Source organism: Gossypium arboreum, chromosome 2 (genome assembly GCF_025698485.1).
Source record: "Gossypium arboreum isolate Shixiya-1 chromosome 2, ASM2569848v2, whole genome shotgun sequence".
NCBI lineage: Eukaryota > Viridiplantae > Streptophyta > Magnoliopsida > Malvales > Malvaceae > Gossypium > Gossypium arboreum.
Window position 1 is genome coordinate 112,958,115 of NC_069071.1, and position 144,179 is coordinate 113,102,293.

The window sequence follows — 144,179 nt, forward strand, 5'->3', positions numbered from 1 at the left end:
CAAGTAGATTTTCCATTCCATCTTTGTCCTTCTAGAGATTTTGATTGCTATTTTACTAATAAGGGATCATAATGCCGATTTTGTCAATTGTAAAATGTGTTCCTTATTTTCAATTTCTCCGTTTTAGTTCATTCTGGTGCAGATGGCAAGAAAGTGAGTGGACATACTACAACCCCTTCTGCTCCCAAAAAGAAGGCAAAGCTGGTCATTCCCGAAAAGACAAGCAGCATTTCCTTCCCATATTTTCCTTCTAGAGATTTTTATTGCTATTTTACTAATGAGGAATCATAATGCTTGTTTCGTTAATTGTAAAATATGTTCTGTACTTTTAATTTCTATATTCTAGTTTATTCTGGTGCAGATGACAAAAAAGCAAGTGGACATACTACAATCCCTCATACTCTCAAAAAGAAGGCAAATTTGGTCACTCCTCAAAAGACAAGCAGATTTTCCATCAATCTTTGTCCTTCTAGAGATTTTGATTGTTATTTTACTAATAAGGGATCATAATGCCCATTTCGTCAATTGTAAAATTTGTTCCTTATTTTCAATTTCTCCTTTTTAGTTCATTCTGATGCAGATGGTAAGAAAGCGAGTGGACATACTGCAACCTCTCCTGCTCCCAAAAAAAAAGCAAAGCTGGTCACTCCCAAAAAGACAGGCAGCCTTTCATTCCCATCCTTCCCTTCTAGAGATTTTGATTGCTATTTTACTAATGAGGGATCATAATGCCTGTTTTGTTAATTGTAAAATATGTTCTGTACTTTTAATTTCTCTATTCTAGTTCATTCTGGTGCAGATGGAAAAAAAATGAGTAGATATACTACAACCTCTCATGCTCCCAAAAAGAAGGCAAAGCTCGTCAATCCCTAAAAATTAAGCAGATTTTCCCTCCCATCTTTACCATTCTAGAGATTTTGATTGCTATTTTTACTAAAAATGGATCATAATGCCCATTTCGTCTATTGTAAAATATGTTCCTTATTTCCAATTTCTTCGTTTTAGTTCATTCTGGTGCATATGGCAAGAAAGCGGGTGGACATTCTACAACCCCTCCTGCACCCAAAAAGAAGGCAAAACTAGTCACTCCCCAAAAGACAGGCAAGTTTTATCTACCATCTTTGCCCTTCTAGAGATTTTGATTACTATTTTACTAATAAGAGATCATAATGCCTATTTCGTTAATTGTAAAATATGTTCTTTACATCCAAATTCTCCATTCTAATTTATTCTGGTGCAGATAACAAGAAAGTGAGTGGACATACTACAACACCTCATACTCCCAAAAAGAAGGCAAAGCTAGTTACTCTCCAAAAGCAAGGCAGATTTTCCCTCCCATTTTTAACCCTTTTAGAGTGTTTGATTGCTATTTTACTAATGTGGGATCATAATGCCCATTTCGTCAATTGTAAAATGTGTTCTTTACTTCCAATTTCTCCATTCTAGTTTATTCTAGAAAGATAGCAAGAAATCAGGTGGACATATTGCAACCCCTCCTGCTCCCAAAAAGAAGGTAAAGTTGGTCACTCCCTAAAAGACAAGCAGATTTTCCATCCCATCTTTGTCCTTCTAGAGATTTTGATTGCTATTTTACTAATAAGGGATCATAATGCCCATTTCGTCAATTGTAAAATGTGTTCATTATTTCCAATTTCTCCGTTTTAGTTCATTCTCGTGCAGATGGCAAGAAAGTGAGTGGACATACTGCGACCCCTCCTGCTCCCAAAAAGAAGGCAAAGCTGGTCACTCTCGAAAAGATAGGCAGCCTTTCCTTCCCATCTAGTGCAGATAGAAAAAAATCAGTAGACATACTGTAACCCCTCCTGCTCTCAAAAAGAAGACAAAGCTGGTCACTTCCCAAAAGACAGGAAGATTTTCCCTCTCATCTTTGCCCCTCTAGAGAATTTGATTGCTATTTTACTAATAAGGGATCATAATGCCTATTTCGTCAATTGTAAAATGTATTTCTTACTTCAAATTTCACTGTTCTAGTTTATTCTGGTGCAGATGGCAAGAAAGCGTATAAACGTACTGCAACCCCTTCTACTCCCAAAAAGAAGGTAAAGCTGGCCACTCCCCAAAAGAAAGGCAGATTTTCCCACCCATCTTTGCCTTTTTAGAGATTTTGATTGCCATTTTACTAATAAAGGATCATAATGCCCATTTCATCAATTGTAAAATGTGTTCCTTACTTCTAATTTCTCCATTCTTGTTCATTCTGGTGCAGATGGCAAGAAAGGGGGTGGACAACTGCAACCCCTTTTGCTCCCAAAAAGAAGGAAAAGCTAGTCACTCCCTAAAAGATAGAAAGATTTTCCCTCCTATCTTTACCTTTCTAAAGATTTTGATTACTATTTTACTAATAAGGAATCATAATGCCCATTTCGTCAATTGTAAAATATGTTCCTTACTTCCAATTTCTCCGTTCTAGTTCATTCTGGTGTTATAACAAAAAAGCGGGTAGACCTACTACAACCCCTCTTGCTCCCAAAAAGAAGGCAAAGCTAGTCACACTCTAAAAGACAAGCAGATTTTCCCTCCTATCTTTGCCCTTTTAGAGATTTTGATTGCTATTTTACTAATAAGGGATCATAGTGCCCATTTCGTTAATTGTAAAATGTGTTTCTTACTTCTATTTTCTCCTTTCTAGTTCATTTTGGTACAGATGGCAAGAAAGTGAGCGGACATACTGCAACCGCTCTTGCTCCAAAAAAGAAGGCAAAGCTGTTCACTCCCCAAAAGCTAGACAGGTTTTCCCTCCCATCTTTGCCCTTCTAGAGATTTTAATTACTATTTTACTAATTAGTGATCATAATGCCCATTTCATTAATTGTAAAATATGTTCCTGACTTCCAATTTCTCTGTTCTAGTCCATTCTGATGTAGATGACAAGAAAGCGAGTGGACATACTGCAACCCCTCCTGCTCCCAAAAAGAATGCAAAGCTAGTCACTCCCGAAAAGAAAGGTAGCCTTTCCTTTCCATCTTTCCCTTCCAGAGATGTTAATTGCTATTTTACTAATGAAGGATCATAATGCATGTTTCGTTAATTTTAAAATACGTTCTGTACTTTTAATTTCTCTATTGTAGTTCATTCTGGTGCAGATGGCAAAAAAGCGAGTGGACATACTATAACCCCTCCTGCTCCCAAAAAGAAGGCAAAGCTGGTCACTCCTCAAAAATCAAACAGATTTTCCCTCCCTTCTTTGACATTCTAGAGATTTTTATTGCTATTTTTACTAATGATGAATCATAATGCCCATTTCGTCAATTGTAAAATATGTTTCTTATTTCCAATTTCTCCGTTCTAGTTTATTCTGGTGCATATGGTAAAAAAGTGGGTGGACATACTACAATCCCTCTTTCACCCAAAAAGAAGGCAAAGCTGGTCACTCCCCAAAAGACAGGCAGGTTTTCTCTACCATCTTTACCCTTCTAAAGATTTTGATTGCTATTTTACTAATGAGATATCATAATGCCCATTTCGATAATTGTAAAATGTGTTCCTTACATCCAATTTCTCCATTCTAGTTTATTCTGCGACAGATAGCACGAAAGTGAGTGGATATACTGTAACCCATCCTGTTCCCAAAAAGAATGCAAAGCTGGTTACTCCCTAAAAAAATAGGCAGATTTTCTCTCCTATCTTTAACCCTTTTAGACCTTTTGATTGCTATTTTACTAATGTGGGATCATAAGTCCCATTTCGTCAATTGTAAAATGTGTTCCTTACTTCCAATTTCTCCGTTCTAGTTCATTTTGGAACAGATAGCAAGAAATCGAGTGGATATATTGTAACCCCTTCTGCTCCCAAAAAGAAGGCAAAGCTGGTCACCCCCAAAAGACAGACAGATTTTCCATCCCATCATTATCCTTCTAGAGATTTTGATTGCTATTTTACTAATAAGAGATCATAATGCCCATTTCGTCAATTGTAAAATGTGTTCCTTATTTCCAATTTCTCCGTGTTAGTTCATTCTGTTGCAGATGGCAAGAAAGCAAGTGGACGTACTGCAACCCCTCCTGCTTCCAAAAAGAAGGCAAAGCTGGTTACTCCCAAAAAGACAGGCAGCCTTTCCTTTCCATCTTTCCCTTCTAGAGATATTGATTGCTAGTTTACTAATGAGAGATCATAATGCCTATTTCGTTAATTGTAAAATATGTTCTATACTTTTAATTTCTCTATTTTAGTTCATTCTGGTGCAGATGGCAAAAAAGCGAGTGAACATACTAAAACCCCTCCTACCCCCAAAAAGAAGGCAAAGCTGGTCACTCCCCAAAAATCAAGCAGATTTTCCCTTCCATCTTTGCCATTCTAGAGATTTTGATTGCTATTTTTACTAATGAGATATCATAATGCCAATTTCGTCAATTTTAAAATGTGTTCCTTACTTCCAATTTCTCCGTTCTAGTTTATTCTGGTGCATGTAGCAAGAAAGTGGTTGGACATACTTTAACCCCTCCTACTCTCAAAAAGAAGGCAAAGCTAGTCACTTTTCAAAAGATAAGCAAATTTTTTCTCCCATCTTTGCCCTTCTAGAGATTTTGATTGCTATTTTACTAATAAGGGATCATAAGGCCCATTTCGTTAATTGTAAAATGTGTTTCTTACTTCTATTTTCTCCGTTCTAGTTTATTTTAATGCAGATGGCAAGAAAGTGGTGGACATAATACAACCCCTCCTGCTCCGAAAAAGAAGGCAAAGCTGTTCACTCCCCAAAAGATAGGCAGGTTTTCCCTCCCATCTTTGCCCTTCTAGAGATTTTGATTACTATTTTACTAATGGGTGATCATAATGCCCATTTCGTTAATTATAAAATGTGTTCCTTACTTCCAATTTCTCTGTTCTAATTCATTCTGGTGCAGATGGCAAGAAAACGAGTGGACATACTGTAACCCCTCTTGCTCCCAAAAAGAAGGCAAAGTTGCTCATTCCCCGAAAATCAAGCAGTTTTTCCCTCCCATCTTTGCCATTCTAGAGATTTTGATTGCTATTTTTACTAATGATGAATTATAATGCCTATTTCGTCAATTGTAAAATATGTTCTTTATTTCCAATTTCTCCGTTCTAGTTTATTCTGGTGCATATGGCAAGAAAGCGGTTGGACATACTACAACCCTTCCTGCACCCAAAAAGAAGGCAAAGCTGGTCACTCCCCAAAAGACATGCAGGTTTTCTCTACCATTTTTACCCTTCTATAGATTTTGATTGCTATTTTACTAATGAGAGATCATAATGCCCATTTCGTTAATTGTAAAATGTGTTCCTTACATCCAATTTCTCCATTCTAGTTTATTCTGATGCAGATAACAAGAAAGCGAGTGGACATACTGCAACCCATCCTACTCCCAAAAAGAAGGCAAAGCTAGTCACTTCCCAAAAGACAAGTAAATTTTCCCTCTCATCTTTAACCCTTTTAGAGTTTTTGATTGCTATTTTACTAATGTGGGATAATAATTCCCATTTCGTCAATTGTAAAATGCGTTCCTTACTTCCAATTTCTCCGTTCTAATTTATTCTGGAATAGATAGCAAGAAATCAGGTAGACATATTGCAACCCCTCCTACTCTAAAAAAGAAGGCAAAGCTGGTCACTCCCCAAAAAACAGACAGATTTTCCATCCCATCTTTGTCCTTCTAGAGATTTTGATTGCTATTTTACTAATGAGGGATCATAATGCCCATTTCAGTAATTGTAAAATATGTTCCTTATTTCCAATTTCTCCGTTTTAGTTCATTCTGGTGCAGATGGTAAGAAAGCGAGTGGACATACTTCAACCCCTCCTGCTCCCAAAAAGAAGGCAAAGCTGGTCACTCCCGAAAAGACAGGCAGCCTTTCCTTCCCATCTTTCCCTTCTAGAGATTTTAATTGCTATTTTACTAATAAGGGATCATAATGCCTGTTTTGTTAATTATAAAATATGTTCTGTACTTTTAATTTCTGTATTCTAGTTCATTCTGGTGCAGATGATTAAAAAAGCAAGTGGACATACTGCAATCCCTCCTGCTCCAAAAAAGAAGGCAAAGTTAGTTACTCCCCAAAAATCAAGCAGATTTTCCCTCCCATCTTTGCCATTCTAGAGATTTTGATTGCTATTTTTACTAATGAGAGATCATAATGCCCATTTCGTCAATTGTAAAATGTGTTCCTTAATTCCAATTTCTCCGTTCTAGTTTATTCTGGTGCATATGGCAAGAAAGAGGGTGGACATACTGCAACCCCTCCTACTCCCAAAAAGAAGGCAAAGCTAGTTACTCTCCAAAAGACAAGCAGATTTTCCCTCCCATCTTTGCCCTTCTAGAGACTTTGATTGCTATTTTACTAATAAGGGATCATAATGCCCATTTCGTTAATTGTAAAATGTGTTTCTTACTTCCATTTTCTCCGTTCTAGTTTATTTTGGTGCAGATGGCAAGAAAGTGGGTGGATATACTGCAACCCCTCCTGCTCCCAAAAAGAAAGCAAAGCTGTTCACTCTCCAAAAGACAGGCAGGTTTTCCCTTCCATCTTTGCCCTTCTAAAGATTTTGTTTACTATTTTACTAATGAGTGATCTTAATGCCCATTTCGTTAATTGTAAAATGTGTTCATTACTTCCAATTTCTCTGTTCTAATCCATTTTGCTCCAGATGGCAAGCAAGTGAGTGGAAATATTGCAACCCCTATTGCTCCCAAAAAGAAGGAAAAGTTGGTCACTCCCCAAAAATCAAGCAAATTTTCCCTCCCATCTTTTCCATTCTAGAGATTTTGATTGCCATTTTTACTAATGATGGATCATAACGCCCATTTCGTCAATTGTAAAATGTGTTTCTTATTTCCAATTTCTCCGTTCTAGTTCATTCTGGTGTATATGGTAAGAAAGCGGGTGGACATACTACAACCCCTTTGCTCCCAAAAAGAAGGCAAAGCTGGTCACTCCCCAAAAGACATGCAGGTTTTCTCTACCATCTTTGCCCTTCTAGAGATTTTGATTACAATTTTACTAATAAGATATCATATTGCCTATTTCGTTAATTGTAAAATGTGTTCCTTACATCCAATTTCTCCATTCTAGTTTATTCTGATGCAGATAGCAAGAAACCGAGTGGAAATACTGCAACCCCTCCTACTCCCAAAAAGAAGGCAAAGCTGGTCACTCCCCAAAAGACAGGAAGATTTTCCCTCCCATCTTTAACCCTTTTAGAGCTTTTAATTGCTATTTTACTAATGTGGGATCATAATACCTATTTCGTCAATTGTAAAATGTGTTCCTTACTTCCAATTTCTCCATTCTAGTTCATTCTGGAATAGATAGCAAGAAATCAGGTAGAAATATTGCAGCCCCTCCTGCTCCCAAAAAGAAGGCAAAGCTGGTCACTCCCCAAAAGATAGACAGATTTTTCATCCCATCTTTGTCCTTCTAGAGATTTTGATTGCTATTTTACTAATAAGGGATCATAATGCCCATTTCGTCAATTGTAAAATGTGTTTCTTATTTCCAATTTCTCCGTTTTAGTTCACTCTGGTGCAGATGGTAAGAAAGCGAGTGGACATACTGCAACCCCTCCTGCTCCCAAAAAGAAGGCAAAGCTGGTCACTCCCGAAAAGACAGGCAGCCTTTCATTCCCATCTTTCCCTTTATAGATTTTGATTGCTATTTTACTAATGAGGGATCATAATATCTATTTCGCTAATTGTAAAACATGTTCTGCACTTTTAATTTCTCTATTCTAGTTCATTCTGGTACAGATGGCAAAAAAGTGAGTGGACATACTACAACCTCTCCTGCTCCCAAAAAGAAGGCAAATCTGGTCACTCCCCAAAATCAAGCAGATTTTCCCTCCTATCTTTGCCATTCTAGAGATTTTGATTGCTATTTTTACTAATTAGGGATCATAATGCCCATTTCGTCAATTGTAAAATGTGTTCCTTACTTCTAATTTCTCCGTTCTAGTTCATTCTGGTGCATATGGCAAGAAAGCTGGAAGACATACTACAACCCCTCCTACTCCCAAAAAGAAGGCAAAGCTGGTCACTCCCCAAAAGACAAGTAAGTTTTCTCTACCATCTTTGTCATTCTAGAGATTTTGATTGCTATTTTACTAATGAGAGATCATAATACCCATTTCGTTAATTGTAAAATGTGTTTTTTACATCCAATTTCTCCCTTTTTAGTTCATTTTGGTGCAGATAGCAAGAAAGCGAGTGGACATACTGCAACTCCTCCTACTTCTAAAAAGAAGGCAAAGCTGGTCACTCCCCAAAAGACGGCAGATTTTTCCTCCCATCTTTGCCCTTTTAGAGCTTTTGATTGTTATTTTACTAATGAGGGATCATATTACCGATTTCTTCAATTGTAAAATTTGTTCTTTACTTCCAATTTCTCCGTTCTAGTTTATTCTGGTACAGATAGCAAGAAATCGGGTGGAAATATTGCAACCCTTCCTGCTCCCAAAAAGAAGGCAAAGTTGTTTACTCCCCAAAAAACAGGCAGGTTTCCCCTCCTATCTTTGCCCTTCTAGAGATTTTGATTGTTATTTTACTAATGAGGGATCATAATGCCCATTTCTTCAATTGTAAAATGTGTTCCTTACTTCCAATTTCTCCGTTCTAATTCATTCTAGTGCAGATGGCAAGAAAGCAGGTGGACGTATTGCAACCCCTCCTGCTCCCATAAAGAAAAACAAAGTTGGTCACTCCCCAAAAGACAGGCAGATTTTCCATCTCATCTTTGTCCTTCTAGAGATTTTGATTGCTATTTTACTAATAAGGGATCATAATACCAATTTCGTCAATTGTAAAATGTGTTCCTTATTTCCAATTTCTCCATTTTAGTTCATTCTGGTACAGATGGCAAGAAAGCGAGTGGACATACTGCAACCCCTCCTGCTCCCAAAAATAACGCAAAGTTGGTCACTCTTGAAAAGACAGGCATCCTTTCCTTCCCATCTTTTCCTTCTAGGGATTTTGATTGTTATTTTACTAATGAGGGATCATAATGCCTGTTTCGTTAATTGTAAAATATGTTCTGTACTTTCAATTTCTTAAGTCTAGTTCATTCTGGTGCAGATGGCAAAAAAGCGAGTGGACATACTACAACCCCTCCTACTCCCAAAAAGAAGGCAAAGCTAGTCACTCCCCAAAAGACAAGCAGGTTTTCTCTGTCATCTTTGCCCTTCTAATGATTTTGATTGCTATCTTACTAATGAGAGATCATAATTTCCATTTCGTTAATTGTAAAATGTGTTCCTTACTTTCAATTTCTCCATTCTAGTTCATTCTGGTGCAGATAACAAGAAAGCAAGTGGACATACTGCAACCCCTCCTGCTCCTAAAAAGAAGGCAAAGCTTGTCACTCCCCAAAAGATAGGCAGATTTTCCCTCCCATCTTTGCCCTTTTAGAGATTTTGATTGCTATTTTACTAATAAGGGATTATAATGCCCATTTCTTCAATTGTAAAATGTGTTCCTTACTTCCAATTTATCCGTTCTAGTTCATTCTGATGTAGATGGCAATAAAGCGGGTAGACATACTGCAACCCCTCCTGCTCCCAAAAAGAAGGCAAAGCTAGTCACTCCCCAAAAGATAGGAAGATTTTCCCTCCAATCTTTGCCATTTTAGAGATTTTAATTGTTATTTTACTAATAAGGGATCATAATGCCCATTTCGTCAATTGTAAAATTTGTTCCTTACTTCCAATTTATCCGTTCTAGTTCATTCTGATGCAGATGGCAAGAAAGCGGGTGGACATACTGCAACCCCTCCTGCTCCCAAAAAGAAGGCAACGCTGGTTACTCCCCAAAAGATAGGCAGATTTTCGCTCCCATTTTTGCCCTTCTAGAGAATTGATTTCTATTTTACTAATGAGATATCATAATGCCCATTTTATTTATTGTAAAATGTGTTCCTTACTTCCAATTTCTTCGATCTAATTCATTCTGGTGCAGATGGCAAGAAAGCGAGTGGACATATTGCAACCCCTCCTACTCCCAAAAATAAGGCAAAACTGGTCACTCACGAAAAGACAAGAAGGCTTTCTGTAACACCCTTAACCCATATCTGTCGTCGGAACAGGGTTATAAGATGTTACCAAAGTTTACGGAATAATTATACAAAAATACCATTATTTACCTATATTCACATCAAAGCTGTCCACTCGAGTCATAGTTATTAAATTATTTATATCTGGAGCTACGGAACTCCAAATTAAGATCTGCTAATTTTCTCTTAAACTAGACTTACGTATATTCCTACCATAAAATTTTCAGAATTTTGGTTTATCCAATAAGTACAGTTTATTCTTTAAATTCTCCCCTATTTCACTGCTCGATAGTTCTGACCACCCTTCACTAAAATTTAATTATATCTTTGTAAAGAATTCAAATAATGTTATCAGTTCTTTCTCCTAAAAATAGACTCATTAAGTAATCTAACCATATAAATTATGTCCCATAATTATTTTTGTACAATTTTTAATGATTTTTACAAGTCAGAACAGGGGAGCTCGAAATCACTCTGACCTTATGTCGCAAAAATTCAAATATCTCCTAATATGAAAGTCTTTTTCTTACACCGTTTCTTCTATATGAAGCTAGATTCAATAGGATTTAATTTCATATCTTATTCAACCTCTAATTAGATTTTCATAATTTATGGTGAATTTTCAAAGTCAAACTACTGCTACTAACCAAATACTATTTTAGTACAAATTATTGTTAACTAGTTTATAACATCTTTACTACAATTCATTTAAACTCTATACATGCCATATAAATCTTTAAACATAAAACAAAAGCTACTGGAATTGATCTGGATAGTGTGCCTTATTGTGTTGATCCAATCTACCAACTTCACTTCAATTCAATCTACATAAAAATATCAAACACACACAAGTAAGCTTATTGAAGCTTAGTAAGTTCATAGGTTTAAAAGTAATGCTTACCAAATATAATATTTCCAAACAATACCAAAACATTTACTAAGTTTCTTGCAATTCACAACCACTGTTATAATACTTCACATAGTTGAGCTCAACATTAACAACTACTCAATCTCTTTCATTTGGTTCACTTCTCTTGTATTTCTTATTATTAAATTAGGAAACGACTTACGAAATTAAGTACGTCGTTTTTCAGTGCCACAGTTCATAAACTCAGTACGGTTTTCCTCATTGAAATATCATACCTACATTTCTTAACTCAGTATGGATTTGATAATACCATACATATATTTCACAACTTAGTATGGATAATACCATACCTACATTTCACACTTTGCCATGGAACAACCATGGTCTTATCCGTCAATTCATCACATCTCACGATACAAACGTACTCAATTCCTGTGTTTTTTTCCTAATTTGAATTTTCAACATTTATTCTTTCATTAACAAAATTTTCACAATCCCACAAAAAATTCATATAAAATAACACATTATATCATTCAATAATTCACAAATAAACATCTAAATTCAACCATATGATCTTACCCGGCTGATTTGTAGAAGATATTGAAATTTAAGGACTATTCCGCAACTTTTTCTTTTCCTCGTTCTTCTTTGGATTCTTGATTTATAATATAAAATATTTCTACTCATTAGTATTTATTTGATTTCTATTTCACTTCACAATTTATGCTCTTTAACTTTTAAAATTGCACTTTTACCCCAAAATTTACAATTTTTACAATTTAATCCCTGCTCAACTCACCCATCAATTGAACTAATTTTTCTCAATTAACACTTTATTTTATCATTATAAACTATTTCAAAATCTTTGATATTCTGAATTTCAACACCAACCTTCAATTCACAACTTTTTCACAATTAGGTCCTAAATACCATTTTCTATCAAAATCACTTAATAAAACCACCTTAATATGAAATTATAACTTAAATTTCATAATAATTCATCATAAAATTCTCTTACCCATCCAGGGTAACTTCCAATTTCACCCATAAAATCAAAAACTAATGAATTCTATAAGTGGACCTAATGGTAAAAGTCATAAAAACATAAAAATTATCAAGAAGAAGCAAGAATTAAACTCACATGATGTAAAAATATGAAAAAACAGCTTTCTTCAGACCTTATATGGCGTTTTGGCTGAGAAAATATGAAGAGATTCAATTTTGTCCTTATTTTATATGTTAAAATTGTAAAATTTCCAATTTTGCCCTTATTTCCCTTATTTTTCTGCTGATTTTCTTGCCCTTTCCGTCCAGCCTATTCACTTGTAGGCTTAATTTTCCTTTAAATCCTCTTTATTTTAACACTTAAGCTATTTAATCCTTCTAGCAAATTTTACATTTGTTACAATTTAGTCCTTTTTATTTAATTGACTACCCAAAAGTTAAAATTTCTAAACCAAACTTTAATACTAACTAAATGACACTCCATAAATATTTATAAAAATATTTATGGCTTAGTTTTCAAATTTGAGGTCTCGATACCTCGTTTTTTGACACGTTTGACCTAATAAATTCTTTTAATTCACTAAATTTACCAATTCACAAATTCTTCTAAATTCTTACTTGACTCATAAATGTTAAATTTACCAATGTTTCACATTCATATAACTAATATTTATATCATTAACATAATTTTTTTTAACTTAATAACTATCATAGCATCATTCTAAATTGATTAAAAACTTCATTCATTTAACCATCTAAATCTTATAATTCATCCTTCGCTACCCAAAGTAATATACATATTCAAGTGACTAAACAACACCTATGTATATGCTATCTTTACCCAAAAGAAAAATATACATCACCAAATTTGTGTTGGAGTCGGGATTGTTCTGGATGCTGAGCCGGGACACTTGACTTCTACTAACCTGCGCACGGAAACAACCGTACGCTGAGTATAGATATACTCAGTGGTATTACCATAATTCAAAATATATCATCAATAATAAAAATATAAATATTAAAATACATAACAGCTAATTTCTTAAATACTAATTCATACTTTATTTTTATTTTTATTTTCATCATTTCATAATAACAATTCAATTTAATTATTCGTCAATCAATGTATTTAACACAAACTTGAATTTAAACCACTTATGAACATTTAGCTCATTCTTTTCTCTTTCTATCACAATTCCAATTTCTATTCATAATTCAATTTCTTTTTTTTTATATATATTTCAATGCCTTAAATTCATATTTCAATTTTTCACCCTATTAACGTAACTCGGACTTTGGCGGATACACGATCCAACCAAACATACCAATATGGCACCCAGTGTCTCATCGGATAGTTCGAAGTAATAGTTGACACCCAGTGTCTCATCGGCCTAGCCGAAGTAAAGTTGGTACCCAGTACCTCATCGAATCTATCCGAAGAAATTTAGTGACACCTAGTGTCTCATCGACTCGAGGTCGAAGCATCCCTGAACACTTCTAATCCTATGGCATGCTAACTATATCCGACTCCGCCCGACTAGTTAATAGGGTATTCAATTCACTTTCTCAATTCTATATCACTTTCAATTCACAATTCAAATCACCATTCATTTTTCAATCAATACACTTTTCAAATAATCACATATTCCATAATTCACTTATTCTAATCAATTTAATTCAATTTGCATCACTTTCATTTTCACTCAATATTCATATCAATTTCACATACTTACCTCAAGTCTTACTTACCATACATAACAATTAAAAATTCATCAATCAATAATAATTAAAATTCGAATTATAGTAATACACACCGTAATTCTCCCGTTTTAGTCCTCGATGACTTTCTTCTTTCCTTTTGATGCTGATGCTTCAGGTTCTTTGTTGGCTACGAAAATAATAGTAATTTACATTATTATTTACAGCATTAATTATAATAAATAATTAAATTTCTAAACAATTCCTACCTTATTCCCAATTTAATCCTAACTAAACTTAATTATTTTTTTTAATCCAATTCACTCTCTTTTTCTATTCAAATTTTGTCTAAACTTATATTTAACTATAAAATTTCTAGCATATTTCCCTAATTTCGAAATTTCTTCAATTTAGTCCCTACAACATAAAACTTATAGCCTAGTTTACAATTTAATCCCTTAATCAATTCTAACTTAGAATTCATTCAATTAAATCCCTAATTCCATAATTTGTCCAACATGACCCATATTTAGAAACATATGAACTCTTGAAATATCAACTTAATTTCATCAAAATCTTGTTTTAAAGCTTCTAAAACATCAAAATTAACTAAAAAGGACTTAATTGACTTACCAAATTAACTCCAAGCTTCAAAAACCCTTTTTCTTTCTTTTTCTTCTTTTCTTTCCCCTGTTTCAAATGCTCTTTGTAACTTTCTTTCTTTTTTTTAGTTCTTTTACGTTTCATTTGTTTTATTTCTTTTATGTTATATTTTATATTTAATTAATTTAATAAATATCTATTTTAATAACAAATACTAAAATTACAATTGGATACATATTTATTTTTACATTTGTACCAATAATTTTATTACCATTGTCATTATTTAATTTGTTTCTCAAACAAAAATCTCATAATTTTAATTATTTAATTATTTAATTAACAAATATCTTTTTACTTAAATTATAAGTAATTAAGTATTTAAATTACAAATGTACTAATGTAATTTTTACACATGTATATTTTATTACCATATAATTATCTACTATTTAATTTATTTATAATATATTATTAATTAAATAATCATAATAATTTAATATAAAACCATAATAATAATCATTATAATATATAAAACCTAAAAAAATCTTTGATTTTATTTCACCAATATGTCACCTCATTTGTAGTCAATGGCTTAATTGCCATTTTAATCCTTTTTATTTTCTATTACTTTATAATTAAACTTTTACCCTTTATTCAATTTAATCCTTTTTATTACTTACTCTAACTTAAGCTAAATTCACCTAATTAAATCCTAATTAGACACACCACTAGGCTCATAAATATTTTTAATAATTATTTTCGAACTTATTTCACTAAGACGGAGGCCCTATAACTCACTTTTCTAGTGCCCGTGGATTTTGGGTCATTACATGTAAAATGTGTTCCTTACTTTAAATTTCTTCGTTCTTGTAACATCCTGAAATAGGGCCTAAACGGAACAGTGGTTGCGAAACCACAAATTGGAGGTAAAAAAATTTATTTTATTATTATTATGAGGTATATGATATGTTTGCATGATTGTGTGAAAATTTCGTGAAGAAATTCTATGAAAAAAGTGCTTAATTTGAAATTAGGGACTAAATTGAATAAATTGCAAAACTTGTGTTCTAGAAGTATTTTGCATAAAATTGAATTAGATTATTAATTAGAGTCCTTAAAGAGAAATTTTACCAATTTCTAAGTCTATGGACAAAAATTGGACATGGATGGAATTTTTGGAAAGTTTAGTAGTAAAGGCATTTTGGTCATTTAGGGGTAAAATGATTAAAATACAAAATTAAAAGCCAATTTTGCTCATCTTCAACCCCATGGCCGAATATAGCAAGGAGAAACCATAAGTAGGGTTTTTCAAGCTTCCAAGCTCGATTGTAAGTCCGTTCTAGTCTCGTTTTTAATGATTTTTACGTTTTTGGAGTCCCGGTAGCTCGATTAAGCTTATGCCAGCAATAATTCAACCTAGGGTTCATATTTGGAAAAATACCCATAGGTGAAATTTGTGTATTTTGGTGTTTTATGATAGAATATGGGGTTTTAAATTATGTTAGACAACTTGTACTACTCGGTTTTAAGCAAAAACGAGTAAAAGGACTTACTCGGTAAAAATACCTAATAGTCATAAGTGCATGTTAGAGTGCGAATTTGATGCTGCCATAGAAGGGAAAAATGATCAGCATGTCATAAAACATAAGAAAATAGGCTGAAGTTTAATTTACGAGCTTTGGGGTAAAAGTGTAAATATGTGAAAGTTTAGGGGCAAAACTGTAATTTTGCCAAAATATGATTTTGGGTCAATTTGAATAATGTGAGTCCTAATTAGACTATATTTTAAATGATAGAGCAAGGAAAACTGAAATTCGGGCTAAAATGGGGAAAATACTAAGTTATGGACGAAATGGTAAAAGTAGCTATTTTTGCATACAAGGTAAGTTTACAGTAAATAAATGCAATATTATTTTATTTTACATTATTATTGTCAATTTCCAGCATTTATATACTTATTTTTCTTGAGAATATTTAAAGTCGTATTAAAGGCGAAGTGACAGAGAAAAAGCATTAGGAAGCCCCGTTTGAACCTTAGGAATGCTAGGATATTGGGGTTGACAAGACAAGACAGGATAGAAATGAGCCATGTAAGTCCATATCTGATATATGGCTTTGGAGACAGGAATAAGCCATGTAAGCGCATATTAGATATATATATGGCATTGGAGACAGGAATAATTCATGTAAGTCCATGTCGAAAAGATAGCATTGGCAGGATATTGATAGACAGGAATGACCCTAGTATCCTTAGTATTCTGAGTGGTTCAACGGGTCATTGTACACGTTAAATTACAGTGAATTATCAGCGAAAGGGAAGGTAGATTATATTTATGAATAGTGAAAGGTCAGGTAAGAAAGAAGGTAAATGAGTAAAGAAGAAGGTAGAAAATGAGAAGTAAAGAAAGTTTATGAGGCTAGGTGACATTATGTATAATTATTCATTATGTTGAATGTTGTAATTTATTTGCTTGTAAGCTTACTAAGCCTAGTGCTTACTCTCTTCATTTTCTTTTCTTATAGTTCTTATCAAGCCACTCGGGATCAAAGGAAACGTCGAGACCGATCACACTATCGAAGAAATCACATTGGTATAGTTAGATGTTTCGTTTTGTGTATGGCATGTATAGGAACTTGGTTTCTATTGATATGATATAATCAATGAATGATGTGTAAATACTTGCTAGTGATTAACTAATAGAAGGGCTGATGATATACATGTTTAATAGTATGTATGAATAAGTAGTAACTATCACATGAAAACTAAGAAAAATGTGAAAGTAACTTAAATACAGATTCAAGTATCAGAAATAACGTGATTTTGAAAAATCACAAGGAATTGTAGAGACATGGGTTGATGGTGAATAATATATGAAATTAAAGCTCATTGTGTCTATTTTCATATGGATTAAGCAAAACATGTAAAGGTTTTGTATTTTATAAGATATCTGAGTTTTAGTGAAATAGGGCCAGAGCGATTTCTGGATCCCCTATTTCAACTTTAGAAATTCACCATAAATTTTACAAAAATAATTAGGTGGTGTACTTTATATAGTTAGAATCCTTATTGAATCTAGTTTCAATAGAAACAAATGGTATAGTCATATGATTTTTTGGACATAGAGAAAAGTGGTTCGTAGTAAGTAGAGACCAGTGCAATCAAATTCTGAAACAGAGGTAACTTTAACTAATAAACTGTACTAATTGGCTAAGTCAAAAATTATAGAAAAAATTAGTAGATAGATATATGAGTCTAGTTTCATGAAAAATTTACGGATCTTAATTTCAAATTTTGAAACTCGAGAAATAAATTTTTAAGTAACCATGATGTAGAAAAATAGTTTATTCCAAAAATTAAAATAAGTGGTTTAGAGTTGTTTAAAAGGTAAGATAAGTTTAGTAACACCTCGAGCTTGACTCCGGTGACGGTTTCGGGCATGGGGGCGTTACATTTATTGGTATCAGAGCAGGTTTAGCCGGTTCTCGGAACAGTTAGTGTGAGTAAAAGTCTAGCTATACATGCCATACCTGTATTTTGATAGTGTGACGGCTCCTGACGATTTTTAAATATTTTGTTTTATTGTAATGGATCCCGAGCGAACTGGTGATGACGATGTAGAAAGTAATGCGCCTACTCCCGCGAAAGGGGTAGTGCCATCTGAGAATAGGCCAGTAACAGTTAATCAGGGAGGAGTGACTCGAGAAGCTCTCTTCCAAGCTTTGAATGATTTGTTTGTCGAGTTCGTTCGTACGAATCCGGTAGTTAGACCTCCACCCCCTCATGATTCTCAGGCTACCCATGTAGCTCAAGCTCCCCCAGTCACAGGTACAGTGATAAGAGAAAAGCCACCTGTTGATAGAATTAGGAAACAAGGGGCAGAAGAGTTCCGAGCAACAAAAGATGATGATGCAGAAAGAGCAGAATTTTGGTTAGAAAATACTATCAGAGTCTTTGATGAATTATCTTGTACACCCGAGGAATGTATGAAATGTGTAGTATCACTTATTAGAGAATCAGCCTACTACTGGTGGAAGACACTTGTATCAGTTGTACCAAAGGAGAGGGTCACTTGGGATTTCTTTCAGGAGGAATTTCGTAAAAAGTACATCAGTCAGAGGTTTATAAACCAGAAGAGAAAGGAATCCCTGGAATTGAAACAAGGTAATATGACGGATCGATGAGATTGTGCATAAATTATTGGTAACTTAACAAGGTAACAGTAAAGAACAAGTATCCATTGCCTAGAATTGATGATCTGTTTGATCAATTGAAGGGAGCTACTGTGTTTTTCAAGATAGATTTGAGATCTGGATACTATCAGTTGCGAGTTAAAGAGTCAGATGTCTTGAAGACTGCTTTCCGGACTAGGTATGGTCATTATGAGTTCCTTGTGATGCCATTTGGCTTGACTAATGCTCCTACCATTTTCATGGACTTAATGAACCGAATTTTCAGACCGTACTTGGATAAGTTTGTAATTGTGTTCATTGATGATATCTTGATTTATTCTCATGATGAGACTGAGCATGCAGAGCATTTGAGAACAGTTTTACAGATCCTGAAAAATAATCAGTTGTATGCCAAGTTCAGAAAAAGTGAGTTCTAGTTACGAGAAGTTGGTTTTCTTGGACATATTGTTTCAGGTGAAGGTATTAAGGTTGATCCGAGCAAGATTTCAGCCATTGTTGATTGGAAGCCTCCTAGAAATGTATCAGAACTTAGAAGTTTTCTTGGTCTTGCCGGATATTATAGGCGATTTGTAGAGGGATTTTCCATGATAGCTACCCCGCTGACAAGATTGCTGCGAAAGGATGTCAAGTTTGAATGGACTGAGAAGTGTCAACGAGTTTTGACAAGTTAAAAGCATTGTTGACTAAAGCTCCTGCTTTAGTGCAACTAGAACCGAATAACGAGTTTGTGATTTACTGATGATGCGTCCATGAATGGAATTGGTTGTGTACTTATACAGGAAGGGAAGGTAATTGCTTATGCCTCTAGACAACTAAAGCCACATGAGAAGAACTATCCGACACATGATTTAGAGCTAGCTGTCATTGTTTTTGCGCTAAAGATTTGGAGACATTATTTGTATAGTGAGAAGTGCCACATATTCACTGATCAAAAAAATTTGAAATATTTGATTACTCAAAAAGATTTGAATTTAAGGCAAAGAAGATGGTTAGAGTTGATTAAAGATTATGAGTTAGTGCTCGATTATCACCCAGGTAAGGCAAACGTTGTTGCTGATGCTTTGAGCAGGAAATCTTCATTTGCATTAAGAGCTTTGAACACTAGTCTAGCCTTATCAGATGATGGTTTTATCTTAGCTGAGTTGAGAGCTAAACCGATGTTTCTTGAAGAAATTTGTGAAGCTCAAAAAAATGACAGTGAGTTGTTTGTTTTATCAGATTTTCAGATCAGTTCTGGCGGTTGTTTGATGTTCCAAGACAGGGTATGCGTACCGAAGAATGATGAGCTTATTCGAAAGATCTTACAGGAAGCACATAGTAGTTCTTTGTCTATTCATCCAGGTAGTACAAAGATGTATAATGATTTGAAGAAAATGTACTGGTGGGTAGGAATAAAAGGGGACATTTCAGAGTTTGTTTCTAGATGTTTGATCTATCAGCAGGTAAAGGCCGAACATCAGGTACCTTCGGGTTTATTGCAGCCTGTGCTAGTCCCTGAGTAGAAATGGGATCGAGTTACTATGGATTTTGTGACAGGGTTGCCGTTTACACCGAGAAAGAAAGATGCAGTATGGGTTGTGATTGTTAAGTTAACGAAGTCGGCTCATTTTATCCCAGTTCGTATGGATTATTCACTTGACAAGTTGGCCGAGTTGTATATTTCAGAGATAGTCAGACTACAAGGGGTACCATTATCGATCATTTTAGACAGAGATCCAAGATTTACTTCACGATTTTGGAAGAAATTACAGAAGGCTTTGTGCACAAAATTGAGTTTTAGTACAACTTTCCATCCTCAAACCGACAGTCAGTCAAAGAGAGTTATTCAGGTACTTGAAGCTATGTACTGGAATTTCAAGGCAGTTGGGAAAAATATATACCATTAGTAGAGTTTGCCTACAATAATAGTTATCAGTCGAGTTTGAAGAGCTTTGTATGGACGTAAATGTCGCACACCTTTGTATTGGACAGAGCTTAAGGAAAATCAGATTTACAGGGTTGATCTAGTTAAGGAAACAGGAGAGAAAGTCAAAATCATCAGAGATTGCTTGAAAGCAGCCTCAGACAGACAAACGTCGTATGCAGATTTGAAGAAAAAAGAGATTGAGTATCAAGTTGGTGACAAAGTTTTTTTTTGAAAGTATCCTTGTGGAAGAAAGTTCTCAGATTTGGCAAGAAAGGCAAACTAAGTCCACATTTTTTTGGACCGTTTGAAGTGATTGAGGGAGTCGGACCATTAGCATATCGATTAGCTTTGCCGATTGAGTTAGAGAAGATTCATAATGCATTTCATGTGTCTATGCTACGTTGTTATTGTTCAGATCCGTCACATGTGATTTCTCAGACAGGTTTAGATTCAACCAGACATGACTTACGGTGAAGAACCGGTAAAGATTCTAGCTCGAGAGGTAAAGCAATTAAGGAACAAAAGTATTGCACTTGTGAAAGTACTATGGAATAGACATGGGGTAGACGAGGCTACATGGGAACTCGAAGAGGCTATGCGAAAACAGTACCCAAATCTCTTCACAGGTAAGATTTTCGGGACGAAAATTCCTAAAGGGGGGAGAAATGTAACATCCCGAAATAGGGCCTAAACGGAACAGTGGTTGCGAAACCACAAATCTGAGGTAGAAAAATTTATTTTATTATTATTTTGAGGTCTATGATATGTTTGCATGATTGTGTGAAAAATTTCGTGAAGAAATTCTATGCATAAAGTGCTTAATTTGAAATTAGGGACTAAATTGAATAAATTACAAAACTTGTGTTCTAGAAGTATTTTGCATAAAATTGAATTATATTATTAATTAGAGGTCCTTAAAGAGAAATTTTACCAATTTCTAAGTCTATGGACAAAAATTGGACATGGATGGAATTTTTGGAAAGTTTAGTAGTAAGGGCATTTTGGTCATTTAGGGGTAAAATGAATTAAAATACAAAATTAAAAGCCAATTTTGCTCATCTTCAACCCCATGGCCGAATATAGCAAGGAGAAACCACGACTAGGGTTTTTCAAGCTTCCAAGCTCAATTGTAAGTCCGTTCTAGCCTCGTTTTTAATGATTTTTACGTTTTTGGAGTCCCGGTAGCTCGATTAAGCTTATGCTAGCAATAATTCAACCTAGGGTTCATATTTAGAAAAATACCCATAGGTGAAATTTGTGTATTTTGGTGTTTTATGATAGAATATGGGGTTTTAAATTATGTTAGACAACTTGTACTACTCGGTTTTAAGCAAAAACGAGTAAAAGGACTTAATCAGTAAAAATACCTAATAGTCATAAGTGCATGTTAGAGTGTGAATTTGATGCTGCCATAGAAGGGAAAAATGATCAGCATGTCATAAAACATAAGAAAATAGGCTGAAGTTTAATTTACGAGCTTTGGGGCAAAAGTGTAAATATGCAAAAGTTTAGGGGCAAAACTATAATTTTTCCAAAATATGATTTTGGGTCAATTTGAATAATGTGAGTCCTAATTAGACTATATTTTAAATGATAGAGCAAGGAAAACTGAAATTCGGGCTAAAATGGGGAAAATACCAAGTTATGGACGAAATGGTAAAAGTAGCTATTTTTGCATACGAGGTAAGTTTACAGTAAATAAATGCAATGTTCTTTTATTTTACATTATTATTGTCAATTTCTAGCATTTATATACTTATTTTTCTTGAGAATATTTAAAGTCGAATTAAAGGCGAAGTGATAGAGAAAAAGCATTAGGAAGCCCCGTTTGAACCTTAGGAATGCTAGGATATTGGGGTTGACAAGACAGGACAGGATAGAAATGAGCCATGTAAGTCCATATCAGATATATGGCTTTGGAGACAGGAATGAACCATGTAAGCCCATATTAGATATATATATATGGCATTGGAGACAGGAATAATTCATGTAAGTCTATGTCGAAGAGATGGCATTAGCAGGATATTGATAGATAGGAACGACCCTAGTATCCTTAGTATTTCGAGTGGTTCAATGGGTCATTGTACACGTTAAATTACAGTGAATTATCAGCAAAAGGGAAGGTAGATTATATTTATGAATAGTGAAAGGTCAGGTAAGAAAGAAGGTAAATGAGTAAAGAAGAAGGTAGAAAATGAGAAGTAAAGAAAGTTTATGAGGCTAGGTGACATTATGTATAATTATTCATTATGTTGAATGTTGTAATTTATTTGCTTGTAAGCTTACTAAGCCTAGTGCTTACTCTCTTCATTTTTTTTTTCTTATAGTTCTTATCAAGCCACTCGGGGATCGAAGGAAACGTTGGAGACCGATCACACTATCGAAGAAATCACATTGGTATAGTTAGACGTTTCGTTTTGTGTATGGCATGTATAGGAACTTGGTTTCTATTGATATGATATAATCAATGAATGATGTGTAAATACTTGCTAGTGATTAACTAATAGAAGGGCTGATGATATACATGTTTAATAGTATGTATGAATAAGTAGTAACTATCACATGAAAACTAAGAAAAATGTGAAAGTAACTTAAATACAGATTCAAGTATCAGAAATAACGTGATTTTGAAAAATCACAAGGAATTGTAGAGACATGGGTTGATGGTGAATAATATATGAAATTAAAGCTCATTGTGTCTATTTTCATATGGATTAAGCAAAACAGATAAAGGTTTTTTATTTTATAAGATATCTGAGTTTTAGTGAAATAAGGCCAGAGCGATTTCTGGATCCCCTATTTCAACTTTAGAAATTCACCATAAATTTTACAAAAATAATTAGGTGGTGTACTTTATATGGTTAGAATCCTTATTGAATCTAGTTTCAATAAAAACAAACGGTATAGTCATATCATTTTTTGTACAGAGAGAAAAGTGGTTCGTAGTAAGTAGAGGCCAGTCAAATTCGAATTCGAAACAGGGGTAACTTTAACTAATAAACTGTACTAATTGGCTAAGTCAAAAATTATAGAAAAAATTAGTAGATAGATATATGAGTCTAGTTTCATGAAAAATTTACGAATCTTAATTTCGAGTTTTGAAACTCGAGAAATGAATTTTTAAGTAACCATGATGTAGAAAAATAGTTTATTTCGAAAATTAAAATAAGTGGTTTAGAGTTGTTTAAAAGGTAAGACAAGTTTAGTAACACCTCGAGCTTGACTCCGGTGACGGTTTCGGGCGTGGGGGCCTTACAGTTCTAGTTCATTTTGGTGCAGATGGCAAGAAAGCGTATGGAAATACTGTAACCCCTCCTACTCCCAAAAAGAAGGCAAAGCTGGTCACTCCCTAAAAGACAAACAGATTTTCCCTCCCACCTTTGCCCTTCAAGAGATTTTGATTGCTATTTTACTAATAAGGGATCATATTACCCATTTCGTCAGTTGTAAAATGTGTTTCTTACTTCCAATTTATCGAGCGGGTGGACATACTGCAACCCCTCCTGCTCCCAAAAAGAAGGCAATGCTGGTTACTCCCCAAAAGACATGCAAATTTTCCCTCCCATCTTTGCCCTTCTAGAGATTTGATTGCTATTTTACTAATGAGAGATCATAATGCCCATTTTATTAATTGTAAAATGTGTTTCTTACTTTCAATTTCTCCGATCTAGTTCATTCTGGTGCAGATGGCAAAAAAGTGAGTGGACATACTGCAACCCCTCCTACTCCCAAAAATAACGCAAAACTGGTCATTCTCGAAAAGACAGGAAGGCTTTCCTTTCCATCTTTTCCTTCTAGAGATTTTGATTCCTATTTTACTAATGAGAGATCATAATGCCTGTTTCTTTAATTGTAAAATATGTTCTTTACTTTCAATTTCTCTGTTCTAGTTTATTCTGGTGCAGATGGCAAAAAAGCGAGTGGACATATTGCAACCTCTCCTACTCCCAAAAAGAAGGCAAAGCTGGTCACTCCCCAAAAGACAGGCAGATTTTCCCTCTGATCTTTGCCCTTCTAGAGATTTTGGTTGCTATTTTACTAATGAGGTATCATAATACCCATTTCGTCAATTGTAAAATGTGTTCCTTACTTCAAATTTCTCTGTTCTAGTTCATTCTGGTGCAGATGGCATGAAAGGATATGGACATATTGCAACCCCTCCTACTCCCAAAAAGAAGGCAAAGCTGGTCATTCCCCAAAAAATAGGCAGATTTTCCCTCCCATCTTTGCCCTTTTAGAGATTTTGATTGCTATTTTACTAATAAATGATCATAATGCCCATTTCATCAATTATAAAATGTGTTCCTTACTTCCAATTTCTCCGTTCTAGTTCATTCTGGTACACAGGGCAAGAAAGCGGGTGGACATACTGCAACCCCTCTTGCTCCCAAAAAGAAGTCAAAGCTAGTCACTCCCCAAAAATCAAGCAAATTTCCCCTTCCATCTTTAGCCTTCTAGAGATTTTGATTGCTATTTTACTAATAAAGGATTATAATTGCCCATTTCGTCAATTGTAAAATGTGTTCCTTACTTCTAATTTCTCCGATCTAGTTCATTCTGGTGCAAATGGCAAGAAAGCGAATGACATACTGCAACCCCTCCTGCTCTCAAAAAGAAGGCAAAACTGGTGACTCCCCAAAAGACAGGCAGACTTTCCGTCCCATCTTTCCCTTCTAGAAATTTTAATTGCTATTTTACTTTCAATTTATCTATTCTAGTTCATTCTGGTGCAGATGGAAAAAAGCGAGTGGACATACTACAACCCCTCCTGCTCCCAAAAAGAAGGTAAAGCTGGTCACTCCCCAAAAGACAGGCAGATTTTCCCTTCCATCTTTGCCCTTTTAGAGCTTTTGATTATTATTTTACTAATGAGGGATCATAATGCCCATTTCATAAATTGTAAAATGTGTTCCTTACTTCCAATTTCTCCGTTCTAGTTCATTCTGGTGCAGATGGCAAGAAATCAGGTGGACATATTACAACCCCTCTTGCTTCCAAAAAGAAGGCAAAGTTGTTCACTCCCAAAAAAACAGGCAGGTTTTCCCTCCTATTTTTGCCCTTCTAGGGATTTTGATTGTTATTTTACTAATGAGGGATCATAATGCTTATTTCATCAATTGTAAAATGTGTTCCTTACTTCCAATTTCTCTGTTCTAGTTCATTCTAGTGCAGATGGCAAGAAAGCAGGTGGACGTACTGCAACCCGTCCTGCTCCCAAAAAGAAGGCAAAGTTGGTCACTCCCCAAAAAACAGGCAGCTTTTCCATCCCATCTTTGTCCTTCTAGAGATTTTGATTGCTATTTTACTAATGAGGGATCATAATGCCCATTTCGTCAATTGTAAAATGTGTTTCTTATTTCCAATTTCTCCGTTTTAGTTCATTCTGGTGCAGATGGCAACAAAGCGAGTGGACATACTGCAACCCCTCCTGCTCCCAAAAAGAAGGCAAAGTTGGTCACTCTCCAAAAGACAGGCAGGTTTTCCCTCCCATCTTTGCCCTTTTAAAGATTTTGATTGCTATTTTACTAATGAGGGATCATAATGCCTATTTCGTCAATTGTAAAATGTGTTCCTTACTTCAAATTTCTCCGTTCTAGTTCATTCTTGTGCAGATGGCAAGAAAGCATATGGACATACTGCAACCCCTTACCCTTCCAAAATGGTTGGGAAAACATCAGTTGTTGTTGCTGCAAAGGTGAAGCAGACTCCAACATATGTCTTGAAAACTTTCCAGATCATTTGGCGCTGAAAATGCTTTACAATCTCATTCTAAAGCAAAGCATGGCACTCAAGCATAAAAAGTTAATCGGTTTAGGGTCATCGTAAAGCATGGTTCTTTTACAACTTTGAATCGAAAGTATAAATATATATAAGAAATTGAAACCAAATTCATACGCAACTGCTCCCAACCTCCGATCGGATTCAGAGTTATGTTGTGTTTATGACTAATTATTACAGCTCCATTGGTTGGCTTTTACTTCATTCTCCGATTTGAATGCCATAGCTAATGCAGTTGGAACGATATCACTAACTGTAGATGAACATTTCGTGGGTCTCATTGAAGGCTTTATGGGAAGAAACGAAAATGAAAAAATAGAAGATATATTTATTCATTTCATTTATGGACTTGGCTTGAAAGGAGGAAGACTATATTTTTCTCTAAAGAATATAAGAATGAAATTTTTGGAAAACGTTTTTAGAACCGGAATGGTCGTCAATGATTTTTGGTTCATTTAATTTAAATCAAATAAATTATTTATAAAAATTTAAAATTATTTAAAAGAATTATAAAATATTTTTTTTAAATTTGATTCAATATTAAATTATTTTACCTTTAATCCATTATTGATGTTAAGGCTGGTTTTCAATTCAAATGTAGCGAAATAATTTATCGATTATTAAGCTTGTCTTTTATGTTCTTTTGTTTAGTTACTCCAAATTTCGTTATCAGTTTTTGTACTCAAATTTTCAAATATTGAAAATGATTAAGTTAGTATAGACTAAGATAATGGTGGTTAAATTTTTAAGTTAAATTTAATTATTTTCAAAATTTTATATAACAAATATTTTATATAGTACTCACTATTATTTTGATTAATGAATTTAAAGGTTACGGCTTGAGTTGGAATTGAAATTTCAAAATTCAAATAATATTAAAATTAAAAACAATCAAATTGAATAATAGAGATAAAACCTATCATTCATGAATAATATAATAATAGTAAGAAACAAAACATAGCATAACAATTTATTTTCAAAACAAGAAAAAAATAGCATAACAATTTTTATTGCTTCTACTTAAATTAAAATTAAAATTTTAATTTCAATTTGTATTTTTTTTTACTCAATTAAACTACATTTTGATCTAAAGTCGCTGAAGTACTAATTTAAGTATATAATTTACATTTTAGGAAGATATAAGCAACACGGCAGGTTTGCCCGAGTGGTTAAGGGGGAAGACTTAAGATCTTCTGCACTCAAGTGCGCGTGGGTTCGAACCCCACAGCCTGCAATTTTTGTCTCTTTTTTTTAGAATTTGACATTAATTTTTTATTTTTAATAATGTGTTTAATGTATTTATATAGATTTTGACATATATTCTGTTTGGGTAAATTCCATCAGTTGTTATTAAACTTCAATTAAAATTATATTTTAGTCACTCAATTTACAAAAATTATGTAATAGTCATTAACATTATTGGATTGTTATATTTTATGATAATGTGACATGTTAACTCAAATGGTTTAAAATATCATTGTGATGTTGTTAGAATGTTTCTTATCAATAAATTAAATAATTTAAAAGTCTAAAAATATTTTAATTTAAAAAACCTTAAAATTCATAATTTTTTATCTAAAATTATAGAAAAAATATTTTTTGATATTATTATTAAATAAAAGTTCAAGAAAAATCATAAAATTTTAAAGAGAAGAATTATTGTTGTTATTTTTTTAGATTTTTTCTCATATAGAAGATAACATAACCACGCTTTAATATAAGGTTATTGTACATTTTAATCCTTGAACTTGACATCTTATACTTAATTGGTACTTAAATTTTTACAAATATAATTGGTACCTGAATTTGAACCAAGTGGGTAATTTTTTAGTACTTGGTTGATGCTGTTAACTTTTGTACTGAGAGCCCATAAAATATCAACAGTGTCTTAAAAATTTTATAAAATAAATTTTTGATATAATTTGTGGAACTTTAAAAATAATAATATAAAAATATGTTTTATTATTATTATTATTTCACATGCATGATGAATTTGTACAAGCAATGTCCAGATGTAGAAGAAGTCGGATGTTCATATGTTAATAATTTTATATTTTATTATAATTTCAAAATAATAATATAAAAAGACTTGAAATTTTTTTCACAAGCATAATGAACATAGACAATAGGATTTCTAGGTTCAATTGAATTTGGATATGCCTAATTGTCTAAGTTCATTTTCAAGATACATTCTTTCAGTAATTTTATAGTTTTATAATTATTAATAATATAAAAAGCTTCAAGATATTTTAAAATTTTGTGTTTAAACCTTCAAGACAGAGAGTGATAAATTTATTATTAAATAATAGATAAATGAATGACAAGAAGTATATTATTACCTAGAAGATCTCACATTAATGTCTTAAATGAGATTAAGGCAGCCTATAGAGGATTACCAAAAAGGGTCCATAGAAATTGCCTCTCAAGATGTGAGGGACTTGGTTTGTTTAAATTTAAGGTTTTATTTGTTCCTTGTTACGCTATTTTCTAGTATTTGTGTGTTCCATGACCTTTTAGTTTCAAAATTGGAATAACCATCCATTCTCTGGCTTTGTAAAAGTTTGACCTGAATTGGATGGTTCGACCATTCAATCATATATAGCTTGAATTTGAAAACTAGAAAACCAATTAAAATCTCTAAAAACCTGAAAACTGAAAATTGAAGAAAAAAAAAACCAAACAAACAAACAAACAAAGAAACAACAAAAGGAAAAAGAATTCTTTATTTTTAATTTATTTATATTTCAGTTCATTTTAATGTTTCTTTTTCTTATTTGAGTTTTCTTTAACTTTAAATCAAAATAATTAAACAATCACATACCGATTGACTATTCGAGGCGGTCTCCTGTTTTTTCCTTTGAAAATTTTATACCTAATTTTCTCGAGTAGAAAAGATTTTCTAAAGTTTCCATCCTTAACTCGTTTGTGCTTTAATCCTTTATTTCTTATATCTCTAATTTTTCTTTTTTCTTTTTTTCACTAATGAAATGCATTCCCGTCTCCGAAGTCTCCCTAGGATTACTAGGTAAAAGGTCTTCATTTCAAGCATCATATATTTATGAATATAGCGAGCATATATGCAGGCAAAGTCCAACAAAAATAACACGGAGATTGATATAATTCTGAACACAAGTACAAAATTGCTATCAAAATTATTGAAATATGTTTTAGGGTCTCAACAAACCACTGAAGCTCTGCCGCACGCATCCAGTCTCAGCACATTATCATCTAAACAAGCATCTTAATAGGGTGCAACTGGAGCACGGAAGCTAGCTCCGGCATAGACAGCTTCCGCACCGAGCTCCTCCTCAATTCGCAGAAGCTGGAACACAGAGAACATAATCAGACAAAAACAGGTATACCACTCTTCTTTCGAAAGGATGTTGATGGCTAATGACAACTTGAAACTATGTTTAAAGGTTGGGATATGAACCTGATTGTACTTGGCTAAACGCTCAGACCTGCATGGAGCTCCGGTCTTAATTTGGCCCTGGTTAAAAAGAAAAACATGAAAATGTCAACATTTGCAACAATGAAGATTTTCGATTCAGATTTAAGATAGTAATATTATTTACCGTGGCCAAACCGACTGAAAGATCAGCAATAAAAGTATCCTCCGTTTCACCACTGCAAGAACACAATCAAAAATATTCTGTGAGTAAATTGAAACTTCGATTTTGCAAATCAAATCAATAGTTTTAGCAGTCAAACCTGCGGTGGCTGGCCATCACACCCCATCCAGCTTGCTTGGACATTTTCACAGCTTCAATACTTTCAGTAACAGATCCAATTTGATTGACCTGTTTCAGTCATACCAAGAAAGAACTCAGATTAATATCCCCCGCATCATCCATAACAAATAAAAGAATGACCTTCTAAAAGAAGAATCCATTGTTACCTTGAGAAGAAGGGCATTGCAAGTTTTTTCAGCAATAGCCTTCGCAACCCTCTGCAAAGGTTAAAAAGGAATACAAATGTCAGTTTGCTATACATACACTCTTTCTTGAAGAAAAGAAGGAATGGTTAATTCTAACCTTTGGGTTGGTGACCAAAAGATCATCTCCTACAATCTGAACTTTTTCTCCGATTTCATTGGTTAGTTTGGAGTAGTGCTCCCAATCATCTTGGTCAAATGGATCTTCGATTGACACAATCGGATACTCGGCTACGAATGACTTGTATAAATCTTTCAAAGCATCTCCTGAGATCTTTTGTTTACCGTCATTGTTCTTTACGAGCCAAACAGAAAAATACAAGAGCAAAAGAAGTTAGTATAACACATATGATGAGTAATCATAGGTATAATGATTTTGAGTTGTGACAAAGGTCACCTCTTCTTTGAAGTTCAGGTCGTAAGTTTTGTCTGTTCCATAAAATTCAGATGCAGCTACATCCATTCCAATAACAACCTAGAATAATGAATATTCAAATTCAATTAGCCATTTCCTTGCGTCCAAAAAAGGGAGTATTTATTAAGGTTACTAAGAAGGGGCACTAACTTTGCCAGTGTAACCAGCTTTAGCAATGGCAGTATTCAACAATTCAAGTCCTTCCTTGTTCTCCTGAAATTGCACAAAGAAAAGACATCAATAACTAGTCATTAAAGGAAATTAACACTAGACATCAATAACTAGTCATGACTGAGGATTGACCTGGATATTAGGAGCAAAGCCACCTTCATCACCGACATTGGTTGCATCTTGACCATACTTCTTCTTAATCACAGACTTCAAATGGTGATAGACTTCAACACCCATTTTCATGGCCTCCTTAAAGGATGATGCTCCTACAGGAAGAATCATGAACTCCTGCAGACACAAATGCATGAGAACATCAATACCAGGATATGAGCTAAGTTAAGAAAATCATAAGATAGCATTTGAGAACTTGATTTTAGAATTTGGATTTGGAAGTAAAAAACAATATATATTCAGGCAAAATATTTAAAAAATGTAACATTCATGATTTTTCACAAATCCACAGATTTGTTCAATGCCTGAGAAAATCCATGTTTTGAAAATTCCATGATGCGTCTGCATTTCATTCTTATCATTTACATTATAAATGACATCCAAATCCCAAACAGAGCAGAAAGGAATATCAAGATCCATACCTGCATAGCAAGTTTGTTTCCTGCATGTGAACCACCATTGATGACATTGAAAGCAGGGACAGGAAGAACCAACTTGCTGTTACCGGCAAGGTTAGCAATGTGCTGCATTGAAAAGCCAGTTTAGATGACATGAACCGGGGAAAAAACCACAAGTCCAATAAGCCAAAATGTACCTTGTAAAGGGGAAGTTTCTTGACTTCAGCTCCAGCTTTGCAAACAGCAAGGGACACGGCTAGAATGGCATTTGCACCGAGCTGAAGAAAAACAGTAGAAAAACAGACATAACATCATTAGGATAAGAAGCCTCGGAACAAAACTCATTCGAAAGACAATAAGAAATCGGAAAGGTTACCTTTTGTTTGCACCAACCCCACTCATTTTGGGTTCCATCCAGTTGTTGAACCATGAAATTGTCAATTGCAGTCTGCTCGGTTGGGTCCTATAGAAATAAATTGAAAAGAAAACATTTCAATTAGAAATATAGCACGAATAATTACCTCAAGTTCACCATAACTACTAGTTCCCAATTTATTTAGTTACTAAAGCATGACATATTGTCGTACTCTCAAAAAAATCAAGTAGTAGCAAAAATAACAACCAAACAGAACTACATACTGAAAGTTAATTAAAATAATTTCATCAGTTCATGAACATAAGAGAAAATGAAATTACAGGTTACGGACAAACCTTTCCAATCAATGCAGGGCCGATGATTGTGTTAACATTAGCAACAGCCTACATTTTACAAGAGCAACAAATTGTTAATAAAATAAATTAATACTAGCAAAAACAATAGATAATAGGATAACTGACCTTCGATACACCTTTACCGAGGTAATCGGAACCTCCATCTCTCAACTCAAGAGCCTCGTAAATTCCTAAAAGAAAACAAAACAAATAATTAAAAAAAAAGTAGAAATCAATTGTTTAGATATTAATTAACAGATAAATTAAACGTACCAGTGGATGCACCGCTAGGAACTGCGGCCCTAGCCTTTATACCGTTCGATGTTTCCACATCAACCTATCACATTCAGTCAAATCCATTAAGAACGATTTAAAATTTTTTTCAAAAATTATAACACTCAAAATAACTGAATAACTACAGGAGCAGCGTTTACTCTACGAAATCAGATGGAGAAATAGCAATAAAAAAATTGACAAAAACACAGCTACTCGACCGATTCAACTCACCGAGACGTAAATATCAATAAACAAAACAGATCGAGAAATAATCAATCCGTAAATGAGTAACGGCGATGCTAAAATACTATATATCACAGATCGATAACACAACAAAGCATAGAAAGCAATATGAAAAAGAACAAACGAATAGAGCAAGATGAGGAGATGAGAAACGAACCTCAACCGTTGGATTTCCACGGCTGTCGAAGATCTGCCTAGCTTTGACGGAGACGATAGTACCAGCCATGAGATGAAAAAGAGAGCTTTTTGAATTTTGAGATCTAAAACGGAAAAGGAAGCTTCGAGATTTTCGCAACAAATAGGTAAGCAAGCAGGTGGAAGTGAAATGTGGTTTATAAAGAGGAGAATAAGTGAATGAGAACCGTTGATATTAAAGGAAAAGGAAGGTGCCGTTTGATTTTTTTTATTGGTGTGTCTAGAAGGATGAGAAGAAAAAGCGGAAAACAAGGAGAGGAGCACGAGTTTTTGAGTAGGTGGTCGTTCCGGTGGATGCATGCCCATGGTATTCGGTGGTCTAAAGTACCTTTGATGGTTTTAGTAATTAGTATAGCATTACGAGGAGAATGGAGACTAGACATCATTATTAGTTGAGATTTGAGATTTGAGACATCATTATTAGGTGATGCGTTTACCGTGTAAAAATAATTGTAGTAATGAGATTAAATATTACAATGATATTTAAACGTGAGATGAAAATAAAGTTAAACGCACTGCATTGAAGGTAAATATTTATTCAAAAGGGTCCTTAGTTTTATGATTGGTAAATATACATTTTTAATGTGATTTTAAGGTTTAATTTGATATTTAAAGTTTTTCGGTTTAATTAGGTATCAAATTGAACAAAAAAGTATCAAATTGAACATTAAAATCAAGTTTGAGTACCTAATTAAACATAAAAAATCTTTAAGTACCAATTTAAACCTCAAAATTAAATTTAGGTACCAATTTGTATATTTACCCTTTTATACCTAAATTTGAATTTAAGTTTAGAAACATATCTATTTTTATATCGAAACAAGTTTTATAAATTAAAATAAAGCTATGTTTAACTTTTTAATTTACATCAAGTTTAAGTTTGAGCCTCGGTGATTTTTCATATTTTGTTCTAAAGTTTATAAAATTAATCTTTTTAAAATTTATAACTACACTTTTCAATAATTTTATCGGTTCAGATGTGAGTTTTCTTCCTAATAGGTAATTTTTATTATAGGTAAATATCTCGGTTATGACATTGTTAATGACAAAGACAAATTATGAGCCAAGGAAACGAGTTAAATTGCTCGACAAGAAAAAGTAAAAAGGAATTAATTGTGTAATTTAAACTAAAATTTTCATATTAAATAATGATATAACGTGCCACATTAGTTTATTGTTATCTTATTAACGATAGTTAACTGTTGACAAATAGATAAAATTAGCGGTTATATCATAACATTTTAAGATTTGATGATCAAAACATAATCCAAACCATGCATAAATGATTAAATCTAAAAATTACTGAGAAAGAAAAAATTTTATTTCCACGTATTTTGAAATTAGGATAATATAAAATTTGGCCCTTGAACTTATCTATTTGTACTTAAGTTGATCCCTAAACTTATATTTCGTCAACCAGTTTGATGCCTTCATACTAACATCATTAATTTGTGCTAACATAACACTATTAACTAATTCGATGGTGTCGCATGACAGTCTATCAAAGTGCCACATGAAAAGCATAAATATAATTTTTAATTTATATTTTTTAAGTTTTTTAAATTTATATTTGCCACGTATTAACTTGAGAAACAATCACATGACACTATTAACTAATGGTTTGCTGGCACCTTGTAAGCATATTCTTTTTGAAAGATTCCAACTCAATTGTTCTTTTTCCTAAAAACAAGTCTCTACTTTCATTTCATGATTAATTAATTCAAGTTGTTTACACGATTAATTATTCTCGTTAAAGTTGCTAAAATGGAATTGCACTTCTTTTTTTTTTTGTCTTTTCAAGTCTTGATTTTTTTAAAAATAAATCCAAAATTTGAAGTGAAAAATAAAATAAAATCCTAAAATATTCCACGAAAGCATATTAACGAGAATAAATAATTGTGTTAACAAATTAATAACATTATAAATAATACCAAATTAAAGTAAAAGAATAAAATATCAAATTTAAAATTAATAGAGAGGTTAGAAACATAAATTGACCATTTATATATCATAATCAAATTAAAGTGTTTCATCTTTGACCTGAATTAAATTATATATTTAGTAAAATGTAATTTCACTATTTTAATAATTTATATTTTATAATTTTTAAAAGAGTGAATCAAATTTTTATCATTTTGAGAGACAAAGTGTAATTTTACTATTATTAATTTAAAATTTTATAAATTATAAAATAGCCCAAATGGAAAATTTTACCCCATGGCTTCGCCACTACTATTAGTTAAGAGTTTGATTGAGTTTGTATTAATAATTAACCATATTTCAACTCAGTTATGTAATTATTAAAAGTCATCATTTTTATCAAGCAATAATTTTTTTAGGATACTTTAGTCTTTTCATATTTTTATATAAAAATCTAAAAATTACATACACATGATAAGATTTGAACATAAAACATCATAATGTTCATTGTTTCGATTTTACCATTTCAACCAAAACTACATTTTATTTTTATATTCATTTTTATGATTATTACATAAAAAATTTCACCCATGTTGTAGGTTTGTCATAATCTAGTTATATATTAAAACTCTAACTAAGATTATGTTTGACAATATGTTGATAACCCATAACTAATTTTATTAGATAGATTATTTTTCAAAAAAATAGAAAATGATAATTAGATAGATACATACTTATCACTCAATAAATGATTTTTAAATTATTTTTATTTTATTCTATTTCATTTAAGATTATATTATCCTTTATCAAACAATCTAATTATAATTAGTATTTAATTTTAACTAATACACCAAACAAATTTTATAACTTAAATTCAACACTTAATTTTCCAATACTTAATTTTTCAACACTTAATTTTTAACTTATCAATCATTGCCCAAGTCTTTTTCTTATTCTTTTTATAGAAAAACCCTAACCGTTCAACTTTTCAACTAAATATTTGCTTCGTCGGTGGCGGTTTTGGCCTTTGGGCTAGTTACTTATCATGACTTCTTCAACATTAAATTTTTGTGGTTTTTATTTTGTTTTTAATTTGTGGTTTTGTCCACAATTTCATGGTGTTATTTTGCCCACACTTTTCATAGTTTTTGTTTTGTCCAATTCGTTTTCTTTAAAAGTTAATGTGTTTTTATTTTTAGTTTTTAGTTTTTAGTAATGTTATGAGGTATATGTGATATTTGTCATATAATGGTGCTGCTAGATTTTTTAAGAACAATTCTCAAAGGGTCTTATCATGATAGATCATAATAATAGTGATAATGTAACACCCCTATACTCAACTCGATTGCCAAGTCAAGATATAGGAATGCTACATTTATTGCCATAGCAACAAAGATCATACTCTAGTGAATTGAGTTTCATATAGTGAATATTTTGATATTACAAACATAATATCTTTATGTTGACTTGATTTTGTATAAAATTGGATAAATTTTCGAGTGAAAATTTGTTTCAACCATTTATAAGTATAAAACAGGGGCCAAGTATCGATACTGTGAATAAGGTATCAGTACCTTACATCAGGTATTGATACCCCTACCTAGTATCAATATTAGTTTAAGTTTCGAAGTTCTAAAAAATTCAGCAAAACTCATGTAACAGCCTAATTTTCAGTGCTGTCGGAACAGTGATTCGAGATCACTAAATCAGATAAATGAGTATGAAATATTATTAATTTAGTGAGTATAAGTTAAATGTGAAGTTAGGAAAAATTTTGAAGTAGTGAATAGTGTACTAAAAATAAATATTAAAATAATTAGAATCGAAAAAGAGGTATCGAGAACTCGAGAATTTTAAATCGAGCCATAAATATTTTTATAAACATTTATGAAGTGTTAATAAGTCATTATTAAAGTTTCGTCAAGAAATTTTAAAGTTCTGATAGTTAATTGAACAAAAAGGACTAAATTGTATTAAATGCAAAATTGTGGGAAATGATTAAATAGTTTAAATGATAAAAAAGAGGGTTTAAAAGGAAAATAGACCCAAGGTCTCTTTGGTCTGGACGGCAATGGCATGAAATCAGCAAGAAAATAATGAGAATTAAGGGCAAAATTGCAAAATTGCAAAATTTACTTAATAAAGCTAGGACTAAAGTGGAATTATCTAGATTTCTCTTTATTTTTCTGCATTCTCATCAGCAAAAACACCATGGAAGAGTTCCCTTAAGCTGTTTTTTTCATATTTTTACTTCAGGTGAGTTCAATTCTTGATTATTTCTTGAATTTTTTGTGTTTTTGTGACTTTTACAACTAGGTCCACTTGTTAAATTCATTAGTTTTTTATTCTATGAAAGAAATTGAAAGTTGCTATGAATATGTGCTGGAAGTATATGATGATTTGGCATGGAATTAGAGCTTTAAATTGTTTATATGCTGATTTTATTGAAAGAATTGAATAGAAAGTGAATGTTTGGTACCTAATTGTAAAAGAGTTTGAAGTTAGAGTTTTATGTAGAAATTCTGAATTTCAATAGTTATGAAATAACTTATAATGTCTAGAAAAAGTATTAATTTAGAAAATTATCTTAATTGAGGGTTAATTGAGCAATGACTGAATTGTATGAATTGTGAACTTTGGGGCAAAATGGAAATCAACATTTTGCACTAAAACTGTTTTGGACAACAGCAGTAGTCTAACTTTGAAAAATCACCAAAAATTGTAGAAATGGAATTAGAGGATGAATAAAATATGAAATTAAAGCTTATTGAGTTTAGTTTCTTATAGAAGAAATGATGTAAGCAATGGAATTGTAAATCATGAGATATGATAAATTTTGTGAGACAAGGTCAGAATGATTTCGGGTTCCCCTGTTCTGACTTTTTAAAATCATCAAAAATTGGATAAAAATAATTAGGGAATTAAATTTATATGTTTAGAATCCTGAATGAGTATATTTTCAAGAGAAACAAACGGGAACATCATTCGAATCCTGTACGAGGAGATAATTAATTTTTAGTGAAGAAGGGTCGGAACTGTCAGACAGCAGAACAAGGGAGACTTCAATGAATAAACTGTATTAATTGGCCCAACCAAAAATTATGAAATTTTTATGGTAAGAAGATATATGAGTCTAGTTTCATGAAAAATTAGTGGATCTTAATTTTGAGTTCTGTAGCTCCAGATATAAATAATTTAGTGACTACGACACGGGTGGATAGTCTGAATATTCACATAAGTAATTAGTGAAAATTATGGATAATGTTACTTACAAGTGTATTATTTATACCAAGGATGTGGATGGAGAGGAGGAGGAGGAAAAATATATGAATGACTCGTGTATAAATTAAACACATGCCCGATTATAATCGGTAAGTGTTGGATTAGAAATGATATAATGTTTTATGTGGAATATTTATTATGAAATTATGATTATCGTTATAATACAAAATTTGTACTTGTGAGTTTATATGGCTAAATTTTAGTGATTATTTGTTAATTTTATGAATTTCATGATGTGTTATTTCATATGTATTAATGATAAAATCGTGAATAATGTAAAAGCATGAAAATTGAATAAATGATCAAATTGAGCATTTCAGTTCAGTGACAAGATGAATTTAAGGAAAAGACCATAGTTGGACCATGGCAACAAGTGATAAGTGATAGCTTTGGCTACACTTATCTGATCAAGGATAAGTGAAAGTGATAAGTAATAGCTTCGGCTACACTTATCTGATCAAGGATAAGTGAAAGTAATAAGTAATAGCTTCGGCTACACTTATCTGATCAAGGACAAATGACAAGTGAAAAGTGGTAGCTTCGACTACCTGATCAGTGAAAAGTGGTAGCCGAAGCTACCTGATAAGTGAAAAGTGGTAGCTTCTGCTACCTGATCAGTGAAAAATGCTCCGACTACCTGATCAATGAAAAATGGTAGCTCCGGCTACCTGATCAATGAATAGTGGTAGCTTCGGCTACAAGTGATTTCCGTATAATACCATATCTGGGATATGACATCAGTGTGATATATGCTACTGTATAAGACCATATCTGGGATATGGCATCAGTGAGATATGTGATTCGTGTAAGACCATAGCTGGGCTATGGCATCGATATGTGATATGTGATTACTTGTAAGACCATAGTTGGGCTATGACATCGATATATGAAGATGTGCAAGACCATAGTTGAACTATGACATCGAGTAAACGAAGTACTCAATTCCGTAAGACGTTCACTAATTTGACATAGTTTGGTAAGTGTTACATGGAATTATGTGATACAGGAAGTACGAGTTGATAAGATATGAGTATAGAACTTGGTTGATAAATGAATTCATTTGTGATTATATAATTGTTCATCTTGAATGTACTGTCCATATGTATTGATAATTCAAACGTATTAATGAATAAAGTTCCGACATGGAATAAATTGAACACGAGACAAATAATTATGAAATTGAACTCGAAATTCATGAAAATGATGGTTATTGATATATGGAGACATGAGACATTGGTATATGAATATGGAAAATATTTGATAAATGTGTTTATTCATAATTATGGAATTATATACCTCATGTGTACTATTTGCATAAAGATGATATTTCAAATACTTTGGTTATTTAAGCTTAAATATGAAACAGTATGAAATCAAGATAAGTTGTTATAAAAATATATTTAGATTACAGAGATATGGCTGATTATGTTGTATGATTACATAACGTGAAATTGTGTATATATATGAGAAATTTAATGAGAAATGAGCCCATACACGTTTCTTGTTATTTATATGAAGTGTACAACTGAAAAGGGTGATGAAGTTATAAACAGAAAGTTACACGGGTTGAAAACACGGACGTGTGACTCTCCAAAGTGTGAAAATTTTTTAAGTGTTGCAAAAGTTTCATATGTTTATGGTTTGGTCCCGAACCACCCTGAATGTATGTTTTGGGCCCCATAGGCCCATATAAGGGATGTTAAACATATGTATGAAAGTTTTTAATTTAGAAGAAATTTTATGGCTGATTTTTACATGATTGATCATATTAAGTTCAGTAATGCCTCGTACCCTATTCTAGGCTCGGAATACTGGTAGGGGGTGTTACATTTATTGGTATCAGAGCTTCAGTTTAGTCGATTCTCGGAACGAATGAGATGTGTCAAGTGTCTAAAAATACATGCAATATAAATCTGTGATAGTGTGATGTGTATGATCCGATCTAATCTTTGTTTTACATATAGACAGAAATACTTTTCAATCGAGTTATTTCATAAAGTGTTGAAAGTGACACTAAAGTGTCTGAGTAAGAATGTGTTTATGATGAGTCGAAACTTGGAAAGGTATGAAGAAGAGTTCATGATATGGATGTGATGAGGTACGAAATGAAATAGTCATAAATCGAGAAATATAGGAAAAGTGAAATGAAATGGAAGTTTATCTTGTGATGAGCGCATCTATGTTTATGTGACATTCATATGATATTATGTGCCTGACTTGTTTGATTAAGTAAATGCTATGAGTAAACTTACTCAAAATTCATGAATGTATGTTTAAGTACACTTGTTTGAAAAGGATAATTGAAAAATTCGGGTAACATAATTATGTATGTTAATTTGCTTGAAGTGAATTATGTAATTGTGAGGATATGATGTTGATGATAAATGCTAAGTCATATGCGTGTATTTATGAGAGTCCAGTTAGAGGCTTTACGACCTCACCCCCTTATCAATGTGGTATTTTATAACGAAAATTCACGAGAATTATGTTGAATAGTTCACAAGTGTGAAACTAAAGAGTACAGAGTGGAATAATTAATAATGCGATAGAGTTAAAATAGTTTGACAAGTGAATACGCTTTTGAAAAGATATCGATTATTTTAAAGATTATTCAGATTACGTAATGTCACGGTTAAAGAAAAAGTTAACCTCGGCTAATCGACTTATTCAGATATGATGTCTAAAATATGTGTTTGCTGAAGTTTTTTTTCCGAATTGGTTTTCGTTAGTGAATGGAATGATGCAGGGTTCGTGATGATAGAATTAGTAAGAGAAATGATAATTGAATAGAAAAGATGTCTGTGTGTGTGGCAGTTATAGTTGAAACGAATATGATGATATTTTCTAGGTATTATATATATTCTTTTATCCTCAAGTGTATGTGTGTGGTTGTTCAGTTTTTGATGGAGTTCTTATGTTGTGAGAATGCTAGCTAACTATGATGTTAGGCAAAAACCCTATTGGTCTGGTCGGTTTATGATAAGTATTTCTTCATATCTTTGGAATTTTATTCTAATATGTTGGAATGAAGTCGATGGTAAAAAAATAATAATAATAAATAAATAAATAAAAATATTCGAGGTTCAACCGAATTGTGATTCTGAGAAGTTAGTAAAAGTGTTTCATGAGTGTTGAAAGCAACTTCTTCTGATAAGATTTTCAGGGACGAAAATCCCTAAAGGGGAGGAGAGTTGTAACAGCCTAATTTTCAGTGGTGTTGGAACAGTGATTCGAGATCACTAAATCAGACAAATGAGTAGGAAATATTAATAATTTAGTGAGTATAAGTTAAATGTAAAGTTAGGAAAAATTTTGAAGTAGTGAATAGTGTACTAAAAATAAATATTGAAATAATTAGAATCGAAAACGAGGTATCGAGACCTCGAGAATTTTAAATCAAGCCATAAATATTTTTATAAATATTTATGAAGTGTTAATAAGTCAGTATTAAAGTTTCGTCAAGAAATTTTAAAGTTCTGATAGTTAATTGAACAAAAAAGACTAAATTGTATTAAATGCAAAATTGTGAGAAATGATTAAATAGCTTAAATGATAAAAGAAAGAGTGTTTAAAAGGAAAATAGACCCAAGGTCTCTTTGGGCTGGACGGCAATGGCATGAAATCAGCAAGAAAATAATGAGAATTAAGGGCAAAATTGGAAAATTGAACTATGACATCGAGTAAACGAAGTACTCAATTCCGTAAGACGTTCACTAATTTGACAAAGTTTGGTAAGTGTTACATGGAATTATGTGATACAGGAAGTACGAGTTGATAAGATATGAGTATAGAACTTGGTTGATAAATGAATTCATTTGTGATTATATAATTGTTCATCTTGAATGTACTGTCCATATGTATTTATAATTCAAACGTATTAATGAATAAAGTTCCGACATGGAATAAATTGAACACGAGACAAATAATTATGAAATTGAACTCAAAATTCATGAAAATGATGGTTATTGATATATGGAGACATAAGACATTGGTATATGAATATGGAAAATATTTGATAAATGTGTTTATTCATAATTATGGAATTATATACCTCATGTGTACTATTTGCATAAAGATGATATTTCAAATACTTTGGTTATTTAAGCTTAAATATGAAACAATATGAAATCAAGATAAGTTGTTATAAAAATATATTTAGATTACAGAGATATGGCTGATATATGTTGTATGATTACATAACGTGAAATTGTGTATATATATGAGAAATTTAATGAGAAATGAGCCCATACACGTTTCTTGTTATTTATATGAAGTGTACGACTGACAAGGGTGATGAAGTTATAAACAGAGAGTTACACGGGCTGAAAACACGGACGTGTGACTCTCCAAAGTGTGAAAATTTTCTAAGTGTTGCAAAAGTTTCATATGTTTACGGTTTGGTCCCGAACCACCCTGAATGTATGTTTTGGGCTCCATAGGCCTATATAAGGGACGTTAAACATATGTATGAAAGTTTTTAATTTAGAATAAATTTTATGGCTGATTTTTACATGATTGATCATATTAAGTTCGGTAATGCCTCGTACCCTATTCTAGGCTCGGAATACTGGTAAGGGGTGTTACAACTCAACAGTATCAGTATATTGGACAAAGTATCGATACTTTCCTCAAAGTATTGGTACTTTTCATCAAACATCGATATCATTTTATAGTTCGATGTTTTTAAATTTTTAAAGGAAAATTCACCTAAATACTCCATTATTTAATAACAGTTCAACCCCTGCTCAAAGATAAAATTCACCCAGTCCAATTCATGATTCAAACATATAACCAACTTGTGATTGTAATATCTACACAACTCAACACAAACATACTTAAATATGGCTAAAATTTGCAGGATTGATAGAGTATCCAAGTTTTACATTTAAGTCCTCCAAAACACTTCGTTCATACACAACTAACATACATGTGTGTTGGAAAAATATGGACATTACATATATAATAAGCATAATTATATGTTATTATTTACTATCATAAAATATTAGCCCAAATTGGAAGTTATCTATTTTTGTTAAGGTTTATTGGGCTTTAGTTATTAAATAAAGTATTGGCCAAATATGTGTAGATAATCTAGTAACTAATCTTTAATTGATGATAAGCTGATTAGAAATTAAGGTTAATGTGCAAAAGTTATATATTTGGGTCATGATCCCCAAAATTACACATAGGTAACTTTTCTAATATCTCATCTTTAGAAAAGAGAGAATCACTTCCCAAAATTACTTGTGTGCTAATTTGAAAAATAAAAACCATAAGATCAGAAGATTTCAATAAATCCGTGAATTCAGGTACACTTCCGCATTTAGTTTTATTCTTGATAATTTGATAATGACAAATCTTGGTTTATGGTTTCTTAAGTTTTATATCAGATATTATTTTACAGTTCTACAATTATGTACATGCCATATATAAGTCAAAAACATTAAACCATACTCTCTTCCAAGGTTGAGGATGTGATGAGATAAGCCGACAACGACCTCGGTTTTAACTCTTTGAGTTTATCTTTTACCTAACGTTGGAAAAAAACACAATAAGTTGGTGACAGCTTAATAAGTACTTCAAGAATTAGAATTTTAAATTAAGGTTTGTCAATTTCTACTATATATGATTATCATTCCATACATGAATGCAATTAATAATGATCAACTTATGAAACTTACATTACTTACCACATTGCTTCAATAATTTCTCTTACCACATTTCACCTTTATAACCATTGTAGATTAAACACAATGCTTAGGATATATGGAATAGATATAAAGGTGCACCAAAGTGCATTATTAGAACAAAACAGCACCAATGTGCTTAGCCAAAATATATTAGCATCGTAGTGCTTATCAGAACAAAAGAACACCGAAGTGCACATCAAAACAAAAACTGCGCTAATTTTTCATTCATAGCATGTCATTTATATCCTAATAGTTCTCATATCATCTACATAGGCTTTAACACAACCAATCCATAACATTTATTCAATCAAAGAGAAATAAGACAAACTTTTCACCTTTTTACAATTTGATCCTTATATCCTTAAATTCAACATAACTTGAAATTTCACTAATCATTCAACATTCATATCATCAATGCTTTAACGCTCTTCTTTTATGACCTATTCTCAACATTCAAGACTTCATATCATATTTTGTTTACTTTACAAATTAGCCCTTTTCTACTATTATAATATATCATTTCGATTAATTCTTATAAATGGAATTTAAATTATATTCATTTATCTTGGTCAATAAATTATACACTTAATATTAATATATTCATAATTAAACTAACTATTTTAGACTTTTGTATTTACATTTAAATGAAACAAAGTAAAAATCCTTGAATACTTGCAACCAGAGCTTGGATGATATGTTTTCCTTTCTTTTCACTCATTGACCACTTATTTTCTTTTGTCAACAATTTAGTCTCCACTCTTCTCCTTTTCTTCATTCCCATACCAAAACATTCAACATTTACTTGTTCAAATCATAAGTAAATAACATATCTATACTATTTTAATGAAACTAATATGAATTTCATGACAAAACCTATTATTCTTACTTTAATATATTGAAATCAAAACCTAATTTTTAGTTTCTCTCTCCTCCAAAGCAACCGTGGATTCTTTTTTCATGAATTTAAAGTGGCTAATAGGCTTCTCTATTGATTTTACTAAGAAATCGTGAAAGAAATTGGAGAATTTAAGCTTGGAAAGACTTGAAAATGGTGGAATGACCTAATTGTGATCAAAGTAAAAGTTGAGATAAGGGGACTATGGTGGTGGTGTGGGAAGCTTAGAAGATGGAATATTTTCTTTCATCTTTCTACATGTTTCCATTAAAATATCTGTCTAATTTATTTATTAAAGATATTTTCATAATTACCCACCAATCCTAATTTTACACAAATCAATCCTTAACCATTAACTTTCCATAATATCTTATTTAATTAATTACTATTCCATCCTTCATGTACAAATCATACCTTATTTTGGTAAAATTTCATTCTTAGTCCTTCATTTTTCCTCTAATTCAATGTAATCATTTCAAACTTTTAATTTTCTTACTTTTACCCAACACTTTCTATTCTTCTACAATTAAGTCATTATCTCGAATTAATTTCTCATAAAAAAAACATTTCTAATTTCCTATTGGCTCTAACTACTTCCTATATGTTAGAAATTCCTATTTTATTCGTTTATAATATTCTATAATATTCCTAACCTGACTCTGTACTGTTCCTAGCTCTGAGGCATAACGAGGATGTTACAGATATATTCAAGATGATGATGATGTTGATGATAAAGAGGAGGATAAATCATCTGGAACTTGACCTTTTGTGCATCATTTATGTGATGGGTCTCTTGGGGCTTTTAGCAGTTGTTTTTTAGTTGATTAGTGTTCATCATCAAGTTGATTTGATGGTGGTAGGGTTAGGATGCAAACTTCAGTAGTTTGATCAAGTCAATGTATCTATGGTTTATTTCTGAATTATTTCAATGTTGTAGTTATTGTTAGTTTGCCTTTCTCCTTTTTGAGATAATTCTGTAGACATGACTCTTGTGTATTAGTTTGTAATTATTTATTTATCATTTGTACTATGTATCAAGTCATTATATTCTTTTTGTAAGGGCTAATTTTACCCTTTTTTGGCTCATATATTTATGGTTTTCAAAAAGACTAATTTGAAATTGTAGCATTTTGGGAGGCCAAACTATAATTTTGTTGTATATTATCCTAAGATTTTATAAATTTTAAGAGACTAACGCAACAATTTTCCATTTTAAGGAGTCATGCCCTTGCCTACCCCCTTTATTTGCCCTAGTTTGTCTTTTTATATTTTTATATAAAATCAAAACTCTATAAATAATTAGATTTGAACCCAAAAATTATATTTTTAAGAATTTTACCATTTCAAACAAAATTTTACTTTGTTTTTACATGAAAATTTTATAAAATAAATATATTATTCAAAAAATCACAGTTTGCCATAATCTAGTATTTATATCAATTAATAATTTATTGTGTTTATGTAAATATTATACAACATCTATTTTACACTAACATAATTCACCCCAAAGAAAATAATACATTAAAATATGTTATTTGCCAATGTTAAAGGTGTTTATGAGTTGGGCGAGCTTAGGTATTATATTAAAACACTTTATGCTTACCCAAACTCTTACCATCTCAAAATACAAGATTAAAATTTTGCTCAAGCTTGCTCTTTTTTTAATAACTAATTCAAGTCCATTTTAGACTTACTCATATTATTCTTTAAATAAAAATATTTATGAATTTTATATTTATATTATTTTTAATTTATATTATTTATGAATTTTAAGTTCGTCCATGTTATTTATATTATTTTAATTTAATATTTTTTATATATAGTCATCTTAACATTTTTAATGTTTATATTATAGATTTAATTTTTATGTGTTATAAATTACACAATATAAAAATAACATAATATAAAACATTATAAACTTTAAAAAATGAGTTAAGTTGGGTTCAAGCATTGAATGTTTAAGCTTCAGCTCGACCCATAATTTAAACAGGCCTAATATTTTTTTCTTAACTCTCCTAAAGTTTTGAGCAAGCCTTCTAGGCAAGTAACCCGACCCATGAACATATATAGTCATTATACTTTTATATAACTTGAGATTTATTCATTATTCTTTAAAAGCTAAAAATTCAATCCTCTTACTCTTTCAATTTAAAATTCTTAATCCAATATTTATTGCCGTTAGTAGTTTCTATTAAAATTTGTCAACTCAACATGTTTATTTTCTTTTAATCATACATCACATGAGGACAACTTAATCAATATGTCAAATTGGACTAAGATTTTTTTTCTGGTGAATTACAAGAGGAGGGTAAAGCCCTAGCAGCAACATGACTTGAACCTAAGCCACACTTGGAGTGACAAATACCTTGATCATCATGCCAACATACGGGTTTCATTGGACTAAGATTTTTTAAGTCAAAACAATTGGAGTTTTCAAATACAAGGACTAAATCTCAAATTCTATAAAAATAGAGAGAGTAGCAAACATATTTTAACCAAAAGGAAAACAAAAACATTATCATCAAACATTTAGGGACCAAATTATCTATGGTTGAATGAAAAGCAAGCCTCCCAACATAAAAAACTCCAAAAAGAAATAATCTGTCTTCACTCTCACCTGACATTGTTCTTTACGCCCTTCAAAACCATAACCTAACAAAGCTCTCAAAGGCCAAACCCCACCCGTCACTCTCTTTTTTAATCTCTTCCCTTCATTTCTTTCACCATTTCCATTGATTTTTTTAACAATGGCAGCAACTTCCTTAACCCTCTCAAGATTCCTCTCACCGGCCGCCGCCATTTCATTATCCAGCACCACCAAGCTTTCCTCTAAATCCCTTCCTTTAAAGTTCTCCTCCGTTTCTCCCCTTTCCTTCAACCTCCACCGCCGCCGCGTTTCAAAACCCATTTCCTTTTCCACCAAAACAACCCAAATCTCCGCCGCTATCTCCGTCGGAGATAAGCTTCCTGACGCAACACTTTCCTACTTCGATTCCGATGGTGAACTCCAAACCACGACGATCTCTTCCCTTACCGCCGGCAAAAAAACCGTCATCTTCGCTGTCCCCGGTGCTTTTACCCCCACTTGTTCCCAGAAACACCTCCCTGGGTTCGTTGAGAAATCTGGGGAACTCAAAGCCAAAGGGGTTAACACCATCGCCTGTGTTTCGGTGAACGATGCGTTTGTGATGCGAGCTTGGAAGGAAAATCTAGGTATCAAAGATGAAGTCCTTTTGTTATCGGATGGTAATGGGGAATTCACTAAGAAAATTGGGTGTGAATTGGATTTGACCGATAAGCCTGTTGGACTTGGTGTTCGTTCTAGAAGGTATGCTCTCTTGGCTGAAGATGGTGTCGTTAAGCTTCTTAATTTAGAAGAAGGTGGTGCTTTTACTTTCAGTGGAGCTGAAGATATTCTCAAAGTGCTGTGATTTTCGAGAGATTAATAAACATCGGCTACTTCTTTTGTTTGGCTAGTTTTTAGTTTACTTCTGTAATAAAATTGACCAAAATCTGAGAACTTTCTTATGAATGAATGATATTTTTCCTTTGAATCTTTGTCTTATTTGGGTTTTACGTGCTGCAATGATGATTCATATATATATGAACGTAGATTAGAAGAAATTTAACTATACAAATATATGAAACAACTACATCTTTCTTTGAATATCAAATTATCAGGGTTGAATAAGCTTCTGCAATGTTCCTTCAATGGAAATGAACCTTCCTTTTCCCGGTTACTTAAACGGCAAGTTCCGAGACATCTTCATCGGAGTTCCAGTTGTCCATTCCTTTAGCCTTCATCTCCGAGCAGATAATCTGCGCCTCTTGCGACTTTCCTTGCTCTTTAAGGCCAATCACGAGTTCCTTACAAGTCGTGAAACGTGGAAGGAAATGGTTTTCAAACATTTCCCGATACCAAACGTATGCCCCGATGAAATCCTTGTGTTCACAATATCCCTTAATCAGAAGGGTATATGTATCAGCTTTAGGAACCAATCCCTTGGCCTTCATATCATCAACAAGATCCTTTATTTCTAACAACTTTCCGTTTTTAAACTGTCCCAAAATCAAGCTATTGTAGGTCAATTTGTCAGGGCAAATTCCACGGTCTATCATCTCTCGATGCAAAGAAACTGCATTTTGAACATCTCCGTGCTCTGCATATAAGTGAATCAGCACGTTATATGTGAGTAGATCAGGAGTCAAATGCATCTCTTCCATTTCGCGAAACAGTCTCTCGGCAAGTTCTATTCCTTTCTTGCTGCAACCACTAATGAGAGGATGATAGGTATTCAAAGTCGGCTTAATGCCCAAACTCTTCATGTTTTCATACAATTCCAGACATTTCTCAGCATTTCCTTCGTTAGAATACCCTGATAATAAGGTGTTGTAGGTGATGACATCGGGACTACACCCATTACTTGTGATTTTGGGAAGCAAAGCTTCGGCTTCTGTTATCCTTCCCTTCTTGCATAGTCCACTAATAAGTGTGTTGTATGTTACGATCGTTGGTCTTGTTTCACCCTTCACCATTTCATCAAAGTACTTGAAAGCATCAGTCAAGTTTCCAGCTGCACAATTTCCAGCAATAAGTGTGTTATATACCAGCACGTTAGGCAACACCCCTCTACTTATCATATCCTTGAAAGTTATCTCAGCTTCAAGAAGCATTCCATTCTTGCATAAACAATTTACAAGCGAACCATACGTGACAACATTCGGTTTAATCCCATCCCTTTCCATTTCTTCTAAAACCGCAAAACACCTATCGAGTACATTCATTTTCCCGTAACCATTAATAAGAACATTGTACGTCTCGACTTTAGGCGAAACACTCTTCTCCCTCATCTTTTTCACCCATTCTTCAGCATTCTCCACGTCTTTCATTTCAAAAAACTTGCCAATCAAAGTATTGAATGTAACATAATCCGGCCTCAACCCCAATTTCTCCATATGCTCAACCGTTGAAATTGCTCGATTCATATCCCCAGTTTGACAATATCCCTTCACAATGGTGTTAAACACTACCTCATTCGGCACAAACCCTCTCTCAATCTCGTTTTGTAAAACCTCTTCTGCTTTTTTGAAATCCCCTTCCTTACACAAATGATTCAACCAATTACTCAATGCATACCTATTGATCCCAACTCCTTTCCCCTTCATTTCTTCATACAAAGCCATTGCACTTTCACCATTCCCACTCTTCAAAAACCCATCAAAAAGAATACTAAAAGTATACCCATCACCAACAAATCCATGAGCTTCCATTTCCTTTAAAACCCATTTTGCCTCTTCCATTCTTTGAGCATGACAAAGACCACTAATCAATGTATTAAAAGTAACAATGTTAGGCACCACATTCTCCTTCACCATCCTCTCTTTTAACCCAAAAGCCTTCTCTAAATCCCCAACTTTACAATACCCATCAATAAGAGTATTATAAGTAACCAAACTAGGCACTAATTTCCTCTCAAGAATCTCATTAAACCCTTTCTCAGCTTCCTTAATTCTCCTCTCTTTACAAAGGCCACTAATCAAAACATTATAAATAAACAAACTTGGATTAACCCCTTTTTGTTTCATATCATCCAAAAACTCATAAGCCCTCTTCAAGTCCCCTAATTTAACAGCAGCTTGGATAGCTTTACCATACATGAATTTATTAGGTCTAAAACCAGACCCTATAATTTCTTCAAACAAATTAAGGGTTCCATCAAACTGATTCAAAGATATCAAAGAATCAAGCAACAGGTTAAGTGAAGTTATAGAAGGCTGCATACCTTCTTTCCTTATAGCTTTATATAATTCCATGGCTTCACTATGCATTTTGGATTGAGCTAATAATGAAAAGAGAATATTTGAGAAACTGAATTTCAAAGAATATGAAGTGAAAGAGAAGAGATTGAAGAGATCAGATGGTGATTTCGAAGAAAGGAGTGATTTTGTGAGGGTTTGAGCAGCTTCAGTTTGGCCTTGTTGGAGTAAAGTTGTAAGCTCTTGAATATGGTGGTGGCGTTCATGGTGATGAAGAACAAAGGTTTCATGTTTCTCGTTGGTATTGGCTGGTTGGGAAGAAGACTGTGTGGACAGTGTGGAGAGAGGTTTGGGTTTCTTCTGGGAAGTGAAAGATAATTGGGAGAGGAGAGTTACACGCTTTGCTGCCATGTTAGACTTTTGGCACTGATACACCATTAAAGAAAAAATAATCCTTTTTGTAGGGTTCAATTTCAGTGCTTTAGTTAAAGATGATGAAGCCCCCAAAGATTTCACCATGAAAAGCCCATGAGAGACCTGTAAAGGTATCCCCTTCGGTTCTTCAAAGAAAGCCCATTTTTATCCTCACTTTATAGTGGCTGTTACAAGTAGTAGCCCAGGTCTCACTAAATGGTAAATAGAAGGATAAGATGCCCTCAATATCACTCATCTATTAGATGAGTAAGTTTATATTTTTAACTACTTAATTTTAAAAATTACAAAATAATCATAAGATTATTTGAAAATTTTTATTTAAGTGGTTGAACTACTCAAAAGTTTTTTTTTTTAATTCATTGAGCTAGTAAGCTCTTTTCTTTTTAAAGCTCGGCTAGCAAGTTTTAAGAAACAATTCGACAATCGGTACGGTACATATCTTAGATCCAAGTCATTTGACAACCATTGTCGGAGATTGAATAAGAAATTTGTTTGGATTTTGATTTGCAGATTCATGGCATTTAAAGCTATTTCATGAAAAATTTGAGTTGTAAAAAAGAAGAGGAAAAAAATCTTTTGATTAATGTAGGTAGTGTGAAGTGTTAACAGAGAAGGCCATACAATAGTAATTTTAACAACCCATCGACTTAAATTAAAACTTTTGAATAGTTTAGTGACCATTTTGTAACCTTTTAAAATTCAATGATCAAAATATAAATTTACTAATAGTTTAGTGACCTTGGGTGTATTACCCTAAATCGAATCCGTAGCTTTGGAAAAAAAAAGGTAAAACATTTAAGGCCACTGAACTATTGATAGATTTATACTTTAGTCACTCAATTTTAAAAAATTACAAAATGATCACTGAACTATTCAAAAATTTTCATTCAAGTAACTTGAAAAAGGTTTTTTTTTCCCTTGTGCCTTTAATGAATTAAGTTAACCTAATACTTTGTTTTAGGTTTTTTAGGAAGTTATTGGCCAAGTTAACCTTAGCTTTTCTCCTTATGCCACCGATTGTCACCGCATAATCTTTTTTATTCACACCATTAGCACTAATCATAGGTTCTTTCTCCCCTTTTCGTAAAAAATGAATTAAATAATTTTGAGAGCTCAAAGTACAATTTTACTATTATATTAACTTGTAATTTCCTAAAATTAAAGGGACTAATAGATAATTTTTTTGTTGGGGGGAGGGGGGCGGGGAGAGGGGGCAAGGCCAATGCCTCCCCCCTCTCTTGGCCCTTGCCTCTTTTCTTTTACAATTTAATTTTCTTTTATGAAGTGTTTTTGAATGTCATGAATTTGTAAATTAAATTTCGAATGAATTTCTTATTCTTCAATTTCCAACATCGATCACCAAATCGGCTTAGATCTAAAGTATGTTATTTTACTCATCGGTAGGTACTATTTCACCGCACCAATAGTCGAACTATCGCTTAAAACTCACCGACCGAATTCAAAAAATAAAAACTTAACAACTATTGATTAAAATAAAATTTTCAATTAATTTTATCATCATTTTATAATTTTTTAAAGTTAAATAATTAAAATATAAATTTACTAATCTCTTAGTTTAAGGACCCTAATTTCCTTAATTTGCAGGGCATCCATGAAAAGAAGAAAAATGAAGGTTTGTGATTAGTTTCATGATGTAGAACACCAAAGAAAAAGCTGGGATTGTACCAACCCAGAGATTGATTACTACATTATATTGTTGAGATTATAAATTCATTTGTCACTTCACTTTATTTCTAACACTCATCAAATCATTAATGATACCCTTATAAATGTGAGTGGTTGCCAACTTTCATATAAACACCCATTTAATTACACCAATATTTTTATCCATATTCATAATATATTCATATTCTGACATTTATTAAATTTTCTTTTTGAGTAGTTGATTGATTCTTAATTCGTTTGATATGCATATTGTTGTCAATACAGGAGAATATAGGTTCAAGTGTATTGAAACATATTGTCCTCTTATATATGGGTAGAGGAGGGGCTAAATATTATATAAAAAAGAACAGATATAATCAGAACCTATACATATTATAGAACTTTGATCTAAACCTGATCTTAATTCCACCTTGAAAATTTTTATTGAAAATCTCAACTTCATCCCCAAACTTGATTTTCAAAAAGAAAAAAACATCATACTATATTTGGGTTACTTTATCATCTTCAAAATTAAATTTAATGTATAAATTAGACATGTATTTGTAAATTATTCAACTTTGATACGAAGAAAACTCAAATTCAATTTAGTCATTATTGAGCTAAACTTGAACTATAAAACAAACCAAATTTGAATATCTTGATATTCAATTTAAGCAACTTGCAAGCCTAAGCAAATCTCAAATCAAAGATTGATAGGTAAAACAAACAGACAAAGAGATCAATAGAGAATCAAATATGAAAATGAAAGCTTTTCTCATTATTTTTATTTCATTTCTCAAACAAATTCCCAACCACAACAGAAATGGGAAAATTACAAATAAAAAGAAGGAAAAAAAACTACAAATAGAAAAAAAAATGCAAACAATTCACTCCAAAATCTTCTCTATATCATCTATTTTGGGGGTCAAAACCCAGAAACAACCTTCCATTAGCTCCTTATAATTCTCTGTATGATGCATATGCATTACCATTACAACATATGTTTCTGTATTTCCCTTAATTTTCTTGGATATTCACAAAGATAACTAACTTTTCTTTTTCGAGTTATCGAACTCGAAAAAAAAAATCTTATGCTCAACCTTAAAAGAATAACCCTTTTTAGATTTTTGTTTGTTTTTTTTACACAAAGCTAAAAATTGCAAGGAAATGTTGTTATAATCACCACATAATCACCTGTTGATGGCACTAGTAGCCAAAAGAATTACACCGGCAATGATGATAACAGCCACTACGGACTAATTTAAGGAGTTGCATTACGAGTTGGGGACGATGGTGCCAACATATCCGAATCCCATGATGAAGAAGGCAATTGCTTGTGCAAAAAGGTATATGAAGTAATGGTTTTTACCGAACACGACGTCGTAGCAGCCGCAGAAGAATAGATAAGCTCCGACGCATAGCTCTAACACATGGAGTCTGCCAACATTTGATTGTTAGATGAGAAGGCATTGAATAACAAGTTAAGGTTGTAAACTTGTAATAGCAGATTCAATTTGATAGACTTTATACCTTTCTCCGAACCGGAAACGGGGTTTTCGGGGTGCTTTTGCAGCTGCTTTAGACTTGAAAGCATCCCCGAGTTTCTCAGTGACGATCCATTCGTTTACTCTACCAGCCTCTAATAAGCCGATGAAGGTAGCCTTAGTTCGATGCAACGACATGACGTTTTCAAAAAGGATCCAAAAAACCAGTAAGTGAAATGACCTGCAAGTTTAACAAGAACCCTTTTATACAATGAGCTCGAAATTCGATTTTGAGTTCCTGTAGACTGATAAAAACCCGTACCTCGGAGTTCCGACAGCATTGAGAATGGTAATGATAGAAGGAATATAAACAGCTCCCCACTTTGGAACCTCAACTTCAGGCACAAGTACAGTTGCAGGTAAAACAACACAGTAAAAAATGAATGTAACAATGTGGGCAACAAGCTTTCTGACCACAAAGAAGCTGTAAATTACATGTACTTTCTTCCATGTTGAAACTTTCTGCAACGATATTACGAAACAATCAATGACCGATTCAACAAATTCCTAGCGTTTATAACTTGTTTCACAAATCGATTTTACCTTGTTTTTAATGATCTCCATGACCATTTTCCTGAAAAGGTTAGCCGGACCACAAGACCATCGATGCTGTTGGTACCGATATGCTTTCAATGTACTCGGCAATTCATTTTTCACCTATAGGTAAAAAGAAAAAACGATTAACATACAACACAAATACGCGAACATGGTATGAATTGTTGGGTGGCAATAGAATACCTTTAGGCTACCAAGGTAAAGGAATTTCCATCCTTTGAGACTAGCTCGAACAGCTAAATCCATGTCCTCGACTGTGGTTCGATCTTTCCATCCACCGGCTTCATTCAAAGCACTAATTCTCCATACACCAGCAGTTCCTACACAGGTAAAATTCAACCATTTTAACTCCATTTTTAACCACATTCAAGGGTTTTTTCATTTTTGTCTTCATTACCATTGAAGCCAAAGAACGAATAGGTGGAAGACCCCACTTCTTGTTCAACAGTAAAATGGTAATCTAATGACATTTCTTGCATTCTTGTCATCAAACATTCATCAGAATTCACTGTAAATAAAGAAAAACATTACCCATGTTAGCTGTCATTAATAAAAATGCAAAATGTCGGTTAGTCCACCATGGATAATGACTAGGTGAAGGTCCACCACTTTACAAAAAAAAGCTTTGCACATGCAAATGCTGGGTATATATATATATGAGAGAGAAGACAAAAATAACAAACATATAATATGAAGTATAAACATGCCCTTCAAAGGGGCATTTTATCAAACATTTAATGGGTGTTAAGGGTACTGGGGTAGATCATAATCAACCACCCAAAATCTACAAGTGACCCTTTTCCAACTAAAAAGGAAACCCAGATTTTAATTAGGAAACAAATTTTGGGTCCATTTTTTATTGAATTTTAGGACTCTTTTTGTAGAGATAAAACTTGTCAGATTAACCCACTAGAATGCCCCCATTGTTGGTGTGTATAAAACAGTCCTTAGCACCAAACATATATTATATATAGGAGAAAAACACTAATTATCCCATGAAATTCTTTACCTAACAAATAGATCAATTTGGTAAAAACTAGAAAAATCACCCAAAAACGATCATTTCTAGGTGCTTTTTCCTTGCTTCCAAACAGGGTATTGTTTATCAATTTTTTTAAAGGTTAAAATGTGTCTATAGTCCCTGTAATTGTATTTCTAGGAATTTAATCCCTCTACTTTTTAGATTTTAAAATTCAGATCCAATCATTAACTCTATAATTTTTTTCTTGGTAAAAATTTTTAAAAAACTACTCACTTAGTAGCCATGTAATTAAAAATTTATAATTAACTTGAATTTAACAAAGAAAATTAAATAATATTAACAATTGCACCTGAATTTTAAAATTTGAAAAATAAAAAATTAAATTCCTAAAAATACAAATACACATACTAAATTCTAATTTTTGAAAAGTACATAACTTTTGAAAATATTTACATTTTTTTATAAGGGATGGGGATTTTACATAAAATTATAGTTTAATATTAATTTAATAATGTAAATTAAAAATTAGTTTTATCGACTAAGACAGGCCAAAATGCACTAAAATAATGGCGTTAAAATTTTAAGCAAGACAAAATTTAAACAAAAGACAAAAATACGATCAAAATTAACTATTTACTAAAACAAAATTGTTAATTTCAATCCTACTTTTGTCTTTAAATAAAATATCAAATGATAAATACAAAAAAGTATGTATCAAGTGAAATAACTGATATGATATCGATAATCATAATATAAAATAGATTTAATCACTTTTTAATTCAACTCGATTTTAAATATTTTACCTCAATGTAACTATCGAATATCGAATTAATAAGATGTAAGAAAACAACGAAAAAAGGCCGACATTTAACCTACTTTTTCAGCTTTTTTTTAATATTAATTCATTTTCTCGCCCATATAAACCACGCACGTGTCCAAACCTTGGTTCCGCCAGCAAAGGCAGGACCGTTGATGGATCCACGTGCTTAGGGACCAAACCTTCTTCCCTCATATACCCTAATAGACCCACCGACAATGCTTCGAAATATAATAATTGTTTGGTTAAAATTTGTCATCAGTCTCCTTACTCTTATCAAATTTAAAATTTAGTCCCTACACATTTTTTTAAGAATTTAATCTTTCTATTTTTTAGATTTCAAATTTAGGTACATTTGTTAACACCGTTAAATTTTTCATAAAATTTGTCGGTGTGACATTTTAGAAAAAAAAAGATACTCACAAAATTAATAGAGTAATGAACCTGAATTTAACAATTGTACTTAAATTTTAAAATTTTAAAATTTTAAAAGTAAAGAAACTGAATTCTTATAAATAAAACTAAAGAGATTCAAATTCCAAATTTGGGAAGACTACAGGGACTTCTGGCATATATTAACCTAATTTTTTTCATTTTTTATTTAGGTAAACTACATTATTAGTCACTCAAACTATGATTTTTTTTCCTTTTGGCCACCTAGCTATAGAAAATTACAAAATGGTCACTCAACTATTCATTTTATTTTTTTTATCACTCAACTATTTAGTGTTACTATTTTTACATTAGCCAACTGGTGACCAAAAAAATAAAATTAAATAATTAGAAAACCATTTTTGTAACTTTTCACAGTTGAATAAAAAAAATTCATAATTGAGTGACAACTACAGTAGTTTACCCCTTTTTTATTTTTAAAAAGGAGTAAACTACAAAAGATTAAAATGTTAAAACACTTGTGAAAGAAATTTACCGAATTTCCAACGAGCTTGAACCAAAGCTAATTCAGGGTTGTGAACGAGGAAGGGAATGGTTCGCCAAAGGAAATCAGGTTCGGGCTGGAAATCAGCGTCGAAAATGACAACATAGTCACAGTGTTTCACATAACTGTGTTTCATGCCTTCTTTTAAAGCCCCAGCTTTGTATCCATTCCTATTGTCCCTTATTTCATACTTGATGTTGATCCCTTTGCTTGCCCATCTTTGACACTCTAATTCCACCATATCCTTCAAGTTTGCATACCAGTTCACATAAATCCATGCAACAATACAACAAAAACGACAAAATTTCATGTTTTCGAGGTCTAATTGCAGTTCTAATCCCTCTATTATATTAAAATTTGAGATTCATAGACACCACCGGTAAAAGCATAATGAAAGCCTTACAATAGAACTCATATCGCATTTTGCACTCTTTACTTTAAAAAAATAGGTAAATTAATCATTGTGTATTGGATAAAAAAATTTCATTCATTTCTACTATTAAAAACTGATGCATAATGATCAGCTTTTAACAGTGAAAATGAATGGAATTTTTAACCAAAAAAATAAGTTTGCTCCTTGATAAAAAAGAGACCTTAAAGTGGATGGATTTAATTACAAATTTCAAGCGTAATAGAGAGACTTAAACCGTAATTAAACCATTTTTTATCATTACCTTAATTGTCGGGTCAGTTGAGTCATCAAGGACTTGAATAACGATCCGATCAGAAGGCCATGAGAGACCACATGCAGCTCCAATGGACAGTTGATAAACCTAAATTATTACCAAATTTCAATATATATACATAGATACACATATATGTAAATCACTAAATTGAGCATTGTAATGAAAAAAAAGGAAAGAAAAGGACCTCTCTTTCATTGTACATTGGGATTTGAACCAGAACCATAGGATAAGCTGAGTTCCCCAACTCTACATCATCTTTAATGGCTTCCCATTTAAACCTTTTGTCTGGTTTCCGACCAAACAGTTTGACCAAAGCAATGACTATCCCCATATAAACCCTTTCAACAAAAAGCATTACAGACATTATCAAACAAACCACGACGGCGAGTTTCAACAATGGCACGATCAATGGTGCTTTGATTTGTCCCCAAATCACTGCCATTTGCATCGACAAATCATCGTTTGTGTCGGGGAAGATAGTTGTTGAAGGAAGCCGATCCATTTTGAAAAAAAAAAACAGGGGAGGACTAAATTGTAAAAGAAACAAAACAGGAAAAAGAAGGAAAGAACAAAGAACAACTAACAAAAACAGATTTTGAAAACAACCCACTAGATCTGTTTAGATTTAAAGTACATTCATTGGAAAAAGAGATGGAATCTATGTTGGTTTTTTGCTTGAACCAGAAGCAATGAAAGCAGAGCTTAAGTGGTTCAAAAACCCACACTAATTTGCAGAAATGTACATTACATATAATTTTCTTATTCCAACTAGACCCTCTGTTTTTTGGAAGAAAAACAGAGGCAGAGAGGGAGGACAATGAACAAGCTGAAAAATGAGTGCTCACAAAAAATATATATATATATTAAAAAGCTTTTGAGAAAATGAGAGAGAGAACAATGGCTTATATAAGCTCTGTCTTCTCTGGTTGTTGATTTTTATTTTCTTTTTCTTTTTATTATAATTTATTTTGTTTTATTTTTATTTTTATTTATTGTGAATTTACAACTATGGTTTACTTTTTCCAACTACAAATGTGGGGGCTGGTATAAAAGAGTAAAAGAAGGTCTCAATCTTATAATGCATTATATATTAAAATCGGGTTTGATTTCGAGTAGTCACGATTTTCGATCTTACATTCTATAAATCATTTAAACACCTTAGTTTGAATTTGTTTTTACTTTTTACTTTTATTTTTCTTACTCAACTAAATATAACATTGTTGAAAGAAAAATACTCGTTTGGTCAACATAATTACAACCCCGTATTTAGAATCAGAAATCTTACAACCTTAAATTTAATATTTTTATTTGCTTGTTTGACTTTTCACACGTATAATATTAGCCACGTGACTAAATTATTTTCATTTTAAAAATGCCAGGTAGTCTAATTTTACGGAAGTTTTTATAGTTTTATTAATTGGATTTAAATTATTAAACTACAAAAGATTAAAGAGATTAAATTTTGAGGATTAAAAGTAGAGAGATTGAATTTTAAATGTGAAAAAGAATACAAGGACTAAGAGCAAATTAGACCTAAAAGAAATGGTAGACTGTTTAATCTGCCGACTACAAAATTTCCGTCAGTGATTCATGATGTCATTTCCCGACGATACCATTCACCGACGAATTTGGGTTATATACTTCATGATTCATTATCTATTTTTGTCACCTAATGAGTTGTAATTATGAAGCTTGAAAAAGCCATATCCACTATCAAGTACCGTTTTCTAATTTCAACATTTGAATTTTCTTTTTAACTCTTATAATATTTGAAAATTACCGTAGCCTTTTTCTAACTATTAAGTAGGAGAATAATACGTTTCAGCATACTCGAATTTACGTTCTCTTGTATTAATAATAATTTTTATATTAATCGAGTTAAGACTCAATCGACTCAACTTTTATATTCTTTGTTGGTGATTTGATTTAACTCTATATTGAACTTTTTTCTAATTATATAAATTTCTACTAAACACTATATTATAATCTTATTCACACACAAAAAGTTCAATTAAGTACATTTTAATATTTTATTTCTTAAAATTAGATGTAAACAAAATTGATTTTTAAATCTTTTAATATCTTATAGTCATCCCACAATATTTTTACTAATTGGATTCAATCATTTAAAAATAATAATAATAAACATATGATCAATAAGCTATTATTTAGAATTTATTCATTTATATATTGAGTTAATAGGATAAATATAAACCAAACATAAATATTTAAATATCAAAAAAAATTAGAATAATTGTTGAGTAATATTTCTCTTATGTTTTATTGATAGGGATGTTGGGGTGTTATACATGTGATTCTTAGTACTATTATAGCTCATAGCAGGACTCCACTACTTTGTCTTGATTCTATTGCCTCCGGTACTAACATTATTTGCGAACACTAGGTCTGCTGGGCACGTGTCTACCGAGTACAGGGTCCTTTCTGATTTTGAGATTGACACTCTGGGTGGGTTTCGTACTTACTAAACATGTGTTCGGATGGCCTGCAGAGTACGTGCCCCTTTTAGTGAGTTCTTTGGGCGTATGTGAAGTGAGACTGCAGTCTTCCCTAGGTTCCTACGAGCTGGGTCTATAACTTTACCTTGCGAGCTAGATCCTCGGGTTTGACCTACAACCTTGCCCTGTGGGCTCACATAAGGTTCTCGCGAGTTGGATCTGTAGCCTTGCCTTGTGAGCTCGTTCGCCTTGTTGTCTTCTCGTGGTCGAGCCGTGGGTCGGAGGCTCAGATCCTCTCTAGGACTCGGGCCTCAAGTTATTGACGTATAACAATAACATAAATCATGTGCATAGAAAAGAAAGAAGGTATAATGCTAAACTTAATCTTTAACATTTACATCTTTTTATCAAATTGACCCTTATTCTTTTTTGAGCTAAATTCAATTTTTCAAAAAGAATCGAATTATTTTTTAAATAAAAATACTGTCTAAAATGTTAAATTTTTAAACATGTCATATTATTTATTTATTTTATGAACTTTTTTGCAGGATTTGAGATTTTTTATTTTAAATGTTTTTATAAATTTAGAATTATTTGTTGATGTGAAATATAAGATAAATAATACAACGTCAACATAAAACACACGTGGATTATCACGCGAGCTGCAACGTCAATATCGTTAAAAAATAATATTGCAATCGACACTATCATTAAAAAAATAATTTCACTCTTTCTATAAATTTAATAATTAAATTTAACTTAAAAAGATAAATGACTAAATTCACAATATTTTCATTAGAGAAAATATTACAAATATCATTTAAAAAAGCTTTTTTTAAAGGTAAGAAATAGGGGAGTACTTGAGTGGGTTTGGTCCAAACTTTTCAATATTGATGGGAATGCCCCTTTGATTTGTCTTAATCAAACATGACAGACAGACAAGTCAAATGCTTCTCGTTTGCTATGCCTTTATAATTTTTATTTTTATTATTTTTTTGGTAGGTAAATTATTTTTTATTTTTATTAATGACTTCACATTATAAATATAAAATTTTTGCTTATTTATTTAATAAAATCAGAAGCGATGTGTCATGCTTGTGTACAAGGGAAGGTACAATTGTTGGAACTTGGAAGCTTAACTAGTGGAGGAGAAAAACTTAATTAATTAATTTATTTATTTATTGGGTGGAATTAATTAATTAATAAATAGATTCTAATTATTATATGCTTTTATACTTTTTGCTTGAGGTAATGTCTCTATTTAGTGTTTTGCAGTGTTTGGTTGTCTCTTTTAAGTGTTCTTTTGTTATTATATTATTATTTATTTATTTATGGCATATGCCCAGCTTTAACCAAGGGTTTGGTTTTGAGACTTTTGACTCAATTGTAATTTATAATTATTAATCAAAATATAGGGATAAAGCAACGTTTAGTCCCTAAACTTTATAATTTTTTTAGCTTAGTCCCTACTCTTGGAACTTGGCAATTTTTCTTAGTTTTGATTCTTGTGATGACATGACACTTTGATATTATGCCACTTCATCGCTTAAAAACTATTTTTTTCATAAAAAAAATTTATTAATGACACGATACAGTCTCATAATGTCACATCATCATAATGACCAAAATTGAGAAAAATTATCAAGCTTAGGAACTTAACATTATCTTATCACTTTTACGAATATAAAAGTTATAGGTGTAAGGATGGTACCGTTTGAATAAACTTTGAAGATGCGTTGATTTTTCAACGACATCCTAAAACGATGATACTTTTATAATATCAGATATTCTCTAATAATATAAAATTCGATTTATTTTACGAAAATATTTTTTTAAAAGAATTTAGATTAGGATATGTTTAATCCTAGTAATGAGTTGATAATTGAGAGCATGAATACTTTTTATAGCAAAATTTGTTCACTTGAAAACATGAAAGAAGTTTGAAATAATTATACAAAACAATTAGTGAGAGGAATGAGTTTCAATTCAATCACAAAATAAGTGTGTCGTAGACAAACTATTTTGGGAGGTACAATTATGTCTTAAGACAATGTTGTAACACTAACCTTATTAGAAGGAAGATGTTTTAAATGCAAAACAAGCTTTACTTGAAATAAAGGTGTTGTTTAGCCGATTGAGTTTTAGTTCGATTGGTATGGCTATTGTTGTCAGTATAGGAAGACGTAAGCTCGAGTGTGTTAAAACGCATTATCCTCCTATTTAAGGATTGAGGAGGGGCTATAAGTAGTTCTAAATATTATATCAAAAAGAACATAGATGATAAGAATCTATAATAAGATTAAATGTTAAAAAAAAAAGAAGGTGATAATAAAGATGTTCATGAGTTGAATCGATTTTTTCTATATTTATTAACAATGTTCGAAAAAGATTGACCCATTATCTTGTTTCGCTACGAAAAAAATATATTAATTACAATGTTTTATTTTAATGAATAATATTTGATGCATGATCAGTGTATAAGTCTCATACGCTATTAATGAATAATAACATGACACATCATCATTAAATTAAATAAAAATATTTCGAGTTTCAACATTTATTTATAATTAATTGTTATTTAATAAAGTTATCAATATTTATTCATAAGTCCTTGATTTTTTTGTTTTATTTAATGATAAAATGTCATATTATTATTCATGATTATGCACGAAACTTATACACTAATGATGCATCAAATATTTTCTTTTCTTTTAATATTTATGTATATTTTTATAATTAAAATTTAATAATAAGAGTGAAGGTCACTAGCTTGAGTTTTGGTAAACATCCTTTGATCAACAATAATTGAAAATGACTTACATATAATAAAGTTGAAAATCATATATATATATATATCAATTCATATATGCTTTATTTGAATGTCTATAACTAATCAAGTATGAACCCAACACTTAATGGCTAATTTGTAACATATACTCATTCATGAATTTGTTCCCAAAATGTAATATTTTAAGGGTTTCATGACATGAACTAGCAACTACTTATAGTTGAGTCAAGTCAAAAGTAAGAATTAATTAAGAGGTGGGAAGTCATTATTTATATATAAAAAAATAGCATCAAAACTTGAATTTGTTAATTTAAAAAATTTACATTCAGTCAACAAAAGAGAAAAAAGAATGATGGGTTTTTAATATGTATTTAGAATATGACATAGGAACTAATCAAATAAGTGATTTTGTGTATAAAATTGTTTTGAGTTTGTCTATAATTTTCTAGCAAGTTTAGTCGATTCAGTTTTAGTTTGATTGATATAAGTATTGTTGTTAATGTAGATGGCATGAATTCGAGTACACTGAAGCGTATTATCCTCTTATTTAAGGGTTGAGGAGGGACTGTGAGTAGTTCTAAACATTTTGTTAAAAATAATTAGATATAATAAGAAATTATAATGAAATTATTAAAAAAAATTCTAGCAATCTCACTTAACACAATTAATTTTTAAATATTAGATTTGGTTTTAAAGTTTATTATTGTTATTATTTTTCACTACTTTTTTCGGCAAATTATTAAAAAAAACATTTTTTAATGTACTAAAAGAGAATAGGAAGTGATTTATTAATAAGAATTTCATTATATGTTATTGGTTTATTGAAAGACTAGCTAAGGGAGTTTTGGCATTGGGTGCTTAAGATAAAATTAAAATTTGAAGGGGTAAAGCTAAAATTTGATATTAAAATGGCTAAATTTGTATTATTAATTTTAAGAGGAACCATTTTTATTTTAAGTAAGTGGTTAAAATAGAAAAAAGAATTAAAATTTACATTTTAAAAGGGACTGTAAATGCAATTAGACCATCAAATTAAGCTAAGTCGAACCCTACTTGCCTCTTAATCTAGCCTCAATTTAGTTTAAATATTTTTCAATTTAGATTGGATCTGATTATAATTTAGCCTCAATTAAGTTTAGATGAATAAATAGTATTGATTAGTAGCATCAGTATTTCAAAAAGAAATATTCGAATGACAAGCATCGGACAGCACCAGATAGATATGTAAGATCATTTTAATTAATTTTTTATAAGGTGTTTATTCTATACGAAACAAGTACTTTTTTTTTTATTATATTTTTTACCTTATTATTATTAAGGGGTCTAGCAAAGTGGTACCATGTCTCCTTGAAATGTTAGTTATGCATTGGTTGGTGGTTTGATCCACATCACGTGCGACTTCATCAATTAATTATCTGCTATGCATGTTGTAAACGAATGTAAGAGATTTAAAAATTAAAAAAAGGTTTGCCCAATTTTAATAATTATTTTAATCACTATTATTATATTTTAAATTTATAAAAACTGAATATGGAAAATTACATGCAAATCATTTGTCATTATAAATTAGTATATATAAAAGCACGAGTTTGAAAAACTTTTAAACTAACGATAATATAATTTATTTTCTATCATATTACTAAATTAACTTTAAAAATAATTATAATCTAATTTAAAATTATTAGTTAAAATTGTGCTAATTACAATTTAATTTACAATGATTAGTTAATTTTATTAATATAAAATAGAGATATCATTTTAATAGATTCTAATCATTTTAGTTTTATAAATAACATTCAATTGTTAGACCTATATCGATAAAAAAGGAAGAAGAAGAAGATTTTTAGCATTAATAAATTAGAATTATATAAAAAAATAATGGAGAAATTAAGTAATGGTTCTTGAAATGCAATGTTAAATCATATTCAAACAATAATGATACCAAAAGTGATCGAAGATTAATTTTGATAGATGATGAAATAATATAATATTATGATATTATTTTTAAAAATTTTCTATAAGTTCATATCGTAGCAAAGAAATTTTTTATCTATCTGTTATTTGTTTGGTGCATGTGAAAAATATTTTGCAGGTTTGTTTGGAAAAGAAATTCCAATTTCAAAAATTATTTTTAGTCACTATTATTAATGGTGTTTATTAATTTAATTTAATTTAAATATCTTTCATATATAATTGTTTAATTGTTAAAAGTTTCATCCATTTTTACTATTAAAAATTGGTCTCTGACTCTCTGTATGTCAGCATTAGGTACATGTGGCACACCACATATAACTATAAGGTTATTCCATTAGCCAAGTCAGTTTTTAACAGTAGGAATGGATAAAATTTTAATAGAAAAGACTAATTTGTTCTTTAATCTAATGTATATGGGATGAATTTGCTCATTTTTTGAGTAAATGGGGTAAAATGTAATCTAACTCTTTGCATAAAGGGCTTCCATGATACTTTTATATTTTTTATTTCAAAGTTTCACGCTAGTGAATTTAATAAAAGAAATTAATAGCATTTAACAATGAAACCTAAATTTAAAAATTTAAAAAATAAAAAACTAAATTTCAAATGTATGAAAAGCACAAGGGGTAAAAACATATTTGAACCAAAAATAAAACCTTCAAATAAAGGATTGCACTCTACGAGACACAAATAATACAGCTGGATAATTTATGGACTGCCCAACGACTACTGTATGGTGGTTCCTAATTAATTATAGCAACTTTTTATAATTTGACTGCATGTATTATGAAATCATATACTTTAATGTAAAAATAAATCAGTCCTACACATATATATATTCATATTTTAATTTTTGAAATTTAAGTAAATTAAAATTTTGATAATTTTTATGTAAATTTGTAAAACTAAAATTAATATTAATAGTTTTTATATATATATACATGAATGAGTCAGCGTTCAATTATTGCAACAACAGCGTCATCAACTGAGTTAATGTTCAATCGGTAGAAATATATCTTCTAAACTATATAACAAATATATTTACAATAGAAAATTTATATAAGGGTAAACTACTAAAATAGTCACTTTTGTTTGTCTTAGGATATAATTTAGTCACTTATTTTTGAAATGTTACGTTTTAGCCACTTACGTCATCGTTTTGTTATGAATTGGTAATTTTGTCGTTAAGATCTGTTACCTTCCAAATGGCAGTCTGATGTGGTAATGAAAATGTATTTTAAATGTCAACATGGATGTCTAGTTAAGTTGAGAAAAGTTAAAACTATTTGTTATGAAATATAGAATACAAAATTTTGGGATGTCCAACATGAATTATTTGGGTTTTAAGGTAAATTTTGTATTCTATTTTCATTTAAAATTTTTTTTTCTCATTCCAACTGGACATCCACATTGGCATTTTAAACTCATTTTAACTATCACGTTAGACTGTCATTAGGGATGTAACAAATCTTAACAGCAGAGTGGCCATTTCGTAACAAAATGATAACGCAAGTGACTAAAATATAATATGAGGCAAACAAAAGTAACTATTTTAATAGTTTACCCTTGATATAAATAACAAACGAGGCTTTAATTCAATGGTATCGTGTATATATTTTTCTATATAAAATGATAAAAATACCCTCAAAATAATACAATTCACTTTATAAGGTGAGGATATTTTTATCATTATTCAACTAAATTAAATTTTAATAAATTTAATTAAAGTGTTGTTTATAAAATTAAGGAATAGACCAAAATTTGGGTGGCATATATGAACTTAAGGGTAAGGATTATTCCTTAGAATTTGGGGCTACATGCCCTTACAAGATGATTGAAAATGTGAGGGTGACGTTGATTTATAGATTTCATTTATTATATTAGCCCCCCAAAAAAATATATATAAAAAAAAAAAAGAAAACCCCCACAGATTGGCACTTAATTTATTTATTAAAGAAAATCCATGATGTTATATTTATATGTGTGGATACGTCCCTATTAGTCGGCAGGGTCTTTTCTTTTTTTTCTATTTTGCATGTGCAAATCTAAATTTTTAAAAAATTATAAAGTGACCCCAAAAACATTTTTTATAATTGAAGAAAAAAAAGTTAATTTCAAAAAGCCCCCCTTTCTTTTTTCAAATTTGTGATAGCAATAAAGTGACATTCTAAATCGTTAATTTTTATTAAATTTGTTATATTCCCTTTGCCCCACATATTTAAAGTCAAATTTACGTTTGATTTTTTTTAAGAATATTTTTTAACAATAATTTCATTATAGGTTATTATTAAATTTGTTCTATGATACAAAGTTTAAAATTATCTATAGTCCCTCCCTAACCCTTAAATAAGAGGATAATATGCTTCAACGCACTCGAACCCATGTCCTCTTGCATTGGCAACAATACTCTTGCCTAAAACTATCTATAGCCCCTCCTCAACCTTTAAATAGGAGGATAATGTGCTTTAGTGCACTCGAAATTATGTCCTCCTGCATTGGTAACAAAGCTCATGCCCAAAACTACCTATAGTACCTCCCCAACCCTTAAATAAGAGGATAATGTGTTTTAGTGCACTCAAACTCACATCCTCCTACATTGGCAACAATGCTTGGAACTACACATAACCCATTAACCCCTCCTCAACCTTTAAATAAGAGGATAATGTGCTTCAGCGCACACGAACCCACGTCTTCTTGCATTGGCAACAATGTTCATGCCTAGAACTATCCATAGTCCATCCCTAACTCTTAAATAGGAGGATAATATATTTCATCACATTCGAACCTACGTCCTCCTACACTGACAACAATGCCAATGCTAATCGAGTTAAGACTCAATCGACATTTTTAGAATATTTTTAAATATGTTGAAAAAACTTTACTTTCATTTTGAGAATTTTTTAATTAATATAAAAAGTATAAGTAGTTAATAATTGCCTTGTGTTAACTTATAACTTACTTTAAGTTAAGTATTAGGTTAATTTGATTGGCTTGTTTACCATATGAAGGAAAAAAGGAAAGGAAAAAAAAAAAGTGACACTTTGAAGATTCCAAAGGACAGCAAAAAGCCATATAATTTAATCATCATATTCCACTTTGCATATATTTTTTTGCCTTTATTAGATACGATACATTCATGGTGCAATTAAATATTATAAATGGAAAAATTTAAATTATAAATATGAATTTTTATTTGTCAAAAAATTATTATGTAATTTCTTAGTCAATTTGGTATTAATAATGGAATAACATCGAATTTAGCTCTTAATGTTTGTATTATTTTGTCAATTTGACTCTTCTTTTAAAATAAATCAAATTTGATCATCAACTTTTAAAAAAGTCAAATTATTATTTTTAAACATAAATATTAGCTAAAACGTTAAACTTATAAATATGGTAATCTGCATGACAATCCATAAGTACTTTGTGCTATTTTTTTGAATTTATGTTTTTTAATATTTTTAAAATTTTTAATTATTTATTCACATGATATATAAGACAAATAGTGTTGTGTTAGCATAAAATACACGTGGAGTGTCACGCCAAAATAGTCAAAAATTAACATTTTAGTCAAAATTTCTATTAAAAATAATTTGACTTTTTAAAAGATTAATGGCTAAATTTGTCTCCAAAAATTAAAATAAATTAATAAAATATAAAAACGTTAAGAGTTTTTTTTTTGGTATAAGAAAATTATTAGACTAAAACAAAACTAGTATAATTTTCGTCAATTACATTAGACATTGCGTGATAAACATCAGTTTTCAATAAATATCGCACATAGATCGGGAATCCATCAAGGATGATCAATTAGTTTAAACTTTTCAAAATTTTTTTAATGAAATAATCAACGACTCTATTGCCATATCTCAATAAAAACCTGAGCTTCATACCTTAATTAATATTATATCAATATAATTCCAAAGAAAAGATTGTCCATTATTTATTACTGTAAATTATCACACTCACTATCACGTTGAAAGATATTTAATAAATTTTATAATTTTTAAAAATATTACGTAAATAAATTTTAGATTTCATTAAAAACTAGTCATTGTCAATTTGTTTTAATTATTAAAGAAAATATGGGAAGAAATCCAATGATTTCAAGGTAAGGCACATGGTCTCTCATGGAACCCCCACATGGCCATATGCCCAAGGAGCTTACAATATGTCATCTTATCAGCTACAAATAATAATTCACTTCCATTAATATAATTTTAACCTTAGTTATCATATATATATAATTAGAAATTTTGATGTTGATCAGAACCATTCAATACAACATAATCGAAATTATAATCAATATATTTATATAATCACGATTAAAAGAACAAACACAATACTTAAATTAATTAAAAAATTCTAAATCATTTTTCCGTTCTCATATACATAAATCTTGTAACAGTCTATCTGCATCCTTATTATCTTCTCTGAAGACATGACGAATGTTCCATTGTTCAAAACATATCAACAACCGGAGAATTCTCTTTATCAAGGTAGAATTAGAGTCATTTAATGTCCTCTCCTAAATAACTTTAACTGCCTCAAGATTATCAGTTTCAATTAAAACACCACTAAGACCACGATCACATAAAAGAGTCAAGCCATCTAAAATGGCCCACAATTCGGTAACGAAAATGGATCAATTTCCCAAAAATCTATTAAACCCTAAAATTCATTCACTTTAATAGTTTTTCGCTATACCCCGCAACAAAACCACCTTCATTTCTAATAGATTCATCTGTATTATGTCCAGTTACCATCCAAATGAGTACGTGATACTTAGTTTGGGACCTGACCGATGAGTCCTTGTTGAGGAATGGTGAAGGGGGTAGGAGTGTTTGGAATCTAGGATTTAAATTTTCCATCAATAATCGATGTCATAATTAAGTTGATGGTAGAAATTAAGTAAAGTAATTAACAACTAATTAGTCCATTTTGTGTTTAATCTTATCTTAATCATCACCTACTCTCAAGTTAGGAAGTAAATACTATTCAATGGCACAATTATTTATATCCCATTTCTTTTAATAGTTTCGAATTTTGAATCATTACCCATATAAACTTGTAACTACATGCTTACATTATTACTGCTATTATTATTACTATTTTGCCTTTCAAATATCCATTATGTTATTTAGAAAACAGTTATGCATTTCCTAAAAGTGATTTAGACAATAACCTTTCCTTAATGTTTCAATTACATCATAAAAATAGTGATTAGTTTATGTTTAAGAGTTTTATTATAAGGTTCTGATTATATCTGCTCTTTTTGACATTTAAAATTATCCATAGTCTCTCCCCGACCCATAAATAAGAGGATAATGAGCTTCAACATATTCGAACCCACGTCTTCTTGCATTGGTAATAATACCCATACTAATCAAATTAAGACTCGATCATTATAAATAATAGGATTCCGTGAATTTAAATTCAATTATTTTCTTTAATTTAGACTTAATTCAACAAAACAAAATAAAGGAGAGTATTGCATTATTTTGAGTAAATAATTTTGAAAGGGGGTTCTCTCTCTCTTTTTTTTTTTATCTTTTAATGGCACATATTCTCACATTTTTAGTGGTCAATGTTAATTAATAAATCTAAAATCAAATAATAACTTTTATTGTATTTTCTCTTTCAATATAGACACATGTTTATAATACATATTAAAAATATTAAAATAAAATAAAGTGTGAAAAATATAAAAATAAAATTACAAAGGAAAGTTGAAGCATATTGCACATGGATATGATGCACCATCTACCTTGTCCCTTAAATTGGTCAAAATAAAAGTTTATATATATATATATATATATATATATATATATATATATATATTCTCTTTGAATTCCATGTAAGTAAGCTTTGTGGAAAATATTATGCCTTGTTGAGCTAGACACCACACCTAATTTTTTTTGATGAAATTACTTTAAATATTATGAATCTAGAATTAAAATTTAGGTAGTTTTTTTTTCCAATCTTTGACACTAATTGCATCACTTGTTGAATTATCGCTTGGAGCTCGTTATCTAGAATTTAAAAAAGAAAACATAACATCCTAGTAATTTAAATAAAAACTTTTGAATAGTTTAATAACCATTTTGTAACTTTTTAAAGTTGAATGGCCAAAACGTAAATTTACTAATATTTAGTAACCTTGAGTGTAGTTTACCCAAATAATAAAAATATTATTGAATATTATAGTGAATATTGTTAAACTCTCCTTTGATGGAGATGATGAAATTGTATTGACCCACCAAAATTTTCTTTTTATTTTAGGATGTTGAAATTAAATTATTGTGAGGAAAATTTTGGCTTTGCCTAAGTTAAGGATCTCTACGTTTAGAAATGGATATTCTCATATGATGTGTTTTTATTTTATTTTTTATTTTCCTTGCAAATAATTCATATGCAAAGCTGCTATCAATAACTACAAATATAATTGTACTATTTTAATAATTTATATTTTAAAATTTTTAAATAATTAAATCAAAATTTCATCGTTTTAAAGTGACTAAAGTGTAATTTTACCATCTTTTTCACTTCCACAAAAGAAAAGTTAAATTATGCGTCTTTACATAAGCTACTTTTTACCACTAATCATTCCTCTAATCATACGATAATAAAGACAGATGGAATTTGGTAGGTTGGATCATTTTAGTGTGTGGGTGAGAGATAAAGAATTAAAAGGAAGTTGGGTCCATTTTTTAACATATAATCATGCTTCTTCAACGTGCAAAAACTACCATAGGTTTGAATGCGAATCATTGATGAGGCTCTGTTTGGTAATAGACGTTTTAAGATTTTAAGTGTTCAAATTTGAATTTTAGTATGCATATTTATGTATCTATAGAGATTTTATTCTAGATTTTATTTTCAATTTAAGTTTTACCACATATGGATATTGATGTGGCCGTAAGTATATGAATGCATGGATTACTATTGCAATTCCATTTATGCATTGCACTATTAATTTGCAGAAATCCATCTAGAATGATATGAATCGAAAGTTGCTCTCTTTCGTAAAGAAGAGCGAAACATTACAAGGCGAAGCTATAAATTTTTTTTTGGAGAGATCAAAATCAAATTATAACTTTTTGGTAAACTCAAATGTAATTTTACCATTGTATTAATTTATAGCTTTATAATTTTTAAACAGGCTAAATTACAATTTTACCACTTTTAATACGTATTTATGTGTTTGTGGTATTCTCATTCTAGATCTTATTATGGATTCAAGTCTTACCATATGTAAATTTTGTCCAAATAGTTTCAATATATTCTGATATCAATTACAGTTTGATTCTAATCATAATTATTACTAATGCATTGATTGCAAACGTAATTTCGTTTGTATATTGTACTATCAATTTGCTTAAATCCATTCGACACTAAACGAAGTAGAGTCAATATTGATAACAGAAATCTAAAGTCACTCACTTTCATAAAGAACAGCGAAATAGACGAAGAATACAAGGTGAAGCCAGAATATTTTTTAAAAGATTAAAATTAAATTATAAATTTTTGAAAAATTAAAATGAAATTTCATCATTACATTAATTTATAATTTTTAAAAAGACTAAATTATAATTTTTCTATTTTCAAGAAATTAACACCTTGCGTACCCTTGATTGGATACTTTGTATTAAATTTTCATAGTCTCCCGTTAAGTAAAGCCCAAATCCACACGACTTAATTAGGTTAACTTTATAAACCCAAATCCGAAAATATTAACATTTATATCCCGAGCATCAATATAGTTATGAAATTACTAAAATATCTTTTTATGTATAGAGTAAATTATATTTTATAAGATTATTTTTGTCTTTTTCTGTTTTTAATAAAATAATATTATTATGAGATTTAAACTTGAACCACGTATATAACATCAAATTTTAATTTTGTCATTCTAATCAAAGTATCATTTAATTTTTCACTCACACCATAATTATGTCATAAATTTAATATCAAACGAACTATTTTAAAATAAATAGTGATTGAAGAAACTATATATATAAACTTTCCTGCTGTTTAGGATTTAACTCGACTCGACTTTAAAACTGAAAATAAAAAAGTTTTAAACAAAGAAAGGAAAATGCAAATACGGCATAGTTGGGACATCGTTGTTTAGGTGGTGAAAGAAAACTGCAATAAAAAGTAATGATATATTGTAAGCAAGAAGAAAATGGATTTGATTTTTCTATGGCCATTAGCTGTTTAACTAAGTGTATAATTATACTTTGTAGATGCTATGAAAACATCAAATGACGATTGGAACACGTGTTTTGGTCGACATGACAGACAACCAGTCCTTGCAATTCACGTAGTATGTCTGTCTGTCTAAATCTAAATCTCTCCTCCAATCTGGTGTTTGATAACAGTTTAGAATTTGGTAAGACAAATTGCTTAACAATGGCTTAATTGATACGTCAAGCTAGATTTTGAGTAGTTTCGATTGAAACAAACTAGGGTTTTTGTTTTTGGTCAGTCATGTGTCTTAGTTTCAGATGAAATGCTGCATTGTTTGATGATAGTTTAGGATAGGGATGTTGGTTATTCGGTTTTAATCGAATTATTTTGACAAAATTTTGATTCGATTTGATTAATTTTTAAAGTATTTTAAAAGAATTTTGATTATGGGTTAATTTGGTTCGGTTAAGTGGAATTAATTGATTTATGCCAATTAAACAAAATTGGTCAAGATCATCAAATTATTAGTAAGTTTATGTTTAAGTCACTCAACTTTTAAAAAGTTTTAAAACGGTCAATAAATTATTCGAAAGTTTTTATTTAAGTCATTATGGTTGCATCAATCGAAAGCTCTCCTTCCACTTCTCTTCTACATTTTAACCTTTTTAATAAAACGACTTCGAACGTCATGAATCTACGAACCAAAATTCAAATAAATTCCTTCTCTGAGCTCCGACACTGACCATCAGATTGACTTAGATTTAAGGTATGTTTTTCTATCCGTTGATGCGTACGGGTCCATCATACCGATTGTCGAATTGTCACTTCGATCTTCCTAGCTAAACTTTTTAAATAAAAGAAAACGTAACAACCCATTGATTTAAATAAAAACTTTTGAATAGTTTAGTCGCTTAAATAAAAACTTTCAAATAGTTAAATAATCATTTTATAATTTTTTAAAGTTAAATGACTAAAACATAAACTAACTAATATTTTGTGATATTATAAAACAGTTCAACTTTTAACTATAAACTCTAAATCAATGAAAATTAAGTTTTGTTGCGAATATTCATTCATAATAAACCTTGATTCGATTAATATAGTTATAAGTTTTATTAATTCGATTAATAAAAATTAAGTTTGAATATTAATCAAATTGACGAATGGGACCTTCTAGTGTGAGATTGTGTTTTCATGGTTGTTCTTTAATTTTTTTCGTTTGATTTTCCTAGTAACCAAACGGACGGTGGGAAATTTCGATTGATTTGAGTTTAGTTTGTGGATTGTGGAACTAATATTACACCAATTTTGGGAAATAATAGATTTTGTCAAATCAATCAAATTAGTTGCGTTTATGAAAACATGAAAATGTGATGCAAATGTTTGAAACTAAGATTTGATTTCGTAACAAGCTTTCATTCGACAACCTCGAAATTGGCCAACTCTATGTCGCTAGCCTTACCCTTGCTTTTGTTTTGTCTGTTTATTAAGGAATTTATGTTTTTCAAATTGAATTTTAATTCGATTGGAATGTGTATTATTGTTAATGGTAGAGAATGTGGGTTTGAGTGTGCTGAAGTGCATTATCTTCCCATTTATGAGTTGGGGACGTGCTATGGGCAGTTCTAAGTATTATGTCAAAAAGAATAGATATAATTAGAACATATAATGAGATGTTAAAAAAAGAATAAGGAATTTTTGCTCTTCGTAGGGTAGTTGCTCGGAAATTTTGAGATTTTAAATTTGAATTTTATTTATAAATCATATTTGGATGGATTAAATCATTATCTGTGGTCTAAATTTGACAATTATTTTTTTAGTCTAGGCCTTCAATTTAGCAATTGTTTCCACATAAGGGTTTGAACTAGAAAACTGTTTCCACATTGGACTTGAACATTTTTTTTTGTCCAAGTTAGTCTCTAAACTTAATAATTGTCCCCACATTGAGGCTTGAACTAGACTTGATCATAGGTCAGGTCACCCGACTCGGCCTAAAGGCTCACCTGAAATGTGGAAGGGTTTAGATAAAAAAATGAGGCTCATTTTCTAAACGAGTCAAGCCTCGGGTAAGATTTTTTGGCCCGAGCCAAATTCGACCCAAATTTGCAAAAAAAAAACCTAATGTTGTTTGTCATTGTTTTGTTGTCATTGCTATTATATTACTACTATTTTGTTGTTATTGTTTGGATAGTGTATAACTTTTGTTTTATTATTAATTTTGCTACTATTTTAGAGGTATTTGCTTGTTAAATTGCACTTAACTTAGTGTTATTTAAGTGTATATATTTTTAATTTATTCTCAATTTTTTAAAAATATTTATTTTAATGTTTTTAGTATATTTAATGTATTATATTTTTAAATTTATTTTTATCTAAATTAGCAATATAAAAAATTAATACGGACAAGCAAGAATTGGACAAAATTTTAGGCCTATTTTTTAAGCTGAGTTGGACCTATACCTATAAAACGAGCCTAAATTTCAATTGAGGTTCGCCCCGACCCATGATCACTTCTAACCTAAACTTTAGGGTTTTAAAAAAATATCAGAGATTAACTTTGATAATTGATGTATAAATATTTTAATTTTAATTGTAATTAAATTTATGCATTATACTAATCGATTTTAATTATAGTTATATAAATGTATTAATAGTAAGTAAATTTAAAAATAGGGTTTTCTATTTTCAAAACTTTTCAAATGTTCTATTTGTTTGGGAGATTTAAATAATAATATTTTAAATTTATCTAAAATAATATATTTTAATCATCAAATATTTTATTTTATTTAATATTAAATTAAAAATAATTAATTAGTAATCATAAACTGAAAATTTTTCCTCTTCATCGTAGGGGCACGTGGGCTATTTTCAAGACCAAAATCTTAGCCAGTTAGGCCGAAGCCCGTAAACATTTTATTGAAAATGGGTCGCCCATCCTGCTTCTTCTTATTTTTAAATTCATTATCCATTTAATATTATAAATAAAATACATTTTTTATTAATATTAATAAATTTTATAATCAAATTAAATAAATATTTTTTATTAAATAGTAACTCGGGTTAGGCAAGTTACATCAAAATAACTTGACTAATGAACATATTCAAACTATATCTAAACTAGTCAACTTATGGTACGACTATCGTTAACTTCAATAAAATCATGAAGTGAACACCTCCCTTGATCACTATCAACTAGCATATTCACGAGTTGAGTTATCGGTCAGGTTTGGTTGGTCTGACACACTATGGGCGAGATTTTAGAAAATAATATTTTTATTGTTAAATAATGAATTTGAATATGATTGATTAAAATTTTCGAATATTATCATTTAAAATAAAAATTTAATAAAATGTTAATAAAATCTCTAAAAATAAAAGAAAATGATTGCCATTTATTTTTAAAACTATAAGAAATATGGTTAATGATTGATAGCATCATTGATGGTGAATTATATTTTATATTTTAATGATACTAATACTTGATTAGATATCAATAAACAAGTGATAATATAAAATAAAATAAAAAGTCAAAGCAACCCCAATAGACTTTCCCATGTTAGCCTTTATTTCAACTCAAGTATGTTACTAAATCAATAAATTACATTATTAAAAAATCAATAAATAGCATGTCATATATATATATATATATATAAGTATTAGAAAAAAATTATTTTATAGACCCTTTCCACTACATTATTCATTGTTCCCTTCTAATTATTTAATGACATTTTAACAATTTTTTCTCTGTCATTAAGACATGATTTTGATATTTTTTTATTCTGAACCTCAAACTCAAATATTGAATATTAGATTCCAAATCCTAAACCTTGAACTTTGAATATCGAATCTTAAATTTTAAATATTGAACACGAACCCTAAACTCAAATCCTAGACCACAAACTCAAAATCTTAAATTTAAAGTTTAAGATTTAAAAACCGAGGTTGGGTTTGAGTTTAGAGTTTTAAATTTCGAATTTATAAATCAAGGCTCAAGATTCAAGATTTGAAATTTGGATAATGTGATGGGAAATAAAGAAAAAGAGAAGTTGGCCCTATTCTTAAGGGAAAGGAGTAAAAAAATATTAAAAAATTTACATTTAAAAATCCCAAAGAGAAAAGATTTAAATGGCTTTATTTTTTTGCCTTTTTCTTTTTGAATATCTCTTTGTTTTGTCAAATTTAAATAAATAAAGCAATTCTCAAGTCTCAATAAAATATTAACACCTAGAAAAGTTGAAAATTTTAGTTACAAAAAGGAAAAAAAAGGCATTTGAAAATTAAAGAGATTAATTTCACATATCACAATAAAAATTCATTTAAGATCTTAACAACTTTATTCTTTTTCCCTACCCTAACTACTCATTATATTAATTAATTAATTTTTTTACTCTAATTTAAGACTCTCGTAATAAAATAAAAGTTGGTCAAATTTAAGAAAAAAAACACAGCTAGCTCATTCTTCAATAGGCACGTGATCAAAGTCATAGGCTCCTCCTACTGCTTTGGAGGTTACGGTTTTATGTTCTATTTCACTCCCCAACAAGATTTTTTTCACCCCTCTCTCGCGGTACTACGCTATCGGTCATCCAAGAGTATTTAGCTTTGTAAGGTGGTCTTTGTTGATTCACATGAGATTCCATGTGCCCTATGCTAACCTAAACAACAAATGCAACTAACACAACTTAAACTCAAACTACACCTAATACGGTGAACAGCATTGACCATTAAATCATCATATGAGATTCAATATAATTATAAATTTATACTTTAATCTTTCAAAATTTATAATTTATGTCTAGAAAAAGCAAACAAACTAGTCATCTTTGAAGTTCTTCTTATATATATAACTTAATATTTTAAGAAATTAACTATTAAATTTAACAATGTAAATTATAGTAATAACATTCAAAATTACACCATATGTCTACCAATATATATTAGATTCCATGATCCTCTAAATGTGAGATTAACGAAAGCATTTCAACAAAAACCCAAAAGCAACCTTCCAAACAACAGAGTTAAACATAGCATCAACCACCATTTATTTACAGCTTCTTTTTTCCTTGATTAAAACCCAACATTGGGTTTCCATTTTTAACCTCGTTTTGACTGATTTACCAGTTTTTCTGTGTTTCCTTTTGTCTCTTTCCTTATCTTCTTCACCGCTTATAACCCCCTTTCTTCTCCTAGTTTTTTGTGGCGGCCTTTTTTTCCCTTTTGGAAGCTAAAACCAAGTCTTCTTTTGTTGTTTCTTCCGCTAGGATGTGACCCTTTGTAAGTTCAAGTTCAAATTTTTGAATTAATTGTTGCATTGTTCTCTCTCTGCACTTTCAAATTCTGGGTTTTTTGTGTATTTGGGATTTGTTTCTTCTTTTCAATGAATGGATTAGTTAATTCATTTACTTCCCATAAAGAATCTAAATTTGAAAACTTTCCATGATGTGTCAAAATTGCTTGAATTGGGTTGTTTAGTAGTATATAAATTTGGAGATTTACGTTCTTGGTGCATGAAATTGCCTTACCTGATACAATTTACAATTTGGGTTTTTTTTCTTAAATGGTCTTGCACTTTCTGGGTTTCTTTGGAATCTGTAGTGAATGTGTTAGTTACCTTTTTCTGTCAAATTGCCTGGATTGGGTTGTTTTGGAGTATATAAATGACTAAATGAGGAGGTATTGGAGAAAAATAGAAATTTTTTAAATATTTTTATATTTTTTTCAATATTTGTTGATGGGATAATTGCTTGATGGAGCTCATTAATTTGTTTGCTGTTTATGTTCTTGTGGCTTGAAATGTTCTTAACAAGTAACAATCTGATGAAATTTCGAATTTCGGATTTTGTATTTTGTATTTTGCTGGTCTGATCTTGTGGCATTTTATGGTTCAATTCAGGGATTTGTAAGATCATTTTGAGAATGTTTGATTAGTGCTTAGTGTGTAGTGTTTTCGGATTATGGGACGCGAGATGGTTGAGTCGTGGTTTGGTGGTTCGTGGTGGAATCCAAGGAAGAGTGCTTCAGAGAGTACCGACAAAGTGGTGCTTGGAATCTTGGCTTTTGAAGTTGCCGGTTTGATGTCCAAGGTGGTGAATTTATGGCATTCTTTGGATGATAGGGAGATCTTTAGGTTGAGAGAAGAGATTGCAAACTCGATAGGAATTCAAAGGCTTGTATCCGATGATGAAAGTTACGTTATGGATCTTGCATTGAACGAGGTAATCGAGAATTTTGGACATCTGGCGACGTACGTGGCTAGGCTTGGGAAGAAATGCACTGACCCTATATATCATCATTTTGAAGCCTTCATAAATGATCCGTTATTGAACAATATGGAGTGGTTTGGGTGGGAATATCGATGGAAAAAGATGGAGAAAAAAATGAAGAAAATGGAGAGATTTGTTGCGGTTACGATGCAGTTGACACAAGAGTTGGAAGTGTTGGCGGAACTTGAGCAAACTCTTAGGAGGATGCAGAGAAATCCCGAGTTAGATCGGGTGAAATTACTCGAGTTTCAACAGAAGGTTATATTGCAGCGTCAAGAAGTAAAAAACCTACGCGAGATGTCTCCATGGGTTAGAACTTATGATTACATTGTCCGATTTCTGTTGAGATCACTATTAACGATACTCGAGAGGATAAAAAATGTGTTCGGGACCAACCAAATGGTACCGGTTGAGAGGAATGATGATTTCGAATCTGTTAATAGTGATTATCTTTCACGCAGCCATTCCTTTTCTACTGTAATACCGTCTTCAGTATACCCTTCCGATCATAATCTATGTGGGTTCTCATCTGGACCTCTTGGCAGGTCATTCTCGAAGTCCATGTCTATCACTGGAAAGCATCGAACCAACAGCAAGCATCTACATTCTCATTATCACTCCACTGCTTTACACGGCAAGCAGCCACATTCGAGAACAAAACGAGCAGGTCAATCTGCGTTTGGTCCTTTTAAAGGATGCATGTTGGCAGGAAGTATTTCTCCCGTTTTAGATAGCTACAAACCAATTGGCACTATATCTACAAGGTTCAGCGGTGCTTACCCCAAAAATATCGACAATTTGAAGATGGAGCCATTGTCCCGTAGCTATAATATATACTCTAAGCTATCCATTTTCAATACCAAACGGTTGTTGAATGCTCCTATATCGACACTTGGTGGTGCTGCATTGTCTCTCCGTTATGCAAACTTGATTATTTTGATAGAGAAACTAGTTTCGTCGCCTCACTTGATCAGCGTCGATACAAGAGACGACCTATACACTATGTTACCTACCACTATGAGAAATGCTCTTCGTGTTAAACTGAAGCCGTTTGCAAAGTCTTTAGCTTCATCAATATACGATGCTTCCCTTGCAGCGGAGTGGAGCTTGGCACTAGTGCGGATTTTGGAATGGTTGGCTCCTCTTGCTCACAATACGATTAGGTGGCAATCCGAGCATAACCTTGAAGAGCAGCATATAGTTTCTGGGTCAAATATACTTTTGGTACAGACACTACACTTTGCGGATCAAGCAAAAACTGAGGCAGCTATCACGGAGCTTCTTGTTGGCCTTAATTACGTGTATAGGATTGGCGGAGCCCACAATGACAAATCTTTGCCAGAATCTGCTGGCAATGGCTGTGCCCAATATTTGCTCAAAAGGGATGACAAGAGATGACACTCAACTTCGTGAAGCATTTATGAATGCCACCCCGAGACTTGTTCCAACATCCACAACGAGGAAGAAGTCAATCCCATCATTAAGGTACTACATCGAGTTTTATGTGAAACTCGTCGTATCTTATTTCGGAGCAAGCCTTTGTTAATATATATATATATACTCATTTGAAGATGATAGATTCTTTTATCAGTTAATATAGTTTTTGTAAGCACCACATGTTCAGTATGTTTTTGCAGTTTCATTGCTGTTAGTCCGTTGTTTTGAAATCAAAAAGAGCTACGGTGACATTGATGTTGTAGGGTTGATAAGTCGGTTTTGTTTTCCCGAGCCATCAGAATTAGTTCTGTTTTTGGTTCTTCAAACAACTTTTACTCTTGCATACGGTTTTTCAGTTTTGCTTCCGATGGTTTGAGCAAGGTCCCGATCAAGTGGAGTGATGTTGCTCCCAAGCTTATAAAGGTATGAGGCGGTGCCATGGAACTTAAAGGCTACATGATCGTGAAGTTATAGTCTCGGCACATGACACAAAAGTTCGAGTCTATAGCCTTTCGAGTGATGCCCTAGCTCCTAGTGGCTAGACCAAGATGAACCACCTTGTGTGAGTTAATCCGATGCCTAAACAAATCCATTTTCAACATTCAAAGGAGCATCAACTCAAAATTCTGTCCTTTGCGATCTTGGCAATGTAGTCGGTTCCGTATGAGTTCAGATCGGTGTGTACCGTTCCAATAATAAACCAACGCAACAAATTTCCCTTTTCATATCGGTTAAAATTTTGGTCTGTAACGGTTGCATTGGTTTGAACTGGTGCACCGGTTGGTCCATGAATAATATTAAAAAATATAAAATTTTTAACATTTTACCATTATGGTAATAAATAATAAAACTTTTATCAGAATATTGTGCTTTGACTACTGCATGAATATTTTATATTTGAAATTTATTTAATATAATTTATTTTATATTGGTAAAATGTTTCTTTTGCATATATTAAATATTTTTTCAAAATATTAATAAAACAAAATGATACATCGCACAAACCGATACCTGTACGCACCAGCTCCAGTAAAAACACGAGCGAGTCAAATGTAAAATTTTGAGTTAACATTAGAATTTTAATCAAAATAATTAATTAAATATTTTAATTGGTATCTTGAAACCTCTTAAGTCGATTATCAGAAACATTATTTTTCTTTGTAAATCAGTTTCTCTCAATTTTTAGTGTTGAAATTGGTTGAATTGATTAAAAGGTAAATTCATGTTTCTCAATGCAAATCTTACGTGACATAATCAACATTGAATTGAAGTTTTTTTTGTTTTCTCCTTTTTTTACTTCAACAGTTGATTTAAAAAGAACCTCGCATATATTTTACTATAATGATATCTTTAAATAGATGTCATAGTCCTTCAACCTATTTTTTTTATAACTTAGTACTCTTGACAAGAGTAAATTATTGTCACACATTATAAGTATGTAATTTTTTTGACTAGAATTTATGACATAGGTTGTGGAGTGAATACCAAAGTCTTTAGAAACAGACTAATGATCGAATCGATTAAGTCATTAATTTATCGATCTGATTAATTCAATTAAGTAAATCACTAAAATTTTATAAAAATATAAAATATTAAAAACTCGACTTAATTGATTCATAGCAACTCCTAAATCAACTAGTTCAATATATTTCTGGAAGCCGATACGTAAATTGATCTAATCCGACTCAAATATTATTGGTAAACACTAATAACCAATAAGTTAAACATTCGGATTCCAAAACACTTTTTATTAAAAGAAGAGATAAAAGCATGAATTGGATATGATGTGATGCTTGTTAAGGCTAAAGCTGCCCAGACACCAACCATCTCTTTTCTACACCTGTCAGAAGAAACACCCATTATCCTTTTTCAACATAAATTTGTCTTATATTTGTAACTAATTTCTTGTATTAATTTATTTTATACATAATATTTAATGGATAAAATATTTTAAAATTATTTAGTGATATTAATGGACCAAATTAAAAAAATAAAATCTTAAATTATAAAAGATACAAATATTTTATTTTATTCATAAAAATACAGAATAAAGAATAATTAAAAATTGGTTTTCTTAAATTCAATATTCAGCAAATTAGTTTCTCTAATAAAATTAAATCATCATAATTATTGTTAATTTCGAAGGTAAGTAATTAAAGACAATTAATCACAAAATTATTATTTTTTGGCCAATTGTATATATTTTTTATTGGTAAAATAACAAATTTAACTCAAAGCTTACACATTTTGTTAAATCGGTCTTGATTTAATAAATTTAGTTATCAATATTTACGTATTTTGTCAATTTAGTCATTATTTAAGAAATTTAACTCGCATTATTAACACATTCTGTTAAAATTTACACTGAATATATAAACATTAAAAGCTAAATTTGTTATCATACCAATTAAAATTATGTACAATTAATGAAAAAATCAAATATTTACACCATGATTAATTATTCTCAATTGCTCGTTTTGAGATTGTCAATAATTAAATTACTCTAACATTTTTGAATGGAATAACAGAGAAAAATGTATTAAAATTTAATTAAATTGAGATAATATGAAAATGAATTTATACACTAGTTGAAATCACTCTTGTGGATTCTTTTTACAGCTTTTAAATTTTAATAAATTTATAAATTTAATTTAAATCATGAAAAGGTTAAAATAAATAATATATATCTTTATGGTAATTTTCAAATACATGGATTAATTATATATATTTAAAAATATTAAATATTAGTCAAATAAATTTTAAATCTATATATGAAATTAGATAATATTTACATGGACTGATGATATATGTTTATATATATATATTAAATTTATATATTGCTTCTTAAATTTAATTTAGATAAATAAATTTATCTAGTTTTAAATTTAAATTTAATAATACAAATGTTATCTTTGTGTTAATTTTTATTTGGTACACAGGCATTCGAAAAATTTTGTTGTGATAATATTTTTTTCGTTTGTACCGGTTCATTGGTCAATTAATGTAATAGTTTTTTCTAGACCGTTATCTTAGTTAGTTTCGATTCAACAAGTTTGATTGGTTGGTTTGATCCGATTCAAACATCATTAACAATGTTAACATTTTGGAATAACAGGTTTAACGATTTCCGACCTCTTATTATCGATTAGGTAAAAAAAAAGTTTAGTACTAACTAGGTACAAATAAATAAAGGTGTTCATGGGTTGGATCTAATATGATATTAGTACACTTTATATTTGTCCAAGCCTGACTCGACTGGAAATATGTGTCTAGAATTTTGCCAAAGTCTACCCATTTTTATAAACTATTAAGGGCTAGTTTACTATTCAAGTTAAAAAGTGTTATTGAAATGTTTGATAGTATTTATCATTACTGTCAAAAAATGCTATTGAGAAGATAAAATGTTAATTTTAGACATAATGTTATCAGGTAAAAAATTTAATGGGGATAAAAAGATAACTTCATTAAAAACACTTTTCCAAAAGCGGAAAACTTTTGGCTTGGGTTAAAATCCCAATTTAAAATCAATGTTTGGTTTAAAAAATTGCCTGTTTACCAATTTTTTGGAGGTAAACTATTAAAATAGTCACTTTTGTTTACTTCAGATTATATTTTAGTCACTTATGTTTGAAATGTTACGTTTTAGTTATTTACGTTATCGTATTGTAACATTGTAATTACTAAATCATTAATTGTAGTTAACGGTGTAACGATAAGCTAACGTGACACATTCTTATTTATTAATATCGGTGTTTAAAGTAAAATGAAATCAATTTTATAATTTATATACCACGTTTGACCTGAAAAAAGCTAATTTATATTTTTTTAAATTACTTACTTACAAAATATAATTAGAGTCAACTTGAATTAAAATCCGATTCACACAAAATTTTCATAATCGGTGTAACTTTCATTAATAAAAAATCATTTAAAATTAATTATAAATTTTTTTCAAATTAAATGGATTTTTAAATTCGATTTTAGTTCCTTTTTAACTCGAATAAAATTTAATATAAATAAAAAATATTTAAAATTTGATTTGACTTATACCTGTAGTACAATAAACCTGTAGTTTCTGTTTTGGGGTGAAAAAAACAGAAAACACCGTGAGACCGGCAGCCTGCATTCACTGAGATCCATAAGCCAAGAAAATGCCTGCCTATCTGCCTCCTTGTCCTCCTATATTTTAAAAGTAAAACTCAGAATTTGGCACTCTAACTTAAAAAAGAAAAATTGTCAATGATTATCAATTTTTAAAAATATTAAATTAAATTTTTAAACATTGTAGTTCGCATGTTAATTTATGTATATTTTATGATTTTTTTAATTTTAGACTTTTTTTGAATTATGAAATTTTATAACTTTTAAATTGTTTGTTAAAATAGAATATAAGAAAAATAGTGTCATACTAATACAAAGCATACACGGATTGTTACACCAATTAAAAATATATATATATTGTATTTTTTTGTGTGTTTGTTTTATTGTTCATATTCATAGTCCGTTATTGCTCCTTCCAATAATGTCATCTCCAAGATTCAAACTTGTGTTCTCTCATTGAAAATATGATGCAAAGGCAAACACTAAGGGAGATAGCACCCTAAAAATGAAAAGATTTTAATTCAATCACTCTAAAAATAATAAAATTGCACTTTTCCCTTTCAAATATGAAAAAAGATTCTATTTAGTTTCTCAAAAATATATGGTAAAATTACATTAGAATCTCTTAAAAGTTTTATAATTTAGTTCCGCCCCTTAAAAAAGTCTTTAACTTTACCTCGATATAATATATCTTAGCATTGCACCCAACATTTATTGATAAGTATTTCTATTAAAAATAATTTAACTATTTTTAAAATTTAATAATTAAATTTAACTGAAAAAGAAAAAAATTAAAAATATATAAATATTAGAGATTAAATTTAACATTTCACATTTAAAGAAAATAGATTCTTTTACCCCAACTTAGATTATTTTCCAATGACTAGTTCAATTAAGAACAAAGGGTAAAAATATAAATTTAAAAGATATAGGAAAGTGGCTGAGTCTTAATAAAATTTTAGACTCATTTGGTAGGTCTAAGTCTAGCCTGAAAAATGAGCATAAAATTTTGTCTAAACAAGCCTGTTCGTATTAAAAATTATATCATTTAAAAATATATATATATAATACATCAAAAACATTAAAAATATTAAAATAAATATATAATACTAACATATGTGTAACTTAATAATTAAATACATCTAAAATAATAGTAAAATTAATAATAAAATAAGAATTATACAATATCTCATTAATAACAACAAAACAGTGAAAAACAACAAGACGACAACATATTTTTTTTTCCGTTTTGCAAGTTTAAGTCGAGTTAGGACTAAAAAAACCTTACCTGAAACTTGACTCGTTTCTTAAACAAGATTTATTTTTTACCTAAATTTATTTTTTGAACTTATATTTTTTTTAAATCCTCTCACTTTACAATCGAGTCACCCGACTAAAAGGAAAGAGAAGAGAGAAAGCAAAAACAAATTGAGATGGGATTTGCGGGACAATTCAGGTGGGTGGAGTGAAATAGAAGGAAAGGAAAATGAAATCCAAAATTCAGACGTCAATCCCGCCTTCAATTTCTCCCTCACTTCTCCTTCCTTTCTTAACTAAAAAAATAAAGCTATTTTAGTAATAAAAAAGAAAAATAATTAAAAGAAAAAGCTGAAGCTGTTTTTCCCTCTCTTTTAACGACATTCATCACTGCATTTATTGTACCCTCAAAGGTCCCACCATGTGCCTTTTCAATTTTTCCACTAATTATTTATATAAATCATTTTATTATGGTTTAATTCCCCTTAAACTCTTTATACCTTTTTTCATATTTGAAATTTAGTCCTTAATCTCAGTTCAGTCGGTATTATTGTTATTACAGTAATGAGGACGGGGGTTCAGATACACTTAACTGTTTTTACTTTCAATTTAAAGGGTGGGAATGGGTTACGGGCAATGATGTTTAAACCAGATACACTTTCTGTACCTTAATCTCAATTCAGTCAGCATTATTGCTATTACAATAATTAGAAGGACGTGGGTTCAGATGCACTTAACTATTTTTTCTTTCAATTTAAAGGATGGGAATGGGTTATAGGCAATGATGTTTAAACCAGATACACTCTCTGTACCTTAATCTCAGTTTAGTCGACATTATTGCTATTACAATAATTAGGAGGACGTGGGTTCATATACGCTTAAGTGCTTTTTCTTTCAATTTAAAGGATGAGAATGGGTTATGGGCAATAATGTTTAAACCTGGTTAAAAATCAACTGAGATACTAGTTCGAAAAATCATTAAACCAGTTAACTTGAGAATCAATACAGACCAATTAAACTGATAAATCGGTGCACAAAGCACCTCAAAATAGTTTCTATATCATTGAAACAATTCATAAAGTGAGTTTCAAATGAATGGAGAAAAAGGAGATTGGTGAAAAGGATTATGAATGTATGACCACCTTCCTTGTGCTGCTTTTCAAGCATCAAAAGAATCAATTTCTATACCTTTTTCTATCCATAGATTTAAGCAATTATAGGTAGACAAATAAAACCGGTATATGTAAGTGTCGGATATGAATATATGTTTAATATAATTAAGTTTTTTTTTAAATTTTACATACATTTATAATGTTACATCTCGATATTCATAAACTAGTAAACAAAAGCAAATCTACTTAAAATGGAAAAATTACAAATTAATCTCTTCATAAATAATGAAATTATAAATATATATAATGATATTAAACTTTGACCCATTAAAAATTATAATTTAATTCTAAACCAATGAAAACAACTTTGCTTTGTTATGACTTAAAGTTACAACCTTTTTCATTTTCTATCATAATCAAATACCCTAAACCAACCAAAATAAATCTAATTAAACCCTATTTCTTTTTAAGAATAAACATCCAAAACCTTGGTTTGTTCATAAAAGAATAGATCAAAATTTCAAAAAAATCAAATTAAGTCATTTTAGGTTTAATTTTATGGAGTTATGCTTAATATTTTTTGATTTTTTTTCTCTTTGTTTAACTCAATTTTAGTTTTTTACATAAATTCTTATTAGTGTAGGTTATTTTAATATTATTTAACCTATGAATTTAGTCTATAAATATGCCCCTTTCCACTCTGATTAGTGTAGTTTTTACAAGTTTTCAGAGAATTTCGTGCTTACGATTTGAGCATTTTTATTTCGAGTTTTGGGGTTTAGTTTTATCTTCATCTTTTGTACTTTTCGTTTTTTCTATTTAATGAAATTATCTTTACCCGTGATTTTTCATCATTTTCAATGGGTTTTTTTTCCACTTGTGTTTAGTCTTTTCAATTTTTTCGTTCTTTAATTTATTCGTTGCTTAACCTGATTTATCCTCAACAAATTTAAAAAAAAAAAAGAAGAAGATAAATTTACATTTTATTTCAAATATTTTTAATTTTATACCAAATAAAATTATTTTTATTAATTTAAATATTCAAATCCATCTATATTTGAATATTGCTATATGCCAAACAATGCAAGTTGACTATGAAGATTTCTGCATGCTTTTGATTTGAAATTTTAACCTCAAAATAAAAAATAAGAGAGTAAAGCCAAGAAATTTCCTACTGACCAATTTGTCTATATATACGTGACAGGAGTATGTCTTTCTTTTTTTTTATTCAATATATATATATTTAAAACAGAGGTAAGATTTTGAATATGTTTGAATATTACTAGTTTTGTCTTAAGCTGCAGTATTTTTCAAAGGCCAAATAAGAGATTAACTATAAAATAATGAGGACCAGAGAAAAAGTTGGAGGACTGAGAAGGCACCGACAAATTGTTTTACTTTAAAGGGTTAGTAGTTAATATTTATATACACATGGTAGAGACATACTCGTATCATACGTGGACATATTATGTTTAAAGGGAGTTGTCCAAATAAACATCATTTGATTATCAAACTAATTACGAGTGTTCTTTTTATTCTCGAATGTTGATATACATGCATATATTATGTCTAAAGGGAGTTGTCTAAATGAACATCATTCGACTATTAGACCAATTACGAGGATTTGTTTTATTTTTGAATGTTGATATTAACAGCGAGGGATTTTTTTTTAGTAATGTTTTTTTAAAATTTGAACTTTGAATTTGAATTTTTTTTATATAGTACAATTTATCTTGTCATTGCAACACAAACATTTATTGGTGTTTTAATTATGTATATTTATTTGGCGATTGAGTCTTAACTCGATTGATATGACTATTGTTGCCAATACAGGAGGACATGGGTTCAAGTGCGCTGAAGTGGATTATCATTCTATTTATAGGTTGAGGAACGAAGAAATCCATCACTTTTGATATAGTTTTAAATATTATGGCAAAACTTAATGTTGTTAAAAAAAAGTATACGAAGAAATCCATCACTTTTGATAATTTTGCGGCAATGTCTTTTTCCTTTTTTTATTTTTGAAACGACTAATAATTGAATCAATCTCATTTTACGTTTTGATCATGCTCTTTGTGAGACAATATTTAAAACTACCCATAATTCTTTCCAAACCCATAAATAGAAGAATAATGCGTTTCAATACCCTCGAATCCATATTTTTTTTAGTATTAATAATAATAACTATGTCAATCGAATTAAAACTTGATGTATCGATAAATTTTGAAAAAAGCATTTGTTTGCAGCTTTAATGTTGAAATGATAATTTAGGTATAACAATAATAAAAAGAAAAGCATGATGGACATTGTCAAATATTTAGAATTCCAACCATGCAAGAATTAGAGATACCCAATTTCACCCGTTGGTCATGAAAACTTAAAAGAAAAGGAGACTATTCCACAACCTTTTTACTCATTTCATTTGGAAGGAGTGGAAAACAGCAATCATTAACACAACCACAGCCCCACCCATACTCACATTTCCCCCTTTTTCACCTTTAATCATTTCATATTCCCCAATCCTTCACATACTTAATTAATTAATAACCAAGGGCTTAAATACAAAATAACCCTTTAAACTACTTTTTTTTTTACTTAAATATTTACTTCTTAAAAATAATATTTCAACTATAATTTTTTTTAATTTTACTTAATATACAATACTAACCTATAAGAACGTGTCACATGTCACATTCTTATAGGATATCATACACGAATATCACTTTTGATCAAGAAAACTTTAAATACTTAAGTAAAAAATGATATAGATTGAAACCAATTTAATAGTTTAAGTGCCATGTATCACTTATATTATATGGGTTTTGTTCAATTTTTTCGGATTAATTCTGTTTTCTTTAATTCTCTGTTTGCCATGCTGATTAGATTCTATATTGTAATTAATTAGACATATATTTGTATTTATATTGTACTTGTATCTGTATTGGAAGATAAAAATACCATAAATGTTCCTATAATAAGAACTAGATTGTCTTTTGTCTCATCTACTACAAAGTTGTCAAATTAATCTGTGACAAACTAAATAACTAAAATGGCACGTGGACTTTATGCTGATGTACAATAACAGATTTACCCATTTTTAATAAAAAAGATAAAATACAACCTCACTCTTAATATAATATTTTTTTTAGTAGTGAAACACTAAAAAGAATGAAGGGTAAAATATTGTAATTTTTAATTATAATTAAGATAAAATTACGAGACTACCCACTTCCATTCCCTTCTTTAATCATTCCTCCGACATCCCAAGACAAAATGCAGTTTGTGGAGTAGTCTTATTTATTTATTTATTATATTATATTTAAAAAAAAAAAAACACTCTTTCCTTTCCTTTCCTTCCTCCTTACCTTCCCGCTCAAACAAACCAAAAAATGAACTCCCATTCCTCGCTTCAATTCCTCTTGTTTCTCTCCCTTTCCTCCCTTTTCCTTTCCCTTTCCTCCTCCACTAACGACACGGATACCCTCACTCTCTTCCGCCGTCAAGCCGACACTCACGGCAACCTCATCTCCAACTGGACCGGCCGCGACGCTTGTTCCTCCGCCTGGCACGGCGTCGTTTGTTCCTCAACCGGTCGTGTCATTTCCCTCTCACTACCTTCCCTTTCCCTTCGTGGTCCCATTACTGCTCTTTCTCTTCTAGACCAACTTCGTATCCTCGACCTTCAAAACAATCGTTTGAACGGCACCGTTTCACCGTTAACTAATTGTTCTAACCTTAAACTAGTTTATCTTTCCGATAATGATTTCTCCGGAGACATCCCACCGGAAATTTCGCGTCTCAAAAGGTTGCTCCGACTTGATTTATCAAACAACAACATACGAGGCAATGTTCCTAAAGAAATCTCTGGTTTGAAACGGCTTATTACTCTCAGGCTTCAAAACAATGCATTAACCGGCGAAATCCCAGATTTCTTTTCTTCTTTTAAAAGCTTAAAAGAGCTTAATTTAACCAATAATGAGTTTTTCGGGCGGTTACCTGGAAGTTTACTGAAAAAATTCAGTGAAAAAAGCTTTGTAGGTAACGAAGGTCTTTGTGGATCAAACCCATTTCCGGTTTGTTCTTTTACAGGTTCTCCTCCGTTGGATACGCCGACCCAAACAGTTCCATCGAACCCAAGTTCAATGCCGAGAACACCTATAATTGAACAAGAGAGACCCAAAGCACATAAAGGGTTAACCCCTGGTGCTATAGTTGCAATTGTTGTGGCGAATTGTGTGGTGTTTTTGGTAGTGGTTTCTTTTGCAGTGGCTTATTTCTGTGGGAGAAACAATGGGGAAATTGTTTGGAAGTCCGGGAGTGATGGTGGGAAAAGGAGTAGCTATGGAAGTGAAAAGAAAGTATATGCAAATGGTGGATTACCAGAGCCTGATAGTGATGGAACCAATGCAACAGATAGGAGTAAGCTTGTTTTTTTCGAAAGAAGGAAACAATTTGAATTAGAAGATTTGTTGAGAGCTTCAGCTGAAATGCTTGGGAAAGGAAGTTTAGGAACAGTTTACAAAGCAGTGCTTGATGATGGCTGTACTGTTGCTGTCAAGAGACTTAAAGATGCAAATCCATGTCCAAGGAAAGAATTTGAACAATATATGGATGTAATTGGGAAAATTAAGCATCCCAATGTTGTGAAATTGAGAGCTTATTATTATGCTAAAGAAGAAAAGCTTCTTGTTTATGATTATCTCCCTAACGGTAGCTTGCATTCACTTCTTCATGGTAATGTCATTAAACTCATCATTTAAATGCATTGAGGGTTTTGATGGGAGTTTAATTGTTTACCCTTCTTTGTGTTTGAAAAACAGGGAACAGAGGACCGGGGAGGATTCCATTGGATTGGACTACAAGGATCAGTTTGGTTTTAGGTGCAGCTCGTGGATTAGCAAAGATTCATGAAGAGTATAATACACCTAAAATCCCACATGGAAATGTGAAATCTTCTAATGTGTTGCTTGATAAAAATGGGGTTGCTTTAATTTCTGATTTTGGGTTGTCTTTACTTTTAAATCCTGTTCATGCTATAGCTAGATTAGGTGGATATAGAGCTCCTGAACAAGCTGAAGTGAAAAGACTGTCTCAAATGGCTGATGTTTATAGCTTTGGGGTTTTATTGTTAGAAGTGCTTACAGGGAGAGCTCCATCGCAGTATCCTTCACCGACTCGGCCTCGAATCGAAGACGAAGAACCGGCAGTTGATCTTCCGAAGTGGGTTCGATCCGTTGTTAAAGAAGAATGGACAGCCGAAGTGTTTGATCAAGAGCTTTTGAGGTACAAAAACATCGAGGAGGAACTCGTTTCCATGCTTCATGTGGGGTTAGCATGTGTGGTTCCCCAGCCTGAAAAACGGCCCACGATGACCGAAGTGGCTAAAATGATCGAGGATATCAGGGTGGAACAATCACCTTTAGGGGAAGATTACGACGAATCGCGCAATTCGATCTCGCCTTCCATTGCTACCACTGAAGATGGAATTGCTGGTTACTGATCTTTTCATTGCCATTTTGCTAATGGTAAATTAATTTCCATCCTTTTATATATGCATGATCTCTTTACTGCAAATTCATCACTCTTTTCTTTTTCTGGTTCTTTCTTAGATCCTATTTGGTTGGTTTGTGCTTCTTTGTAATATTTTTTAAGTCTTTGTGTCTGGTTGTTGTTGCTGGTTAGACATGATCGTCGATGCATTGTAATGTAATTTTTGACAATTTGAACTAGTTTATCAATTATATATATCCAATGTCTAAACCCAAAGCTTATTCCAATTGATTCATGCAATCACCTATTTACCGATACGATCTTATTCGTATATAAGAAGTATTGCAAACAAAATAATATAACAAGTATTGCAAAATTGATAATTAAATTTATTTTGATTATTAAATCTGGATTCTATTAAAAATTGATAATATGATATTTTGAGATTATGTCACGTCATCATTTGAAAAATTATGCCACCCGGGGAAAAAATGCCTTATTCGAGGCTCGGCCCAATTTCTAAACACTTTATTTTTTTGTCTAACCTATTTTTTGGGCTTATATTTTTACTCAAACTCTCTCATTTTTTGAGTGGTCCAGCCTATAGACAGGTCTGATGGAGGATGAGATTAATTGCTTTTGGATTTAAAAACAGTGGTAATAATGAGATTAAAATAAAAGATAGGTTAAAGTATAAGTTTAATCACTTATGAAATATTTAAATCACGTTTTAATCATCAAATTTTATAAATCACTACAATAAATATTCTCTATAACAGTCTCATTTATCTGTTAAGATTTTGTCTGTTATAAAGGGATGGTTGTTATAAACATATAACAACTTGCTGTTATAGAAAAATAATTGTTGTAAACTATCGAATAAAGAAAACGGGAATCGAATCAACAAAATTCAAAGACTTATAGTAGGTACGTATGTTATTGCTTTTATGCACCTTTTACTTCATATTCATTTCACGTGATTAGTTATGAAGTTGTTAATCTAACAAGTTTAATTGATTGGTATGAGTTATCAAATTAAATTAAATAATTTATCATGAGTTATTAAATTCAAATAATTACTTTAGAAATTTATGATGTTTGGAATTAATGGTAGAATATTTAATATTTTAATTTCATTCATTGAAGATTTTTTCATTTAATAAAATAATGGTTAATAGATTTTTCATGTGAAAATTTAAAAATTTATTGAAATAATATTTTAATTAAGATCATTTTATTACGGCCCCTTATCAATATTTTTGGCTTTGCCATTGCTATAGTTTGTTGTTATAAATCAAAAGTTGTAATAAAACATAGAAAATAAATTGTACTAAAAATTTGATTATTATAACGAAATGTTGTTATACCAAGTGACCGTTATAAAGAGAGATTGATCTTTCATGTAATATAATTTTGATATCTCTATGAAATTTCAATAACGGGTAATCATATTAGATGGTAACTAAATCTGAAATCAAGCTAGAACACACCTTTAAATGAGGGAAAAAGTTCTATCAAATTTACTTTTTTCATTCATAAGACTCATATCTGGAACTTTACTCGAGAGCAAGGACAAATACAAAGGAGTAGATAGGGACCTTGACCCTAAAAAAAAGAAAGAAAATTGTAGTTTTAATCCCTTACAAATGATCAAATTATAAATTAATGTGAGATAAAATTACACTTTAACCCTCGAAAAATAAAAAATTTATTTAATCCCTTAAAAATAATAAATTAATACATAATAAAATCTATATTTTGAAATCTTAAAATTTTATAATTCAATTTTACTAAGATGTGAGTGATATATTTATATATTTGTATTCCATTCATATACTTTTTAAAATTAGAAGTGCTCATGGGTTGAGTTCAAGTCGGGTCTAAATGTGATATTAATATACTTTATATTTACTCAAGCCTAACTCGACCTAGAATATGGGTCTAAAATTTTATTCAAACCCACCCATATTTGTAAAAGACTAACCAAACTCATTTTAGGCTTGTCCATTTTTATAATATTTATAATATTTTATTTTATTTTAATATTTAATAATTTTATACATTTTTATAGTCATCTTAAATTATTTTAATGTTTATATTAATGTAGTATTATGTATTTAGTATATGTTTCATTTTTTAATGTATTCTAAATTACATAATATATGTAAAAATAATATAATATAAAGTATTATAGATTTTAAAACGGGCTAGACTTAAACCTTAAATATTCAAGCCCAAAACCGATCCATATTTTAAATGGACTTATTTTTTACCCAAACTCAATTTTTGAGCATAATACTTTTGTCCAAATCCTCTCAAATTTCAAACGAAAATCTCAATATAAACAAGTAGTTGAGCTCATGAAATTAATATTTCTGACGCTTAAATTTGATTTGATTTTGGACTTGTTTGGGGTAAAAGACAAAAGGAGCCCATTTCGAGGTTGGAATTAACACAAGAAAACGTGGCCAACCAAACACGTCCCAACACCGCACAGCACCGTTACTAAAAAGTAAAAGAACATGACAGCCCATTTTTTGGTACTTCAGTTTCTAAGTTTCTGTTAACTCCCACTTACGTTTCCCTTTTGCCTGTTCCAAAACGCAAATATCACTCTAGCCTACTCGCCCCCAACGCACGTGCACCTACCCCCCATAGCCTATTATTTTTAAATCAAAACTCACTCAATTTTTAATTTTAATTATTATTAATTTTGTTCTGGTTAAAATATACCATAAGTTGTTATATTTTTAAAAATTTACAATTTAGTCATTTTATTTTATTTTAAAAAATTAGTCGTTTATTTTTTTAACTGTTGTTATTGTTTTTTATGGCATAATATCAAAAATAACCCCTAACGTTTGGTTGTTTGATCACTTTGACCTTTTATGTTTTTTTGTCAAATTAACCGCTAACGTGGCAGTCCAAATGTAATAAAATATTGACTTAGCACTATTTTGTCTTATATGCCATATCAACAAAAGATTTTAAAATTATTAAAATTGTTTTAGTTACATGGTTACTGAAATGATTTTTTATTTTAAAATATCACACCAACAAATATAATAATAAGAACGTTTTGAAAATGTTAATGATTAGATCTGAATTTTGAAATCTAAAAATAGAATGATTAAATTCTGAAAATAAAAACATAAAGACTAATTCTTGACTTTTCAAAAAATAAAAACTTATAACATATTTTAACCGTTGTGTCTTTTAATTTAGTTAATATAATTATTTTAATTAAAATATAGATATTAATTTTTCATAAAACTCTTTTTACATAAAAAAAATCAGTCAATTTTTTTATATCCACGATCATTAATTTGACTAGAATAGTCAACACCAACTAGTTAGATTAATTGATAATTAATTATGCACATTTACTGTAACACTCCTTACCCGAGACTGTTGTCAGAATCGAGCACGAGGCATTACTAAACTTAATCTATCACTTAAATAGTTTTAAATTGTTTATTTAAGCATTTCGAATGTGCTGCCATTCTGCGTCAGAGTCGCCTAAAAATTCATATCTTGAGTTCAAACTCAAATTAAGATCCGTAAATTTTTCCTAAAACTAGACTCATATATATATCTACTAATTTTTTTCATAGATTTTTGAATTGGCCAATTAGTACAGTTTATTAGTTAAAGTTTCCCCTATTTCAAAACTCGACTGCACTAACCTCTTGTTACTACAAACCATGTTTCTTCCTGTACAAAATTCATATCACTAAGCCATTTGTTTCTCTTAAAACTAGACTCAACAAGGATTATAACCATATAAAGTATACCTTCTAATTAGTTTTTTACAATTTATGGTGAATTTCCAAAGTTGAAACAGGGGTTCCAGAAATCGCTCTGACCCTGTTTCACTAAAACTCAGATATATTATGAAATATAATACCTTTACCTATTTTTCTTATTCCATAAGAAAATAGACATAATAAGATTTAATTTCATATATTATTCATCTTTAAACTATGTTTCTACAATTTTAGTGATTTTTCAAAGTTACATCATTTTTGTTACTTGAATTTGTTTTTAGGTTACTTTCACATTTTTCATAATTTTCATGTGATAATCACCATTCAATCATACATATTAATAAACATGCATATCATCGGCCATTTTTATTAGCTAATCACTAGTAAGTATTTACACATCATTCATTGTTCATATTAAACCAAAAGTAGCTAAGTTTCTATACATGCCATACACAAAACAAAACATCTAATTATACCGAGTTATTTCTTTGATAGTGTGATCGGCCTCCGACGTTTCCTTCGATCCCCGAGTGGCTAGATAAGTACTATAAGAAGAAGAAAATAAAGAGATTAAGACTAGGCTTAGTAAGCTTACAAGCAAATAAATCACAACATTCAACATAATGGATAATTATGCATAATATCATCTAACATCATAAATTTCTTTACTTTTCAATTTCTATCTTCTTTTTATTCCCTTACCTTCTTTCTTACGACCTTTCCTTTTCATAAGTATAATCTACTTTTCCTTTGCTGTTAATTCACTGTAATTTAACTCAGATCCTGACCCGTTGAACCACTCGAATACTAAGGATACTAGGGTCGCTTCTGTCTATCAATATCTCGCCAATGCCATGTCTTTGACATGGACTTACATGAATTATTCCTGTCTCCAATGCCATATATAATATGGACTTACATGGCTCAATCCTGTCTCCAAAGCCATATTTCTAATATGGACTTACATGGCTCATTTCGTTCATCTGTCAACCCTAATATCCTAACATTCCTAGGGTTCAACCGGCTTTCTAACACTTTTCCTCTGTCACTTCACCTTAAATTCGACTTTAAATATTTTCATAACATAAATATATAAATGCTGAAATTGACAATAATAATGTAAAATAAAAGAATATTGCATTTATTTACTGTAAACTTACCTCGATACAAAATGTGACTAAACTTTACAATTTAGTCCTTTACTTTTTCTTTTCCCGATCTACTCTCAATTTCGCTCTTCTTGATCTATAATAGCAAATTTAGCTTATTTAATATCAACATTTATCAAAACAACCCTTTACTCAAACTTTGGAAAAATTATATTTTGCCCTAAACTTTCACATATTTGCACTTTTTCCCCAAGGCTCGTAAATTAAACTTCATCCTATTTTCTTATGTTTTATGACATGCTGATCATTTTTCCTTCTATGACAACATCAAATTCACACACTAACATGTACTTATGACTATTAGGTATTTTTACCGATTAAGCCTTTTACTCGTTTTCACTTAAAACCAAGTAGCACAAGTTGTCTAACATAATTTAAAACCTCATATTCCATCATAAAACATCAAAATACACAAATTTCACCTATGGGTATTTTTCCAAATTTGATTCCTAACTTAAATTATTGCTAGCATAAGCTTTATCGAGCTACCGGACTTCAAAAACGTAAAGATCATTAAAAGCGGGCTTGGAATCACTTACTATGAAGCTTGAAAGTTGAAGAAACCCCAGCTATGGAGAGAGGTAAGGTTCTGCTGGTAACTTGAAGAAGATGATACAATTTTATCATCTTTTTACCTTTTATTAATGTTAATAACCAAATGACCAAAATGCCCTCCTTACTAAACTTTCAAAATTCCTTCCATGTCCTAATTTTGTCCATGAACTTAAAATTGGTCAAATTACCATTTAAGATCTCCTAATTAATATTCCAAAATAATTTCATACTAAAAACTTCTAGAATGCAAGTTTTACAAATTATTCGATTTAGTCCCTAACCTCAATTTAAGCACTTTATGCATAGAATTTTATCACGAAATTTTCGCACAATCATGTAATCATACCATGAACCTCAAAATAATAATAAAATATTTTTATTTTATTTATTTATTTATTTTTACCTTGAATTTGTGGTTTCGCAACCACTGTTCCGTTTAGGCCCTATTTCGGAATGTTACATTTACAATGTGATGAAAATAATTGCATAATAAATTTATTAAAAATTAACATGAAAATTAAATTTGGAATTTAATTAAAATGGTAAAATTAAAAGAATGTTTATTTTAGTGTATTGGATTTAAATTCTATTATATAATTATATTTTTATGGGTTTTATATAAAATATATTAAAATAATAAATATTGCTTTGTAAAAAAATTGAGTTGTGACTCGGTTGTGACTCAAACACGAGTTGTAAAACGAGTATAAAAAATACAAAAAAAATCTCGATAAATTAAAACTTATAGACTTTAATTTCTTTAAACATGTAAAAGTACAATGATGGTCTCTGTACTAAGAATTGAATTGCATTTTGCCCATTCTACTAAAAAATAGATAAATGGGTCATTTGTTAAAAAATTCATCCATTTATACTGCTAAAAATTTGTCCATATACATCCATTTATATTGCTAAAAATTTGTCCATATACGTCATCATGATACACATATGACACACCATGTATTATTATCTGATCACTAGTTTTTTACAATACGTATGAATGAAGTTAAAAAGTTTTTAACAGAAATGACCAATTTCCTCTTTGAACTAATGTATATAGACTAAGTACGGTTAATCGAACCGAACTAGTATTAACCGAACTTTTTAATCCTTTAACAGTTAACCGAACCAAAATATTTTGATTAATTCAGTCGGTTAACTGAAATTTATATATATAAATATTTTTGTTAAAACTAGTATAAAACATATAAAAATATAAATTGATAATGTTCATTTGACCGAATTAGTAATAGCCTAATACATATAATATATAATATTATTTATTAAGTTCCGTTAATTCGACTAATTATCCGATTTCGAACCGAATTAACCGTTAATCGAAATTCTAAAAAACCTTTTAATCTACCTCCAACTTAATTAGATCGGTTAACCGACTAATTAACCAAATTAGTTCAGTTCAATCAGTTAATTCAATTTTAATCGAAGTTTAAATACCCCTAATAAAGACTACTTTGCTCAATTTTTAAATAAAAAATATAATCCGACTTCTAATACTAAGTTGTCCATAATATTTTTACGCTATAATCCATGATCCAGTCCATCCAATCAAATCCATTCCGTTTTCAACACGCGCGAGACGTTTCGACTGGGCAACCAGGGTTTAACAACACCTATCAGAACATCAGGAGCAGTTTTAGAAGCTAACCGCTGGTATTGGGCACGTGAAAAACATAGAACAAATCATAATCTTCTTACCCATCTACCACCGATCGGGTACCCGTTTTCTATCTGGATCCATTCTATTTTTCTTTAAATTTATATAAATATCTATCTATAACAATACTCATAATTTAGATATATTGACTTTTTTTTGGGCGAAAATTATGTTTTTTTAATTAATTTTTAAAGAATATTTACTATTTTTAAAAGATAAATAAATATTTTAAAAGGATAATTAGATTTTTTAAAAATTAATTTTTATACCATTTGATTTTTAATACCAATTAAGGTATTGTTTGATAATTACTGAAAATTAGCAATTTAATTAGGAAGCAACAAATATTATTCCGATGTATTTATGTCTTTTTGGGTAATTTGATAAATTTTTAAAAATACATACATAACATGTGAATTATAAGATTTGAACTCAAGATATTATGGCATTGACTATTTCAACCAAACCCGCATTTCAACCTTAACACGAGAATTGTTTGAAAATACAATAGGGATGAGTTTGGATGTAAAGGAGTTATTAATGAAAGTGTAATTAGTAGGGTAGTAATTACATCATTTTATAATTACAAGAAATTCTAATTCACTAGACGTGTTTGACTCGTAGGGTGTAATTATATTGTAATTTCCTATGCCATATTTGGTAGTTTAAACTGTAATTACATAATTATATAATTTCAAATTCTAAAAAATATCAATAATATTTGATAACAAATCCTTTATACAAAATAATACAAAATTTAAAAATTATCCAAAAATATTCTATAATGCAATTATTATAAAATTAAGAAGAAAAATAACTATTCTAAGCAATTTTATCTAATTACTCTAATATTTTATTTTTGTAGGGTTGTTTCCAAAATAATTAATAATAAATATTATGTAACTTAATTAGTTATTTAGTATATCAAAATGCACAGTGAAGCCGGAAGAATTTTTAGACGAGCGAAATAAAATTTTAATTTTTAATAGTTTATGTCTTTATAATTTTTAAAGGATTAAATTAAATTTTAGAGGGTTAAAGTGTAATTTTACCTTTACTAATTTAAAATTTTTTAGAGGGCCAAATTAACAATTTTTCATTTTAGAGGAGCCGGACCTGCCACCCCTTTGAATTCGCCTTTGTCAAAATGTATGGAAAATTATCTCCCCCCAATACAAAATTTAAATTATTTAAATGATATTAATAAAATAACATATAATTATATTTTAAAATAGAATATCTCTTAAAATTAAATAATATTATTATATGAACATATTTTTTTTTAAATTTAAATCATGTACGAAATGTTAGAAAGTCACGGATTCTTGTCTTGATTAGTTCAAATCGAATAAATTATTAAAAATTAAAAAAATTAAATAATTACTAAATCTGGTAATCACTAATTTAGCTAGTTTTTAGCTTAGTTTAATTTAGACAGTATCAATTCTTGTTTTAATCAGTATTATAGGTTGTTATCATATATGCTCTCTTTTTATATAATACTTAAAATTACCTGCAGTTTTTCTCTAACCTTTAAATAGGAGGAGAATGTGCTTTAATCTACTTGAACTCACATATTTCTACACTGACAATAAAATCGAACTACACGAACTACACCCGAATATTTGATGTGGACTCAATTGAAAACATATATTTTTAATAACTTTCGGTCTTGTCCAATCCAAAATTTTGCAAACAAAATAAAATATTTCGGATCCAAATTTGACCCGAGTCAGAAGAGAAAATTAAAAAAAAAAAAAGGTAAAAAACCGAATGGTTGTGGTGGACCGGCACCAGGTTTCCTGTACTTCCACAAAAAAGAAAGTTTTACTCTCAAGAACAAAAGCATATTCTTTGATTTCAAAGCGTTTAATTTTTAAGGGAAAATAATCAAGGCTCTTCATTAGAGGATTCTCTGTCAAAGGAAAATCGAACTGTTTTTCTTTCTGTTTTAATCGGCGAAAAAGAAAATGCATTCGACTCATCTGTTACTCGAAGAGCCAATCAGGATGGCTTCAATCCTGGAGCCGTCGAAGGCTGTAAGTTTTTCAATTTCAATTCAATCTGTTTTTAGGTGGAAGCTGTTCGGATCCGAGTAGATTTGGATTTTGATTCGTTTTTTTTTTCATTTTTCTCAGAGCTTTTTTCCGGCAATGACGAAGATAGTGGGAACTTTAGGTCCAAAATCTCGATCCATTGAAGTCATTTCCGGTTGCCTTAAAGCTGGAATGTCTGGTAGTGTATTTGTTGCATCCATCTTCATTTTATAATTATGTATTGGAATTTGTTGCCTCAAACTCTAGTTTTATACAATTTTTTTGTTTTGGATAGTGGCTAGGTTCGATTTCTCATGGCATGATCCGGAGTATCATCAGGAAACATTAGAAAATTTGAAGGCTGCCGTTAAGCTCACTAAGAAGCTTTGTGCGGTATATTCTTTGTATTTTGGTTGATATTTGTTAGTTATTTACTTTTTCTTTGCTTATTTGCTCTGTTTTAATGCGAAGTATTAAGTGTAAACTTTAGTTTTCAGCTGGAAAGAGAATCTTTTTGAAAAGTTTTTTTATGTGAATTTTGCGAGCAATTTTGTGGCTTACTCCAGGCGGAGGGACTTGACTGTCCTTTGATTGCTTTGATGGAGTCATGGAGATTATGGAAATTAAGAAAATAAAGTGATTTCTATTTTGTTCTTTTTTTTCAGGTTATGTTGGATACTGTGGGTGCTGAGATGCAAGTTGTTAATAAAAGTGAGAAAGCTATCTCACTTGAGGCAGATGCTACCGTTGTTTTGACACCGGATAAAGGACAGGAGGCCTCTTCAGAATTATTGCCAATCAACTTTGATGGACTGTCGAAGGTACAAACCTTGCATGCTGCCTCTCATTGCATTTTGCGTATCCCATGTTTGTCACCCTTAAAAAGCATCTGCATAAGCCTTGTTTTAATGCCCTTTGGTTCCGAGGTTTAAGGCACAATGTCTTTTGATTGCCTGATTCCGTTGTCCATGACTACATTTATAGATTTATATACCGAGTTCCCTTTAATTAGGGGTTGGGATGCATGCATTTGCCTTTGCACAATGATTATGGATTCTTGGTACAAGAAATTTAGCGTGTCAACATTTTCCAGTTAGTTCAAAGGAATTTGTATTTGCTGGTGGTTGTCCTGTTTCTTCATTCAACCTTATGATAAAGCCATCAAATTTGATTTTTTGCAGGCAGTGAAGAAGGGAGACACTATTTTCATTGGTCAGTACCTGTTTACTGGGAGTGAAACCACGTCTGTATGGCTGGAGGTAAGTAAAGTGGAACCAGATATGTGCATATCTTTCTCTTTGTTTTTGTGTGAAGATCGTTTTCTGTTATTTGAACAATTCGTATGCACCTACCAATAGCCTAAACTGCGACTGAAAATTTGCAGGTTAGTGAGGTAAAAGGAGATGATGTGGTTTGTGTGATTAAGAACTCTGCAACATTGGCTGGGTCATTGTTCACTTTGCATGGCTCTCAAATTCGTATTGGTTTGCCTACCCTCACTGATAAAGACAAGGAGGTAAGTTTGCCCTTGATTTTTACCTTTAAAGATGAAAGTAATGGGGAAAGTAATCTCCCTCTTAGTAAGTTTTAGCTTGACGCCCTGCTTTTTTCCATGTAACTCTTTTCTGACCTGGTAATACTTACTTCAGGTTATAAGTACTTGGGGAGTTCAAAACAAAATTGACTTTCTCTCACTATCATACACACGACATGCAGAAGATGTTCGCCAAGTACTGCCTATCCTATATTTGTTGGTTTCTTTTTTCTTTCTTTACTGTTTCTGCATTTATCTGACTGCATGATCTTTATAGGCTCGTGAATTCCTTTCAAAGTTGGGTGACCTCTATCAGACACAAATATTTGCAAAGATTGAGAACATAGAGGTGCATTACTTGTATTTACAGAGAACAATAAATATGCAGGTTTTGATAGCACATGCTGCTAATAAGAATATGACACTAATGTTTTTTATTTTTCAGGGATTAAACCATTTTGATGAGATTCTTCAGGAAGCAGATGGTATCATTCTTTCCCGTGGAAATTTGGGCATTGATCTCCCACCTGAGAAGGTTGGTTTTGTAAATTGAATATGTTGTATTAGTTATTCTTCAAATAGTATCTTGTTGAATGATGGATCATTTAGTCTATTCCACCATGTTTAACCTTGTAAATGCTTATTAGCTGCCTCACATTCTTGGTCGTAGTTTCACACGTGTAATTTAGTCTGATACATGTATGTAGTGTCTAATGTCATTAGAGCATGCCGCTAATTACTTCTTTCTTTGCAGGTGTTCTTATTTCAAAAAGCTGCTCTTTATAAGTGTAACATGGCTGGAAAGCCTGCAGTCGTCACTCGTGTTGTGGACAGTATGACTGACAACCTGAGGCCAACTCGTGCTGAGGCAACTGATGTTGCCAATGCTGTTCTTGATGGTATATTATTGTGGACTCTCCTTTGGACTTTGTTCATTGATATATCTTTCAATTGGGTTTTGATGCCATATCTGGTTGCCGCCACTCCAGCACCCACAATGCAGGACTTAAACACATCTTCTAATTATCCCATTTTCTTTTGGCTGTAGGAAGTGATGCGATTCTTCTTGGTGCTGAGACCTTGCGTGGATTATACCCCGTTGAAACCATTTCTACTGTTGGCAAAATTTGTGCTGAGGTAATTTCTCTGTCTATAAATGTGCTTACTTGAATATTTTTGGAGACTGTGGCTTGCTGTTTGGACTGCTTGTAGACCTGATTGATCTCAGCCTAGTATGCTTTTGACTCACAAAACTTGCTCACATAGACATTGTAGACATTGCTCATATATTTTTGACTTCCTAGTAGTTGTTTGGGGACCTGTGCAGCTGTCTATATCTGGTTCATAAGGGGTAAAAAGCATTGCACTTTTTTGTGTTTTTCCTGTGGATGAAAAATGTATCCTTTTCAAGGAAGAGTCATATTCTTACCTGTTTCTCCAATCAACTTATTGTCTTTGGCTATGGTTTTACTAGCTTTCTAAACTAAGGGAAACCTACCTATTTTCTCATATTCTTCCTTTGGTGATGACCCGTCTGCAGAAATTTGACTTTCTACCATGCTAACCAAAAACCCGTGTTGGTGCTTTTTTTATGCAATAGCTTATAATTCGCGTATCAACTTTTGATTTGGGATTCGGATGATTTACGTTGTTGCATATTGCATCATGATTCATCAACTGGCCATGCTTGTCTGTCTATAAGAATCATGGATCACTTAATCTTCTGTAACTGTTAAAATCAGAAGTCAATAATATTTCTAATCCATTTCCTAGGCATTTTAGCTGTGTGTTTTTTTGTTTCTATTTAAATTTCCCAGGCAGAGAAGGTATTCAACCAGGACATGTATTTCAAGAAGACTGTCAAATATGTTGGAGAGCCAATGACCCACTTGGAATCCATTGCTTCCTCTGCGGTATTTCTTCTTTCCCAGTGCTGCTTTTTGTATTCTTGCCACATTAGTCTTTACCAACTTTAGCTAAACAACTGTGCATCTGCAACTTTGTTCTGATAGCATGAATTTCTTGTTTAGGTACGAGCAGCAATTAAGGTGAAGGCATCAGTTATTATATGTTTCACATCCTCAGGAAGAGCTGCTAGGTATTCCCATCGCACATCTTGATTTATTTTAGTTATATATCTGAGCTGTTCTTTTCTTTTCTCAGCAGTTACCTCCCTATTTTGTTTCTATGAACTCTAATCCCTTGTCGAAGCTGTAATACTAATGTTCTACATTATGCATACCTTGCTTCATTTATGTCGCAACTGTATTCCATGCATATACCAGATTGATAGCAAAGTACAGGCCAACGATGCCAGTTCTCTCAGTTGTCATCCCTCGCCTTAAGACGAATCAATTAAAGTGGAGTTTCAGTGGGGCCTTTGAGGTATGTTCACCCTGCATCCAAGAAGTCCGAATAACCACTTAAAAGTGAATTTTTCTTGTTTTATAATGATCTGCAGTAGTCATCTAACAGAAAAAGCCGGAGTAATTTTATGTTGCAAGTTAATTTTTAGTTCGGTCATCATAAGACCGTCAATGGAATGTTTATTTCAGTTTAAACATTTGTGTTGTTTCTAACGGGACTATATCTTTTTGTTGGCAATCATTCAGGCAAGGCAATCCCTAATTGTCAGAGGTCTTTTCCCTATGCTCGCTGATCCACGACATCCTGTAAGTACTGCTTTGTAGTCACTGTAACCGTGTTCTTTAAGACCAAAAGAAACTTTTATATCTATATTCTATACTAATAGATTGTAGCAGAGAACTTATACAATTCTGCCTCGTTTTCTGCAGGCAGAGTCTACAAGCGCATCAAATGAGTCAGTTTTGAAGGTTGCACTTGACCACGGGAAGGCTGCCGGAGTTATTAAGTCACATGACCGAGTCGTAGTTTGCCAGAAGGTCGGAGATGCTTCTGTTGTGAAGATTATTGAGCTCGAAGATTAAACTTATGTTAGTTTCTCTCCTTTCCGAATCTGATTTTTGAAAGCGATGAATGACTTTATATAGCACCTGTGAGGTATTGGCTCCAGGTTTTGGTGGATTTGAAATTGTGTTAAGAATGCATACACTATTTTAAGTCTCATAAAAGGGAAATATGGCCCATAATCCCATAATTAGCTAATGGGAAAAGGCAAAAGAACAACCCCATTTTTTCCTTGATTCAGTGGTAAATAAAGATATTGGATCAGTTAGAGTACTGAAATGCAATTCTGGCTGTAATCATTAAAAAAAAAAAGGCTTAATATACAGATTGATCCCTGAACTTGAAAGCTTTGCTCGAATTAGCCCCTAGATCTTTTTTTTCTCACATTGGCCTTTTAGGTTTGCATCTGTTATACAAATTGGTTTCTATGGTTAACATCGTTAGTTTTTTAATAATTGGGTGATGTGGCTAAATACGGAGGTGACACATGGATAAACACGGTAATAACACGTCTTTCTCTTTAAAATTTCAAAAAGAGTTCAATAATTTGATAGAAGAAAAAGTCTAAAGGCTAATTTGAGAAAAAATTGTTAAATTTAAATGCCAATTAAGCGTTAAAAAATCCCAAATGGGGTATCTGTTTGACACAGTAATGGGTTTTTGTGGGCTATAGTTTGTGGGTTAATTGCTTAATGATAAATTGAGAAGAAAATCGCCACGTGGTTTATCCACTTGGCATGATTCAGTGCACTATTTTTCATTTCTCCTAGACACGCTATTTCCCTTGAAATTTCACATGCAAAATATCTTTTAACAATAAAATTAGTCTTATTGTTTTTTTTTTTCATTAAAATGTTGTTTCACAATTCTTATATTTGCATGTAAAGATTTCGACCTTAAACCAGGTTTTTAAAATTGAATCGGTAGTCAAATTGATTAAGTTATCGATTCGTTGATCCAATTTATTTAAACTGTTTGATTAATAAATTATTAAAAATTAATAAAAAATAAAAAAATATTAAAAATTGGTTCAATTGTCTATTCGGCCAGTTTTTCAATCAATTGAATCGGTCCATATTAGTTCAACCGGTTTAAAGCTTTTCTCTGGATTAATACTTTGATTAGTTTGCAGCCTTTAAAAACAGCGGTAGTAACGAAATTAGTTATTGTAAAGGTGAGATTAAAATTAGTGTTGAGATATGTTTTTGAATTTATTCACAAAGGTAACGATAAAATAAATTACGATAAAAAGATAAGAATGTTGTGATTATACCCTGCACCACACCATAGTCTTACCATCCAAATAGTCTTGTGATTGCACAAATTCCAATCCCAATCACGTTACACTGACGCTAATAAGTGATCCAAAGGAACCCTAAGCCAACCCTTTGCTCCTCTATCAGTCTTCTCTATAACCTCTACAACCATCTACACCACTATAGTCCGATAACTCTTTATCCCACAAGAATAAAAAAGTACCTTTCTTGTCATCTTTCTTCCTTTGATCCACATGAAGTAATAGTAGGCTAAAGGGTTAAAGATTGAAAATGTTGTTCCTCAAGTAACCTCTACAATCATCTACACCATTATAGTCCAATGACTCTCTATCACTCAAGAATAAATGGATATCTTTCTTGTCATCTTTCTTCCTTTGTTGTTGATTCTTACAATCTACATAAAGTAATAATAGACTAAAGGGTTAACAGATTGAAAATGTTGTTGAGGAAATTATGATAATAATAGACAAGATTGAAATAAATTTACTCTCTAATTTTGTATAGGTGTTTTTCTGGAAAACAACATAGGTAATATAGATAAATTTGAACTTCTTATATCAAAAAGCGCCTGTGGCCTAATGGATAAGGCGTCTGACTTCTAATCAGACGATTGTGGGTTCGAGTCCCACCAGGCGTGTTTATTTTTATTTTCTCATCAAAACTTTTTGTCAAATATCAGAATTAGTCCCTACAGTTCACGAAGGTTGTAGAATTAGTCCCAATGTTATTTACTTTTTTAGGTACACCCATGCGTTTATTTTTTGCATCAAAACTTTTTGGTCAAATTTCAGACTTAATCCCTACAATTTACGAAAGTTGTATAATTAGTCCTAATGATATTTTATTAAATTAAATCAAATACATATAATATCCATATTATCTTTTGGTTTTTAAATATTTATATTTATAATTTAATATTTAATAATTATATCTTATTTATTAAAATCTTATATATAGGCACATAACTTTTTAAAATATTTATATCAAAGCATTAAATATTACTATAGAATTAATTTTTATGTGTTATTAATTACATAATATATAAAAATAATATAATATAACATAAATATATTATTCAAAAAATATATAACATAGGCATAATGATAAATTTAGCCATCAATGTTTACATATTCATCTATTTGACCATTTTTTTAAAGCTAAATTTGGCCATTAACCTTTCAAAAAAAGTTAAAATCGCTTTTATTTAACGAAAATGCTAACTAAAACATTAGTTTTGCAACATTGCTGGTGTGGTAACCTACGTAACGGTCTGCATGCAGTTCATGTTAACATGACACTATTTGTTTTATATACCACACCAACCAATAATTTAAAATTTATAAAAAAAATAAAAATATAAAAAAATGTTCATAAAAATCCAAAAAAAAAAGAGGTTGAAGTACATGTGGATTATCATGTAGGTTGTCACGTTTAAAAATTTAATATTTTAATAAGTATTTACGTTAAAAAAATCATTTTGATTCTTTTTTTAAAATGTTGATGGTATTAACTCTTTTTAAAAATTGAGGGTCAAATTGGAAAAAGATATAAACGTTAAAAGGCTAAACTTGATATTATGCCTATAATATATTATAAACATTAAAAATGGGTCGAGCCGGGCTTGAACCTTGAATGTTCAAGCTTAAGCTTGGACTATATTTTAAATGGGCCTATCTTATTTACCAAATTCATTTTTCAAATTCAATTTTTTTACACTAAACTCTTCTAAATTTCAAACGAGCCTTTGAGTCTTTATATTCATTACTTGGAATTGAACAAAAACAAATATGATATGTATAAACAAATGAAGAAATATAATATGCACCAAAACATTATTATTTATTAAAACGATAATCCAATAAACAAATATAAATATATAGAGACTTATGGTATATTTTAATGAATAATTAAACAAAAAAAAAGATATATATGACGTCCTCGGATAGTTTACCTTTTTCAATCTTTCCGCTCTTGATCGCATTCTCAATTATTTCACGGGATAGAATAATGTTTACAAAATTTTTAGTCGTGTTTTCAATTAGATTTGATTATGGGTTGGGCCGATTTAAAGTTTTAGGTTCGTTTTTAAGGTTTGGGTCTAGTTTGGCTTGAAAACTGAATAAATTTTTACCAAAGCCTAGCTTAAATTAAAAATACTAAACTCGAGTCCCATCCAATCCACTCATATTAATTTTTTTTGATTACTTTTTATATAAAAACAAATATTTTTTAGTATTATGCATGTCCGTTTTATGGTTTATGTTCGGGGTTTCTGGCTACCCCTATCAACAATATTGTTTTCAAAGTTTGAACCTATATTTCTGATTAGTTATTATTGTTCAAGAAAATATCGAAGTAAAATACAATAATATTAATCAACAATCTAAATTTATCTCCATAGCTTCTCAATAATATGTTTGTTATGTCACAAATTGAAAATAACCTAACTTAACTTAAGGAATTTAATAATTATTGTTTGATGAGGACTGGAATTTTAGAATTTGAAAAGCACAATGACTAAAAATGAACAAATAAAAGTATAAGGACTAAATCCATAACTTTTCTAAGTACACAGACTAAGCAGAATTTAACTTTTCAAAATTCAAGTTTAATTGTTAACACAATTAAAATTATCTTGTTAAATTTATGTTTATTGCAACATCATTTCTTTAACGAGTGAGTATTATTTTTATTTCAAAATGTCACGCTAATAAATTTTAACAAAAAAAATTAACACCGTTAACAATTGGATCTGGAATTTGAAATATGAAAATACAGAGACTAAGTTTCTTGAAATAAAAGTATAATGACTAAATTAAATATTTTTAAAAAGAATAGGGACCTATAACAATTTTAACCATAATTTACTAATGATGGCACTCTTATAATTAGTGTAATAACAAACTAGTCCCAATTCTTATACTTTCTATCAATTTAACCTTAATTCTATGTAAAAACTATTTTATAAATCAAATTTATTTGAAAAATTAGAAAATTATAAAAAATAGAAATTTTAATAATCTATAAAATTTATAAATACATAAAAATAAAAATTAAATGAAAATTTTAAAAGCTATTCAATTTTGAATTTTGAAACTTTTTATTTTTGATTATTTGTAGTTTTATAGAAAAAGTTATCCAATTTTATGTATATTTTATTTTATATATTTAAATTTCTATATAAATTTTAGAATCTTTAAATTTTAAAAGAATTTTGATTTTTTATAATTTTATATAGAATTAGGGATAAATTGATAAAAACATAAAGATTAAGGACTAAAATTATTATTATACCAATTAGAAAAATACTGCAGTTATTTCACTTAACGGTGGGAGGACAAAAAAAGGCAATCACAAAAACATTAGCGACCAAATAGTTATTTTTCAAAGTGAAGTGATCAAAACGAAAACATATACATAGTAAGTGACTATTGATGTAATTTACCCTAAAAAATAAAAACTGTGAAAATCATATGGTTGGAACCTTGTGATGGGCGGAACCAGATTTCCTGTATTTTCTACAAAAAAAAAAAAAATTACACTAAGAACAAAAGCATATTCTTTGGTTTCAAAGCGTTTAGGTTTTACGGAAGCCAAAGAATAAAAAAAAAATCCCTCGTCCTCTTAACGCTAAAGCTCGGTTAAACGATTTTCAGTCAAAAAAAGGGAAATCGATTTTTTTTTTTTGGTTGTAATCGGCGAAAAAGATGCATTCGACTCATCTGCTACTCGAAGAGCCAATCAGGATGGCTTCAATCCTGGAGCCATCGAAGGCTGTAAGTATTTCACTTCCGATTTCAATTCAATCTGTTTTTAGCTTTCGTTTTTACGAGGAAGCTGTTCGGATCCGAGTAGATTTGGATTTTGATTCGTTTGTTTTTGTATTTTTCTCAGAGCTTTTTTCCGGCAATGACGAAGATAGTGGGAACTTTAGGTCCAAAATCTCGATCCGTGGAAGTTATTTCCGGTTGCCTTAAAGCTGGAATGTCTGGTACTGTATTTGTTGTATCAATCTTCATTTTATAATTATGTGTTGGAATTTGCTGCGTCAAACTCTAGTTTTATACATTTTTCTTGTTCTGGACAGTGGCTAGGTTCGATTTCTCGTGGCATGATCCGGAGTATCATCAGGAAACTTTAGAAAATTTGAAGGCTGCCGTTAAACTCACTAAGAAGCTTTGTGCGGTATGTTCTTTGTGTTTTGGTTGATATTTATTAGTTATTTAACTTTTCCTTACTTCCTTGCCGAATTGTCTGTCTTAATGTAAAGTATAAAGTGTAAACTTTGATTTCAGCTGGAAAAAGAATACGCTTCCTTATGTTTTTCCTTTTGAAATGATTTTTTTAACTTCCTTTTTGTTGTTTTAAAGCTGGCTTTTAAGCTGTCGAGCTGATGATCTGACCTTTGAGTCAGTGTATAAATACTTGTTAAGCTGTTGAGCTGCTGATGAAAATTACCTTCGCATTTCTTTTTTTGTTTGCATCATTCTTGTGCTATACTCCTATCCTCTCTGTTCATATCAGTTTACTTTCTTGAAGATTCTTGATCTAGCGCTAGTTTTCTAATAATACTGTCCTTTGATTGCATTGATGGAGAAAATGGAATTTAAGAAAATAAAGTGCCTTCTATTCCCCCACCCCCCTTTTCCAGGTTATGTTGGATACTGTGGGTGCTGAGATGCAGGTTGTTAATAAAAGTGAGAAAGCCATCTCACTTGAGGCAGATGCTACAGTTGTTTTGACACCAGATGCAGGACAGGAGGCCTCTTCAGAGTTATTGCCAATCAACTTTGATGGATTGTCGAAGGTACAAACCTAGTCCACTACCTCTCATTTCATTTTGTGCATCCCATGATGTACTCCCTGAAAAAAGTTATCTGCATAAGCCTTGTTTTCTTGCCCTTGGGTTCCGAGGTTGAAGGCACAATGTCTTTTGAATGCCTGATTCCATTGTACGTTCATAGATTTATATACTGAGTTCCCTTCCTTTAGGGGTTGGGAAGCATACATTTGCCAGTGCACAATGATTATGGATTCGTGATCCAGGAAATTTAGTGTGTCAACTTTTTCCAGTTAGTTCAAAGGATTTTGTAATTGCTGGTGGTTATCCTGTTTATTCATTCAACCTTATGATAAAGCCTTCAAAATTGATTTTTGCAGGCAGTGAAGAAGGGAGACACTATTTTCATCGGTCAGTACCTGTTTACTGGGAGTGAAACCACATCTGTATGGCTGGAGGTACTTAAAGTCAAACCAGATATGAGTACATAAAGTTCTTTTTCTTTTATTTTACTACCTATTTGTTGGTTGATAAATTAAAGATTTGGACAATTCGTTTGCACCTACCAATAGCCTAAGTTGGAACTGAAAATTTGCAGGTTAGTGAGGTAAAAGGAGATGATGTGGTTTGTGTGATTAAGAACTCTGCAACATTGGCTGGGTCATTGTTCACTTTGCATGGGTCTCAAATTCGTATTGGATTGCCTACCCTCACTGATAAAGACAAGGAGGTAGGTTTGCCCTTGATTTTTGCCTTAAAAGATGAAAGTAATGGAGAAAGTGATCTCCCTCTTAGTAAGTTTTAGCTTGATGCCTTGCTCGTTTCCATGGTACCCTTTTCTGACCTGGTAATACTTACTTCAGGTTATAAGTACTTGGGGAGTTCAAAACAAAATTGACTTCCTCTCACTATCATACACACGACATGCAGAAGATGTTCGCCAAGTACTGCCTATCCTATGTTGGTTGGTTTCCTTTTCTTTTTCTTTAACGTTTCTGCATTTATCTGACTGCATGATCTTTATAGGCTCGTGAGTTTCTTTCAAAGTTGGGTGACCTCTATCAGACTCAAATATTTGCAAAGATTGAGAACATAGAGGTGCATTACTTGTATTTACGCAAAACAATGAATATGAAGGTTCTGATCGCACATGCTGCTAATAAGAATATGACACTAATGTTTTTCATTTTTCAGGGATTAAACCATTTTGATGAGATTCTTCAGGAAGCAGATGGTATCATTCTTTCCCGTGGAAATTTGGGCATTGATCTCCCACCTGAGAAGGTCGGTTTTGTAACTTGAACCTGCAGTCGCTTTACTGGTCTTATAGTTCTTATTATAGAATATGTTAGTGGTTTATATGAATACTAGAGATCCAATTTTCAGAGGGCTATGAATATGTTGTATTAGTTTTTCTACGTGATTTATCTTGTTGATTGATGGATCATACAATCTGTTCCATCATGTTTAAACCTTTTAAATGCCTTTTAGCTGCCTCGCATTCTTGGTCCTAGTTTCAAATGTGTAATTTAGTCTGATGCATGCATGTAGTGCCTATTTTCATTAGAGCTTGCCATTAATTACTTCTTTCTTTGCAGGTGTTCTTATTTCAAAAAGCTGCTCTTTATAAGTGTAACATGGCTGGAAAGCCTGCAGTTGTCACTCGTGTTGTGGACAGTATGACCGACAACTTGAGGCCAACTCGTGCTGAGGCAACTGATGTTGCCAATGCTGTTCTTGATGGTATATTATTGTGGACTCTGCTTTGGACTTTGTTCATTGATATATCTTTCAAAGTTGGGTTTTGATGCCATATCTGATTGCCGCCATCGCAGCACCCTCAATGCCGGACTTAAACACATCTAATTATCCATTTTTCTTCTGGCTGTAGGAAGTGATGCCATTCTTCTTGGTGCTGAGACCTTGCGTGGGTTATACCCTGTTGAAACCATTTCTACTGTTGGCAAAATTTGTTCTGAGGTAAATTCTCTGCGTGTCTTGTAAATGTGCTTACTTGAATATTTTTGGAGACTTGTGGCTTGCCGTTTAGTGGACTGTTTGTAGGCTTGAAATGTTCTCAGCTATGTATGCTTTTGACTCACAAGACTCACTCATATTTGACTTCCTAGTAGTTCTTTGGGACCTGTGCAGCCATCTATTCTGGTTCATAAGGGTTAAAAAGCACTGCACTTTTTTCTGTTTTTCCCGTGGATGAAAAAAGTTATCCTTCACTAGGAAGAGTCATATTCTTAGCTGTTTCTCCTGTCCAATTTATTGTCTTCGGCTGTGGTTTTACTTGCTTTCTACGCTAAGGGAAAACCCAAAAAATGGCAGCACTTCCAATACCTGTTTTCTCATACTCTTCCTTTGGCGATGAACCATTCTGCAGAAATTTGACTTTCTACCATACTAACCAAAAAAATGTCTTGGGGCTCTATGTAAGAATGTAAAATTCATGCATCAACTTTTGGTTTGGAATTCAGATGCTTTACGTTGTTGCATATTGCATCATGTTCCTTCAACTGGCCATGCTCGTCTTTGGGAATTATGGATCACTTAATCTCCTGGGAATGTTAAAATCAGTAGTAACTAATATTTCTCATCCATTTTCTAAGCATTTTCAGCTGTGTTTTTTTTTTTTCGTTTCTATTATAAATCTTGCAGGCAGAGAAGGTATTCAACCAGGACATGTTTTTCAAGAAGACTGTCAAATATGTTGGAGAGCCAATGACCCACTTGGAATCCATTGCTTCCTCTGCGGTATTTCTTCTTTCCCGGTGCTGCTCTTCGGATTCATGCCACACTAGTTTTACTAACTTTAATTATAGCTAAAACAAATGTGCTTCTGCAAACTTGTTCTGATAGCATGAATTTTCTTGTTTAGGTACGAGCAGCAATTAAGGTGAAGGCATCAGTTATTATATGTTTCACATCATCAGGGAGAGCTGCAAGGTATTCCATTGCACATTTTGATTATTTTTAATTATACATCTGACCTGTTCTTTTCTTTCAGCAGTTACTTCCCTATATTGGCTCCTTTATTTTTTTCTATTATTTCTTGTTTTGTTACTATCAAACTCTCTGAACCCTTGTCAAAGCTGTATTAGTTCCATTCTTTTACTAATGTTTTACATTATGCATACCTTGATTCATTTACGTGGCATCTAAATTCCTTGCAAATACCAGATTGATTGCGAAGTACAGACCAACAATGCCGGTTCTCTCAGTTGTCATCCCTCGCCTTAAGACAAACCAATTGAAGTGGAGCTTCAGTGGGGCCTTTGAGGTATGTCATTCACCCGGAGTCCAGGATGTCCAAGTAGCAACTTTAAAGTTAACTTTGCTTGTTTTATAATGATCTCCAGCAGTCATCTAAAAGAAGCTGGCGTAGTTTTATACTCAACTTTGATTTACATTGCTAGTTAATTTTTAGTTCGGTCTTACATGAGACCGTCGATGGAATGTTTATTTCAGTTTATTAAACATTTGTGTTGTTTCAGGCAAGGCAATCCCTCATCGTCAGAGGTCTTTTCCCCATGCTTGCTGATCCCCGACATCCTGTAAGTGCTTTATGTTCATAGTTACCGTGTTCTTTACGTTTGTTGTAGCAGAGAACTTATGTCATTCTACCTTGTTTTGTGCAGGCGGAGTCTACAAGTGCATCGAATGAGTCAGTTTTGAAGGTTGCACTTGACCATGGGAAGGCTGCCGGAGTTATTAAGTCACATGATCGAGTCGTTGTTTGCCAGAAGGTCGGGGATGCTTCTGTGGTGAAGATTATAGAGCTCGAAGATTAAACTAATGTTACTTTCTCTGCTTTGGGATTATTTTTGGAATCTGATTTGTGAAAGCGATGAATGACTATATATAGCACCTGTGGGGTATTGGCTCCAGGTTTTGGTGGATTTGAAATTGTGTTAAGAGTACATCATACGCTTTTCAAGTCTCATAAAAATTATGAATGCCATGGTAAATATGGCCCATAATCCCATATTTAGCTAATGGAAGAACAAGCCTTTTTCTCTTGAATTAGTGGTAAACTGAAATGCAATTCAGGCTGTAATCTTTATTTATTATTATTTTCATGTAATTTCGCATCATTAGACCATTATTTTTTTTCTAGCTTCAACATGACATTGCTCCCTTTTTAAATAGATCATAGATTCTTTTAATTCAGACAGCAATACTAATAAAAATATTTTCTTTTCATTTACTTTGCTTGGTCATAAAAGCAGATGAATTCAGGTATATGACATTGGAAACATTTATATTAGGAGTAGCCATAAATAACTCTGAAACAGAGATTGCAATCAAAAGCGCTTGTGGCCTAATGGATAAGGCGTCTGACTTCTAATTAGACGATTGTGGGTTCGAGTCCCACCAGGCGTGAGTGTAATGGTTCTATCTTGTTAAGATTTTGGTCTAATTTCAGATTTAGTCTCAATGGTTTTTTTGAGTAAATTCGATCAATAAAAGTTTTGGTTTAATTTCATATTTAGTCCTTACTGTTTAGTGAATTTTTGGTCAAAGTTCAGATTTAGTTCCTACGTAGTAAATAAAATAAAAAATTAAAAATTCAGGAAAAGGTAAAAGCTTATTTTCTTCTAAATATATATATGTTTATATTTTATTATTTAATAATATATTTTATTTCATAATTATAAAAATAATTAATATACATAATATTTAAAAAAGTAGACTCAAATCGTAATTAAGTAATTATACAATATATATATATATATATATATATATATATATATATATATATATATATATGTACAATGTTGAAAAGATGGACCTGCTGTAAGTTTATAATTTTAATTATTCAATCTTAACTTTTAATCTCTAAAAATCGGTATAAGTAAATTAATGATATTATTAATGTATTAAACAATAATGCTAATTCCAATTATAAAATAAATGTTTTATATGTGTTTGCCTTACAGTAACACATCTTTGTATATTGTATGACATTTTTTTGTGTTTTTGTCATATGATAACATAATTAATCTCAATTTAAATAAAATAATTTAAAATAATAATATATTATTAAATAGGTTAATTTATAATGAAATTGTAATTGAAAATAAATTATTTAAAAGAGTTTATTAACATTTTATGAAAAAATATTAATTTAGGATGCTTGATTTTATTTATTTATTTGGTCAATGTTAATATGTGTCATGCTTTAAAATCAAACAGGTGGATCTATCTAATGAAAATCTATGGACCATAATATTTTAATCCAAACCAAGAAAAGGTGTGATCTGTTTTCTTTCTGCATTCAAAATACAATATTGAAAATTAATAATTTGATATATTATTTTAAACTTTGTGTATCAAGAAATTATTTTATGAATTTATAATCTATTTATAATTATTTAATATTATTTTAATAATTTTTTCTATGTCATTGATACATAATTTTTTATTCTGAACTTTGACCCTTAAACATTAAACTTGAAATTTGAGATTTAAAATTTAAATTTAGAGATTAAGTTGGACTTCAAATTCTACCCACTCTGGCCATCAATGACGGCATCCAATTCTGTCCACTCAGGCCATCAATGGTGGTGGAAGGTGGTACATAAAATAAATAATTTCTCCAAATTTTGACATATCTTTTAGCCAATTGTCAAATGTTAAATGGTTGGCATTTACCTAATAGCGGTTTCTATGGGATCGAATTAGACTACAAAGCTTGTTTTGCTATTTAAATATGAAAAAAATATTTATTAATATTATATATTATAATTATATTTAATATTTAATTATTTAAATCACAAAGCTCGAATCTTCAACTCAAAAAGAATCTATCTCAATTTCATTTTCTATGGGCACCATGATTCACACATTAGATATTAGTTTTGGTTTAATTGATATTTTAGTAATAATTAAATTAAAAATAAATAATTATAAATAAAAATTCATACCGGTTCAACCGTCAATTTTATTATTTTTGTTTTGATTTATTATTATTTAAGCATTAACTAAAGATTTAAATATAATTTTTTATTTCTTAAAGTATCTCTACCTAATCCTCCGTATTCTGTAGGTCCATTAATGGGATAGATACTAGCCATGAGTTTTAAAACTGTTCCATATCTAGAGTGAGAATAAAACCCTCGACCATTGGTTAAGATAAAAAAGACGTTTACCATCTTACCTAATTTGATATAATTTGGTCTTCTACTTTTATAGATTACAATATCATCAGTTAATCTAAATAATTAACATTCTTAACTATTTCAGTTAAAATATTAACAATAATTTTCTTAAAAACATGATCTTTCGATGCATAAAAAAATCTATTTCGAACTATAATTCAGTCATTATAAATATTTTTAATAAAGATATATTGTATTTTTAGTAAATTACAAGAATAAAGTAAAATCGAATAAAAAACATAACTATTGTGACTCAAATTTAGGCCACACATGAGACGATAAACACATTCAGATACATTGAAATTTTAATAAACATATTGTAACATAAATTAAAATTATATAAAAATAAATAAATCCTTAGAAATTGGCAGACAAAACATTCTGATATAATTAAAATTTATTGAACAAATAAACCTTAAAAATAGTGCCTACTTGAAAATAGCTCCCCATAAAAAGTAATCCAAACAATAATATCATCTTTGAAAAAGAAAAAAATGATATTCTAATTGTATGAGACAATATATTCATAATTAAAATATTTATAATTAAATATTAAAATTATATATAATTGTTTGGAATAAATGTTTTAATGGACAAATGCATAAATTTAGATTAGGGCAGAAAAAAAATCAAGATTTCGGAACATAAAAAGTATTTAATTTTCATATTCGATTTTGATTTATAAGCGTATTGTTTGAATCGGATTGAATTAATTGATTGGATAAAATTCAATCGATATATCGATCCGAACATAAAGATTGAACTGATTTTCAATGAATCATATATAGTTGATAAAAATAAAAATTTAAAAAACCTATAAATATTTTAAACATTTTATTAATTTTATAATTTTTAAATAAATATTATTGTGAACCGACAATTGATGAATAAAAATTGATGGTCTAGCCTATTTGACCATCGATCTAATTATTAAAATATTATTTATAAATTGAAAATGACAATTATTTGAATTGAATCATATTTTTATTCAATTTTTTAATTAAGTTTGATTTCCTTATAATATAACTTCAAATAAATTTATAAATTAATGAAAATCCTTAAAGGATTATAAATATATATTTAAAGAAATTAAAATTAAAATAAATCTAGATGAATAAATAATAAGAACATGTATAATTATATATACAAAATAAAATTTGTATTATTATAAAATTAAAGAAGAATTGAATAGAATTATATTTATAGAATTCCATGTGATGGTTTGATGGTCAAGAGTATTTATTGTTTTAGATATGATCATTTGGGTTTGAGTTATGCTAATCATATTGGTTGTTCAGGTTTTGTCTTGTTATTATAAATAATTTAAAAAAATAAAATTATATTTGTATAATGAGGAACGTGGAGCATATTAAAGTCCTTTTCCCCCTAGTTTTACGAAATCCTGTGGGTTTATAATCTATTATTTTATATAAATATCTCAAAGATGGGTTCATATGGCAAAAACCAAAACCATGGGCCAAATTTTCAATCAGCTTCAGCACAAAGAAAAAAATATGTAATACATATATATACATATATCCTAACTAAAACCAGCTGCTCAGCTCTCTGTATATTTGTATGAGCCCCCCTTTGTGATGTCTTCTATATCTCAATTAACTCTCTCTTCACATTTCTTACTACATCATTAAAATTCTCAAACTACAACTCTAACTGGTCGCTTCGAAGAAGAAGAAAGGGAGGTTTTTGCAGGTGACTGATGATTGTTACACTTCAATGGCAGTCAGTTCTTTAATGGGTTTTCTTTTTCCTTTTTTTTTGGCGTGTGTTTTGATTGTTGGGAATTCATGCTTTTAAGGTTGTAGGGCTAATGAAGAAGGTATTGTTTCTTTTTATGTCTTGTTGTATTATTTGAAATGGAAACTAATAATGGTTTGTCTGGTGGGATGTTTCTAGGGATTGGTTCAGGAATGTTAGGCCTTGAAATGCCATTACACCCTCAACCCCAGCAACAACCTCAAAATCCCCAAAGTGTTCAAAACCCACATAGTTTACATCATCAACAACAGCACCCACAAGTGGTTGCTTATGCTCACCATGAAACACAACATGTTAAACAAGGTTACCACCCTTTTGGTTCTAAACCCAAACAAATATCCACTATTAGTGATGAAGATGAGCCTGGTTTCACTCTTGATGACGGTAGTAGTAAGAGAAAAGCTTCACCATGGCAAAGAATGAAATGGACTGATAACATGGTCAGGTTATTGATAATGGCTGTTTATTACATTGGTGATGATCAAGCTAGTTCAGAAGGTGGTAATAATAATGATCCTAGTGGTAAGAAAAAAGGTGTTGGTGGTAGTGGTGGGTTACTACAAAAGAAAGGGAAATGGAAATCAGTGTCAAGGGCAATGATGGAGAAAGGGTTTTATGTATCACCACAACAATGTGAAGATAAGTTCAATGATTTGAATAAAAGGTATAAAAGGGTTAATGATATACTTGGTAAAGGGACTGCTTGTGAAGTAGTTGAGAATCAAAGGTTGCTTGAATCAATGGATTTATCACCTAAAATGAAGGATGAAGTTAAGAAATTGTTGAATTCTAAGCACTTGTTTTTTAGAGAAATGTGTGCTTACCATAATAGTTGTGGTCACGTAACACAAGAGGTGGCTAATGAGACACCACCTCAAATGCAACAAAGGTGTCTCCATTCATCGGATAATGCTCAAATCGGCGGCAATCGAGTCGGTGGTTCGACCAAGACATTGAAGTTAGAAGAGTCTGATGATGAAGATGATGAAGATGATGATGAGTCTGATGATGATGATGATGATGATGATGATGATGAAACAATGGATGGACATGATGAAGATCAAAATGTTGAGAACTCTTCACGTAAAAGGCCTAGAAAGGGAGGTGTGTCACCATTGATGCAACAATTGAGCAATGAAATAACGAAAGTGATACAAGATGGATCAAAGAATAGTTGGGAGAAGAAGCATTGGATGAAGATGAAGTTAATTCAATTAGAAGAACAACAAGTGAGTTATCAATGTGAAGCATTTGAGTTGGAGAAACAAAGGCTTAAATGGGTGAAATTTAGTGGGAAAAAAGAAAGGGAAATGGAGAAATCAAAGCTTGAAAATGAACGAAAATGGCTTGAGAATGAACGAATGGTGTTGATTGTAAGGCAACAAGAGCTTGAATTGGTGGACATGAGTGATGTTCAACAACATTCTTCTAATAAAAGGGGAGACCTATCAAGCTTCACTAGTTAAAAGCTCGAAAAATGTAATGTCTGGTAAAGAGGTCTTTAGATCATCAATTAGATACTTTTATATGAAAAAAAAATAGTTGTTCTTGCTTTTCTTCATTAACTTTTGTTTATGAAATTTGGGTTTTCACTCTTTCTGTAACTATTAGTGATATAATGAAATAATTGCCATAAGTAGATGATGATGATGTAATTGCCATAAGTAGATGATGATGATGAGTTTGTATGTTACTTACGTCATTATTGAACTATTTAAAATTTTATTTAAATAATTATATTTTTAAAAATTGTTATTGTTCGCGTCATTGCACTAATCGAAATTTCTTATTAATTTTTTCTATTATTTAATTTTTTCATAAAACAATTAAGAATATAATAAATCTACAAACCAAAATTCAAATAGTTTTCTTTTTTAATCGATGAATCGTCACTTGAAGCTTACTAGCTTTACTATAAAAAAAAGAAATTTAATAGTTCAATGATTAATTTATAATTTTTGAAGTTGAGTATCCAAAATATAAACTTACTAATAATTTAATGACCTTAGGTGTAATTTATCCAAAAATTTTTTTATTGATTTTGAGTTTTCAAATGAAAATTAGTGCTATTCAAGATGAAAAAGAAATAGTTGGTGTCAAAGTATCTGGAAAACTGAAAACTATAATTGGAACGTCTCAAATTAGGGTTGGAAAATCAATGAAGAGAAAGAATATAGAAAGGCCACAATAAAGAAAAATGGGTCAAATTCTATATTTAGTCAATATGATTTAATTTTTTTGGGTGACAATCATGGTATTTAGTATCGGACGTATTATTTTGGTCTTAAACTAGTATCAAGTAGTTTATGTTCTATTCCAGTTAAAATTTTCTCGTGTTTTGACTTGTCTCGGTCAATTCGACTTGTACCAATCTATATTGATTGGTAGAAATTTTGATGTTTTAAATCAACTTTTAAATTTGTTTATATTAGCCATTTTAATTTTCTATAATTACATTTAAAATTAGTAATTATTAAACTGAATTATTTAACCTAATTAATAATATTAAAACTTATATTTACGTATAAATATATTTATATAGATGTAATTGACATATATTTGTTAGGTATATAATATATAATTTAGTTTTTGTTACCAAAAGAATATATAATTTAAAATTAGACTATAAATGTATATGTAATTTTTTAAAAATATAGATAAATCCAAAAGCGGTACACTAAAATATGTAAACTTATATTAAAACTTTTAAAATTTGAATTTATATTAAATATTTCTATAATTTTAGGGGCCAAAAAGGAGTTTCCACCCTTTTTCCCAGAAATAATTTGAATTTGTTTGATTTAATTTACTAAAAATCATTAAGGCTAATTCTGACAGTTTCATTAAAATTTAGGGACTGATTCTGGAAATGGACTAGAAAATCAATGAGTAATTCTGTAAGTTTCCCTAAACTGTAGGGACTATTTCTGATGTTTGACCAAAAAGTTTCAATGTGAAAATAAGCACGCCTGGTGGGACTCGAACCCACAATCGTCTGATTAGAAGTCAGACACCTTATCCGTTAGGCCACAAGCGCTTTTGAATCTTAAGTTTTAAGATTTTACAATATCACTATTTTTTAAAAAATGTGTGTTATTTTTTACAAATCAAATCAAACTAAATTTGCAATGAATAGATGGAGAGTTGTATGTTTACTAAGCCTATTGAAAAATCTTTGCATTAGTAATAACTAATAATCAGTGTGAAGTGGTTTATCTATTTAAGTTTGAAGTTCGGCTTAAAATTTAAGAATTGAGTTACGTGTTTTAAGTTTTAAAGGCTTATTTAGAATTAAACTTGCTATTTTTGTGAAATTATTTGATGAAACATATAAGTTAAATCACATTTAGGGGCTTGAACTCAACTACATTTTTCATACTAGGGCTTAAACTTTTTTTGGGTCCAAATTAAGCTTTGAACTTAACAATTGTTACCACATCAATGCTTGAACATTTTTTTTTTGCCAAGCTAGTCTTTCAAAAGCCTAAAGTTCATGCGTTAATGTGTGAACAATTATTAAGTTTAGATAGTAACTTGGACAAAACGAAATGCAAGCCCCAATATAGGAACGGTTGTCAAGTCCAAGTCTAAACATGGGAACAATTGTCAAGTTCAAAATTTTACTTAGACCAAAAAAAGTTCAAACCCCGGTATAAAAAAATTATCAAATTCAAACTTCAAATAATAATTTAACACAAATATATATGTTTGAAAGTTCACCTTTTAACCTCAAAATTAAGTCGATTTTACCTCAACAAAACAAGAGAGATAAATGTCAGGAAACTAATAGGTAAACGGCAAAATAATAGGTTCCGTACCTACTCTTGCTTCCATTTCTTTTTTACTGCTTCAAAAGCTTTCCTCGTCTCATTGTCAAACAACTCCAGAAAATCAGTCTGAATCCAGCATTAACAAGAAAAAAAAAACCATTGCAATATTTAGAGTTGGAAAAATTGGATTATAATTAATTATTTGAATTAAATTGTTCAAATTATTTGAATATGTTAAATTTTTGTATTTAAAATTTAAACTAAATTATTTAATTCAAAATTTGTATTCGATTCGATATCATATTTATAATAACTCGAATAATTAAAATTTTTATCTTAAAATTTAAAACTTTAATTGATTTTTTCAAATAAATTTGATTTTATTAAATCGATAACCATAGTTTTAGGAAATAATAATCATTTTATTCCACTGTTTAGCCAAATAAAATGGATAAAATTAATTCACTTTCTTTTCTTTTACTAAATTTAATTATTCAAACAAAATATTTTAGCTTTCCACTGTTTTACTTTCTTTATTATTTTTAAACGAGTGGATATTTAATATTATGATATGTGTATTTTTTAACTTCGAGTTATAAATTTGTCATATGCTTAATTTCTTCTTTATTTTTTATTGTAATCTATATACATTTGTTATGTATCTAAATTGGATTGTGAAAATTTTAATTCTACTAACAGTTTATTAAATATTTTCTCTTTTTAACCTCAACATAATATTAAAAGTGGGGCTTTTTATAAAAATAATATTAAAAATTAATTAATTACAAAAATAAGATAAGAGAATTTCTTTTTATGGAAATAGGTTGTTTGTTATAGTATTCGTCATTGCCGCCTGATATATCGGCGACACCACCTCACTTGAACTTGATTTTTAAAGTCTAAAATGAAAAGTAAATATGTTGATAATAAAATTTAATTTCTAAGAGCTCTTTTTTTTCTTTCTCCTGAATTACTAAACAATTTCTCTCTCTATCTCCCTTTTTGCTAATCACAATTTTTTTTTCTCTTAAACACGTAGAAACAATATTTTCGTTGGAGGAAGGGGGTTTAAATAGGGGAAGTGGTGCCGCCTGACAGTGTCGCGAGACCTAGATTTTGAAATTGGTGTCGCCTAACACGTCAGCAACATAATTTGACATCAACAATTCTTTTACAATTCGGTTGCTTTTTTTTCCAATAGATTTAAAAAAAAATCAAGCAGTGCCGTCTGATAGATCGGCAACATCAATATACAAATATTATTTTGGTTCTATTTTTTTTTTCTTAACATGTCTTTTTGTTTTAAAAAAAAAATCAAGTGATGCCACCTGACACACTGACGGTACCATTAAAAAATTATTTTTTCATTTTTTCCACCATTTATACTCATATTTTTATAGGTATTTTTGTAAATATATACCAGTGCCGCTTGACAAAATGACGAAATCAATAAAAAAAATCATTTTTTTTTAAAATGATGGTTCCTACATGATTGGCCAAAAAGAAAGGTAATACTGCCGGTGTATTAGGCCACATCAATAAGCATTATAACAAATAATCTATTTTTGTATTTTTTTCTTAATCCCAATTTTATAATTAATTAAAATTTTAATATTCTTTTTATAGAAAAACTTATTATGTAGAACACAGTGGAGGCTTCTTAGAGCTTTGCTTTATGGAAAATCCAAAAGTCTGTCGCTACTTAATCAGGCAAAAAGGACTGAACATAAGACTTTAAAGCACAAATCTACACGTCCTTTTAACTCTGTCAAAACTAATTTTCTTGGGTGTTTTACACTGTTCTTAATGAATATGATGAGTCATTTGTCACCTAAAACAAGGAAGTATATATTGTTTGTAAATATTACATACCTACTAACATTTGGCTTTTTTCTCATCATCCGTAATTTTAACTTAGGCGAAAAATGCGTTTAAATGTGTTTGAATTATGTTATTTTAATTATTGTAATAGTAATAATATCAATTAAGTTAAGGTTGATTCGACTTAAGATTAATATTATTAGTAGAGTTTTTAACTGCATAAATTTAGTTAATAATTCTATATTTATCCTTATGTTATGTATAATTTTTATTAAGAAGGAAAACATAAAACAATAACCAATCTTGATGTCATAACTCCATTTGCATATGCATTCAACAAGTTATGAATCGCATCCGACGGGGAGTAAAAGATAAAACATTGTAACGGTTGATCTCAAGCCATGGAAGTTAGGCCATCAGTGAGCTTATTACCTTCTCTATATGTATGTTGAATATTCATCTCCCATTCCTTATTCATGTACTTGCAACTTCCATATTATCTATTCCAGAATGATTCTCTGATGTCCATTCCTCCAGACAATTTAAATTTAATTCCACCGTGTCCTTATGTTATATTTAAATAAACAAAAACTAATTAAAAGACATGTATCTCTATATATATTGATACTAATTATATTAAATTAAATTAATATTTTAATTGTTCATTAGTTGATAAATAACCGCATCATATCTTTCGTTAAAATCAAGTTTATTTGACAAAAAAATTGAAATAATGAATGTAACATTGTGAGAGAAAAAAAATTATAAAACAAATTAACCAATGTTATCTTATAAATCAAATAGTCGTATGTAGAAGATTAATATAATCATGTGATATACTTTTATAAGAGAAATTATCCACATTCTAAACATGGCTTCCCAATTTTTGCTTGTTGAAAAGCTTATCTTGAGACGATTGAGACAGGAGAAATCTCTGTCACCTTATTTGTTTCTTATTTGCATGTAGGGACTCTCAGCACTATTGGTTAAGGCACAAGAAGAGAGACGGTAAAAGGCTTTAGGGTGAGCTAGAATGGTTCGGGGCAATAGCTTGGAGAAATTCGTGCTTTACTTTAAACCCAATACAAAGGAAAAGGTGAGGCTTTCGTTGAGTAATATAATTGGGTTCGAGTTGTAACAACCCGAATGTTAGTGATGTTGGAAACAATAGTTTTAAAATTTTGTTTTTCGATGATTGAGTTCGTAAATATTAATTAATATTTACGAGTCAATTATAATAGTATATTGAAATTTGGTCTGGTAAATTTATTAATTGGATAGTTAATGTATAAGTTTATTGACCCTAAAGTCAGAGGTATTGGAAAAAATATACTGAAACCTCATTTTCGTAAATTAAGCTTGTAAATATTTTTATTAAATATTTATGGAGTTATTGTATAGGTAAATTGAATTTTGGATATGTAATTTTATTGAAATGGTGATTAATTAATGTATAATAACTAAATTGTAAAAGTGAAAAAATTAAACGCAGCGGATTTTTAATTATTTGAAAGACCAATTGAGTGATTGGACCTTTTAAAAGTCATCAAACGGTTGTGGGATTGAGTTGTCATCCATTTAGTATGTTAAATAAGGTTAATACTAAATAAAAATTTAGTTAATTAATTAAGATTAGTAATTATTAAACAAACTATATAAGTTAACATTGAGTAAAAATAAAACATTCTTACCATCTTCTTCTCCAACCGAAACCTAAAAATAGAAAAGGCTTCCACGCTTCTCCACTTTCGGCCGTTTAATTAATAGATAACTTTGAGTCATTTTCTCGTAATTTTTATGGTTTTCAGAATTCGGGAACTTGATTTAACTAACTCGTATATTAATTTTGAAACTGTTAAAGTTTATAAATATTTCCATTGTTGAATCTTGAAGCTTTTGGTGCTATTTGGTTAGATTCTAAGTTTAGATATGGAAAAAGATTAATTTGTAAAGTGAAAAGTGTTAATTTTGGATATAGAAACTAAAGTGTAAATATTTTGAAATTAGTATGAAAATATTCTGTAATTATAGATAGTAATTAATGGGCTATAGAAGGATGAAATTGAGATTGGTTTCGAATAGTAATTAATGGGCTATAGAAGGATGAAATTGAGATTGGTTTCGAAACTGAAGCTCAAATTTGAAAGATATTACAATTTTGGCTTTGGGGACTAAATTAAATAAAATGAAAAACTTTAGGGGCATTTGAATAATGAAATTGAGCTGATAAATTCTTATAATTGGATGAAATAAGAGGGTTGAAATTGATAAATTGAATTGAAGTATTGAATAGATCAAAAATTGGACCAAATCGAAGATAATCAAGGAAATGACAAAAATTTCTTGATTAGTCCTTAGAGAGTTTTTTGTTGTTGTTTTGACCAAAGAAGTTCATATGGTATGTTTGTGTTAAATTTTTATATATTTAAAATTATAATTGTAAATATGTTTATTTGAATTTGGATTGTTTACAATTTGGTACAAAAATGTGAGATATGGACTAGATCATAAAGAAATGACAAATTGACTGATAAATTGAATATAATGAATTGCAATATGAGGTTGAGTAGTTGAATTGAATCAAATTGATATGGTTATGTTTAATCTTCAAGATAGAAAACTAAATTGAATAGATTTAGAAATATTATATATTGTTGTAATTGCAAAATTGACTTTATGTTAAGATGAATTATAATGTTATGCATACAAATTGATAATTGGTTATTGAAATGAAAACATTAAATTGAGAAATTAGCTTATAAATGAAATTGAGTAAATTGTTACCTTATTATCTGTTTGGGCAAAGTCGAATATAGTTGACATGCCATAGGATAGGAAGAGTTTAGGATTACCTCGATTATGTGTCGATGAAGCACTGAGTACCAAATTACTTCGATTATACTGATGAGGCATTGGGTGCCAAACACATTGATGAGCGCTGGGAGCAAACTATTTACTTCGACATTGTCCGACGAGGCACTAGGTGCCAAACTGGTGTGATTGGTTGGACCTGTGCATATGTTTGAGTCCAAGTCAGGTTAATAAGGGTATAAAGTTTAAATGGGATAAATAATATACAAATTGTGTTAGTAATATGATTTGATGATACAAATACATGTTGTGATTTATAAAAGATCATGCGAACTTATTATACGAGCCCGGAGGGTCGATATGAAAATGTGATGAATTAATGATTTGATTCGAAATTTGAATAATGAAATGAAATAATGAATAAAATTATATTGAAATTGTATGCATTGTTGATAATAGATAAAAAATGATATGAAATTGAATAAATGTTGGCTAATTGGGAATGTTATATGCTGGATTTATTATAATATACGATATATGTTGATACTCACCTTGTTGATATGTGATTGCTATGTTTAGGCAAACTCGTAAAGCTAGTATCTTATCGAATTATGTTGTAATTTGAGGTAAGTTGTTTAAATACCTGTGAACTTACTAAGCATTTGTAGTACTTACCCTATTGTTTCACTTTCCCTTTAGATGTTTAACTTGCGAAACGCGTCAAGCGGATAGTTAAGAAGCTCACACTATCTCGATATCGGTTCGGTAGCTCTTTTGATTGTTTTATGTTTGGTTATATGGCATGTATATAGTGTTGATATAAGTGTTTATCTTTGTTGGTTGGTTTTGGTTTGAACCTTGTTGAATGGTTGATTTTGGACTTGTCCATGGGCATGTATAAATGTGTGTAAGCTTGGTAATATGTTATATTGCACGTGGATCTTATGATTAACAAATTTGGAAAAAAAATAGTATGATTATATTGGTGAAATTGATTGCATGTGCAATAGGAGAATGATTGAATGCTTACAAGCGAATGATTACTTAGGGACTTTAATAATATATAAATGTTTGGTTGATTGAGAAATTGTGTGTTAAGGTATTGGAATTGAATCTAATGGTATGGCTTGATGCATAATGCTATGAAGATATGATGATTTGAAATTGTATATGTATGTTAGGTAAGTTTGAATTGAACAAGCAGTTTTGATAGGTTTTGGTGTCAAAATTTTGTACATGTTGCTTTATTAATTAGACTTGTTTGAATTAAGTAATGATAAATGAATGTTTGAGAATGCCTTTAAATTGGTTTTATGCAAGTTTAAATGCGCATATATGCATTAAATAAGCTTAAAGTTTGACTTGGCATGAAATAGGTACCAAATGGACAAATTCATCAAAAAATAGGGTCTTTGTCTCTACATGAAATACCCCTCATCGCAACATCAATAGGCAGTTTGTGACGTCCCAACGTCAAGTGGTCCGACATCGTGACGTGACTCATTATTTTGGCAACATCACAACGTGGAGCTTAAACTTTCAAAACCTTGCAATATAATTTGGTTCTAATTCCTGCTCGAGTCTACAAAAGTGCTTTCGTAAGCTCAAGTAAGGCTTAGACTTAATTGTGTATTATAATATTTAGATGTTTATGGCATTCTTGAATATTTGAATGATTCGTTTATAGTGTACTTGATCTGAAATTTAAAAAATATTACATAAATGTCCTTATTTGATATCGAGATGTAACACCCCTTACCTGGTTCGGTTGCCGAACCCAAGTAATGAGATGCTACGAACAATTACCAACAATTTTCATACAATTTATTAATGAAAATATCAAATAAATATTAAATAATCACATATGAACATGTATAAATACATTAATCAATCTATTTCAAGCAGATATTGAGTATATGAAAGCCTAAAAACAATTCGATAATGAACATGGATCAAAAACAAAAAGGAAGGAAAATTCTACATACAAGGGTCACATGGCCGTGTGTGATGAACCACACGGCTGTGTTGCTAAACTATGTACAATAGCCATGCCTGTGTGAGATAGGCCACATGAACGTGTGAGTGGGTCACATAACTGTATGGATAGGTCATACGGCCGTGTGAGCAAACAATGTAACTCTCTGTGCCTGTGTAGACCAAAATCACTTAAAATTTCACAAACCATATGGCCATGCCATGAGCTTGTGTATGACACACGGCCATATCTCAGCCCGAGTGTACCTGGAAAATGCCTTCCAAAACAAGCTCTTTACTAATGAAACACTTATACCACAATTGGCACCTCAATCAACACTTATACTACCATTTAAGTCACATGTTAACCTATTCAAAAGCATTCAATTCAAGTCAAAATCATCATGTAAAACAATCATCTTAAGTTCCTAACCAATATACTACAATTAACACCTCAATCAACAATTCAAAACTAGACAAATGACCACATCCATTCATGTCAATATACGTTCAATGGTACCTCAAATATTTAAGCCACACATGTATACATTCAACCATTCAACCATCCAACCATCCAACCATCACATGTTTAAGTATCAAACTTATCAAAACATTTCCTAAATATAACCTAAGCATATCATCCATTAAACCAAAACTAAGCATCAACCAAACACAATGCCTAGCATGTCATTTTTCTCAACTATGAAGACATTAAGCATATAACCAAAGCAACCTATCAAGTTATCAACCACATGACCATTGCCATCACACTTATACATATTTTCATAATCTCAAAAAGGCTAACTAAATACAAAATGATCATTATAAGCATTAAACTTATGTACATGCCAAGACCAAAATGAACAATTCACCAACATTTGAGTTCGGGACTGCCGTTGGGTATTGAGTTGATGATCGAATCGATAAGTATCTAACCTACACACAGGAAAAACAAAGCTACGCTGAATATAACTCAATAGTATTTCTATAATCCGAACATCTAAAACATAATATAAGTCATGATGATGCATAAACTTAATAAAGATAATATGCCATATGTAAACTCAATAAACTAATCCACATAGTCATTAAATCCAGTATGCTCATTTTAACTATATTAAGGCATAACAACCACATTTCATCTCAATTTCTCATTTCAAATGTTCATTGAACAAATAAAATCAATATATTCCTAATTCAATCCAGTACTTCATATTCCATTTCACATTTCTAATAATAACACCCTCTTAATGAGTGCAACATAAACAAATAATAACTCTCTATGCAGTATGAACTGATCATAGCTTCGAAAAAGCACAAGAAAATTGATAATAGCTAGGGCTGAGCGCAGAAGAAATGTTTGAATTCAATTGCACCTTGGGCATTTCAACCAAAACCAAGCCTACACATTCTACAAAAAGAAAAAAAAAAATATATATATATATATATATATATATATAAAATAAACACTCTGCAATCTGCATGAACTGACCATAGCCAGCCCGGAACCCACGCAAATTCATTCAATTCATTTCCACATTTGGGTTTTTAACCAAATACGAAGCCTACCCCATCCGTACGCTCATCCGTACAAATTTGCAGTGACAAAACTACAAATACAGAATTCACACGTTAAACCAATGGTAACACACATCGTAATCCCTTGGGTTCGAACATTAAGATCGTAAAATGAATATAGTCAAGGCTGGAAATTGTACGTGGTTGTTTTCTGTTTGTATTTTGCACGGTGATGGTTCGTCCTGTTGTGTGTATTGCCCTAATATATTGCTCGGTTGTCTGGTCGTAGAAATTGTTGGGGTTGCAGCCTTTGCAGTACTGGGTCTAGTATGGTGCTTTCTCCGGGTGCTATCTTTCGGTACTAATTTTTGGTTCTTGGGATCAACCTATATATTGTAATAAAATATCATGCATGGCATGTCTGAGAAAAAAACAAAAACAAAGACAAAATAAGGAACGGTTGAAAAGCTGAGTCAGGCAAGGACGAAGATTCTGTAATAAAATGAAAGGCGTATATTATATTGTCAGCTTTCAGGTTTATTAGATAGAGACCCATGATTATTCATTTCCAATTCTCTTTGAACATCACAAAATGAGTTGTTAAGTGGTTTTTTTTTTAAATTTTCTATTAGCGAAGTTTATGATTGATATAATGAATGAGTATTTATTAATAAGTAGAAGAAGATACTTTAAATCTAATTTGATCTAACGGTCAATATCAGATATTAAAAAGGAAAGTTATTTGGATTTTAATTCATCAATGCATGATGTTCAAAGATATTTTATGAAAAAAATTTGAATTATAAAAAAGAAGTTGAAAGAAAAACTTTTGATTGAAACTTCAGTAATGGCGGAAGCACTTGTCTGAGAGGAAGTTGGATACTGAGACTGAGTCTTCTTCTTTTTTGGGCAATTGAACTTCATATGCCCCAGTTCTTTACAGTAGTTGCAGCGAACTGAAGACATTTTGTCTTAGGGCGGAAAGTGGACCTCTATTCCGTGGCCTGTACACTTGAACGATAGCTTTTGAATATTTCAATGTTTTGTAACTTTTTTAAATTGAATAATGTCTTTGGTATAATTTATAATTTTTAATTAAAAAAGAGAGAGAGTTAAAATAAGCCTAAAACCTAATCAACTAAACCAATTAAACCAACCTATTGCCATGGTTCTTCTAATTAACAGACAAGTCCACCCTCTCTCCATGGCCCTTTAAATTCACACGTTAAGGCATTGTTGCATGCACCCCAACAGTCAACCCCCCTTTCAATTCTGGTCTGCTCTCCATTGCTATGCTACTTTAAGCTCACTCTTTGGGCTGCTTCGTTCAGTACTGGTGGTTCCATTTATATATACATATATACTCGCTTTCTTTATTCAAAGAAAAATGGATTGGAATGGCACCATTCGACCCTTTATTTCACGACTAGAACCTTCTCTTAACTTCCCTTATAACTATAATTATAATCAATATCCAGGTAATATATATTTTTATATATAGTCCCTTTATTTTCTTGTTCTTTCACTTTCTTTATTTCTAACCTTTTGTTTTAAAAGGTGTGGAGGACATGAACAATCAAGGATTTGAAGAAGCTGGCAATGGGTTGGTTCCAGATTTGAATATGAACAGCTTCAAGAACAATGGTAAAGGTAACAACAAGAAGAAGAAGAGGTTGACAAGTGATCAGTTAGATTCGTTGGAAAGGAGTTTCCAAGAAGAGAATAAGTTGGATCCCGACAGGAAAATGAAGCTTTCCAAGGAACTTGGACTTCAACCAAGACAAATCGCTGTCTGGTTCCAAAACAGGCGTGCTAGATGGAAAGCTAAACAGCTTCAACACTCATATAATACGCTTAAACATGAGTATGATGTTATCTATATGGAAAAGCAAATGCTACAAGACGAGGTTAGCCTCTATATTCAGAACCCTATTTTTTTATTCCCTTCTCTCACTCTCTATATATCTTTATGTGGAACTTGGTGCACTGTTTTTCTAAACGAATATGCTTGTTGTCTCTATTTTTGAGGTTTCCCCATTTTGTTATACACACATACATATATATAAAATATATATTTATACTGTTTCATACCTTTACGCAGGTGATGGAATTGAAAGGAATGCTAATGGAACAGGCGACAAGGAACCAAGTCTCCACGGTTTACAAGGAAATCTCCGGCGGAGAGACCATCGAAAGTAGCTCGATTCGGAGCTCGAACAAGCCGAGTATAGCAGGAAACGACTATGATCCGATAGTTGAATGTAACAATATTTTCAATAAGGATGAGAATAACCCAGTTTCCACTCACTACTGGGATATTCAACTCCCTTCTTATCCCTAAAACACTAGTTTAATTAAGCACTTAATCTTAGTTTGCTTAGTTTTTTTTAGGTTGGTCGTCGTTTCAGTACAATTTGGTTTTTGGTTTGAAGACATTGTTGGAGAAATTGACATAACATTAATGTATCAAAAGCTGCATCACTGAGTATTCGATCAAGAGCTTGAAGTACATTTTGCTTGCTTACTACGGCTGAATAGTTTCTGAATACGGTTCCCGAAATAGTGAACTTAAATCGGAGTTGAAATTCGTGTATTTAGTAACAATTAAATTAATTTAATCGTATTAAAATGCAAAAATTAAAAATTAACCAATTAAATTATTTTATTGTGTTGGGATGAATTTGTATAAAATATTTGCATAAAATTATTGGAAGGATAATATCCTGTTTTATATAATCCTTTCTTAATAATTGACTATAGTACTCCCACTAAAAGTGATATAGATGCTTTCATATCAAGAGTGCATTTTACTCTCTTTACTAAAAAATAAAAAATTAGTTCCCATATGATAGATCAAATAGGAAACTGGTCATTTTTGTTAAAAATTTCATCCATTTTTATTATTAAAAACTAGCATGGCTAACTAAATAATCAGACAATTACATGTGGCGTGCTATATATACCTAATTCTAACATATCTTTAATAGTAAAAAGGGATGCAATTTGTTACAAAGGGACCAATTTACTTTTTGGTCTAATATACAAGAACTAATTTGCCCATTTTTTTAGTAGAGAAGACAAAATGCAATCTAACTCTTAGTACAAAGACCTCCATGATACTTTTATGGCATCTTTTACCATCTTTGAAGGGGAGCGGTCAAAATTGAATTATAAATTTATGAAAGTGACAAAATGAAAGTGATATTCTTATGTATTTGTAGCTGATTTAGAGCATTGCTCACCTTTTCTACCAAAAACTCAATCCACAAGGAAATGCACAAAGAAAAAAATTATCAATTCACAAAATGCATTAGAAAATAAGAATTAATGATCTCTTTAGCCATTAATATGTTATATATCTGTAATATTTCTCCTAGCCACGATAATCATTAAACAATATTAAAAAGACATAAACTATAGTCACTACAGTCACTGCAGCAAAATTGACTTTTAGCCGCGTTTTTTAAGGTCTTTAGCGGCGCTTTTAAGCTCCGCTAAAACTATTTGCGGTGTTTTTACAAGTGTCGCAAAAAACGCCGCTATAGATAACTCCGCTAAATTTTGCGGCGTTTATTTAAAAAAACGCCACTAAAGGTCATGACCTTTAGCAGCGCTTGTCCCACAAACACCGCTAAAGGTCATAAAATTTTAAAAATAATAAAATATTATAAAATATTATAAAGGTCATGAAAAATATAAAAGTTTAAAATTCATTATCAAAATATTAAGAAGAATAATATCCATGATATAAATATACAAATTTTCTATTAAAATTCATTATCAAATTAAATTTTCTATTAAAATTTTAACTTTAAAAATACATACAAAAATTAAAGAATTTAAATTTAAAATTTAAAATTTAAAATAATAAATTAATAACGCAATTAAAATCCAAAAGTTAAAACTCAAGTTATCTTAAATATTAAAATAAAAATAAAAATTTTGAATCAAAACTAAAATAAATAATAAAATGAGATTAAATATAAAGATATCAATAAAATAAGGTATTATAATGATTTTACTTAAATGAAATAAGGACTTAAATCATAACCATGTAAAATATAAGATTTGAATATCCATTCCCACGTGAAATATCAACATTGATTATTTAAATTGATTAAGTCGCTAATGAATATTCTATTTTCTAAGTCAAAATTACAATTGCTTTTTTTCTTCTTTCAACTCAAATAAAAATAAAAGGTTGAAAACAAAACAATTAAATAAAAAATAGAATAATTAGTTGACACGAGATTATTATTAAATATATGCAAATATGCAAGTAGACTATTACAAAACTAGGTGTAGTTTTTGATCAACTAATTAGTTGATCCTACTGCAGGTTTTATCTATAATCTGCTTAACTAACATACAAACATAAGGCACTCTAATACTTTTTTGCACATAAAATATCTGAAACTCACATATGAATTCGGATTTAGAGCACATACGGTGTCAACTGCATGTTGATCAATATCATTCTTATTCGCTGCTGCAATGCCTCCCACATGCATTTGTAGAGGTAGGAGCCAACCATTATGTGCCTTCTGCAAATTGTTCTTGGACCGCAATCTAGTGTAGTTGGTTTTTCCTGTTCCATTTGCCACCAGTCAAAACATAAAAGAGCTATATTATGGTAACTCCATCAGCTTAGACAGTAAATTATAGCTCGCATGTTTCAAAGGTATGATTCAATCGGTGGGGATTACGGTAAATAACAATCGTTGAGAAGGCAAATTGATGATAAATTAGATAGGAGCAGAGAATATATACTATATTTTATCGAACAAATGTTCCTTTCTTCAAATATATTGGAATGAATAATGATTAATTTGCATCATCAACGCTAGTGAAAATCCATAAAGAAAAAAAATGATAGTTAGAATGTAGCATAAAATTAGTTTAATTCTGCTGGGCAAAATTAGACAACTGTATCCCAAACACCATCACTAGAGATAATCATCCTACCACCAGCAGTAGACAACTACAGAAAATAGGCTAGTTGGTAAAAGAAAACAATTAATAACAATCAAGAAAATGTCTTCTAATTTTAGATAAAACACTAACTCGTTCAAGCAGACCCTTTTAAAGAAAACTGATTAAGAAAGAAAATTCCAAATGCAAAAGCACTTCAACATGCAAGTATAGGACACATGAGGATACGGATATGAAATTAATGGCTCTAGTATGGAGTTAATGATCAAAAATTCAGAAATGTTACTGGTTTGGAAGTTCGAGGAACTCCATTACAGCCAAGTACATATCCAATCTCTTAAAACAGTGGCATAAGGGAAAAAATTAACATATAAAACTTATGCCAAGATAAACAAGGGTTGTTGAGTATTTCAATTTAAAATCTGTGGAAGACCAAAAAGCAGCAGTTGATAAAAGCAAATCACATTTTAACGAGGCAAAGATGAAGCATAAGCAGTACCTCTCTTTCATTGATTTCTTCCTTGAGAATAAGTTTGCACTTGTATTTTGAAACAGTAGCAATGAAATAAGTTCTTGGGTGAGACCCGACTTTGTGTTCCAACACTCTCCCCTAACTCAAGTAATTTCTAAAGAGATAAATGTAATCATGAATGATTAATAAACAAAAATAAAGAAACAATTCACAAATGCTAAATTATTGTGTTTTAACCTAATAAAATTAAGCAACGATTTCAGCTAAGTCTAAGGATGAGTATGGACTGGTTTGGATTGGTTTTAAGGAATAATCACATCAAACCAAAATGTTTTGGTTTCCAAAATTTTGAATTCAAATCAATCTAAATTATAACAAAAATCAAACAAGCAAATCAAAATATTTAAATGAGATTGTAAGGAACCTATAATGAATAAAGAAGATAACCATGGAACAGGACCAGTATATAAAATAAAGCAGATATAAATAATGTTTATATACAATGAAAATTAGACTTGAACCAAAAAGTCGTAAATTAAAGGAAGTTTATATACTCAATTACTCATGAACAAGCATGAATCAATGGTGAAGCTTGGAGAGTACTGGTTTGAAAAAATGTCAAAAGAGTTTTGAGTGTCAGCATATAGGAAAAAATGTCAATTTTGTTAATCTATTCATGAATCCACTGATCTTTATTTACAAATAAAAGATTAGTAAGCCTGCAACATATATTAAACTCATAACCATACAACGATAAGAAAAGAAAAATTTGACTTCCTAGTTTCTCACAATAACTTCTCTTATATATTTCAATCTTTTAAATATCTTTGTGATTATTTTATGAATCAATTCGCATGTTTAATATAACATTAGGAATGAAAGCGGGTAGATATAACAAGACCTACCATTTTTGGATGTGTCCTGCCAATCCTTCACCCAAAATTTTCCCAGTCTAAATTTCTGGAATTTAGTAACATTAGGGGAATAAATGATAAACCCTCATAAGGAAGGTTGGTTTTAAGGGCTAAAATGGAAACGCGTAAGTTAAATATAAACACTTACTTGTAAATGACTCTTAACATGGTAAAGATTGAGTCCATCTAAATCCATCAGGTCTGTCGAAACCATTTTCAAATCGAGTTTTGGAAAATGGGAATCGATTTTAAAAAACGAAAACGGGAGTCGCCACCAATCTTTTTAGGTGTGATTGGATCACCTTTAAAACATTTTGTTTTAAAATCATTAGTTTTGGTCCACGAAATAAAAGAATGGGTTCGGGAGTCGGTTACGTACGAGGAAGGATTAGCACCCTCGTAACGCCCAAAAATTGATACCTAATTGATTATCAAATGTCTTTAATGTCGAAAATTTAAAAAATTTTAAGATATAATCCTCTTTAAAATACTTTGATTTTGAAAATTTGGGTTCACTCGTATCAAAACATTGACACTAAGTTAACCTTTTGAAAATCCCTATCTCGAAATGACAAATCGCCACATCCAATAAGTTAGGACACAACGCTTTGAAATTCCAAGACAGTTGCTCGTATTTTGAAAATCTTAAAAAACTTAGAAGGGTACTTGACTATTCGAACTCAACGAGAAAAGTTGCAACCCAATAACTTAGGGCACTACTTTTCTCGAAGCTTTCAAATACTAAGCATTGCCTTTTTATTTTTATAAAACTTTTAAATATTGTTTTAAACGACCTTTTAGAGTGACAATTCTATATTATGAAACATAGATATTCAAATAGCGTTTATTATAAAGTATTATAACACTTTATATAAATGCAATCACTATATAGAGGGTAAAATGGAATAATAAAAATAATCATGCTAAGCAAATAGGAATATACCAACAAGAAAACATAATACATGCACTAATTATATACAATATATCATAAATAAAACATTAAATAATATAAAAATATGGTAAATATTAATGTGTAAAATATGTATGAGTAAAAATAGATGACATGCATAGCAAATGGATAAATAGAATCTACATAAAATATAAAATCCAATAATTTAATGTACACATGAATGGATTAATAAATAAAATGATGCATATAACACAATATATCAATGTACATATATAAAAATATGCATTTGAAAGTAAATTATAAAAGTCTAAGATATTACATAACATATGAAATACATAACATAACAATAATACATTAATGCTAAAGTAAAACAAATATTGTATAATAATAAAAAATAAGTTTTAAAAATATATGTATAATATAAACAATTGATAAATAGAATGGGCATATAAAAAATGTGATATTTAATAATAAATTTAAAATATAATATATAATAAAAAATATGTTTATAAGAATAATAATTATATAAAAATATAAAATATATTGGTTTAGAAAAATAATGTATAAAATATCAAATATGTAAAATAATTTATATTTATAATGAAATGATTATATAATATATATACATGCATGGAAAATATATATTTGAAAATAAACTATATAAAAGGTTAAATATTATGCTATATAAAATACATAATCAAATGTATAAAAGATAGGAAAAATATACATATTTGAAAAATGAAGAAATTAAAAATAAAAAGAGTTGAAAAACTAAGATAGACGAAGAATAAAATAAAAACAAACCACAGAGAGTAAGAACGCAAGAGGGAGAGAAATTTGAGTGAATGCTCTTCAAGAATTCTTATTGCTTCCCAAAACTCAAGTCTTTTACAATGAAGGGAGAGGCCTCTATTTATAGTTGAGCCTCCCCAAATCCAACGGTAGAGATCAATTACATCAACGGTTAAGATTAAAGGATATCTACAAATTAAATCTCCAAGATTACAAAATCATATCTTCTAAGATTGTATATCATATCTATGATTGCAATCATATCTAAGATTGTATCATATCTAATATTGCAATCATATTTAAGATTGTATCATATCTAAGATTACATATCATTGAAGATTATATTTCCATATGAGTCAAGCTTGTAGATGGACCTTAAATCTTTTCAAGTAATGGGCCATTCCGATCGGGCCAAATTATATTTGTAATTCTGGACTGAACTTGGACTTCGTTTTTTTTTTTGGGGGTTTATTATTTTAAATATTGAAATGGGCCGGGCAAAATTGAGTGTCTACAAGGTCCAGAATAGTCTTCGGTGTTGCTTCTAAAAATAAGATTTATGGTCAGTTCTATGGATAATTAACAATTACTTCGCTTACCAGCAGCAACGGCATAGCCCCACAGTAACTCTAAGAATTCAGTACTATTGAGAAAAATATATACACAGTTGAGTTTCAAAGATGCATAAGCCAAAGTTTAGTTCATGCATGAGGACTACCCGGTAACACATGTCATCCAAAACAGAAGAAACAAGCATGAAATTCTCTAGTAGCAACTTACGAAAGAGCCTGAACAGGATCCGATTTTAAATCACAAAAGAATATGGAAATTACATATAAGCAATTACACAAACAACGACCATAAAAGCAATAAACTAGTAGTTAAAAAGAGGTGAAAGGCTAGGTGGTTCTTGTTATATCACCAATGGATAGTGAAAGTTTCATATGGGATGACTTCAGGTGGAATGGAATATAATGGAAGTAATGAAGTGTAGTTTTGAGGGTCAAGGTAAGAAGCAGGAAAAGTATAAGGCAACTCAAATGCATTCCAGTAGCATTCAAGACCATCTGCAGCAGCAAGCTGAGTCTCACTCTCAGCTTCAACTATTTTTCTTTCATTCATTGGCACATCAATTTCCCATTCGAAATATGAACTCAAAACCATGGTACGTAGCTGTTGAAAATGCTGCAAAAAAAAGAAAGAAAAGAAAGAAATTTATATTACAGGGGACCCAAAATAGCAAAAGATTATAGAAAATAAAAAAAAAAGAATTGAATGGAATAAACCTGAAACAGTAATACAAATAAAAGAATTGAATGGAATCCTAACCATGCATTTTGTTTTTATTCAACGATTCTTCGACAGTCGAAAATTTGCGGGTGGGTTTGTCAATCTTTCATCGAAATGAGTGTGTGGAAGTGGGAATGCGAATGGGAACGGAGTAGCAAACTGTTAGTAGGGACTTGAGACAGCTAGGGTTCCTTCGATAAGAGCTTGGAGACACTGTTGGAGAGTTTCTTGATTGAAAAGAGCAACGGAGGGGTGAGATTGGGGGTGTTTTGGCGATAACCGATTTTAGGGGGAAAAATTAGGGGTTTGGGTTAAATTTTGGGGATAAAATAGCGCCTATTTTTAGGTGAAATGATTTTTTTATGGCATTTTTATAAAAACCGCCCCTATTGTTAACTTTTTGTGGCGTTTTTATAATAAAAACGCCACAAAAAATCATTTCATTTTAAATAAAATGACACCATTTTGCTATGCTAAATTTTTTATTTTATCTGTTAAAAATTATTAGTTAAATGATTTTAAAAATATTTATTATTTTTATTTTTATAAATTGGTTTTATAAATAAAAAATTAAGTACTCTAAAAATAAATATCGCATATTTTAATAAGAAAACAAATAATTAAATGGCTGTAATTAATTATTAAGTTAGAATTATCCAATGTAAGTAATCAATCTCTCACATATCAAATTTATATTAAAAATTGAGACGTTTATCATGATTTTATATTATACTTTTCCGATCTAATCTTCATTTCATTAGAGATATTTCTTCCTAACTAAAATTTAACTATTTTGCTAGATGTTCGATGTGGAATGATTTTAGTTTTTGTATTTCATTTTTATTTGTTATAATTTGGTCCTATCCATATCAATCATTACTTTTTTAATTTATTTATCAATTTTTTAATTCTAATATTTAAATATATCAAATGGTTTAGATTAAATATTTTTAAATATAAAAGTATTAATTGATTGTATAAAATTCCATCATTTAACAAATCTTAAGTAAACTTTAAATCCTAAACCATTTAATATATATAAAGCCTAATCCTTAAGTAAACCTAACACTTAACCCTTAACCCCTAAGCCTTAAACCCCAACCCTTAAACCATAAACCATAAACCATAATCCCTAAACCCATAATCCATAAACCTTAAAATAATAACTCATACACTTTAAACTCTAAACCATATACCCTAAATCATAAACCCTAAACTATAATGATAATTAATTCAATATTTTAAAATTAATACTATCTCTTTTATAATTATATAAGAAAATATTTATCGTATAAATAAAAAAACACTAATTAATCTAAGCCCTAAACTCTTAATCCCTAAACCCTAAATCATAAATCCTAAAACATGAACATGAACCTTTAACCCCCTAACACTTAAACCTTAAACCACAACCCTTAAACCACCCTTAAACCATAATCCCTAAACCCATAATCCATAAACCTTAAAATAATAACTCATAAACATTAAACCCTTAACCATATACCGTAAACCCTAAACTATAATGATAATTAATTCAATATTTTAAAATTAATACTATCTCTTTTACAATTATATAAGAAAATATTTAACATATAAATTAAAAAACAATTAGTCATATACCAAAAATCTTTAAAATTATTTTAAATAATAGTATTTTAATTTTTTAATTTTTTGTGGCGTTTTTCAAAAAAAGCCGCTAAAGATCGAACATTAGCGGCGTTTATTAAAAAGCGCCTCTAAAGGTATACATATAGCGGCGTTTTTAAAAAAGCGCCGCTAATACTTGATCTTTAACGGCGTTTTGAAAAGCGTCGCTAAAGCCACTAAAGGCTCACTACAAAACGATGACGTTGTGTTAAATTTTTTGCGTCGTTTTTTGTAAAGCGCCGCTAAAGATTGAGCACTAGCGGCATTTTTTAATAAGCGCCGCTAATGCTCGATCTTTAGCTGCGTTTTTTAAAAACGCCGCTAAAAACCTGTTTTGGTGTAGTGAGTTATGGATCTAGAAATGGTGGGTTTATCAAACTGAACTAAAAGCAAAAGGGGAAGGACATGGGGGTACTGAAACTTGAACAACTCCTTTAAGCATTTGAGTAAAAAATTTCATGGAACGTCTTAAAGATGGGTCCTTTTGTATGCACCAAATGCCCACCATTACCAATCTTTCAGTCCTTCTAATATCAAGCTTTGCCTCCTCATCATTTTCCACTAACTTATCTAATATAACAATCATACACCCAATCAACTAGTATAATTTCGTCTTCGTTCTCTCTTTCGGTTTCTAAACTCTTCCTGCAGAAGATTATATCTAGCAACATCACTCCGAAACTATACACATAGACTTTTTCGGTAATGGACATGTTCTTGAACCATTCTGGTGCTTCCTTTAGTGGCAATAAGAGTTTTAGCCTATTCGATCATAAGAATTTTGGCAATCTGAAATCCGATATCCTTGCGGTGAAAGAGTCATCGAGGAGTATGTTTTGGGGATTAAT

At 30.7% G+C, this 144,179-nt stretch overlaps 10 protein-coding genes, 1 long non-coding RNA gene and 4 other non-coding genes across 17 annotated transcripts; 10 read left to right on the top strand and 5 right to left on the bottom strand.

Moving 5' to 3' along the window:
• The first annotated feature begins 27,217 nt into the window (after positions 1-27,217).
• Positions 27,218-27,300, top strand: TRNAL-UAA (transfer RNA leucine (anticodon UAA)). The gene has a single exon. It is a non-coding gene; the product is annotated as a tRNA-Leu (tRNA).
• Positions 27,301-29,101: 1,801 nt separating this feature from the next.
• Positions 29,102-32,888, bottom strand: LOC108467171 (enolase). Its single transcript, XM_017767723.2, has 16 exons — positions 32,543-32,888; positions 32,140-32,203; positions 31,993-32,057; positions 31,867-31,914; positions 31,532-31,618; positions 31,353-31,433; positions 31,180-31,281; positions 30,719-30,874; positions 30,566-30,628; positions 30,398-30,475; positions 30,101-30,295; positions 29,965-30,015; positions 29,778-29,866; positions 29,642-29,693; positions 29,500-29,556; positions 29,102-29,388 (listed from the first exon to the last, which is right to left on the bottom strand). Exons 1-16 carry the CDS (start codon positions 32,609-32,611, stop codon positions 29,308-29,310), a joined length of 1,338 nt encoding a protein of 445 aa, XP_017623212.1. The 5' UTR covers positions 32,612-32,888; the 3' UTR covers positions 29,102-29,307.
• A 13,883-nt stretch (positions 32,889-46,771) lies between these two features.
• Positions 46,772-47,921, top strand: LOC108467102 (peroxiredoxin-2E, chloroplastic). The gene has a single exon (XM_017767612.2). It carries the CDS (start codon positions 47,115-47,117, stop codon positions 47,796-47,798), a length of 684 nt encoding a protein of 227 aa, XP_017623101.1. The 5' UTR covers positions 46,772-47,114; the 3' UTR covers positions 47,799-47,921.
• A 187-nt stretch (positions 47,922-48,108) lies between these two features.
• Positions 48,109-50,718, bottom strand: LOC108467101 (pentatricopeptide repeat-containing protein At5g12100, mitochondrial). Its single transcript, XM_017767611.2, has one exon. The coding sequence runs from the start codon at positions 50,641-50,643 to the stop codon at positions 48,109-48,111; it is 2,535 nt and encodes an 844-aa protein (XP_017623100.2). The 5' UTR covers positions 50,644-50,718.
• A 2,261-nt stretch (positions 50,719-52,979) lies between these two features.
• On the bottom strand, positions 52,980-58,638 carry LOC108461575 (glucomannan 4-beta-mannosyltransferase 9). The gene is made up of 9 exons (XM_017761454.2): positions 57,930-58,638; positions 57,734-57,832; positions 57,051-57,303; positions 54,721-54,831; positions 54,507-54,643; positions 54,312-54,425; positions 54,031-54,230; positions 53,755-53,949; positions 52,980-53,661 (listed from the first exon to the last, which is right to left on the bottom strand). Exons 1-9 carry the CDS (start codon positions 58,245-58,247, stop codon positions 53,499-53,501), a joined length of 1,590 nt encoding a protein of 529 aa, XP_017616943.1. The 5' UTR covers positions 58,248-58,638; the 3' UTR covers positions 52,980-53,498.
• Positions 58,639-78,089: 19,451 nt separating this feature from the next.
• LOC108461803 (protein PSK SIMULATOR 1-like) lies at positions 78,090-81,682 on the top strand. 2 transcript variants are annotated; one of them, XR_001867867.2, is made up of 3 exons: positions 78,090-78,430; positions 79,050-80,904; positions 81,213-81,682. XR_001867867.2 is itself a non-coding variant. In XM_017761742.2 (2 exons), the coding sequence occupies exon 2, from the start codon at positions 79,111-79,113 to the stop codon at positions 80,815-80,817; it is 1,707 nt and encodes a 568-aa protein (XP_017617231.1). In that variant the 5' UTR covers positions 78,090-78,430; positions 79,050-79,110; the 3' UTR covers positions 80,818-81,128. The 2 variants fall into 2 exon arrangements, 1 of the variants encoding a protein (XP_017617231.1); XM_017761742.2 differs by lacking the exon at positions 81,213-81,682 and having other exon boundaries at positions 79,050-81,128.
• Positions 81,683-90,589: 8,907 nt separating this feature from the next.
• Positions 90,590-93,092, top strand: LOC108461216 (leucine-rich repeat receptor-like protein kinase PXC1). The gene is made up of 2 exons (XM_017760973.2): positions 90,590-92,060; positions 92,147-93,092. Exons 1-2 carry the CDS (start codon positions 90,716-90,718, stop codon positions 92,824-92,826), a joined length of 2,025 nt encoding a protein of 674 aa, XP_017616462.1. The 5' UTR covers positions 90,590-90,715; the 3' UTR covers positions 92,827-93,092.
• Positions 93,093-96,920: 3,828 nt separating this feature from the next.
• On the bottom strand, positions 96,921-97,802 carry LOC128284124 (uncharacterized). The gene is made up of 2 exons (XR_008274445.1): positions 97,744-97,802; positions 96,921-97,128 (listed from the first exon to the last, which is right to left on the bottom strand). It is a non-coding gene; the product is annotated as an uncharacterized LOC128284124 (long non-coding RNA).
• Positions 97,803-101,688: 3,886 nt separating this feature from the next.
• LOC108467275 (pyruvate kinase 1, cytosolic) lies at positions 101,689-106,759 on the top strand. Its single transcript, XM_017767872.2, has 16 exons — positions 101,689-102,021; positions 102,121-102,217; positions 102,314-102,411; positions 102,684-102,839; positions 103,200-103,277; positions 103,403-103,534; positions 103,668-103,748; positions 103,830-103,901; positions 103,998-104,087; positions 104,307-104,451; positions 104,601-104,689; positions 105,370-105,465; positions 105,583-105,650; positions 105,838-105,937; positions 106,165-106,224; positions 106,348-106,759. Exons 1-16 carry the CDS (start codon positions 101,953-101,955, stop codon positions 106,498-106,500), a joined length of 1,584 nt encoding a protein of 527 aa, XP_017623361.1. The 5' UTR covers positions 101,689-101,952; the 3' UTR covers positions 106,501-106,759.
• A 1,562-nt stretch (positions 106,760-108,321) lies between these two features.
• On the top strand, positions 108,322-108,394 carry TRNAR-UCU (transfer RNA arginine (anticodon UCU)). The gene has a single exon. It is a non-coding gene; the product is annotated as a tRNA-Arg (tRNA).
• A 2,811-nt stretch (positions 108,395-111,205) lies between these two features.
• LOC108467225 (pyruvate kinase 1, cytosolic-like) lies at positions 111,206-116,566 on the top strand. The gene is made up of 16 exons (XM_017767810.2): positions 111,206-111,533; positions 111,652-111,748; positions 111,845-111,942; positions 112,409-112,564; positions 112,918-112,995; positions 113,136-113,267; positions 113,401-113,481; positions 113,564-113,635; positions 113,732-113,821; positions 114,136-114,280; positions 114,429-114,517; positions 115,202-115,297; positions 115,422-115,489; positions 115,724-115,823; positions 116,038-116,097; positions 116,182-116,566. Exons 1-16 carry the CDS (start codon positions 111,465-111,467, stop codon positions 116,332-116,334), a joined length of 1,584 nt encoding a protein of 527 aa, XP_017623299.1. The 5' UTR covers positions 111,206-111,464; the 3' UTR covers positions 116,335-116,566.
• A 287-nt stretch (positions 116,567-116,853) lies between these two features.
• On the top strand, positions 116,854-116,926 carry TRNAR-UCU (transfer RNA arginine (anticodon UCU)). The gene has a single exon. It is a non-coding gene; the product is annotated as a tRNA-Arg (tRNA).
• Positions 116,927-120,259: 3,333 nt separating this feature from the next.
• LOC108466487 (uncharacterized) lies at positions 120,260-122,084 on the top strand. 2 transcript variants are annotated; one of them, XM_017766851.2, is made up of 2 exons: positions 120,260-120,414; positions 120,619-122,084. In XM_017766851.2, the coding sequence occupies exon 2, from the start codon at positions 120,633-120,635 to the stop codon at positions 121,944-121,946; it is 1,314 nt and encodes a 437-aa protein (XP_017622340.1). In that variant the 5' UTR covers positions 120,260-120,414; positions 120,619-120,632; the 3' UTR covers positions 121,947-122,084. The 2 variants fall into 2 exon arrangements, with proteins under 2 accessions (XP_017622340.1, XP_017622339.1); XM_017766850.2 differs by lacking the exon at positions 120,260-120,414 and having other exon boundaries at positions 120,447-122,084.
• Positions 122,085-123,444: 1,360 nt separating this feature from the next.
• Positions 123,445-123,517, bottom strand: TRNAR-UCU (transfer RNA arginine (anticodon UCU)). The gene has a single exon. It is a non-coding gene; the product is annotated as a tRNA-Arg (tRNA).
• A 10,244-nt stretch (positions 123,518-133,761) lies between these two features.
• On the top strand, positions 133,762-134,715 carry LOC108466875 (homeobox-leucine zipper protein ATHB-22-like). Its single transcript, XM_017767229.1, has 3 exons — positions 133,762-133,852; positions 133,932-134,281; positions 134,476-134,715. The coding sequence occupies exons 1-3, from the start codon at positions 133,762-133,764 to the stop codon at positions 134,713-134,715; spliced, it is 681 nt and encodes a 226-aa protein (XP_017622718.1).
• Positions 134,716-144,179: the final 9,464 nt, after the last annotated feature.

Bases quoted from the DNA above. Each gene is read 5' to 3' on its own strand.
- LOC108467102 (XM_017767612.2), top strand. From the start codon at position 47,115: ATGGCAGCAACTTCCTTAACCCTCTCAAGATTCCTCTCACCGGCCGCC.
- LOC108461216 (XM_017760973.2), top strand. From the start codon at position 90,716: ATGAACTCCCATTCCTCGCTTCAATTCCTCTTGTTTCTCTCCCTTTCC. The intron at 92,061-92,146 runs GTAATGTCATTA...TTTGAAAAACAG, and splicing joins CTTGCATTCACTTCTTCATG to GGAACAGAGGACCGGGGAGG.
- LOC108466487 (XM_017766850.2), top strand. From the start codon at position 120,579: ATGGAAACTAATAATGGTTTGTCTGGTGGGATGTTTCTAGGGATTGGT.
- LOC108461575 (XM_017761454.2), bottom strand. From the start codon at position 58,247: ATGGATCGGCTTCCTTCAACAACTATCTTCCCCGACACAAACGATGAT. The intron at 54,832-57,050 runs GTAAATTTCTTT...CTTTATTTACAG, and splicing joins TCAAGCTCGTTGGAAATTCG to TGAATTCTGATGAATGTTTG. The intron at 54,644-54,720 runs GTAATGAAGACA...TTACCTGTGTAG, and splicing joins TTCGTTCTTTGGCTTCAATG to GAACTGCTGGTGTATGGAGA.
- LOC108467225 (XM_017767810.2), top strand. From the start codon at position 111,465: ATGCATTCGACTCATCTGCTACTCGAAGAGCCAATCAGGATGGCTTCA. The intron at 111,534-111,651 runs GTAAGTATTTCA...TATTTTTCTCAG, and splicing joins TCCTGGAGCCATCGAAGGCT to AGCTTTTTTCCGGCAATGAC. The intron at 115,490-115,723 runs GTATTCCATTGC...TGCAAATACCAG, and splicing joins TCATCAGGGAGAGCTGCAAG to ATTGATTGCGAAGTACAGAC.
- LOC108467171 (XM_017767723.2), bottom strand. From the start codon at position 32,611: ATGGCTGGTACTATCGTCTCCGTCAAAGCTAGGCAGATCTTCGACAGC. The intron at 31,434-31,531 runs GTAACCTTTCCG...GTTTTTCTTCAG, and splicing joins GGGGTTGGTGCAAACAAAAG to CTCGGTGCAAATGCCATTCT. The intron at 30,476-30,565 runs GTTAGTGCCCCT...TCATTATTCTAG, and splicing joins AAGCTGGTTACACTGGCAAA to GTTGTTATTGGAATGGATGT.
- LOC108467275 (XM_017767872.2), top strand. From the start codon at position 101,953: ATGCATTCGACTCATCTGTTACTCGAAGAGCCAATCAGGATGGCTTCA. The intron at 102,840-103,199 runs GTACAAACCTTG...GATTTTTTGCAG, and splicing joins ACTTTGATGGACTGTCGAAG to GCAGTGAAGAAGGGAGACAC. The intron at 103,902-103,997 runs GTGCATTACTTG...TTTATTTTTCAG, and splicing joins CAAAGATTGAGAACATAGAG to GGATTAAACCATTTTGATGA.
- LOC108466875 (XM_017767229.1), top strand. From the start codon at position 133,762: ATGGATTGGAATGGCACCATTCGACCCTTTATTTCACGACTAGAACCT. The intron at 133,853-133,931 runs GTAATATATATT...TTGTTTTAAAAG, and splicing joins TAATTATAATCAATATCCAG to GTGTGGAGGACATGAACAAT. The intron at 134,282-134,475 runs GTTAGCCTCTAT...ACCTTTACGCAG, and splicing joins AGCAAATGCTACAAGACGAG to GTGATGGAATTGAAAGGAAT.
- LOC108467101 (XM_017767611.2), bottom strand. From the start codon at position 50,643: ATGGTGAAATCTTTGGGGGCTTCATCATCTTTAACTAAAGCACTGAAA.
- LOC108461803 (XM_017761742.2), top strand. From the start codon at position 79,111: ATGGGACGCGAGATGGTTGAGTCGTGGTTTGGTGGTTCGTGGTGGAAT.